Below are 144,179 nucleotides of genomic sequence, written 5' to 3'. Positions count from 1 at the left end.
CTTTTCAAAAACTATCATTATTTCCAGCTGGCGCCGTTTCTACTCCTTAAGTTTCCTTGGGAATATTTAATATATCGTATTTTTATTGCTATTGTCTCTGTTGTACCACGGAGATGAAGGGCTCAGGACCATATTTCATAAATCCACTGCCCAAGTTGTGGAATGATCTTCCCAATCGGGTAGTTGAATCAGTGGAACTTCAAAAGTTCAAACTTACAGCAAATATTTTTATGTTGAACAGGCTGATATAAGTCTTTTTTATAGGTTATATATGAAATGTCTGTTTTAATGTTATTGTTTTTAAAATGTTTTATTTTATTTGTTCATTACATCTTATATCGTTTATTTATTTCCTTATATCCTTTCCTCGCTGGGCTATTTTTCCCTATAGGAGCCCTTGGGCTTATAGCATTTTGCTTTTCCAACTAGGGTTGTAGCTTAGATAATAATAATAATCATAATAATAATAATAATAATAATAATAATAATATTGTCATGCTACTATTTACGACTGTTGTAATACTGGTTGTTGTAGTGATATTATTGCTCAAAACCCTTTTGTTTACATCTGACGAGAAAGAACTTCACCATCTCCAATTTTGTGTTTGTCTTTAAAACTTCAACACCGTTAGCCATCAGTGTACTCTCTCTCTCTCTCTCTCTCTCTCTCTCTCTCTCTCTCTGGCAATGTGTGTGGACGTGCGGAAAGAAATAATGTCTTTTTATATGTTTCATGTCCCTGTTCACCAAAGCAGTGAATTATGTACCTAGTGATTAGTCATTCACTGAGAAACGCTCATAAGAGAGAGAGAGAGAGAGAGAGAGAGAGAGAGAGAGAGACGTTTCTATGGCTCCGTCACAAAATGTCTAGGCCTACCATTAAAATGGGACGACCTTGACTTGGTAATTCTCATCTCACCGAGGTGAAACCATTCATAATCTCTCTCTCTCTCTCTCTCTCTCTCTCTCTCTCTCTCTCCAAGTCAAGAATAACAACATAACGTAAATTCACCCTTTGGCAGTTTGATTTTGAAAGAGATCACGCTGAATGGCTTCCCACGTCCCAACGCAGGGTCACATGGCCCAAATTCCATAAGTTCAACTTCACCACACAGTCTGAAACTATCTTATTTCATTTAGAAAACAACAGAAGCACTTTAGTAGAGGACATACACCCGCCAGGGGACATATCAATGAATAAATTGCCTCCTCAACATAATGTAGATTATGAGTCAACGATGATATATATATATATATATATATATCATCGTTGACTCATAATCTACATTATGTTGAGTAGGCAATTTATTCATTGGATTCAACAATTTTTAATATAAAAATAATATCCAAAATATGTAAATGAGACGCGTGTTAGTTTAACCATAGGCATATGATTGATAACTCTCTCAGCAAAGATGAAATTAAACCGTAAAAAAACAAAACAAAAAACAACTATAACTCTTAGTAAGTCTAGGGCATAGGCTCGTATACCTTTGTAGGTAAAACATGGCAGGAGTTTCGACTTGGTACTAATGCGTGAAATAATAGTATTTGGGTTACAGCAGCTGCGAGAGAAAATGGTAGCCATGACTGAAGTATCATGTCGTTCACGCTTGCCTCTGAGTAGAGAAAACACTTTGAGGGATTTTGCCTCTGGTGGGGAAAATTTCAAGTTAGAATGATGAGTTTTGACAGATAGTTATAATACGACATAATCTTTCTAGGTTTTTAAGACTTTACACGCACGCACGCACACACACACACACACACACACACACATATATATATATATATATATATGTGTGTGTGTGTGTGTGTGTGTGTGTGTTGAATAGGATGATTTAAGTCTCATTTTATAGTTCATATTATTATTATTATTATTATTATTCATCCTTATCATCATCGTCATTATTATTATTATTATTATTATGATGATTATTATTATTATTATTACTTGCTAAGCTACAACCCTAGTTGGAAAAGCAGGATGTTTTAAGCCCAAGGGTTCCAACGAAGAAAATATCCCAGTAAAGAAAGGAAATAAGGAAACAAATAGAATAGTATATAAGACTGATCTATAACGTTTTTAATAACTTTAAATTTTTTTCTATCTTTTAATCATTACTTCTCACATAGGCCTACTGTAATATAGTTTATTTATTTCCTCGTTTCCTTTGCTCACTGGGCTATTTTCCCCGTAGGAAAACTAGGGCTTGTAACATCCTGCTTTTCCAACTAGGGTTGTAGTTTAGCTAATAATAATAATAATAATAATAATAATAATAATAATAATAATAATATTTATTATTTTTCTAACTTTTTTTTTTAACCTCTTAATAGATTGTGGTATTTCTGTAGCATCTTGGCATTTCAGAGCGTTACACTTGCCGCTCATTTCCTTAAACCCTTTGTATTTCTCTTTGGACTCAGAGAGAGAGAGAGAGAGAGAGAGAGAGAGAGAGAGAGAAACGATGACGCATCGTATAGCTATCTAGGAAAAGATTAATAGTTTTAAGGGGCTTACGCATAACCGTCTCCTTCGCGGGTACGTACAGACTCGAAGAGGTTCGTGCGCACGTACATAGTCTCACTTGCTTGAACACAAATTAAAACGAATTAAAAGACAACTCGCTCAGTGACATCATTTTGTTTTATATTTTTTTTTAACCGTCATGAACTTGTGATACGAGTCTCTCTCTCTCTCTCTCTCTCTCTCTCTCTCTCATATTTACGTACAACAATACGTCATAAACTTAAGATTCGAGTCTCTCTCTCTCTCTCTCTCTCTCTCTCTCTCTCTGTCATTTGAAATTACGTACAATATATGCATATGTATACAATATACGTCGTAACTTATGATTCGTCTCTCTCTCTCTCTCTCTCTCTCTCTCTCTCTCTCTCATTTACGTATAACATATTCATATGTATATACATCATAAACTTTATGATTCCCCCCCTCTCTCTCTCTCTCTCTCACATTTACGTATAATATATTCATATGTATATACGTCATAAACTTTATAATCCTCTCTCTCTCTCTCTCTCTCTCTCTCTCTCTCTCTCTCTCTCTCAACCACATATACACATTTACGTACAACGTATTCATATGTACAGTATATACGTCATAAACTCTCTCTCTCTCAAACGTACACACATATATACACATTTACGCACAACCTATACATATGTATAAACCAAAAACTGTAAATATTCATGCAGTCTTAAGCCGGGTGGTGCAAATCGTATACTTGGTGGTAACCTTTCATTGTATTTGTAACCTTTGCAGTCCATTTGTAACCTTTGGGCTTTGCAGTAATAAATAGATTTCAATTGATTGGAAATATGAAAAGAATTCATGACGTCATCGAGCATCGGATTATTTTATTGTTTTTCTATTTTTTTTTAAATAGGCCTAAAGCCTTGATTACCGGCAAGCGATTGAATAATTTATTTATATTTTTATTATCGCTAATTAGTTTACATTCATACCTGTTGTTTAATCATTTGGTATCTAATATATATATATATATATATATATATACACACATCCTAACCTTCTATAATGTCAAATGTTTGTATTCTTCACAATGAAATACTAAATTGCAATGTTTACTGGGTTGTAGGTTTGCCAGGACACCAGCCACCCGTTTGAGGTGCTACCACTAGAGAGTTATTGGGTCTTTTGACTGGCTGGATACTACTACATTGGATCCCTCTTTGGTTACGGCTCATATTTTTCTTTGCCTAAACATACACCGAATAGTCCAGTCCATTTTTTCTACATTCTCCCCTCCTCTCATACTCCTGACAACACCGAGATTACCAAATAATGCTTCTTCGCTCAAGGGGTTAACTACTGCAGTGTAATTGTTCATTAACCCCTTTCCTCTGGGTAAGGGGATAAGAGAGACTTTATCTGTGGTAAATAGCAAAATCAAACCATTATTCTCTAGTCTGGGGTAGTGCCATAGCCTCTGTACCATGGTCTTCTCATATCTTGGATTAGAGTTCAATTGCTTGAGAGTACACTCGGGCACACTATTCTATCTTATTTATCTTCCTCTTATTTTTTTAGGTTTTTATAGTTTATACTATTATGAAAGATCTATTTTAATGTTGTTACTGTTCTTAAAATGTTTTTTTTTTTTTATTTGTTCATTACTCTCCCTAGTTCATTTATTTCGTTGTTTCTTTTCCTCGCTGGCCTATTCTTTCTGTTGGAGCCCTTGGGCTTATATCATCCTGCTTTTCCAACTAGGGTTGTAGCTTATCTAATAATAATAATAATAATAATAATAGGTAGTAGGTTGGTAAGGGCACCAGCCACCCGTTGAGATACTAACGCTTGAGTGTTATGGGATACTTTGACTGGCTAGGCAGTACTACATTGAATCCTTCTCTCTGGTTACGGTTCATTTTCCCTTTGCTTACACACACATTGAATAGTCTGGCCTATTCTTTATATATTCCTCTCTGTCCTAATACACCTGACAACACTGAGATTACCAGACAATTCTTTTTCACCCAAGGAGTTACTACACTATAATTGTTCAGTGGATACTATCCTATTGGTAAGGGTAGAAGAGACTCTTTAGCTATGGTAAGCAGCTCTTTTAGGAGAAGGACACTCCAAAATCAAACTATTGTTCTCTAGTCTTGGGTAGTGCCATAGCCTCTGTACTATGGCCTTCCCCTGTCGTGGACTAAAGTTCTCTTGCTTAAGGGTACACTCGGACACACTATTCCATCTTATTGATCTTCCTCTTATTTTTTTAGGTTTTTATAGTTTATACTGTATATGAATTAATGTTACTGTTCCTAAAATGTTTTGTTTTAATTGTTCATTACTTCTCGTAATTTGTTTATTTCCTTGTTTTCGTTTCCTTTCTGGGCTATGTTTACCTGTTGGAGCCCTTGGGCTTATATCATCCTGCTTTTCCAACTAGGTTTGTAGCTTAGCTAATAATAATAATAATAATAATAATAATAATTCCATCGATATAGACTCGTTTTATCAGATAATTCAAATTAAGCCTAAAATCTTCAGCGAGCCATAACTGCTTAATATAAAACATACCTTAATGCGCATAACCTAGACCTATTCAGGCCACAATCCGTTGTAACATTTTATAAGGTTAATTCCTGTAGTTAATTGCCTTTGATTAAGAGCTGATGAACCACTCCCCTGCAGCTGAGAGAGAGAGAGAGAGAGAGAGAGAGAGAGAGAGAGGGGAATACTGCGGACTTACCTATACGTAGTTTCTTATAAGAGAGAGAGAGAGAGAGAGAGAGAGAGAGAGGAATACTGTGGACTTACCTATGCGTAGTTTCTTACAACTTCTCTCTCTCTCTCTCTCTCTCTCTCTCTCTCTCTCAGCTGCAAGGGAGAGAGCGAGAGAGAGGTTGTGTGTCTCTCTCTCAGCTGAGAGAGAGAGAGAGAGAGAGAGAGAGAGAGAGAGAAGTTGTCTCTCTCAGCTGCAAGAGAGAGAGAGAGAGAGAGAGAGAGAGAGAGAAGGAACTGCGCATAGGTAAGTCTCTCTCTCTCTCTCTCTCTCTCTCTCTCTCTCTCAGAATGACAGAATAATTAGGTCTGTCTAGATCTCTCGATTCTACTAATTTGTGGTGCATTTAATTAAGTAGTTGAAATTAATTGTTATTGATATAATTATCTTAATTATCACCTCTATTCTTTCTAAGAGTCTACTGCTGTTGCTGTTTTTCTTTTATTTTATTAAGATTTTTACTCTGTATCTTTTTATTTTATTGATGATTTACAAAATTTGTTAAATAATAATCTGACCTTTACGATTTTCAATAATGTTATTATTATTATTATTATTGTTATTATTATTAATATTATTATTATTATTATTATTATTATCACTTGCTAAGCTACATCCCTAGTTGTAAAAGCAGGATGCTATAAGCCCAGGGGCCCTAACAGGGAAAATAGCCCAGTGAGGAAAGGAAAATAGGAAAAATAAAATATTTCAAGAACAGTAACAACACCAAAATAAATATTTATTATGAAAATTGTAATAAAATATAACCTAAAACTTTACATTTAACGAAAGATGTACAATAAGTATTTGTCATATTTTGTTAAAAGATTTTCTATTTTACATATTAAACCAATTTTCATTATCAATACAATTATAAAGTTATCTCTTTTATTCGATTTGTATTTTCATGTTATTTATATAAACAAAATGTACTCTAATAAGCTTCAACAAACATTTGGAATGAGTCGTGGATATATATATATATATATATATATATAACCCTTTCTGAGTGGAGTTACCTTAACGTGGTAAAAGGGATTCTGTACTGCCATGAGCTGTACTTAGGCCACCCATAATGGGTTGGTTTGCTGTGAGCGATCAGACAGAAGTCTCCCACCATCACCAATCCGCAGTTGACCAGGTGGTGAGGAAAACTGACCAATCACTAGACGTGAACAAAGATATATATATATATATATATATACACACATATATATATATATATATATGTATATACATACATTCATATATATATATATATATATATAACGATAAAAAGTATATAATCACATTATATTAGAAACAGTAGCAATGTTATATTTCTCCACCACATGAATCTTATAACAATAATGATAAGAGAAAGTATGTAACTCATTTGTCGTTTTAACTAGGCCTAGTTTTTTTTCTGGGAAAGAGAAATCACTCCTTTTATTTAGGCCTACGATTCTATCCAAGGTTAAGAGTGTTAAGTCTTCACTTTACTTATCTTGATCACATTTAATATGGAATGTGATTATTTTTGTTTTAACTGTGTACTGTTGTTGTTATTATTTTTATCATTATTATTATTGTTATTATTATTATTAATTTAACTGTCGGTTATCATTATTATTATTTTAAATGTATGCCATTATTATTATTATTGTGGTTATTATTATTTTAAATGTGTTTATTAATATTTTATTATTTTAAATGTCTGTTAAAAGTATTATTGTTATTTGAACTCAGTTATTATTATTATTATTATTGTTGTTGTTGTTGTTGTTGATGTTATTTCAAATTTCTGCCATTATTATTATTGTTGTTATTATTTTAACTGTCTGTCATTTTTATTATTGTTATTATCATCTTATACTCCCTGTTATTATTATTATTATTATTATTGTTGTTATTATTATTATTATTATTATTTTAAAGTCTGCCATTTTTTTTATTTTTATCATTTTAACTGTCTGTTGTTATTGTTGTTATTATTAGCATTGTTATTATTTTTATTATTATTATTATTATTATTATTATAGTGATATACTATAGATCTTCGTTAAGTAATTATCATCGTTCATAGGTTTATCCCCTAAATCAAAATAACAGTACACACATCTTATACCATACAGCAATATCGGCCAACACGAACACGAGAGAAAAAAAAAAAAAACCGAATTCAGGTCAGTAAAATATTTATTTTGCCTCTAGTGTATTTATTTTGAATTTCCGGTCGAGGTGAGATTGAGTTTATACGTGTCATTTATTGGCTTTGTGTCTGTCCGACGTGTTTTTTTTTTTCTAGGTTCGTTAACCGAGGCCTATAAGAGAACCTTGGATTTACATAGTATGGCTTTCACGGAGAAACTGCTGTTGTAAAATTTTAAGGCCTCCCTTTGAATGAGGCGTCTGCTATCTGCTGAGTTTATATATATATATATATATATATACTGTATATATGCATACATATATATATATAGATATAAATAAATATATGTATATATATATATATATATACACACATATATACATACATATATATATATTTATATATACACATACATATATATGTTTGTATGTATATATGTGTGTAATATATATATATATATATATATATGTATGTATATATATGTTTGTATGTATATATATATATATATATATGTATATATGTGTATATATACACACGCATACACACACACACACACATATATATATATATATATATATATTGTACCCAACACTTGTAATATTACTAATTTCAAATATACTGTAAATAAGTCTATAGTTGAATCAATAGAAATTCAAAAGTTCAAGCTTTCAGCAAATGTTTTTATGTTGAACAGGCTGACATGAGTCTTTTTATAGTATTTATATGAAATATCTGTTTTAATCTTGTTAATCTTTTTTTAGGAAAATATTTTATTTTAATTTTTCATTACTTCTTATATAGTTTACTTCCTTGTTTTCTTTCCTCACCGGGTTATTTTTCCCTGTTGGAGCCCCTGGGTTTATAGCATCTTGCTTTTCCAACTAGGGTTGTAACCTAGCTATTAGTAATAATAATAATATAGGTTCGAATCATGCCAAGGGTAGATGCACTTTTTATCGTGTGAGGAATTTTTCCCATAGTGAAATGAATTCGATATTGTAATGTATTTGTGATTTAATATATGAAAATATATAAACGAAATTTATAATAAGTTGAATTTATTTTGACAAATGGTTTTTAGAACGTTAATGTAAATAAGGTTCTGGTAAATTGATATTTTAAGACAAATGTGAATGGCATTTAGAGAGAGAGAGAGAGAGAGAGAGAGAGAGAGAGAGAGTATCCAGGAAATAAATGTATACCTTGCTTAGCCATCTCCAAATCCTCACTAGATCTTTCTCAAGACCGCTTAGGCCTGCCTTGGAAATTCCATTTGATAGGCTTACATCGATTATTTTCATGCCCATGTTTATGTACTCGCTCTTTAAACAGCTCTGTAAGCGGTTTAATCTATGAAAAAACAAACCACTCGATTTATAGGCCTATGCCTATAGAAATGACATTTCTCTTTAACAGCCTCTCTTTAGGCCTACGGATTTTTAAACGATTCGAAGGCTTTTTTTTCGACTATAAATTTTCGGTTATAAATTGATCAGTTTGTTTGCATTTAACTTCTTTAAATAGACTATGATACAATTAGCGAAAAATATCTATGGTTCAATTTGGTCTCTCTCTCTCTCTCTCTCTCTCTCTCTCTCTCTCTCTCTCTCTCTCAAGTTTCTCCTTGTTGAGGTATAATTGCGTTCTTTAGTAAGCTAAACATTCAATTTTCTTAAAAACCCAGGCTATTTTTTCCCTGTTGAAGCCCTTGGGCTTATAGCATCCTGCGTTTACAACCAGGGTTGTAGCTTAGCTTGTGATAATAATAATAATAATAATAATAATAATCACATCGGTAATATCGGAACATTTAACGTAGTTAAACTCAATTCTTAAAATAACCAGAATATTAATTAATATCCATATTTAGTTTATATAGGAAAGAAATAATTCTTAGTACTATTCTTAAAATAATTTATTTTGGTTGTTCATTACGCCTCTTGTAGTTTGTTTATTTCCTTGTTTCCCTTCCTCAATGAGCTATTTTCCCTGTTGAAGCCCTAGGACTTATAAAGCAAAATTGCTTCTCCAACTAGGGTTGTAGCTTAGCTTATAATAATAATAATAATAATAACACCATTATTATTATTATTATTATTATTATTATTTGCTAGTTGGAAAAGCAGGATGCTATAAGCCCAGGGCCTCCAACAGGGAAAATAGTCCAGAGAGGAAAGGACACAAAGAAAAATTAAAATATTTTAAGAACAGTAACATTGAAATAATAATAATAATAATAATAATAATAATAATATAGAGTTACTGTTACTACAAACGTTACCGGCTCCACACTGCCAATAATTCCCATCGAAAACACGTATCACAACGGAACATAAGTGAAACATAAGAAGAGCGAGTAATTGCTCGCGAGCGCCATATTAGAGAGGTGATAGCAGAACCATCTTGTTTGTTTACATTCCGGTCCTTGACTTGCGCTCGGAGATATCCTGTATTTCATCACACGGTGCAAGGCTGCATCTGGCCCTCCTGCTTCATCCTGCTGCTGGCAGGATGAAGAAGGACATTCCTAGCCTTCTTGGTCTTTCCTAATTATAGCTCTCCAAGTTTTTTTTTATAAAGTCTGTGAGATCATTTTACTCCATGTTATGGGTCTATGATCCCATCAGTGAATTTTCTTTGCAATTTCTCCTTGACTCTTAGTTAAACTTCAATATTCAATAAATATGCGTGTTTGGAATTTGTAAATGAGAGAGAGAGAGAGAGAGAGAGAGAGAGAGAGATCATTTAACTCTTTTATGGGTCTATGATCTTTTAAGTGAATTTTCTTTGCAATTCCTACTTGACTCTTCGTTAAGCTTCAATATTCACAATAAATATGCCTGTTTGTAATTTGTAAAGGAGAGAGAGAGAGAGAGAGAGAGAGAGAGAGAGAGAGAGATCATTTAACTTTTTATGGGTCTATGATCTTTTAAGTGAATTTTCTTTGCAATTCCTACATGACTTCGTTAAGCTTCAATGTCCACAATAAATATGCGTTTGGAAATTGTAAATGAGAGAGAGAGAGAGAGAGAGAGAGAGAGAGAGAGATCATTTAACTCTTTTATGGGTCTATGATCTTTTAAGTAAATTTTCTGTGCAATTCCGACTTGACTCTTCGTTAAGCTTCAATATTCACAATAAATATGCGTGTTTGTAATTTGTAAATGAGAGAGAGAGAGGAGAGAGAGAGAGAGAGAGAGAGATCATTTAACTCTTGTATGGGTCTATGATCTTTTAAGAGAATTTTCTTTGCAATTCCTACTTTACTTACCGTTAAGCTTCAATATTCACAATAAATATGCGTTTGGAATTTGTAAATGAGAGAGAGAGAGAGAGAGAGAGAGAGAGAGAGAGATGAATTACCCAGAATTATTTTGTGAGAAACAATACAGCGATCGCTCAGCTTAGCATTCCCAACCCGGTAACGGACCTTAGCCACATGTGTCCTGCCCATCCCGCAGTGGGTCATTCATTAGGTGCCCATATTTCTCAACCAACTTGATTTATGGGTCTTTTGGACAGACAGCTTCCAGCAGGAATCTCTCTCTCTCTCTCTCTCTCTCTCTCTCTCTCTCTCTCTCAAGCGCAGTAGTAGTATTAGAATTACTAGGTAAGCTACAACCCTTGTTGGAAAGGCAAGGATGCTATAAGCCCAAGGGCTTCAACGGGGGAAAAATAGCCCAGTGAGGAAAGGAAATAAGTAAACTACACGAGAATCAATGAACAATTATAGCAGTAACAACACTAAAATAGATTATTCATCAAAAACTATAAAAAAAGAGACTTGTGTCAGCCTGTTCAATGTAAAAACATTCGCTGCAAGTCTGAACTTTTGAGGTTCGAAGTATTGTAATACCCGTTTTTGTGTCAATGTACATCGTATTTAGGATGTAACCGCCCATTGTATTTAACCAGAAACCATTGTTTGTTACAATAGGACTAGAGTTATAGGACTGTTCGTACAGGACTTCTGTGGTTCAAGGATTAGGTCTAAGCCTCCAATGGGTGGATGCTCCCGCTTAAATGGGAGAGCATTGTTCCTCTCAGCTGGAACATTCGGCCACCCTTACCTTCAACATTCGTTTTGCTTTATTCTCTTTGTGCTGAGAAAATTGGACACATTCAAACTGAACCTGGGCCTCCTGATTCAATAATTGTCTGTGTAACAAATTAATCAAATCTGAGAATCACAGCTGTTGGGCAGATGTATCATGTTATCATTACTATTATTAGCTAAACTTTATGATTAAAGAATAAACTACAAAAGATAATTACAAAGATAGAGCTTATTAAATTGAATAACAGATTAACAGATAAGCAACATAAAAAAACTATAAAATGAGATTTGTGTCAACCTGCTCAACAGAAAAACATTTGAACTTTTGAGGTTCAACTAATTCAACTATATAATTACGAATATAATCTTCAGTTTGGTCTCAGCTGGAATAAAACTTCTTGAATAACATATTATGATCATTATTAGGCATTTTGACTAACCAGATAGCAGGCCTACTACATTTGATCCCTCTCTCTGGTTACGGCTTATTTAGTCTTTGCTACACATACACCGAATAGACTGGCCTATTCTTTCCACATTCTCCTCTGTCCTCATACACCTAACAACACTGAGATTACCAAACAATTCCTCTTCTCTCAAGATGTTAACTAATGCACTGTAATTGTTCAGTGGCTGCTTTCCTCTTGATAAGGGTAGAAGAGACTTTAGCTATGGTAAGCAGCTCTTCTAGGAGAAGAACACTCCAAAATCAAACCATTGTCCTCTGGTCTTGGGTAGTGCCATAACCTCTGTACCATGGGCTTCCACTGACTTGGGGTGGAGTTCTGTTGCTTGAGGATACACTCGGGCACACTGTTCTATCTAGTTTCTCTTCCTCTTGTGTTGTTGAAGTTTTTATTGTTTATATAGGAAATATTTATTTTAATGTTGTTACTATTCTTAAAATATTTAATTTTTCCTTGTTCCTTTCCTCACTGAGATATTTTCCATGTTGGGCTTAGAGCATCTTGCTTTTTCAACTAGGGTTGTAGCTTAGCATTTAATAATAATAATAATAATAATAACAACAACAATGTTGTTACTGTTTTAAAGATTTTTTTTTAATTGTTAATTACTTTTCTTGTGATTTCCTTTGTTCCTTTCCTTACTGGGCATATTTTCCCTGTTGGAGTCCTCGGGCTTACAGCATTCTGCTTTTCCAACTAGCGTTGTAGCTTGGCTATTTAATAATAATGATGATAATAATAATAATAATAACCCAATCAAGTGAAAGTGTTTGTACTGAATATTTAGGCGCTCGGCCTACACACCTTTCACCCGGGCTATATTGAATCACAGTTCACAGGTTTTCTCTCATCTCAATCTAAGGCTGTTAATTGCTTCATCATAGTATTGTGATTTATCATCCAATTCTATTCCCTTTCTTCATATGCCCTCGGGATTATTGCATTCTACCTTTCCAATTAGGGGTGAAGATTGGCTAGTATTAATAAAATAAAATAAATGAAATTGTAGCGCAAGACGTGTTAATGAGGGTGTGAGTGGTTTTCAATATCCGTTAGTGATAGCTGGTTGAGAGGAAACGTGTTATCAGTTGTAGTGAGTTACGTAAATTAGATTAATGTGAAGCTTTGTAATTAAGGCTCATGTATTAATTAATTGACATATATATATATATATATATATATATATATATATATATATATATATATATATATATATATATATATACAGTTCATAGTTTATTTAGGAAATATTTATTCAAATGTTACTGTTCTTAAAATATTTTATTTTTCTTTGTTTCCTTTCCTCACTGGGCTATTTTCCCTGTTGGGGCCCCTGGGCTTATAACATCTTGATTTTCCAACTAGGGTTGTAGCTTAGCAAGTAATATATATATATATATATATATATATATATATATATATATATATATATATGTGTGTGTGTGTGTCTGTGTGTGTGTGTGTGTGTGTGTGTTTATGGTAGCAGAGTGGACTAAGTATTATATCTTAAGTTGTTAATGTTAATTCCTACATTTTTCCTATCTAGGTTTAAAAGGCTTCTCCTAATCATTCTGTGAATAATTTAGGAGAAATGCGATCTCCCTGTTTAACTCCTTTATCAATCGGGATTTTCTCACTATCTTTATGTAGTTTTTGTATTATCGACTTCCTGTATAGATATCTTCAAGTATTCTAACATAAGATTCATCTATTCCTTGTCTGTGAAGGTCTTTCATTACTGCTGAGCTTTTGACAGAATCAAAAGTTTTCTCAATTTCTATAGTGCCATACATGTGATTTGGCATACTCTGTTGATTTTTCTATTAGCTAGTTAATTACATTGTAGCATCCTGCTTTTCCAACTAGTCTTGTAGCTTAGCAGGTAATAATAATAATAATAATAATAATAATAATAATAATAATAATACGGTCAGTTGTTGAATGCCCATTTCTCAAGCCTGCTTTCTCTCTAACTGTCTTTCTATTCGTCCTAACATGATCTTTGTAAATATTTCATATATTACTGAAAGTAAACTTACTGAGTGGTATCAGAAATAATTCCTGTAAATTGAATTGCTCTAATAATATCATTCATCTTTCACCTGTTTTAGGTGTTAGAAGATTTGGGTACTGATCGTGAATGTTGCCTTTCTACGGCTCGTAGCTGAGTTTACAAATATCATTCATTCGTCTCTTTAGAGAGAGAATCACTACACCAGTTATCAATAAAAGCAAAACGCAAACGAAATATCATATTTTAATAGTTATTATTATTATTATTATTACTGGCCAAACTACATCACCGTTTGGAAAAGCAGGATGCTACAAGCCAAAGGGGTCCAACGGGGAAAACATTCGAGACAAGGAGATAATAGTAAAATAATTAACTATATGTTAGTAATGAATAAGAATTATAAAATATATCAAGATCAGTAACAACTATTAAATAGATCAGTCATATATAAACTATAGAACGAGACTTATGTCAACCCGTTCAACAGAAAAGAATTTATTTATACAAAAAAATTGAGCCTCTGAAGTTCCACCGAATAATCCAATACACTCGAACTGACGTTAAACCTTTCGTCTGACAGCCGTGAAACCATTGAATAAGACTCGGTATGAACAAACTAGAAAGCCAGGCTTCTTACGACAGCCACAGACAGGCCACAGGGCATTAATGGATCGGAAGGAATAATCTCTACGAATGACAGGACCGAAATGTTGGATGTTCGAACCACAAACACGTCTGAACTCTGGTCTCGGTCTATTGTTATTATTATTATTATTATTATTATTATTATTATTAAATGCTAAGCCACAACCCTAGTTGGAAAAACACGATGCTATAAGCCCAAGGGCCCCAACAGGGAAAAGAGCCCAGTGAGGAAAGGAAATTAGGAAAAATAAAATATTCTAAGAATAGTAACATTAAAATAAATATTTCCTACATAAACTATAAAAACTTCAACAAAACAAGAGGAAGAGAAACCAGATAGAACAGTGTGCCCGAGTGTACCCTCAAGCAAGAGAACTCTAACCCAAGAGAGTGGAAGACCATGGTACAGAGGCTATGGCACTACCCAAGACGAGAGAACAATGGTTTCATTTTGGAGTGTCCTTCTCCTAGAAGAGCTGCTTACCATAGCTAAAGAGTCTCTTCTACCCTTACCAAGAGGAATGTGGCCACTGAACAATTACATTGTTGTAGTTAACCCCTTAGGTGAAGAAGAATTGTTTTGCAATCTCAGTGTTGTCAGGTGTATGAGGACAGAGGAGAATCTGTAAAGAATAGGCCAGACTATTCAGTGTCTGTGTAGGCAAAGGGAAAGAACCGTAACCAGAGAGAAGGGTCCTATGTAGTACTGTCTGACCAGTCAAAGGACCCCATAAATCTCTAGTGGTAGTATCTCAACGGGCGGCCTTTGCCTTGCTTACAAACGACATTTCTAGACCGTGGGTCTAGGGTGCTTATCTTTAGTATCTATTTTAGTGAGGCAGATTTGCACCGACTCGCAGAGGTGCCCTTTTAGCTCGGAAAAGTTTCCTGATAGCTGATTGGTCGGAAGTATTCGGATAGAAATACTTTCGACCAATCAGCTATAAGGAAACATTTCCGAGTTAAAAGGGCACCCCTGCAAGTTGGTGCTAATCTGCCTCACTAAAAAAAATTGACTATAAGGTGTTTTTCCTTGGTATCATAATCTTTATGAATATATGATTATTATACCTTTGTAGTCTTTCATTTTTGAGGATGAATGAAAATAATGGATATTTTAAAAAATAGCCTTTATCCATTTTGTTTGACTTCGGTTAGTCGTTAAGAATCTCTCTCTCTCTCTCTCTCTCTCTCTCTCTCTCTCTCTCTCTCTCTCTCTCTCTCTCTCTCTCTCTCTCTCTCTCTCATGGGATATGGTCTCGACAATATCTAAAATTCTTGGTGAATATTACAATGCTTAATTTAAATTGCACACACACACACACACACACATATATATATATATATATATATATATATATATATATATATATATATATATATATATATATATACATTATTACTATTAATAGCCAAGTTACAACCCTACTTGGAAAAGTAGCAAGATGCTACAAGCCCAAGGCCTCTAACAAGGAAAGCAGACCAGTGCGAAATGAAAATAGAGACATAGCAAATAGACCATATATTATAAATAATAAGAAAATGTAAGATATATTAAAATCTGTAATAGTATGAAAACATACTAGTTATATATGATATAAGAAATGACATTTGTGTCAACTTGTTCAATAAAAATGTATTTACAACAGGTTTGAATTTCTAAAGTTCCACCGATTCAACCACCAGGTTAGGAAAATCATTCCACAATCTGGTCACAGCTGGAATAAAGCTTCTGTAATACTGTGCAGTATTGAGCTTTATGATAGAGAAAGTTCAATACTATACTCAGTTTTTTTAATGAGGCGCATTTGCATTGACTCGCATGGGTGCCCTTTTAGCTCGGAAAAGTTTCCTAATAGCTGATTGGTTGGACAAAATTCTAACCAATCAGCTAGCAGGAAACTTTTCCGAGCTAAAAGGCCACCACTGCGAGTCAGTGCAAATGCGCCTCATTAAAAAAAATTTGTATACTTACTTGGTACTATGTGCAGGATTGTACAGTTTGGAAAGACCCGAGTGCAAAGGATGGTCAGAATTATGAAAAAAAAAACCTTATGCAACTTGCAGACCAGGAATAAGAAATTTAATAGACCGTAATTTCCTGTCCTGCACCAGCCACCCGTTGAGATACTACCACTAGAGAGTTACGGCGTCTTTTGACTGGCCAGACAGTACTACATTGGATCCTTCTCTCTGGTTACAGTTCATTTTCCCTTTGCCTACACACACCGAATAGTCTGGCCTATTCTTTACCTATTCTCCTTTGTCCTCATACACCTGACAACACTGAGATTACCAAACAATTCTTCTTTGTTCAAGTAGTTAACTACTGCACTGTAATTGTTCAGTGGCCACTTTATTTTGATGTTACTCTTCTTAAAATATATTATTCTTCATTTTTTCCTTTCCTCACTGGGCTATTTTCCCTGTTGGAGCCCCTGGGCTTATAGCATCCTGCTTTTCCAACTATGGTTGTAGCTTAGCAAGTAATAATGATAATAATAGTAACAAATTAAGATGAGAGTCAGTAGCTGAAGACCAGTCAGAAGAACAATACTCAAAACATGATCGAATAAAAGAATTTAAAAATATCCCCCAGGATAGATTGATCGCCAGAAATCTCAAAAGACTTTCCCAACAATAATTTTGCAGTTAAAATCACTCCCAGAATTTTAGATACATTGTATATAGTTAAAGAGATATCAGTGCAAAGATTTGGGTGTTGAAGGAGCCATTTCCCTTGGTCTTCTTACAATCATATTTTGAGTTTTACCAGGAATCAACATCATGCTCCATAATTTGCACCATGCAATAGTTTTAGATAGATCTATTACTATTATTATTATTATTACTTGCTAAGCTACAACCCTAGTTGGAAAAACAGGATGCTATAAGCCAAAGAACTCAAACGGAAAATAGCTTAGTGCGGAAAGGAAATAAAGATATATACTACAAGAGAAGTTTAAGAATAATAACAACATTAAAGTACATCTATTATATATAGACTATAAAAACTTGAAAATTATAAGAGGGAAAGAAATAAGATTGAATAGTGTGTTCGAGTGTACCCTTAAGCAAGAGAACTCTTAACCTAAGACAGTGGAAGACCATGGTACAGAGGCTATAGCACTACCCAAGACGAGAGAACAGTGGTTTCATTTTGGAGTGTCCTTCTCCTAGAAGAGCTGCTTACCATAGCTAAAGAGTCTCTTCTACCCTTACCAAGAAGAAAGTGGCCACTGAACAATTACAGTGCAGTAGTTAACCCCTTGGGTGAAGAATTGTTTGATAATCATAGTGTTGTCAGGTGTATGAGGACAGAGGAGAAAATGTAAAGAATAGGCCAGACTATTCGGTGTATGTGTAGGCAAAGGGGAAGTGAACCGTAGCCAGAAAGAAGGATCCACTGTAGTACTGTCTGGCCATTCAAAGGACCCCATAACTCTAGTGGTAGCATCTCATTTTTTGAGTTTTGCCAGGAATCAACTTTATACCCCATAATTTGCACCATCCAATAGTTTTAGATAGATCTCTTTTAAGAGATTCAGCAACCACAGGTCTACATTCGGGAGATGGAATTGCTGCAAAGTATTATCATCTGCAAATGCAATATTGGTTTCTCAAGACCTGGAATAAGCCACTCTTACGAATGTATCTTTTGACAAACCAGAGTTTCTGAACATAATAGAGTATCATACTGTTTGGAGGCAACTGTAAGGACTCTAATATTGGTTTCTTAAAAGATGCAATAAGCAGCTCAGACGAGTGCATCTTTTGATAAATAAGAGTTTCTGAACATAATAGAATATACTATTTGGAGGCAACTGTAAGGTCTCTAATCTTACCACGTAATGCATGAATATTGCTGTACACTAGATTTCACTGGCGAAGTTTTGGACGCACTGGAGTCTGGATTTTGCTCAATATCTCCCAATCGAATAAGAATTAAATACAATGAATAGGTTTCATCATAATGAAGATAACACAAACAGTAAGTAATCGACTATATACATAGAAAATACAAATATGACTTATAAACTAGAACACTAAATGTCTGATAAAATAGGTCATCTTGGCAGAGCCAAAACACTATGCAAGGCGCTCTACAGAATAGCCACTTCAACTTAAGGTAGGTCAGTAACGGTGGTTTTGAAAAGGAATACCTCTTAGTAAACCACCAGGCATCCATTGCCCTTCTATTAAGCCTGGTAGACATATTGTTTAAAAAAAAAAAAGAGGAAGAGAAAAAGATATAGTGTGACTATATGACCCTCAAGCAAGAGAACTCTAACCCAAGACAGTGGAAGACAAATGTACTGATGCTCTGGCACTACCCACGAATATTATCATTATATTTAGTTAAGCTACAACCCTAGTTGGAAAAGCAGGATGCTATAAGCCCAAGGGCTCCGACAGGATAAATAACCTAGTGAGGAAAGGAAATAAGAAAACGAATAGAATTGTGCATGAGTGTACCATCAAGCAAGAGAACTAAACCAGTACAGTGGAAGACCATGGTTTAGGGGCTATGGCACTACACAAGACCAGAGAACAATAGTTAGATTTTGGAGTGCTCTTCTCATAAAACAGCTGCTTACGATATTTAAAAAAGTCTCTTCTACCCCTGCCAAGTGCAGTATTAAACGCCACGTTTTGATTTCGGAGTGTCCTTCGCTTAAAGGAGTCTCTACTATCCCTACCATATATATATATATATATATATATATATATATATATATATATATATATATATATATATATGCATATATAAATATATATATATATATATATATATATATATATATATATATATATATATATATATATATATATATAGAAAGACCATAAACAGAAGCAAGTGGAAGGACATGTCTGAGACCTTTGTTCTGCAGTGGAATAGTAGCAGCTGATGAGATGTATATATATGTATATATATATATATATATATGTATATATATATATATATATATATATATATATATATATATATATATATATGTAATATATATATATATCTTACTTATAACTGTAATCGAACAGTTTAACATGTTTTTTTCAAAAAGGCCCATAAAAGAAACATATTTCCTGTGTTTCTTTTATGGGCCTTTTTGAAAAAACACACACACACACATATATATATATATATATATATATATATATATATATAAATATTATGTGTGTGTGTCATTAGATATTTACAAGCAGAAAATCTAATTTAAAAGTATCTAATCGAATACTGATAACATTATATGCTAATTTGGCTAATCATATTGTTATTAACTTGCTGGTGATCATGATTATTATCGTTAGCAACATCGTCAATGTTGATATAAAAGTTAAGTGCCAATTGAGTTACGAGCCTAATATTTATATATTTCCTATACCATTAATAAGTAAATTTGATAATCTCACTGTCAGAATTTTTGCCCATTTTTAAAGCTCACTTGTGGGTTTACTTTACTTACTTAACTTTATACTTTACTCAAAGGACTCTTTTCCTAGTCCTATCACAAGTTGAAACCCTATATCCTACAGGACCTACAAGATCTGTTTGTCATATTATTTCTTAGGTATTTAGAGTATCACACACATTCAGCATTAATTTTCAAGATTATCTAAGCATTTATATAACAAAAGTCTTCAACTTCTTCTTGAAGGCCTTAATATCTTCAGTCTTACTCATGTCTAGTGGGAGCTTGCTATATAGTATGTCTTAATATGTTCAGTCTTTCTCGTGTCTAGTGGGTGCTTGTTATAGTCTTGATGCGGAATATACTGTCTTCATTTTTTACATAAATTGGAGGAGAATATAATTATCATCTAATTTAGGTGAAACTAATTACGAACTTAAGTTGCGTATATAAATCATTTCTTAATTTATGTACCTATCACAAAGTCTTGATGTGAGCATCATCTACAGTAGTATATCTGATTCTGCTTTATATTTTTTCATCTATTTACGGTCTATTGATTAAGTATATTCGTATATGCATGTATGATGAGGATGTATACATTGTTATACATTTATGTTTAGGATGCTGATATTATTATTATTATTGTTATTACTTGCTAAGCTACAACCCTAGTTGGAAAAGCAGGATGCTATAAGCCCAGGGGCTCCAACAGGGAAAATAGCTCAGTGAGGAAAGGAAACGAAGAATAATAATATATTTTAAGAAGAGCAACAACATTAAAATAAATATCTCCTATATAAACTATAAAAAACTTTACAAAACAAGAGGAATAGAATTAAGATAGAATAGTCAAATAAAAGAAAACAACACTTTTTTTAAGTATTGTGTCACTATTATTTTCAATTCTAAAGGTTGCCAGTGAATAAAAATGCTTTCTCAAGAAATTTCAAGTTTTCACTTACTTGTCTCAAATATTTTCCACTCCACAGAATACGGGTAGTTATGGCGGAGTAGGGTATTTCAAACTAATTGTTTATCTTGAACAATAAACGGCACAGAAAAAAATAACAACGTTCTGGCGGTAAAATAAAGTCAGTCAAGTCCCTTCAGCCCACGCACGAAGTACACCTCTCCTCACAAAAGTTCTACGCGTACTGACCCCTTCGAGAGTTCGCGCGGCTGCCGCACCCGTTCATAGGAGCCACAGGCCCAGAAATCGAAACGCTAAATGCGCATGCGTTGCTGGTGTAAACAAACTTGAAAAACGGCACGCTTGTTTACACTAGCAGCACATGCGCATTAAAAAAAAAAATACAAAAAAAATTTCCTGACTGTGATAACTTCTGGCTCGCCGGGCCTGATCCCAAAGTCCACAACAGCAATGGCACAGTTGGCACTATGAGGTGTAAGCCGAGTCTCCTTGCGCATTGCGTAACTCAATTGACACTCATTCATAAAAGTTTACGGTAGCATTGGTCGAAGGAATGTTTTTTTTATGAGTTCCTCGCGGGTAACTATGGTTGGGAACTTTTTTTTATCGATATGACATATATTCATCTTTAACATCTAGGAATCGTGTAGGACTAGGACTATTATTGGTTTGACGTTCATAGGAATCTCTCACATATTTTGGGTAGGATAATATATCAGTTTAGTGAGATCGGTGTTACTCTATGGACATGAGTCATGGTATGACAAAGAAACAATCTCCAATAAATTTAGTAGATTTGAGAATAAAGCCCTCAGAAGGATATTGGGAGTTAAAGGGCAGGACAGGATTAGAAATGAAACTATAAGAGAGATTACTCGAGTACCATATGTGGATGAGATCATGATGAGGGGTAGATGGAGTTGGTTTGGGCATGCCCTTCGCGCTCCCCAAGAGAGATTAGTTCATCAAACGTTTAACTGAGCTCCACAAGGCACTAGAAGAATTGGAAGACCAAGGCCTACATGGCTTAGAACTATAAAGCGCGAAGTAGGATATGATGAATGAAGAAGTATTGAATTAAAAGTTCAAATACAGAGACGACTGGCGAAATCTAACCGAGGCCCTTTGCGTCAATAGGCGTAGGAGATGATTATGACGAATTAGTGAAAGCGTCTGACCTCTTGTATTGAGAACTCTAGGTATGCACAGATGGTTAAATCTAGTTTTTAGGATTTGAGAGAGAGAGAGAGAGAGAGAGAGAGAGAGAGAGAGACTTATTGTCTTATTCTATGTTTGGGTTCCCCCAGGTCCCTCAGTGTGAGGCACCTCGTATATCCACCAGAGAGTTGCTAATGCATCTTCCGGTGTATTTTGCATCTTCCAGTCTTGGATGGTCTGGGATGCATCTTAGGTATTTATCGAGCTTATTCTTAAACACATCTACGCCCACTCCTGATATGTTTCTTAGATGAGCTGGCAGCGCATTAAATAGTCGCTGCATTGTCGATGCTGGTGCGTAGTGGATTAATGTCCTGTGTGCCTTCCTTAGTTTTCCTGGTATAGAGATTCTTATATATTTTCGGTTTAATGTCTCATTGCTCTTATAAATAATGTAAAAACCGCGGGATGTCATTTTAGAAACATTGTTTTTTTATGGAGAAGTACCTGGATGATTATTATGTAAAGAAACTTGTGATAAACTGTGATACTACTATAATTGCCTACTGCAACTCCATCATCCAGTCTACCCAAAGTGCAACTTAAGAACTTACAAAACATAATCAACAGAGGACCAAGGCTGATAAAAATGTATCCTATCTCGATAAAGGATCACTCCTATTCCAACTATGAACAAGTTGTGGAATGATCTTCCTTAATCGGGTAGTTGAATCGGGAAAACTCCAAAAGTTCAAACTTGTAGCAAATGCTTTTATGTTGAACAGGCTGACATACGCTTCTTTATAGTTTATATATGAAATATGTGTTTTGATGTTACTGTTTTAAAAATATTTTATTTTAATTGTTCATTATTTTTCATATCGTTTATTTCCTTTCCTCACTGGGCTATTTTCCCTGTTGGGGCTTTTGAGCTTATAGCATCTTGCTTTTCCACTAGGGTTGTAGCTAGCTAATAATAATAATAATAATAATTATTATTATTATTATTATTATTATTATTATTAGCTAAGCTACAATCCTATTTGGAAAACCAAGATGCTATAAGCCCAAGAGCTCCAACATAATAATAATAATAATAATGATAATAATAATAATAATAATAATAATAATAATAATAATAATAATTATTATTATTATTATTATTATTATTATTATTATTATTATTATTATTATTATTATTATTATTATTATTATTATTCTATTTACACTAGCTGTCTATTCGAGCTAGATAGAATACGTACAATAACCCACCAAGTTATTAGAACCGGACATCCAAAATATCTAATAGAAATGCTACATATCGTGCAGCCAACAAATCATGTCGACACGAGAATAGTTACAGATGGTTTCAAGTTATTAGAGCCAAGATGTAGGTCTACTTTGGGTTCCAGAGCTTTCAAATATGCTGCAGTACATTGCAGTAGTTAACCTCTAGAGCAAAGTAGAATTGTTTGGTGATCTCAGTGTTGTCAGGTGTATGAGGACAGAAGAGAATGGGGAAAGACTAGGCCAGACTATTCGGTGTATGTGTAGGCAAAGAAAAATGAGCCGTAACAGAGAGAGGGATCCAATGTAGTACTGTCTGACTAGTCAAAGGACCCAATAACTCTCTAGCGGTAGTATCTCAACGGGTGGCTGGTAAAGTAAGTAACATGTAACATGACAGACGTTATTTCGAGTTGCTGAATTCTTACAAGAATCATTAATAATGTACTCTCTCTCTCTCTCTCTCTCTCTCTCTCTCTCTCTCTCTCTCTCTCTCTCTCTCTCTCTCTCTCTCTCTCTCTCTTACTTGTGATGAAGATAGGAACTCACTACAAAGAGATCTAAACAAAATATATGAATGGGCGGAGATAAATAGGATGGTATTTAACTCCGATAAATTCGAATCAATAAATTATGGAAACAGAGAAGGAATGGTGTATGCATACAAGGGACCTAATAATGAGACAATCACAAACAAGGAAGCAATTAAAGACCTTGGTGTAATTTTAAATAGGAATATGTTATGCAACGACCAAATAGCAACACTGTTGGCTAAATGTAAAGCAAAAATGGGAATGTTATTCAGACACTTTAAAACAAGAAAAGCTGAACACATGATTATGCTTTACAAAACTTATGTACGTAGTACACTCGAGTACTGCAATGTGATATGGTACCCACACTACCAAAAGGATATTGCGCAAATAGAGAGTGTACAAAGGTCCTATACTGCTAGAATAGAAGAAGTTAAGGACCTTGACTACTGGGAAAGACTGCAATTTTTAAAACTATACAGTCTAGAAAGGAGAAGAGAACGCTACATGATAATACAAGCATGGAAGCAAATAGAAGGAATTGCTGAAAACATCATGGAGCTTAAAATATCAGAAAGAGCAAGCCGAGGTAGATTAATAGTGCCAAAAAGCATTCCAGGTAAACTGAGAAAGGCGCACAGGACATTAATCCACTACGCACCAGCATCGATAATGCAGCGACTATTTAATGTGCTGCCAGCTCATCTAAGAAACATATCAGGAGTGAGCGTAGATGTGTTTAAGAATAAGCTCGATAAATACCTAAGATGCATCCCAGACCATCCAAGACTGGAAGATGCAAAATACACCGGAAGATGCATTAGCAACTCTCTGGTGGATATACGAGGTGCCTCACACTGAGGGACCTGGGGGAACCCAAACAAAAAATAAGGCAATAAGGTAAGTCTCTCTCTCTCTCTCTCTCTCTCTCTCTCTCTCTCTCTCTCTCTCTCTCTCTCTCTCTCTCTCTCTCTCTCTCTCTCTCTCTCTCTTTTTATTCTTCAAGCTATAAATTCGTAAAATTAGTTCGAAGATGTTTTGGCAAATATGATTTCAATGGAAGCAAAGACTCCGTAGAACATTGATCCCCAAAAGTTTTTCACAATTAAAGGAAAATCTATTGATGTTCGAATAAAATATTTGATTTTTCAAACATTTCCTCTAGCCAATAGGCCTAAGCATTTTGGTTGAGATTCACGACCAAATCCAAAAGACGAAATTTGCACCAGTACAGCAAAAAATGTTCATGTCTAAAGTTTTTTTTTTTTGGTTAAGTCATTATTATTATTATTATTATTATTATTATTATTATTATTATTATTATTTTCTAAGCCACAACCCTAGCTGAAAATCAGGATTCTATAAGCCCAAGGGCTCCAACAGGCAACAGGAAAAAATAGCCCAGTGAGGAAATGGAACAAGGAAACATAAAATATAGCATGCTTGAGTGTAGCCTGCAGCAAAAGAACTGTAATCCAAGATAGTGAAATATAATATGATTCACACTGCGAGCCTTCGAGGTCGGTAAATCTTGGCTAGTTTTGTAAAACAAAAAAAACCATATTACGTCATTCAGAAAAAAAGAAAAACTAGAGTTCTCTGAAAAGTCTTGGCAAAGTCAAATCCATAGTATCGTATTTGCTTGTCATTAGCCTTCACTGCTCTCTCTCTCTCTCTCTCTCTCTCTCTCTCTCTCTCTCTCTCTCTCTCTCTCTCTCTCTCTCTCTCTCTCTCTCTCTCTCTCCTAAACCATTGTTTCTGATGCATCATTAAACTTTTTTTTTCAAATTTGATATAAATACAAGTAGAATACTGCAAAGTGGGCGAATTGCAATCAGTTAAACTGCGTATTCATCATTTCCCAAAAAACATATAATTTGAATTAATGATTCACAGTGACTTATCATTCTTGATAAGAAAATGCATTATAGGTCCTTTATTGTTTTTGTTTCTGCTAGTGACATGATTGCTGGTCTACAAAATAACACAGCAAGGTGATGGTGGTTTGACTCTATAAACTGTTAATCCTTCTCTCCAAATGTGAAAGGAAGTTACTGCTTGTCCTGGTAACAGATTGTTATTATTATTATTATTATCATCATCATTATTATTATTATTATTATTATTATTATTATTATTATTATTATTACTTGCTAAGCTACAACCCTAGTTGGAAAAGCAGAATGCTATGAGCTCGAGGGCTCCAATCGGGAATATAGCCCAGTGAGGAAAGGAAATTACAAGAGAAGTTATTTACAATCAAAATTAAATATTTTAAGAACAGCAATAACATCACAACAAATCTTCCACAAATAAACTATTAATGTTGAAAAAAAAAAAACAAGAGAAAGAGAAATATAGAATAGTGGGCCCGAGCGTGCCCTCAAGCAAGAGAACTCTACCCCAAGACAGTGAAAGACCATTGCTATGGCACTATCTAAGACCAGAGAACAATGGTTTGATTTTGGAGTGCCCTTTTCCTAGAAGAGCTGCTTACCATAGCTAAAGAGTCTCTTCTACCCTTACCAAGAGGAAAGTAGTCATTGAATAATTACATACAGTAGTTAACCCTTTCTTCTTCTTCTTCTTCTTCTTCTTCTTCGTCTTCTTCTTCTTCTTTGTCTGCATCTTTTCCCACAGTAGTTAACCACTTGGGTGAAAAATAATTGTTTGGTAATCTGTGTTGTAAGGTGCATGATGACAGAGGAGAAGTTGTAAAGAATAGGCCAGACTATTCGGTGTATGTGTAGGCAAAGAAAAGTGAGCCGTAACCAGAGAGAGGGATCCAATGTAGTACTGTTTGGGCAGTCAAAGGACTCCATTACTCTCTAGCGGTAGTATCTCAATGGGTGGGTGGTGCCCGGGTCATCCTACTACTACTACTACTACTACTACTACTACTACTACTACTACTACTAATGATAATAATAATAATAATAATAATGGCCTGATTAAATCCTGTTTGGACGTTTTCCAAGAGCTCTTTCAACGGGTTCCAGGTTCCAAGTTCCTCGTTGCTCTTTCCACCAAACTGTGATTGTGGGCACACTAGTAGAAGAAGCGTAGTAGGCGCAAAACGCTGCAATCTGCAGAAAATTCATTACCATTAGTTACCTCCTACACAGACAGCACAGCTTACATACTTTTACTTCTAACTGCAAGGGCCTTTCTAATATACCAGGCTACATCTTTAGTTGGTGTTTCTAAATTCCTTATTTCTATGTCGTTGTTTCTAAATTTTCTTAACCCATTACAGCAAAACATATGTTCCATAGTATCCTCTGCCTCCCAACGCAACACACAAAGCTTATCATTATCATTCCTGTTTCTTTTTTTTTCTTTTTTAATTCTATCATATTCAACCTTGTTTTCATAACTATTACTGCTTCATTGGTGTTAAGTTCTCCTATGTAATCTCTTCTGTCATTACTATTCACAAACCTTAATTTGGTCATCTCTACTCTCTTTCCTTTTATTTTTCTTATATTTTGATTTGCAATATTTGCTCCAAATTACAAAATTAAATACAATAGATTTTGTACAATTTTTTTTTACAAACTAAATGAATTTCAATTACTCATATATTGTACTAAAACTAAAAACAAAACAAATTCAACTATACGCGTTCAACAAGTTCCTGTAATTACAAATTTACACATTATAATAATGTTACATTCAACACAAAGAATGAAGCTCATGTACAATTTTACATACTATATCATAATCAGTTCTGGTTATTAGCAAGCCCAAAGCTGTGGTAAAGTTATACGTCTGCCTGATCTGTAACGAAAGTGGACAATTTTCAATGACATGAGTCTCTGTCTGGACTGCGGTTTGATTTGCCACTTTACTTTTTATTTCTGTTTTGAATTCTTGCTTTGTATACTTTCTTACTTCTTCAATTTTAATATCATATTTATTGCATATTTCTATGATACTTTTTCCCCAACATTCCCCATATGGTTCTCTTATTTGATCTTCCACTATCTCCTTAACTAGTCGTATGACATCTGATGTTATGATGTTATGGAATAGCATCATCTTTTTATACTCGATTCTATTTCTAACTGGCCATATTCCTGTTTCTGCTCTTAGCCCCCAGTATGGTGTGGTAGCAACCTTTTTCAAACATTCCTTTCATAATGTTGTACTGTAAACTCTCTAGTTCTTTCATTTCTCTTTCTTTTATTACTCCCTATATCTTGAAAATGCAAATATTGTAGGTACTACTACTGTCTCATAGATCTTTATTCTCACTAGTAATGCCAAATCTCCTACTCTGTTACAGTCTCCATACTTCTTGTACCATACATTCTATTTTTGCTTCTCTTTTACTAATGCTGAGACTATGGTTTCCTTTTTTTCCGGGTACCATTCTCCTTCGTATTTATATTCCTTAACTGTTTCTATCCTTTCATTTCTAACTACTCCATTCACATTTTAACCTCTTTTTTTTCTAACACCGCAGACGTGTGTGGATTTGTGCTAAACGTAAATTTCTTTAGTTCTTCTAAACTGCCGCAGTTGCTTATGGCTCTTCCTACTTTGTATATATTGTTGCTAGGAAACATTATATCATCAACGTAAATCAGGGATTCTATTCTTATGTTTCTATCCAGGTTATCGTCTTCTCACTTATAGAATTAACTGTATCCGAGACAATTGAACATAACTTTGGTCCAAAAACTGTTCCCTGTTTTACATTTCCTTCTATCTTAATATCTTCTGTATATCCAACAGTACTCATGATCATTGCTTTAGCTTTCTCATTTAATTTATATATCATCTTCACATCATCTTTCCCTACCATCATACTTAATTCTTTGATACAATCTTTCCAACAAAATTTATCAAAACAGTTTACTGCATCCCCTAACCATATGCATATTGAGGTTCCTAAAGGTTTAAAGGTCGCTCATGAATGGCAGAGGCAAGGGACAGTGACATTGCCCTAGCAATCAGGACAATGCTCTAGAAACTGACCATATTATATGATCAGCGCCCAAGCCTCCTCTTCACCCAAGCTAGGACCAGGGAGGGCCAGGCACTGTCTACTGATGACTCAGCAGATAGACCTATAGGCTCCCCCAAACCCCCCAACCTTAGCTCACAAGGATGGTAAGGTTGCAGACACTGATGGCACTTACGATGAGCGGGACTCGAACCCCCGACTGGCAAACACCAGACAGAGACGTTACCAATCAGGCCACAACAACTCTAAAGTCATAAGTAAAGTCTATAACAGTATTCAGCGTGATAAGGTGATCTACTGTTCTTCTACCCTCTATCCCTCTATCCCGCCACACTGGAAACTGCTAATCTCGGAACTTACTCTAGATTCCAGAACCTTTAGACCTCTTCTTCCTCCTCTTTTCATTTTCTAGGAGAAGGACACTCCAATATCAAACCATTGTTCTCTAGTCTTGGGTAGTGCCATAGCCTTTGTACCATGGTCTTCCACTGTCTTGGGTTAGTGTTCTCTTGCTTGGGGGTACACTCGGGCACACTATTCAATCTAATTTCTCTTCCTCTTGCTTTGTTCAAGTTTTTATAGTCTATATAGGATATATTTATTGCAATGTTACTGTTCTTAAAATATTTTATTTTTTCTTGTTTCCTTTCCTCACTGGGCTACTTTCCCTGTTGTGGCCCCTGAGCTTATAGCATCCTACTTTTCCAATTAGGGTTGTAGCTTAGCAAGTGATAATAATAATAATAATAATAATAATTTCCTGAACTAAGGGGACGGTTGCCTGTCTTTAATCAAAGGTCATTTAAATTTAAGAGGAAATGTGGCAACGTGGCTAAATAGATATGAAACATCTATCCGAACATAAAGCTTTTCTATGGAATATAGTGAAATGAATTGAGAAAATATGGCAACAGCTTCTCTAATCTCTATGGACTGTAATTAGTGCCAGTCTAAGACTGCTAAAATATTCTTTTAAAAGTCCATGCATTATTATCGTAATTTTTCTGTCTTGCATGTCGTTAAAAGTGACTGTTAATTTGCATGTTAATTTGGCTTTGCTTATTCGTTTCCTTTTGGCTTTGTTGAATTCGTTGTTTTATCTATAGGCCTATCCTAACCCCATATGAGCTCGATTTTTAAATCAGTTACTTTTAGTTTTTTTTTAAACGATTTATTGCTATAATAATAATAATAATAATAATAATAATAATAATAATAATAATAATAATAATAATAATAATAATAATAATAATAAATAAATAAATATTTTTTTTTCTATCATTAGGCTACATCCAATTTTTTCATGATTTATTTTACTCTGTATTGAGAAGGAAAACCATTGCATATGTTTAATTCATGCAATACAGTCTACGAAGAGAGAGAGAGAGAGAGAGAGAGAGAGAGAGAGAGAGAGAGAGAGAGAGAGAGAGAGAGAGAGAGTCTTATTTTGTAAGATCTACATTGCGCGTGTTTGATTTACCTCTTCTAATTGTTCCTTGCATCAAAACTACCCAGCTCCTTTATACGCTAACAATTATCAGACTCCATTTATGTATAAGGACTTGTAGAAATACATTTAACCGTAGAGTTATATTCCGTGATTTAACTGTCGACTGTAAAACCGCGAGTCAATACTAAAAGTTACACTTGTACCCGAAATGCACTAGCATCCTAAGCGTAGAATTGAATCATCAAATAATCATACGAGAACATTACAAAACAATGCCGTGGAACTATAGTAAGACACGCCTCAAAATCTGTTTATATTTCACATTGCGAAAATTATTGATGAAAACATGTAGATATTATGCTTATTTTAAAAGACGAATGATATTAAATACCGAACCATATTCCACTTTTGAATTTCGTGTTCTTGAAGTACGGGTCTTCGCATTTATTACGTGGTCTGATCAAAAGCCAGACAAGACGGAAGCTAGGACTAATGATATTTTATTTTATTTGGTTTTTGCACAACAGAGATATATATATATATATATATATATATATATATATATATATATATATATATATATATATATATATATGTATATATATATATATAGCCTATATATATATATATATATATATATATATATATATATATATATATATATATATATATATATATATATATGTGTGTGTGTGTGTGTGTGTGTGTGTATGTATGTATAGTGTGTATTACATTTTACATTTGGCTCTTGTTTAAGAAAAGAGATAAGTCAAACGTAGCATTTCTAATGATGAATGATTTTTTATCGTATTCCTGCGGTGATAATATCAATTGAAACACACATTTGTTGTTTTATCAGGAATAATGATATGTAATGAAAATCGATCGTTTCCCTCAACTTTAAAGATTCTTTACCGACATTATTACTTTATATTAATGTTTTATCGTCTGTAACAAACAATTCTTCTTCACCCAAGCGGTTAATTGCTGCACTGTAATTGCTCAGTGGCTACCTTACTCTTGGTAAAGGTAGAAGAGACTCTTTAGTTATGGTAAGCAGCTCTTCTAGGAGGACACTCCAAAATCAAACCATTGCTCTCTAGTCTTGGGTAGTGCTATAGCCTCTGTACCATGATCTTACACTGACTTGGGTTAGAGTTCTCTTGCTTGAGGGTACACTCGGGCACACTTTTCTATCCAGTTTCTCTTCCTCTTATTTTGTTAAAGTTTTTACAGTTTAAATAGGAAATATTTATTTTTATTATTGTTACTATTCATAAAATATTTTATTTTTCCTTATTTCCTTTTCTCACTGGGCTATTTTCCTTGTTGGGGCCCCTGGACTTAGAGCATCCTGCTTTTTCAACTAGGGTTGTAGCTTAGCATTTAATAATAATAATAATATTAATAATGCCTTTTCCTTTGGACAGTAAGTGACGGAGCCATCTGGTTCATTTAAGAAAGAACTTTTGCGTCTATATCAAAAAGGGAATTTTTAAGGGTAGTCCACCACTCATGTTTCTAGGTTCCAGCAGAATGGTATAAATCAACTTTAAAATCTCACGAAATACTAAAAAGTAACCGAGACAAACATTGAGTAAAAAGAACAGCTGTTCAAGATACAAGGATTATATTTATGAAAATGTTAAAATCTCATCATTGGTCTCATTTTAACGGAATAGATCTACCTTTTTCACAAAACGATCCTTTTATATCAGGTTCACATCTATCTTTATGGTAAATAATAAAACCAATTATTTAAACAGAACCCTTTTATTATACTTTCTCATAAGTACGATAAATTGTGCCAGCCCAATGTAGCCTACTGAAAAAAAAGTTTTTCGAAGTAATATGGTAAGTTTTTTATTCTAAGCGAATGTTTAATTTTAAAACTGATGCAGAGAAACAGATGATTTGGGTTTCTTAAGTAATGTGCTCTTGTGAATTAATTTTCAAAGCTACGAAATATTTGAATGTGGCTCAGGTTCTGGTTCAGGGGTGAGGCATTGTAGCCTTTGCAACGGCGCCTCCAAAGTTTATCTTTTTATACTGTTTTGTCTTTTCCTCCACTCAGGTTTAATACTTCTTTTTTTTCTTTTCTATATTTGTTTCAGTAATTACAAATAATCCTACTATTTTCGTTATTTCTTCCTCGTATGGTTGTTGTAGATCAATTACTGCATTCCTTTCTTTTCTATATTCCCGACAAAACAACAAAAATGTATCAAATCTTCCTCATTTTCACAAAAATTATAGTTTACATCCCCCCATTGTGTCTATTTACAACATTTAGTTTTAACGTATTAGTTCTTGCTCTAAAAAAATATCACTGAAGCAAATGTATTGTCATAAAGTCACTCTTCTTTAATTTCTTTCTTCCACGTTCTATATATTTCTAAGCTCACTTTACTTTCTATTTTTTCTTTCCACTTTTCAGTATCCCCCTTTCTGGTTTCCGATTTTATTTCTGCCTTGTTCATTCTTCTCATCTGTCTGATGCCTATACTTAATTCTTCTAAGTACTTTGCAGGTTGTTTCCACCATCTTCTTTCTTTTTCTTGAATATCCAGGATAATTGTTTTCAGTATTTCCTTCTTCCTATTCAGGGTACGATTTAAGTACTGCAGCTTCTTCCCATCCATCACCTTTGGCTTTCAAAATTGAAATGAAATGAGAAGCATTACTTTACTGAATCGTGAGGATCCAAGAGGCTGGTGAAGTGACCCAGTGTTCTCATCCTGTGTAGTAGAATTTAACGTAGATTGTTATTCTTCTCAATCTTCTGTAACTAAACCTTATCAGAGAAGAGTTAATTAACCTTCCTACCTTCTAAATATGAGTGAAGAGGATAGCCAAGTCGTGTGGGTGGGGAATTTAGACGATAGGGTAAACGAGGATTTGATTTATGAACTGTTTTTGCAGGTAAGACTGAATTTATCGTAACATTACTGACTTTCGATACAGCCTGCCACCTGAATAGATTTTTTACCTTATCTATCAGATTTTAGGCTGATATCCCATATCTGTATCACTTACCAAACTCTATATGATATTTACAATATCGTGTTGCATTTTTTTATACTGCATTGTACGATAAGTATTAAGTGTTCTAGGTCAGGTTAGATCTAGGGCTGTTCCCCGGTCAGTAAGAACACAGCTATCAAACTTAGGTTATGATGGAGCCTTTGTCTATCAGCGGCCAGTTCATAAACTATGTCCTTACCTACTTAAATAAGGGGGGCTAATGTCCCCCCTTACACTGCAGTATTCTAAGTTAGCTATAATAATACATACAGGTGGCCGCTATCATACAAACACCCCCATACCGTATTCTTAGTCGGCCCTCATCATACATACGGGTGGCCGACATCATACATACACCACTAGGATGAAAATGGAGACCTGTCCACAATTATATATGCCACCTATGGTTAGTTTCTAAAGAAAAACTATGCATTGCCTGGAATAGATCATGCATGTATTTACCCTTGCACCACCAATATTGGGGCATACTTGCAGAAACAGGAATATGGCCGGTGTCCTGCAGTATAGAACATAAGAAATTAATGCTCTTCCATAACATCATAAACTCCGAGGAAAAAAGATTAGTAAGAGAGATAATTGAGGATCAGTTGAAGAACCCGTATGGGAAGTGCTGGAGCAAGAGCGTAGAAGAAATCTGCAGTAAATATGGGATGGAAGTGGAAGAAATAAGAAGTTGGGGGAAAAGGACCCTGAAAAAAGAAATCAAGAAAAGAATTATAGAAAAAATAGAAGAAACTATTGAAGAAAAAAAGAAAATAATGAAAAAATTAAGATTTATTAAAGGAAATGGCCCTCTGCCTTATATCAGAGAAATGTATCTGGATAAGGCATCCCTTGTGATGAAAGCAAGATTAAATATGCTCAACTTAAAAGCAAATTTCAGGGGAAAATATGATGACAATTTGTGTGACTTGTGCAAAGAGGAAGAAGACACTACCGAACATTTATTATTATGCCCAAAGTTAGAACAGCTAAAGAATGTAGAAATAAGTTTAGGTATGCTGAAAAATCCTAGCAGGGATTTGGCTGCATTTATAGATAGGGCAATGCATATAAAAGAAGAGTTTAAGAAGCCCAAACTGATTACCACAACAGGTTGCCAAAACTGATGATAGCAAGGTGTTACCATATCCAATTTCAAAGTAGAAGGGAATAAAAGTAAAGATTGAGAACCTCATTATGATATTAATTTATTTAAGGCACAGATGATATAAACTTAATAACAATAATAAAAATAAGCTTAGAAGCTTTGCACATATCTATAAAGAGATAGAGTGCCCGCAAACTTATTTTGCGGAGTGAGCAATAAGGAACCAGGAACAATAACAATCCTAACCGGGGTGTTTGTATGATAGCGGCCACCTGTATGTATTATTAAGGCTTACTTAGAATACGGCAGTGTAAGGGGGGATGTTAGCCCCCCTTATTTAAGTAGGTAAGGACATAGGTTATGAATTGGCCGCTGATAGACAAAGGCTCCATCATAACCTAAGTTTGATATCTGTGTCCTTACTGATCGGGGAACAGCCCTAGACCTAACCTAACCTATCAGCGGCCAGTTCATAACCTATGTCCTTACCTACTTGGTTGGTGTCCATTTAGTATGCACGTGGGAGGAAGTGGCGGATGATATACAAAGGCTTGTTGTTCTATTTTGACTCAATCGAAAAATTACACGGTTAGAGTTAATAAGACCATTTTGAAACCTCAGTGTGATCATGCGTTAGTGATTATTCTCTGGGGGAATGTAAGTATTATGATGGTCCTGCCCCATGACTCCCTTATTTTCTAACCCGATAGCTAAGAAATCGGCAGTCTAAGGGGGTTCGCAAGGGCATGCGTTAGCCAAGTAGGCTAGTTAGGGAAACGACTTGTAAGTTAGGTTAAATGTGGAAGTTTAGGCTAGGTGGTGTTCTATGCACTTGGTACTGTCCATCATTATACAAAGACTCCTAAAACTTTACCTGAAAATAATACAGGGCCTTACTTAAGTTGAAATGATACCCTGAGGACTTGTAAAACTTCACCAACTCATTTAGTTAGTTGGGATAGAATTAAACTTTATTACTTGTCAATTTGATTTCCTCTTAGGGAAAAATTATGTTTATTTTGGTATGAAATATGAAATTATGAATCGGAGCCTTTGTAGGGTGACGGCCAGATCCCGTAGAAAACGGGAATATTCTGAATTGTGGCCGTCGTTCTAAAAACGATTTTGGCGGGAGAAGCTAACTTAAAAAACCCACCTAACCTATGCTAAAAGCCGTATTCTTACCCAGGGGGGCTTTACCCCCCTGGACCCCCCCCCCCCCTTACACAACAGTTTCCTTACCTACGAGTACGACGGGAAAAGCTAACTTAAAAAACCCACCTAACCTATGCTAAAAGCCGTGTCCTTACCCTGGGGGGCTGCGCCCCCCCGGACGCCCCCTTACACAACATATTTAAGATCCGTAGACCATTTCCAAACGATTTTATTCTATACAAGATAACAGTCGGAGCGATAATAAGCAAATTAGGACGCTTGGCCGTAGCGCTACAAACTACCCTCTGAATCTATTTTTTTGATTTACGAATTATGATTTAGTGTTACCTTGCCAATAGTTCCTAAGTTTTGCCCGGTCTGCACATCTGTCAGGTAGCTCCTGCATGATTTACAAAATTCCTGATAGTTAGAGCCTCAGTCGTCTTAAATTATATCATGTTCAAATCTAACTTTTATGAAGACCCAGCTGTACAGTATACATTCTTAGTGCATTGGTTAAGTTTGCAGTTGGTTGGGACACGTCTTGTTAATTCGCAATTATTACCCATTTAATAATACTTAAAAAGAATTTAGGTGGGGAACCTGTGTTTATATATAATGTATAGGTCGATAAAGTCGAGTCACACGAAGAATTGACTCCAAGTATGGTTCATTCGCCCATCACCTTGTGACGTAAGATTGAAATTTAGACACGTTTGAATTTAAATGCTTACATCTCCGTTAGGTTATTATTTGTTTCGTGAAGTGTTATTAGGCAAAATTTTTTGATGTTTACAAGAAGTGTAGTTATGGATAAGAACTGCAGGTGTAGAAGAGATTATCAATAGACTTCCTCGAAAGAATTTATAGTTTCTGGAGGCCGAGGAATTCGTATTCAGTGACTTTGAATAAGGTGAGAATTGTTTAGATTCATTGTTTGGTTACATGCGAGTTGTATTTATTTGAACTTGTGTACATTGTTTTTATACTTGTTTAGAAACTGAATAAGTAAACAGGGTTTTGGAGGCAGAGCTTCAACATAGAAGATAAATTAAGAAACTATGAACGGGTTTGCAGGAGGAGCTCCTGCAATGTAGAATATTTAAGATCACATACACGTGTTAAGGAGTCGGTGTTCCCCCCAAAAAATAATCGTGTTCATAATATGTACAGTCGGTCCTCCCTCTTCGCGGGTTCTTTCTTCGTGATTTTGATTGTTCGCATTACAGGGAACCATGTAACTTATTAAATAAAAAATCACACTCACAGTTTCGCAATAAGTACTCACGCGGCCTGAATTTCAAACTGACCTTGCTCCTTTAAACCCAGCATCCTTCATGCAATTTTCTTCTCCACTCAGGACAGCACCCCACTTCTCGCTCACTTGGCCTCAGTCTTGCATCATCTCAACTCGCATGTGTATCTCCCGCTTTGATCCTTTTTGTGCAAAATTGCGTTTTGATGTAAAAAAAATCTGTGCATATCTAGTGTGCTTATAGGGATTTTAGTATGAAATGTGATATGTACATTATGCTACCCCATGTGCTAAGCAGTCGACGGCTCAAAGACTTGCATCATGTTTCAGATTTACCGTGTATAACTTTATACGTAAATGGTTACTGGTATTGTACTGACACTCTTTCTTATTTTTTTATTGTATTTATTTTACATTACTGTAGTGTTTTTGTTATATTATCTACTATACAGTACTGTATAAAAAATTCTGTAGTATACTATAGTAATTTAGATATAGGCTATGTATACGGTGAGGTTTAGCAGCCTGCGTGACTTGCTGAAAACAGCGAACACTTACGAGCGTTATCTTAACTAATTAAGCTGTGCTGTAGTGATAGTACTGTACATATATTACAATACTATACTGTACACTACAGTATCAGCGAGTGTTATATTAGATAGGAAGAATAGTGTTTTGTTGTTGCAGTACATTATTTACCTATGTGTGGTGATGACTAGTGTTATGTGTACCACAGTATTATGTAGATGAGTGTACATGTACTTTACACTTACTGAAATGTGTTCATACCGTAATGCAATACTTATACTGTAAAAACAATATTGGTCAGTACTTAGTGTTAATTGACTGAGCAGTAAGTTGTTAGGCTAGGAATCAACCCAGGCCAACTAGAATTCACGAATTCTTGCTTTTCGCGTTTGTCACTGTTACTTAACCCCTGCGAAGAGGGAGCGCTGACTGTTGAACGTTCGGTCAAAGCATCCGTTTCAGTAATAAAATGCCTGGCACTTGGCTTACACAGTACAGTATTGGATAATTCTTGCAAATGTGAGTTTGTTTTGTTCATGTGCTTAGTGTTTGTACTTAGTAGAATGTCAGGACGAGTGAATTTATAGCTGTTTGATATAAAAAAGGCATAGACAAAACGTTTTGTTTCCACATGCATGCAAACCCTTCATTTTTTACTGTAGAAGAATAGCAAAGGCTGAAATACGGCTGTTAAAACATTTAACGAGGTGTAAACAACTGTCAAGTAATTACTTAACTGGTAGCTGGGAGGCAACTGCCTACCCTCTGATCATTGTGGCCTCTGTTGGATTTCAGCTATCAGAGAGTGAACCTATTCTCTGCTGGAAACTTAGCAGTTTTTGCTTTTGTTTACAATACTTTTGAAAATTCTAACAATTTTTATTTTTTATTTTTTCCAGCTGTGTGATTTCTCGTCATGCGGACATGCACTTGAGTGCCACCCAAGACCTGCGGCACATTTATGAGTACAGTAGAGTAGTTTAGAGGTAGACTCTCATAAGGTGTGCCGTTCTTTCCGAGGACACGTATGTTTGGATGCCTCAACATGCGATGAATGCAAGGAGTGGCCAGAAGGGACTCTTTGCCTTAGGGGGTCTTCCTTAATGTCTAAGAAGTCTCACCCTTCTCTTTCTTCCCCTGTTGGATCCCTTGGGCTTATAGCATCCTGCTTTTCCAACTAGGTTTTGTAGCTTAGAGATAATAATAATAACACTCCCCTCCGTCTCTTCCCTGTCGTCCTCTGAAGGCGGTTCAGGAAGAGTGGTGGTGGGTTAGCCCCGGGATCAGGAGAAGACTGTCATTCCCCATAGTAGTTTGACAGCGCCTCATCCCTGGGTAACTTCCCTCCTTCTTTTGCTTTTCAGAGGTCAAAAGTCCTTCGATTGCTGTAGCCCTCCTTGGTAATTCCTGGTTCCCCATCGGAGGACAGACTTAGCAGTTTGTTGAGGAGAAACATTGCACGCAGTCTATTGCCCCTTCGGTGTCTCCTCCTCATTAGGTCTCCGATGCAACCATCGCCTTAGTGTTTTTCTCCCGCTGGAGGACCCTACAGCAGTTGTCTCCGCATGGGAGAGACATGACCATAGATGTTCTGTGCTCTTCTCCTCGAGCCAACAGACAACGGTTGGACCTACAATGTTCTAAGTTTGCTTCTGGGTACATTGCTAAGAAAGACTCGCAGATATCTGCGAGAAAAAATTCCCGTAAAGTGAGCAAATCGTTGAAGCTACTTCCTTCACCATTCGTGGGATAGAGAAAGTACTATAATGTATAGGATGATTACCATTCTCCACTGCTACTATACCAGGCATTGTTGGCCTTGTCCCAAGGCTTAACCTTTGAGAAGCTGGCAACGCAGTGGGTGGCATTCTCAGATGTGGAGACCCTGAATATGGAGAAGTTGATGGTGACCCTTCAGGTTTCCTTGTGGATGGACCACTGGTCCGTAACAGTCGGCTACTTAACATTAACCGAGGATCTCTGATCTCATGAAGTATTGTGTAAGAACATTGTTCTCACAAGTGCAAGAGCAGTGGAGCCCATAACACGCATGACAAACCAATGGGCTGACTGGATCCTGAAGAAGCATGATGCTATCATCTCCAGGTTTCAGAAGCAGGTGCCGAAGAGAGAGGTTCTCCTTTGTAACTCCTCAGTCAACTCTCTGTCCTTGTTTCCTCTCGAGGACGTGGAGGCAGTTGTGGAGAAACGGAGAAAGTTAAGCCAGTAATGCCTTCTTCATGGGGTCATAACATTCTGTCCCACCTCCTTAGCACCTGTAGTGACTATAACTTCCCCTATGGCAAGGTAAGTGCACAAGACCGCTAAGGACGATTCGTGGCAGAACACCGTGAAGTCTTTACCTTTCATACCGCCCTTTCAAGGTAAGAAGCAGAAAAGACAAGTGGGTAGAGGTGATGGACATGGGTGGCGCCCCCACTAGGATGGGGCTTTCCTCCTGCTTTTTCACTGGTGGGAGGATGCCTGCAACTCAAGTGGCAGCTACATAAGTCTGAAATGATAAGTTAAATTGATTGGCCCTTCTACCCCTTCTTTCTTCCCATTCCTTGGGGTGCAGGAATGACTGAGTTTTGCTGGATTGGACATTAAATATTGGGGAGTCGCATGATTGAGGAACTTTTCTTGCAAGTAAGTTGGTCAAATGTTTGCAATTAATTTTTCATAATGACCATACAATCTGACAACATATCCTCCATGCATATAGATATCTCCTTGACCATATACCATTCCTGGTCGTGACATAGCCTTACACCTGTCACATCTTTATGATGAGGGTGTTAGAAGGTTGACAGTGCTTATATATTTCCCGGATAGTAAATCTGCCAGTTACAGTAAAGGGACTTACTCCCTTTTAAAGATAAAGTCTTCTACTAAAGGTTGAGGATTTGTATTCGTGTAGGAACAAATTACAAATTTTTAAAGAAATTTGTATTTTTCCTAACTATGCAAAGCTAAGTCCTTTAAGTTATATTACCTGCCTCAACCACCCCACAAGTTCTAGGCTGAAGGTTAGTGTGAGGGCTCGGTGGCCTGAGCTTCCCCATCACCTAGCAGTATCTAACATCAGCTTTGCTGAAAGCATGCTATTAAAGGACTCGCGTTTGTATAGTTAGGAAAAATACAAATTACCTAAAAAAAATGTTGTCATTTATTCTGTAGTACTGTATGAGCAATAAAGTTTGATGATTGTGTATTAACATATATGAAATTTTTAGAATTTCAATATTTTATTACATGCAAATCCTGCCACCCAGGTCTCCCCAGGTTAGAGCGATCAAGTGAAGAATGCTACACAACTGAGACTGAATAGGGCTCTCAGCACTAGTCAGCATCAACTACCATCAGGTAGAAATGTCACTAAGCCTGTTTTATGTCCAGGAAAATTAGAAACTTTTGTCTATTATATGGATATACCTTTGCACAAACCTGTTTAGTCATTGAATCTTAGTAAGATGGTTAAATATTGGCAGGTGAGTTTGATGGACAAGTTACTCCCCCCCTCACTTGACTGACAATTTTCACTTGTTCCGTAACCGAAATACAAACCACGCTATTTAAATAGGGTATTACCTTCGGCGTAGCTGAAGTGACGAGCCATTAAATTTTTAACGAGGGTAGCGAGGGGGTAGGGGAGGAGTAGCTAGCTACCCCTCCCCCCTCACACACCGGTGAACTAGTTCACTTTGCTTCTGGCTCGGGTGATGAACAGACGTGTCTGCTCTCACCCTCGCGTATTGACAGCCTTAATCTTTTTTGCTTTTTCTTTCAGTTGTGTGTTTGGAAGTTGACCTCTCTCTTTATCATGCGGAAATGCCCCGGATTACCAGACCGCTCTTGTGGGACTTAGCCTATATGTCGGCGGTCGAGACAGACCCTCACACCTTGTGTCCGTTCTGCAGGGGCCAACGGTGTAATAAGGATAAAGTTTGTTGTGAGTGTAGGGAGTGGTCTACCTCCCAGTGGGAGAGGTTTTCCCGGTGCCGAAAGAAGTCCAAGCAGGATCTTTCTCCTTCAAGGATCTCCTTGAAGAAGGAAATCTCCAAGGACTCTTCTTTCGTTGCTCGAACCTCCTCCGAAGCTCCCACTCGATCGGTCTCTCCCGAGAGGCCGTCGAGTGGTAGCGTAGGCCGTATTTGTGTTGACCGACCTTGGGGTTCGGGAGAGGGAGTTGCCTCCCATAGCGAGGCAGCTCCTCCTCCTCCTCCTCTGGGGGAGGATTTATCTAATGTTGCTAATGATGATTTATTGCAGCTTTGGGCTTCCTTGGGGCTTAAGGGTTCGCCCTCCAGGGAAGCCCTGTTTGACCTTATCCAGTTGGGAGCAGCTGTCAAACAGTCGCCGGTGATAGCGGAGATTGACCCTTTGTCTATCGTCGACGTTGTTGTGGCAGAGGCTTCCGGCGAGTTGGGTCAAACCTCTGCCTTGGGTGCTGATGTTGCTGAAGGCTTGGTTCCCCCCTCCAAACATTCTTCGAGGGAGGGGTCAAGTCCAACGGTCTCTCCTGCAGGTGTTTCTTCCCCTCGGGGGAGTTCACTATCAGAGACTCCTCTTCAGAGGACTGCCGATGGTGTTCCTGATGCCTCCAGAGGACGTATCCGACGCAAGGCTCGTCTTCCTCTTCGCCATAGAGGCCTTCCTTCTCCCCACAAGGGAGTTAGGAGGCGCCTTTTCGACTCCTCGCTTTCGCAGTACCCCGCAGAGGATCCTCTTCTCCGTACTTTGACCGTTGCAGCTGCATCACTGGACCTCTCTGCAGATCGTTCGCGATCTCCTCCGCCTGCCAGACCTGCTGACCTTCCTTCACCGTTCCTGACAGCTGCCGCGCTGTGGGCGCCCACGCACCCCGTTTTCAAATGGGCACCGGTGTCTTTGGGGCAAAAGGGGCTTGCTCACAATGTGGGCAAGTCCCTTAAGTGCCAGGTATCCCCTGTGCGCCCACGCTCTCCTGCGCACAAGCGCTCGACTGCTCCTGATGTTCCTGAGATAACGACCCAGAGACATCCTATGCCAGGGACAACGCGCCAGTGAGCTCCTGCTGCAGAATCAACGCGTCAGCGCTCTCACCGATCTCCTGCTCGTCAGCGCTCACCCGCGCGCCAGCGCTCACCCGCGCGCCAGCGCTCACCCGCGCGCCAGCGCTCACCCGCGCGCCAGCGCTCACCCGCGCGCCAGCGCTCATCCGCGCGCCAGCGCTCCCCCGCGCGCCAGCGCTCACCCGCGCGCCAGCGCTCACCCGCGCGCCAGCGCTCACCCGCGCGCCAGCGCTCTCCCGCGCGCCAGCGCTCTCCTGCTCGTCAGCGCTCTCCTGCTCGTCAGCGCTTTCCTGCACGCCAGCGATCTCCTGCTCGTCAGCGCTCTCCTGCATGCCAGCGATCTCCTACTCGCCAGCGCACAGCTGCACGCCCTAATCCTGTTACGCGCCACGCTCGCCCACGATATCCTGCGCGCCCACAATCTCCAGCTCGCCAGCGCTCCCCTCCTGCGCGCCCTCGATCTTCGGATCTGAGCACAGGAAAGAAGACTCGCCCCTCGTCTTCTCGCTAGCGATCTCCTGCGCGCCCTCGGAACTCGCCCACTCGTCAGCCCTCGCCTGCGCACCATCGCGTGCACAGGTTCCTGTTACTACCGTGCGCCCTTCCAGAGGCTTCCGAGATACTGCGCGCCCATGAGCAGTCTCCTCCTAGCGCTTCCATGCTCGCCTCTGCGCGCCATCGATATCCTGCGCGCCATCACTCCCCAGCACGCAATCGCGCCCACGAGCCTGCTCGCCGTAGTTCACCTACGTGCCCACGCGCACCGTCACCTGTGCGCAGTTGCCCACCTGCACGCCCTGCGCACCATCATTCTCCTGCTCGCCAGCACTCCCGAGCCTTCATATCCGTGCGCACGCACACGTGCGCGAACCTGGGATTATTCCCTTGCAAGAGCGAGAGCCCAAGCGCGATTTCCACTGGGTTTCGCAACGCGAGCTACCGAACGAGTCGTCAGGAACGAGAGCAGCTAGGTTGTCTTCACACACACACACACACCCGCGCAAGCGCAAACCAGCGCGCTTGCAGGAGGAGGGGAGGTCTTCAGATAGGTCCAGGCACCCATCATCTTCCCTTTCTTTTCAGGCAGGCCATGTTGTAGTCTCTGCTCCAAAGGATCGCTCGATTCCCTTCCCTCCAGAGGGAGTCTCTGACCCTGCGTTTGTCAGTAAGCAGCCATGGTTTGAGTCCCTTATCAGAGCTGTCGTCCAGGCTGTTAAGCCTGCCTTCTCTGATTTGGGCCCCAAACCAAGGGCAGCTCCGACCCCTCTGAAGAGGAAGAGAGGAGTAGAGATCGTGGTGACTTCTCCTTGGGTCAAGCTGGGTCCCAAGAAGTCCGTCAGGAAACCTCCTTCCCCCTGCAGACGTTTTCTCCATCCCCAGTGGACGAGGTTTTTCCGTCCTCAGGGGAGTCTTCCGAGGTGAGACTTTCTCCCACCGCACCAATGGGAGCAACCCCACCTCGAGCAGGAGAATCGTCCCATGTTGGGGCGGAGAAGAGCCCTCAGACTTCGTTGCTAGAGTCCTGTATCCCTCCTAGGAGGGAACCGAAGGACTCGAAGACCATCCTGAAGTCTTTTTCCAGGATTCGACCAGAGCCAACGAGACCCGCGGAGAACGTCCACGTGTCCCCCCAAGAAGAGTCTTTGGGGACGGGAGACTTCGCTGCCAATTCTCCAGGGGGAGAGCAGCAAGAGTCAGAGCATGCCTTCTGGCAGGTCTTGACTCTGATGAGGATCTCAACAAGTTTCCGGACCCTGAGATTCCCCCTCGTGAGGGCAAGGACGCGGTCCTGGACCGAGTCTTTGGCACTCAGAAACCCACTAAGGCCAGTGCGGCTCTGCCCTGGTTCCAAGGGGTCAAGAGTGCCAGAGATAAGGTTGAGGGCTAGCTCTCCGAGCTCGCCTCCTCCAGCCGTTCCACTGCTGGCAACAAGCTCCTCCCGCCTCCTCGTGTCCACCAGAGGAGGTATTTTGAGATCATGGAGGAGCCTTGTTTAGCTCTTCCATTGCACCACTCTGTGGAAGAGTTTACCAAGGGAGTTCCTCTTGATAGACTCTCTAGCCGGCAAGTGACTTTCTCGGCGACAGAGATCCTAAACCAGGAGAAGGTCGCGAAGTGTGCCATGCAGGCTACTTCGTGGCTGGATGTCTGGTTGGGGTCTCTGGGCATCCTTTTGTGATCCGAAGATCTGTCCAAGGAAAGCACTAGGAAGGCCCTGGAGACCTTCCTCCTCTCGGGCACCCGCACCATTGAGTTTCTGGCCCACCAAGTCTCGAACTTGTGGGCCAATTCAATCTTGAAACGACGTGATGCGGTGGTAGAGAGGTTCCATTTGAAGGTCTCAACCGTCGAAGTCGGCAAGCTCAGACACACTTCCCTTATGGGAAAGAGCCTGTTTAAGCCCAAGGATGTGGAACAGGCAGCTGAGAGGTGGAGGAAATCCAATCAGGATTCTCTCCTCCAAAGGGCTCTCACATCGAAGACCTCCAGCACCTCAACAACAACCTCGCCAGTCCAAGACGACGAAACCGGCAGCGGCAGCGAAGACAACGGTTTCCAAACAGCAGCCCTTTCCTGTCAAAGACAGGAGAGGCAAGAATCCTAGGGGGAGCAGCTGAGGCCGCAAACGCTAGGATTGGCAATCTCCCTGCATGTCCACCAGTGGGGGGATGCCTACAAAGTTGCGCAACCAGGTGGCAGCAACTAGGGGCCGATACCTAGACGGTTTCTGTAATCAGTCAAGGATATCGCGTCCCGTTTATAACATCTCTTCCTCCCCTGACAGCGAATCCAGTGTCGTTGAGCTCCTATGCCATGGGATCGGCGAAGGGGCTATCCCTACGGGCAGAAGTCGAGACCATGTTAAAGAAGGATAGCAAGGCTGAGGAGGGTCGCAGATCCTTTCCTCAGACGAGAACTCCTCCCAGCCCAATCGTGGTTACGTCTCCTCGGTCACCTTTCCTCTCTGGCCCGTCTTGTTCCAAATGGGTGCCTCAGGATGAGATCCCTGCAATGGCGGCTCAAGTCTCGGTGGAATCAGTGTCACGATTCCCTGGACATTCTGGTCCCTATGGGTCCTGTGGAACGGACGGACCTTCAATGGTGGGTTATAGACGAGAACCTCCGAAAGGGAGTGGCTCTTCTCGTCCTCCCCCCAGATTTGATGCTCTTCTCGGACGCCTAAAAAGAAGGGAGGGTGGGGGCCCACGTTCTGAACCACAGGACCTCAGGCCTTTGGTCAGAAACAGAAGGTCTCAACCGTCGAAGTCGGCAAGCTCAGACACACTTCCCTTATGGGAAAGAGCCTGTTTGAGCCCAAGGATGTGGAACAGGCAGCTGAGAGGTGGAGGAAATCCAATCAGGATTCTCTCCTCCAAAGGGCTCTCACATCGAAGACCTCCAGCACCTCAACAACAACCTCGCCAGTCCAAGACGACGAAACCGGCAGCGGCAGCGAAGACAACGGTTTCCAAACAGCAGCCCTTTCCTGTCAAAGACAGGAGAGGCAAGAATCCTAGGGGGAGCAGCTGAGGCCGCAAACGCTAGGATTGGCAATCTCCCTGCATGTCCACCAGTGGGGGGATGCCTACAAAGTTGCGCAACCAGGTGGCAGCAACTAGGGGCCGATACCTAGACGGTTTCTGTAATCAGTCAAGGATATCGCGTCCCATTTATAACATCTCTTCCTCCCCTGACAGCGAATCCAGTGTCGTTGAGCTCCTATGCCATGGGATCGGCGAAGGGGCTATCCCTACGGGCAGAAGTCGAGACCATGTTAAAGAAGGATGCTCTCCAAGAGGTCGTCGACGGGTCCCCAGGCTTCTTCAGTCGACTCTTTCTTGTAAAGAAGGCGTCTGGAGGTTGGAGACCAGTCATCGACCTCTCAGCTCTGAACAGGTTTGTCAAGCAGACCCCGTTCAGCATGGAGACAGCAGACACGGTCAGACTTGCAGTGAGACCACAAGACTTCATGTGTACACTGGATCTGAAGGACGTGTACTTCCAGATCCCAATCCATCCGTCTTCAAGGAAGTACTTAAGATTCAGGCTAGACAACAAGATCTACCAGATCAAGGTGCTGTGTTTCGGTCTCTCCACAGCACCTCAGGTTTTCACCAGAGTGTTCACCCCAATCTCTTCGTGGGCACACAGGATCAGCATTCGTCTACTTCGTTATCTGGACGAGTGGCTGATCCTAGCAGACTCGGAGTCAACCCTTCTTCGACACCGAGACAAGCTTCTGGGACTTTGCCAAGATCTAGGGATCATGGTAAATCTTGAGAAGTCTTCTCTGCTTCCATCTCAACGACTAGTATATCTAGGCATGATCTTGGACACCAATCTCCACAAAGCCTTTCCATCAGATGACAGGATAGCAAGGCTGAGGAGGGTCGCAGATCCTTTCCTCAGACGAGAACTCCTCCCAGCCCAATCGTGGTTACGTCTCCTCGGTCACCTTTCCTCTCTGGCCCGTCTTGTTCCAAATGGGTGCCTCAGGATGAGATCCCTGCAATGGCGGCTCAAGTCTCGGTGGAATCAGTGTCACGATTCCCTGGACATTCTGGTCCCTATGGGTCCTGTGGAACGGACGGACCTTCAATGGTGGGTTATAGACGAGAACCTCCGAAAGGGAGTGGCTCTTCTCGTCCTCCCCCCAGATTTGATGCTCTTCTCGGACGCCTAAAAAGAAGGGAGGGTGGGGGCCCACGTTCTGAACCACAGGACCTCAGGCCTTTGGTCAGAAACAGAAAAGTTCCTCCATGTAAACCTGCTAGAGATGAAGGCCGTCTATCTGGCTCTTCAACAGTTCCAACAGTACCTGGTGGGTCACTCCGTGGTGGTGATGAGCGACAACACCACGGTAGTGGCTTACATCAACAAGCAGGGAGGTACCTTTTCACAACAGCTATCCCATCTTGCAGTAGAGATACTGAGATGGACCGAAGTCCACTCGATTCCACTATGGGCTCGCTTCATTCCAGGCAAAAGGAATGTGCTCGCCGACAGTCTGAGCAGAGCATCCCAGATAGTGAGTACCGAGTGGTCTTTGGATCCTCTAGTAGCCAACAAAGTTCTGACTTTGTGGGGTTCCCCGACGGTGGATCTGTTCGCGACAGCCTTAAATTTCAAGCTCCCGTTGTACTGCTCCCCAGTCCCGGACCCCAAGGCACTGGCAAGATGCCTTCCAACAACGGTGGGACAACATTGACGTATACTGTACGCCTTTCCCCCGTTCTGTCTGATGAGAAGGGTGCTCAACAAGACCAGAATATCAGTCAACCTGTCAGTGACCTTAATAGCTCCGCTATGGCATCACGCAGAGTGGTTCCCAGACCTTCTGCAGCTCCTGACGGAACTCCCGAGAGAACTCTCTCCACGACACGAGCTACTCAAGCAACCAGACGCCAACATCTTCCACAAAGCCATAGCATCGCTACGGTTTCACGCCTGAAGGCTATCCAGCATCTCCTCACAGAGAGAGGCTTTTCGCAACAAGTTGCGGAAAGGATTTCTCGACACCTGTGAAAGTCATCCGCAGGAGTCTACTAGGCGAAGTGGGAAACCTTCTGTGGTTGGTGTCGTGGAAGGGATATCTCTCCCCTCGATGCCACTATTCCAGCTATAGCGGAGTTTCTTGTGTATTTGCGGGAAGAAATGCGCCTTTCAGTCTCGGCAGTGAAAGGCTATCGCTCAGCCTTAAGTCTTGCCTTCAGGCTAAAAGGAATGGACATTTCCTTCTTGCTAGAAATTTCTTTACTCATACGAAGTTATGAACTTACCTGCCCTCAGTCGGAAGTGAGACCACCTCCATGGAACGTGGTTCAAGTCCTCAGGGCTCTTAAGAGACCTCCGTTTGAACCATTACGCCAGGCTTCTGATCGTCACCTGACTTGGAAGACGGTGTTCCTACTTGCTTTGGCCTCGGCCAAGCGAGTCAGCGAACTTCATGGTCTCTCGTATGACATCGCCCATTCAAGGGGATGGGGGGAGGTAACGTTCAGGTTCGTCCCTGAGTTTGTAGCTAAGACTCAAAATCCAGGAGTGCCGGACCCCTGGTTGGACTCCTTCCGGATCTCGAGTCTCCGTTCTGTAACAGATGACCCTGACCATCTACTGTGCCCAGTAAGGAGTCTGAGGCTCTATCTTAAAAGAACAGCTGCAGTTCGTCCTCGAGTGCAAGCATTGTTTGTGAGCACAGGAAGGACGAAGAGGAGGGTCACTAAGAATACTATCTCAGGGTGGATTCGCAGGGTCATCCACCATTTCCTGAATCCAGACCCTCCTCCGTCACGTCGCCCTAGAGCACATGATGTCAGAGGCAGCGCTACGTCCCTGGCGTTCAAGAGAAACTACTCAGTGACACAGGTTCTACAAGCAGGGCTTTGGAAGCGTCAAACGACCTTCACAGCCCACTACCTGCAAGTCGTGACCCACAGGAGGCTTGATACATTCTCTATCGGCCCTGTGGTGGCTGCACAACGGCTGGTCTAAACCTCAGGCTCCTTAATGGACAAGTAGCAGAAGGTTGAGGGCATTGTTACCCGGTTTTAGTCTGCATGAATGAAAATGTATGCCTGGCCCTTATTCTTTTCTTCATCCTCCCCTCTCTTGGGGAAAGCAGCATCCTGGGTTCTCTGCACAGCTGACCTCAAACCACTGTAGGTAAACCAGGCTTTCTTGTGTTCCTAGTATTAAGATAATACTGTCGCGTCCCACATACCCTTACGAGGTGGTATTAGGAATGTCCTAACCTAGAATCCCATCTAAAGGACTCCAGGTCAACTTCCTAGGACGAGTCACACTTCATTCCTTCACACACAAGCTTACGTAGGCCGCAATCCTTGCAGAGCAAGGTACTTGCGAGGTGCAGGGACTCCTTATCTTGAGTTCTACTTACCTACTTACTCAGATACTGAATCCCCGGGCAAAAAGCCAAAGCCAGTACGGCTGGGACTTACCACCCTTCCTAAGGGTTAAGTCACCCTATTTAAATAGCGTGGTTTGTATTTCGGTTACGGAACAAATGACAAATTTGTAGATAATTTGTATTTTTCCTAACCATACAAACCTTAGCTATTTAATCAAACTTGCCCGCCAGCCCCCGGGATAAGTCCTACCTCTAAGCAAAGTGAACCAGTTCACCGGTGTGTGAGGGGGGAAGGGTAGCTAGCTACTCTTCCCCTAACCCCTCGCTAACTAGTGAGGGGGTAGTAAACCCTCGTTAAAAATTTAATGGCTCGTCACTTCAGCTACGCCGAAAGTAATACCCTATGTAAATAGCTAAGGTTTGTATGGTTAGGAAAAATACAAATTATCTACGAATTTGTCATTTTTCATTCTTCCATTGTCAAGCCTAGGTACCTCCACTGATTTTTTAAGCTTATCATTATAACACTGGTTTTCTTTGGTATTATAGGGATACATTACAAGAATATATTTTTTGTTTATTTCTTATGCTTTGACAATGTTCCTCTTTGTATTAATGGTTTATAAAGCATAGCTTTTGGTTTGGTAAATTATTATATCGAATTTTGAATTGTTAATACAAGGTACTAACTCTTGCCTTTACAGTGAGACTATAGTTATGTTACTTGGAGAAACATTATTCATTACTGTGAATAATTAGTGTCATTTATGTTCCTTTTAAATTCTACATGTATAGATTGTTATAATGAACTTGTCCAATTAGTGCTAAGGATTGTTGTATTTGTCCTGTATAGTGTCACACTCCTTATCTGCCTTCAGGCTGCTGAGGAATGAGGGCTACTGGAAGCCCTGGCCTCTTGAATTGTCGTTCATGGATGTCCAGTAAACCTTTTACCTACAGAAGGTACACTGGTCTTTAATCCCTTTACTAGATGTTAAAAATCAATGACCGTCTAATAAGACTGAACGAAAGGTCAGTTTGGTTTCTTCCTTTTTTTGGTTGATCTTTGAGCTCTTGAGATCTCTATGCCCATGGAAGTTTGATAGGTAAGAGAAAATCTGGATGAAGGACTGAAAAACTGTGTGGATCACTTCCTTTCCCTCCTTATCTACATTCTTATCGTGTTACATGTGCCCCTGCCCGGGTATCTTATAATCGTTGTAGAGTTCAACCCTCTCTCTTCTGACTCTACCTGCATCTGTCAGTGCTTTATGGTTGTCAAGATAGTAAAGGAGTCAATGCTTCCCATATCTTACCCTGGGAAGGCGATTGTGAAGGTGCGTGCACAATTTTTTTTATCATAATGATCAATTGTTGCTATTATACAGGTACTTAGTGGTGGCTGGGATCTTTTCTGATCTGCCTCAGTTTTAGGTTTTAGATTGGATTGTTCAGCCTCTTGAGCTGCTGTTCTACAGGCCTTCATTGAACCCTTGTGTTGATTGAGAGACAACCAAGTGGAAAGGAATTGGAACAAAATTTCTTTTCTCATTTTTTCCATTTGTTATGACCTTAAGGTTGCAAAGACTGAGGTGGTCAGTGGTCTCTCTGATAGAGAATACACTGGAAAAGGAACAATTCTTGTGCCACTTTATGATAAAGCTCCTGGAAAAGTGGTTGGCCTTATAATGATTGCTCATACTGGCCGATCTATTAGACTTCCAATAGGAAGCTTGTCTCATTCTGATAGATATCTTTCACGGTATTGTATTCTATTACTGGACTGATTCTGTGCATAGTCCTGATCAGTTCGTTCTTTCCTAATGATACTCGTGGTATTTCGTGAGTGACTGGCTAATCCTGGGATTGTGCCTTCTAAACTCAAACAAATTATTGCTGGTTGTGGTCTAGGATCATCTTTAGGGTGGTCTATTTTTATAACATCGATTATCACTGCCATGTGCTAGTTCGTGAAGTTTAGTCACTGCCATAAATTGCACATTTTTCCCACCCTATGGACAATACTGTTGAGTGGGCCGACCATCCATTTTACTGGTTTCCATTCATGCCTTAGAAAGACTTGGTTGTAAGGGGTCCTTGTCCTTACCCTCTTTGTCTTCTCCTTCTTTGGAGTGAACGTAATGAAGATGGTCTGGTATGCACCCCTCAACAGAAATTCTAAGAAGTCTTCTTGCAGGCATAGGTCTTCATATAACGGTGGTGACAATCTCTGCAACAGGTGATCTGGGTTAAAGTGAAACTTTTTCTGTAGCTTTCTTGGTATCGAGTCCTTCCTCACAAGCTTGCTATTTGCTTTTGATCGGTTGCCCATCTTGTCTTCTTGAGGGAGGAGGACTGATCTGAACTCCTTTTATCCTGCTTGTGCTCTTAGGTTGTATGCAGTGATGAGGCCACTCTCCTTAGAACTACTAGTTGTCAGCGTTTTTCGGAATTTTCTCGAAATTCCATTGACGTATTTGGAGTTGGTATCGTTGGCTGTGTTACTGGTATCTGTGGTACTTTAATAGCAATGGGATCATCTAGACTGTCTTCTGTATTACCACTCTTGTGTCAGGGATAAAACCATACATGGTCTGGTACCATCCAGGAGGGGATTGGTAGAGTGCCTGAATATTCATTTAGTTTGGTCAGTTGAGCCAGTCTGGTTTGTTTTATCTAGTGATTTTAAGTCTAATGGCTAAGGAGAGGATCATCCTTAGTTTCCTTCTGCATCTTTTGTAAGAAGTATCAGTCAAGTTTCCATATCCGCTTCATTTTTTGTTGAGGGCCCTTCCCAGCCTGTAGTCAATTATATGAAGCCAAAGTATTTTCCCCATGGAACTACATGAAACAAGGGTTAGAAAAAATTGATTAAGTCACGGTAGTCTAGGCAGCTTACGTTTAGTGCAAGTATGGAGTGCCCGATGTTTGTTGATTTATGCCTTGTGCTTCTAGAGCCTTTGTTGAGTAATACACACACCAGGTTCTTTATACTCTCTGTGGTACAGTACATTCCTGCTGCAGATTAAACTGCATCTACTGCATGTGTCCAATCCAGCCAGCACACCATTTCCCTATATGGGTGGTTTCCTTGCAGTTTGAAGTACATTACTATCTGTGAGGGCTCTAACTGACCCTTAGTCTACCATAGCTGTGACTTATTATAGTCATCGAGGTTGTTTATTCACACGATCAGCTCTGGTTTCAGTTACTAGTGTACAGTACCCTTAGTTAAGGGACTCATTCCCTCTTGGCACCTAATAGCTTTTTTACTGGTTCCCTGCATGCTGTGTATAAGTTTACAGGACTTGGTCTTCCCTTGCCCATACTTGACTGTGAAACTAGTGTTTGCTGGTGGTAGACAGTCTACATACAAAGACAAAGTTTTGTATCCCTGTGGGAACAATATGCATTCTTTACAGATGAGTTGCCTTTTCAAATACTGTACAGTACTGTACTGTATATAAAAACTTAGTGTTGTATCATATTACCTTTTTAAACCATCCCCACATTTGCCCCTCATTACCTGAGGAAAAGCAAATGGTTAGTACCCATGTGGCCTCATTTGACTGCCATTAATCAACTACCTATTTACTCGGCTTCAACGACTGAACCAACTCACGCTAAAGGTATATCCATATAAAAGGCTTCAGGATTGTATGTATGAAAAATACAAACTATACAAATCCATGCTATTACTATCGGCGAAGCTGAAAGCCTACCCATTAGACTTTCAGTGATGGTTAACCACCCACCCGCTACGTAGTGGGGGATAGGGGGTAATAGCTACCTCGCTCACTTACACACCTTGGCTGTGAACCCCATTTTACTTTTGGTTCTCTCTCCCTGCTCCAACTTACTGGCCATTTGACTTTTTTTTTTTTTTTAATCTTGTTTTTCTCTCATATATATGTAAACATTCTTAATGTTTTTTATATATATTCTAAGCCTTTCTTTACAGTAAATGTTGCTGTTTTTCTGACAGCGCAGTGCAGCAGGTTCTCAAGGGCGGAGAACCTTCTCTTTAAGATCTTCCCCCCTTGAACGATAGACAACCCGTAGTCTGGGGCCTTCTGAGTGACTCTGCTCCCGCCTCAGGGGAGTCCTCATCATTTGGAAACTCCTTCTCCGTTCAGATGTTAATGTTGCCCTCAGCCCTACGTGTTCTTGGAGGAAAAATGCTTGTGGCCTTCACAGAGCTTCACTATGGTCTTGCTCTTTCTCACTGACAACGCTGCTCTTCCTCGTTATGTGGGCTGCCGCCAGATCCTCAGCGAGGGGGGTTGCCTTTCCCGTGCGTAGGTTAGGTTGCACTCCTGAATGGTTTTCTTCATTACTGTAATTATGTTGAAATAATGAATGTTTGTAATTTAACTTTTTCAGCTCTCGACACCGCTCTCCTTCTTGTGGCACTGGGCCAACAGCCATTCTTAGACGGCGGAGGGAGGGCATGATCTTTAGTTTGTCTGCTCCCTCTTGGGGCCCCCAATCCCGCTGGAGGATTGAGTTGTTCTCCTAAATAGTTTGTTTCGGTAGCTGAATTAATTAATTTGGATTTTTTTTTTTTTTTTTCCCTCACAGTTCTTCCGCTGCCGCTCTACTTCTGCCTACGATGTTATTGACATTATCAATGCTCTTATCTAAGAGATAACTCACTTTTTTCTCATCCTAGAGGAGGTTGTCTTGTGACAGGTCCTCTCCTACAAGTTTGGAGTATGCATCTCTTGCCAACGAGGACTGAGAATTTTCAGTTGAGCTACAAGAGAAAACAACTTTCTCTCTTTCTCCCACCTATGGAAATGTGAGGGCGATTCTTTCCTTGCCTACTCATTCCGAACATCCACTCGGACGCCTGACTCGATTGTTACGTCTGTGGACAGAACTGAGTTTTCACTGAGGTCTCCGAGCCTCTTCTCCAGTTTCGTCCTCTTCTCTTGGAACAAGAAGTTTTTTCAAACTCTGTTCAATGAGGAGAAGGCATACGATCAAACAAGCAGTTAGTCCACAGGACTTCCTGGGTACGTTCGACCCCTAGGACTCTTAGATTCCGGAATGCCGTCATCAAGGAAGTGTTTTTGACCATCTAGCAGTTGTCACGAGAAGGTTTACTCTAGTGTCATCCTAGTTTGAGAGGATCAGCTTTATTCCCCAATGACTCCTGTACGATGAACTGATCCTAACAGACTCAATGGCTGACCTTCGTTACCACCGAGATTTCTCCCCGAGTTTACTGAGATCGGAGGATTGAGGTAAATCTTGAGAGATAGCCCGTCTTCCTTATCAGAGACAGGTACCCTTGGATACGTTCATCGTCATCATACAAAGGTTTTTCCCACAGATCAATGGGATCCTAGGAGAAGGATGACAGGATTCCTCCCTCTATGAGACACACTTTTAGCCAGTAGTAGTTACGTCTCTTACGTCACTGTCTCACTTCGATTCATCAAGCCAGCATTCGAATCTAGCCTCCTCTAGGGCACAAATAGGAACAGGAGTAGAATCCTCCCTCTTACATGGGTCTCGATGAGACCGGGCAGGGGACTAATCCGAGAAGACGGTCGACAGATGGAATCTTCGCTGAGGAGTAGACTTCCTCGGCGTTCCCTGATTTGAATTTTCCCTTTAGATGCATCAAATAAAAGGGGAGGGCCATGCTGTACCACTTGCGCGCCTCCCCCCCCCCTTCCGTGGGATTCCTCGGCACAGGAATTTGGTTCACCCATTTTCCGCCATTGCCCTTCAGAGTAGGCCTCGCCATTAGCAGTCTTGTCTCATTAGAAGACTCGTCTCGCCTACCTACTGACGTAGATCCTGAGAGATTCTACGGGGATAGGATTCATCAATTCCCCGCCCTTAATCTTCGGAAGCAGGACATCAGACTCATCTTACCCAGCAAACTTGTCTCCCTAGCAGGATTCGTCTAGCCCAGCTGATTCCTCACGCCCAGTCAACTCGTCTGCAACTCCCGACGGAGATCTTGAGAGAACCCCCTCAGCGACTAGAACAGCCATATGTGAAAATCTTTCACAAAGCAGTATCTTTGCTGTGGCTTCACACCTGGAGACTATCCAGCTCCTCCTCTCTCAGGGAGTCTCTCCTGCAACAGGTTGCGAAGAGAATGTCTGGAGAACGTCTGGATACCTGTGTAGATCTTCATCTTTGGCCATCCAAGCTAAGTGGACAGTAAGTTGGTATCATGGAAGGGGTGTCCCCCCCCCCTCGATACCACTATGCCAGCATTAAGGGTGTTCGGCGGCTACCTTCGGAAGGAAAGCTTCTCATGATCCCGGCAATATAAATCCACCACTAGTCCTTGAGTCTTGCCTTTAGAATGAAAGGAATTAACCTTTCCTCCCCGTTGGCATCGCCCCTCCTCACACGGAGTTTTGAGCCTACAGACCCTTAGTCAGAAAGGAGACCTTGATCCAGGACTCCAAGCAGCGGATGTTCACCTGACCTTGATGACAGGTCTCCCACTCGTGATGGCTTAGGCTGAGAGAGTCGGCGAACTCCTTGGGATGCCCTTAATGTCTCTCGTTCATGACGATGTGCCGAGTAATCCTTGACCTCGTTTCTGGCAGCTCAGATCCCAGAATCCGAACCCTTCGGTCTGGGAATCCTTTGCAGCAGGACTAATGATCCAGATCAATGGTTACTATGTCAAAGAGAAACTGGAGGCCCTACCTCAAGGAAACTACAAGAGCTTTCCCCCCGAGTGTCAGCACTCTTCGTCAGCTAAGGAAAGTCGAGAAGTATCAACAAGGACACGTTCTCATCTTGGATTCACAAGGTCTTTGACCAAGCATTGAATCCTTATCCTTCTCCTCACAGAAGAGACTACCAGCTCATAATGTTAGGGGCAAGAATACGCCTTAGCGTTTATAAGACTACTCTGTGATGCAGGCCTTGTCAGCGGGCATGTAGAAGCATCAAATGACCTTCACCACCCACTTCCTGCAAGACGTAACCCACAGGAACATGGAGAAGTTCTCCATTGGTCCTGTGGTGGCTACACAGTAAATGGTTTTGAAACCTCAGGATCCTTGATGGACAAGTAGAAGATGAGGGAGGGTAGAGTTTAACCATGGTTGTCTTTAATAAATAACAGAGAATAACAGGCTCTTTCTTTCATCTTCCACCCTGTGGAATAACAGCACCTACGGTACTCTACAAAGCTGACCTCCATTGTCTGCAGGTAAGACAATTCCCTTGTTGAGATAGTACCGCTAGAGAGTTTTGGGTCCATTGACTGGCCAGACAGTGCTACATTGGATACTTCTCTCTGGTTATGGTTCACTTTCCCTTTGCCTACACATACACCAAATAGTATGGCCTATTCTTTACATATTCTCCTCTGTCCTCATACACCTGACAACAATGACATTACCAAACAATTCTTTTTTTTCTCAAGAGGTTAACTGCTGCACTGTAATTCTTCAGTGGCCACTTTTTTCTTGGTAAGGGTAGAGGAGACTTTAGCTATGGTCAGCAGCTCTTCTAGAAGGACACACCAAAATCAAACCATTGTTCTCTAGTCTTGGGTAGTGCCATAGCCTCTGTACCATGGTCTTCCACTGTCTTTGGTTAGAGTTCCCTTGCTTGATGGTACACTCAGGCACACTATTTTATCTAATTTCTCTTCTGCTTGTTTTGTTAAAGTTTTTATAATTTATATAGGAAATATTTATTTTTCAATATTTAACTTAGCCGGTGATTATAATAGCTGCAACTCTGTTGCTCGACAGAAAAACTCTACGGAAAAATTCGCCAGCGATCGCTACACAGGTAGGGGGTGTACTCAACAGCGCCATCTGTCGTTCAGATACCCAGTACTCATTGTAAACAAAGAACTCAATTTTCTCTCTGTCGAGCTATCGACAAGACGCTCTTATTCGCTGTTGCTAAACTGGAGTTTTTTCACAACTAATTGGTGAAGTACTTTATTCTAGTTTTGAGCTTTCGCTATGCAGGTGTTTTATCTTCATCTTAAATCTTGAACTCGTTTTGGATAGATTTAATTATGGTGACAAAGAGAGTATGGACTTTCTTTCACTTTTAAATGGCCGACCCTTCCCTTAGACGGAAGTGTGTTTAGGCTTTTAGTAATTATCTTATCACGTTAAAGATTTTCCTCTATATATTTTATATCTCTCCGCCTTTATTAGGCCTCTTCGATTAACTTTCCATTTATTATAAACATATAAAAATAAATTTTAATGTTTTGTTTATATAGACCTTTCCTGAGAGTAGGCGGTCCTAACTTGGAAACTGAAGTTAATCAACGTTGAGCCCTTTATATCGTAATTAGCTTTTAAAGAGCTAAGGATTTAAAACTTTTTAAATGTAATATTTTATGAAAGAATTTCTTTGATAGTCTTCGTACTGTTTTCAAAGATGAACTAACGTTTAGTTTTTTTATGCTACGCAGTTGTTGACGTTCAGGACGTTCAACATGCGCTCTATCGTTACGATAGAGAGAGTGTATCACGGTTTCACTTTGCAGTAAGAGTAAATCAATTCTGACGTTTTGTTCATTCATTCTTAGCTTAAATGGTTTAAATTCTAATTTAAAGGAACTTTTTATTGAAAAACCTTTCAGTTTTTTCCTTTAGTCAAATAACATGTTTTTTTTTGACGAAATATAATTGGGCTCTTCTCTTAGGTGCGAAATCAAGAGAGAAAGAGAGAGAGAGATAGAGACGGAGGGAGAGAGAGGAGAGAAAACGTTCCGTTCAAACGGGTAACGTTGTTCTCGTGTTACTCGCGTCCCTAGTCGCTGTACGGGGAGGAAGGATAAAACGTTTTTAGGTTTTTATTCTCGTCCCCAGGCTATGTGCGGTGAGAGATTGAAAACGTAGTTATATGAACTAGTGTTTAGTCTTTCCCAGCCACTGATTTTTCTTTTTATCTTAAAATATGTTTTCTGTTTTTTGCTGGTATTAATGAGCTTGCATTATACGACTGATTTCGCAATTACTACCTTTTAATGAAGGGTAGAATTGCGTGTTTCAGGTAGAAATAAGTGCAAAACAGAAAATCGAAGTGATAAAGTGATATGCGCAAAGTGTTACAGTGTTGCGTCCGAGGCGCAAAGTGTTACAGTGTTGCGTCCGAGGCGCAAAGTGTTACAGTGTTGCGTCCGAGGGTTCGTCTGTTCGTGCCTGTCGTTCACCTAGTCCGGGACCTCTTACATGCTCCCAAGCCCAGGGGAGAAGTAATGTCAAACGACTTATGGGTTCGAGAGGCCTTGACCAACGAACAGACGTTTTTCCCTCTATGGTATCGGGTGTATCTTACCAAGATCTCCCCTACCATAAGACGAGAGAGACGTTGTTTCTCCTCATCATCCGAAGGCTTTTCGCATAAGAAACCTGTCACAAGGTTTCGAAGCCCTTAAGCGAAAGTCAGTCCTTTCAGGACAGGTCCAGCGTCCTGGTTACAACCATTAGGACAGCTCTGACCCTATGCAGTCATCGGATAACTGCTCGCCGCCTAACAAAAGCGTAACACAGACTCCGAGAGTCTTTTTTTGTAGGCAAAGTGTTGCGGTCACAGACGTTACCCTCGTCTCTTACCACAACCATTTCCGTTGATCCTTAATGGGTTGTATGGCAAGACATGCAGTATATGCTTGCCTCCCTTATGGAAGACTATTCTACCGATTAGTCCGTTGAGTCTAGCCGTTTATCTCATCGATATCCTGGCTTTCAGCCAACCTAACGTTCCTTTGTGCTTACTGTTGACGTTGGCGTAGCTAAGTCACGTCAGTCAGGTTGTTTAGAACCACACTCGATGCGGTCTCGTGTGGTTTTTCAGCTGCATTTGGACGTTAGGCCACTTGCTGATGCTCCTGTTGACGTTCAAGACGTTCACTAACAATCGGAGTTGACTTGTTTTGACGCTGTGCGTCAACCTCCGCATTCTAGAGTCATTTTGACTGCTCAGTCTAGGCAGTCAAAGCAGTCTCGAGTGGACGCTGTGCGTCCTCACGCACCTGTTGTGGTTGACAGTTCAGTTGTTGACAGTTCACAGACTGTCAAGCAGTTACATGACGTTGCGTTCTGGTCCGCTACTAATGCACCAGTGAGTGTGGACTCTGCTTGTAAAGCATTGCCACCACGGTAGGTCTCTCCCTTGCTTGAGACTCAGTTTTTATCGGACAAGGTTCCTGTAGATGAGGAAGTGGCTGTTCTCCCTCCTACTGATATTCCCTTGAGGACTCTGTCAGATGGAGAGGAGCCTAAAGCTGCTTAGCCTCCTATGGACTTTAATTAAATCATGATGATTTTTTTAAGGATCTTCGTCCGGATCTTTTTGTAACTGCTGCTCCTCGTTCGCCTAAACGTCGCTTACACTAGGCCTAGCTACTTCGAAGCCGTTGTTTTTAAGCTAGTGCTCTCTCGCTCTCCTAGAGAGCATTACGTTGGCTAGGCGACTGGTTTTTCACCAGGAGGAGTTTGGGGGATACAGCCTTTGCTTTCCCTTCTTTTAATCTGGTTTATAGAGCAAGAGTCTGATATGACACGAGAGAAGTTCTCGGCTTGGGAGTTCATGCCTCTGCCCAGATAGACTTCTCAATTCTGGTAGACTCTCCCTGGCGCCTAGCCAGGAGACGCTCCAAGTTGTTTACAGGTCAACTTCACAAATGTTTTTGAGCCTTTGAAGTTTTGCTGTACAATTATGTCACGCATAACAAAGTTTTCAGGGATGGTAAACGGTTCCGCCTCAGTCGCTAACCCCGTCTGTTGCCACACCTGCTCCCGTAGACCGTAAATGGGCTTTGCTGCAAGACATGCAGTCCAAGCTTGCGTCCTTGATAGAGGACTTAAATGCGGAGAAGGTTGCTACCGAACCTTCTGGCCAACAACCTTCCAACCGGTCGGTTGTGCGCCCTGTTGACGCTGAGGTAACCTACTCGCGTCTGCCAGTTGAGGTGGTTCCTCCACCGATGCGACCCAGTGTGGGTTGCCAGCCGCACGTTGACGTTAAGCGACGCTCGGAGGTGGTTGTTGACGTTCAGGACGTTCAACAACCAGCAGAGGTGACTTGTTTTGACGCGGTGCGTCAACCTCAGCAACCCGGTAGGGTGTTTACTGCACAACCCAGACGGTCTAGACAGTCTCGGGTTGACGCTGTGCTTCCTCGCGCACCCATGGTTGTTGACAGTTCACAGACTGTGCAGCAGTTCCATGATATTGCGTCCGGCTCCGTCACGCATCCACCAGTGCGACCGGACTCAGCGAGCCAGACGTTGCTCACTCCGTTGCCGTTTCCTCATCAGTTTTCGGATGAGGAACCCTCTGATGAGGACGTTGCTGAACAACAAGACGATCAGCCCCCAGCCCTGCTATCCATCCAGAAGATGCTGAAGAAGGAACGCTGCTCAGTCAGGCAGTGGATGAGTCTGGTAGGGACGCTGTTATCCGTGGAACAATTTGTGTCACTAGGAAGACTACACCTCCGTCCTCTTCAATACCATCTAGCTTTTCACTGGAAAAAGGACAAGACGCTAGAAGCGGTCTCGATCCCGGTTTCCGAAAAGATAAAGTCTTGTCTGACTTGGTGAAAGGACAATATCAACCTAAGAGAGGGTCTTCCCCTGGCTGTTCAGACTCCCAACCACGTTCTCTTCTCGGACGCATCGGACGTAGGCTGGGGTGCGACATTAGACGGTCGGGAATGCTCGGGAATATGGAACTCGAGTCAAAGGATAATGCATATCAACTGCAAGGAGCTACTGGCAGTACGTCTGGCCTGGAAAAGCTTCAGGTCTCTCCTTCAAGGCAAAGTGGTGGAGGTGAACTCGGACAACACCACGGCTTTGGCGTACATCTCCAAGCAAGGAGGGACCTACTCTCTGACGTTGTACGAGATCGCAAGGGACCTCCTCACCTGGTCAAAAGGTCTAAACATATCACTAGTAACGAGGTTCATCCAAGGCAACTTGAATGTCATGGCAGATTGTCTCAGTCAGAAGGGACAAATAATTCCAACAGAATGGACCCTCCACAAGGATGTATGCAAGAGGCTTTGGGCCACCTGGGGCCAGCCAACCATAGATCTCTTCGCAACCTCGATGACCAAGAGGCTCCCAATATTTTGCTCACCAATCCCGGACCCAGCAGCAGTTCATATAGATGCCTTTCTCCTAGATTGGTCATATCTAGATCTATATGCATTCCCTCCGTTCAAGATTGTCAACAAGGTACTGCAGAAGTTCGCCTCTCACGAAGGGACAAGGTTGACGCTAGTTGCTCCCCTCTGGCCCGTGAGAGAATGGTTCACCGAGGTACTTCTATGGCTAGTAGACGTTCCCAGAACACTTCCCCTAAGGGTGGACCTTCTACGTCAGCCACACGTAAAGAAGGTACACCAAGGCCTCCACGCTCTTCGTCTGACTGCCTTCAGAATATCGAAAGACTCTCGAGAGCTAGAGGCTTTTCGAAGGAGGCAGCCAGAGCGATTGCTAGAGCAAGGAGAACATCCACCCTTAGAGTCTACCAATCGAAGTGGGAAATCTTCCGAAACTGGTGCAAGTCAGTATCAGTACCTCTGTAACTCAAATAGCTGACTTCCTCTTATATCTGAGGAAAGAACGATCTCTTTCAGCTCCCACTATCAAGGGTTACAGAAGCATGTTGGCATCAGTCTTCCGTCACAGAGGCTTAGATCTTTCCAACAATAAAGATCTACAGGACCTCCTTAAGTCTTTTGAGACCACGAAGGAGCGTCGTTTGGTTACACCTGGTTGGAATTTAGACGTGGTACTAAGATTCCTTATGTCAGACAGGTTCGAGCCGCTACAATCAGCCTCCCTGAAAGATCTCACCTTAAAGACTCTTTTCCTGGTATGCTTAGCCACAGCTGAAAGAGTCAGTGAGATTCATGCCTTCAGCAAGAACATCGGATTCTCATCTGAAACGGCTACATGTTCTCTACAACTTGGTTTTCTAGCCAAAAACGAGCTGCCTTCTCGACCTTGGCCAAAATCGTTCGATATTCCAAGCTTATCGTATATGGTTGGAAATGAACTAGAAAGAGTCTTATGCCCTGTAAGAGCTCTTAAGTTCTATTTAAAACGAACTAAACCTTTACGAGGCCCGTCTGAAGCTTTATGGTGTTCAGTTAAGAAACCATCTTTGCCTATGTCAAAAAATGCTTTATCCTATTTTATCAGACTGTTAATACGAGAAGCTCATTCCCATCTGAATGAGGAAGACCAAGCTTTGGTGAAGGTAAGGACACACGAAGTTAGAGCTGTCGCAACATCCGTGGCCTTTAAACAAAATAGATCTCTGCGAAGTATAATGGACGCAACCTATTGGAGAAGCAAGTCAGTGTTCGCGTCTTTTTATCTTAAGGATGTCCAGTCTCTTTACGAGAACTGCTACACTCTGGGACCATTCGTAGCAGCGAGTGCAGTAGTGGGTGAGGGCTCAACCACTACAATTCCCTAATTCCATAACCTTTTTAATCTTTCTCTTGAAATGTTTTTATTGTTGTTTTTGGGTTGTCCGGAAGGCTAAGAAGCCTTTCGCATCCTGGTTGATTTGGCGGGTGGTCAAAGTCATTTCTTGAGAAGCGCCTAGATTAGAGGTTTTGATGAGGTCCTGTTGTATGGGTTGCAACCCTTGATACTTCAGATCCTAGGGGTCGCTCAGCATCCTAAGAGGATCGCGAGGCTCCGTAAGGAAGACGTACTTAAAAAGGCAGAGTAATTGTTCAAGTCGACTTCCTTACCAGGTACCTATTTATTTTGTTTTTGTTATTTTGATAACTTCTAAAATGAAATAAAAATTCTTAGCACATATGATGTAAACATATTTTGCTGGTCTCTACCCACCCCCCTGGGTGTGAATCAGCTATTATAATCACCGGCTAAGTTAAATATTGAAAAATGTTATTTTGATAATAAAATAAATTTTTGAATATACTTACCCGGTGATTATAAATTAAAGGACCCTCCCTTCCTCCCCAATAGAGACGCAGTGGACCGAGGAGAAAATTGAGTTCTTTGTTTACAATGAGTACTGGGTATCTGAACGACAGATGGCGCTGTTGAGTACACCCCCTACCTGTGTAGCGATCGCTGGCGAATTTTTCCGTAGAGTTTTTCTGTCGAGCAACAGAGTTGCAGCTATTATAATCACCGGGTAAGTATATTCAAAAATTTATTTTATTATCAAAATAGCATTTTAATGTTGTTACTGTTCGTAACATGTTTTTTTTCCTTTTTTTCCTTTTCTCACTGGGCTGTTTTCCCTGGTGGAGTCCCTGGGCTTATAGTACCCTACTTTTCCAACTAGGGTTTTAGCTTAGTAAGTAATAATGATAATAACCTGGTATAGATAGATATACAGTACTCTTTACGTCCTCATACCTACTGGCAAGGTGGGATTGGGTAAATTCCATGGTACAGTATCCTCGGAAGAGTCCGATGATACGGAGAACTTTTACCTGGCCCAGTCAAAGTGCTAGTATCACAAGCACATAGCTTGTGTAGGCTGCGGAATATGCATTGCACTGCTTTAGCAAGGTGTATGGTTTCCGTCAATTATGTGCAAAACACATTAAGGGTAAAACCCCGGGTCAAAGCCAAAAGGCCAGTTGACACAGACTTCCACCCTCCTAAAGGGTAAGTCATCCCCTATAAATAGTGTTGGTTTGTATTTAGTGACGGAACAAATGACAAATTTGGAAGTAATTTGTATTTTTCCTAACGATACAAACCTGTGGTTACAAATTGGCCTGCCAGCACCAGTCCCTCTTGAAATCCAACCTCCAAGCAAAGTGTGGTTCACAGCCCAGGTGTGTGAGTTAGTGTGGTAGCTACTACCCCCCACTCCCCCGCTAACTAGTGGATGGGGGGTTAACCCTCGCTAAAAGCCTGATTGCTTGGTTTTCAGGTTTGCCGAAAGTAATACCCCTGTAAATACCTACAGGTCTGTATCTTTAAGAAAGATACAAATTATTCCATATTTGTAATTTTTCTCAAAGAAATTGCAAGTTTTTATAGCTTCGGGAAAGCTTGATTCAGCTGACACTATATGTTAATACATTTGTAAAACTAATGATTCTATGCTATGAAATGTTTCTTTTTAGTACAATTATATAGGTTTTATAATATCTTTTTGAATGATCATGATGCATTATTTTTGTTTTTACTATTTACAGGCTGGTCCTATTGAATATGTCAAGCAACCAAAAGATAAAGCAAGTGGCAGGAAAAAGAACTTTGCCTTTGTAGGTTTTAAACATGAGTGTTCTGTCCCATATTCCATAGCTTTGTTGAACAATGTGAAACTCTTTGGTCGCAACATTAGAGCACAGAGCCGGTATCTCCAAAGTCTACAGGCACAGGGGTTAGCTTCTGGAGACTCCCAAGGAGTGCATACTCTTGATCCTTCACAGAGAAATCTTTTCGACGATGGTCCAGGGGTGTCTCACGTGAATGAATCACAGAGTTTAATGGGACCACCCCCTGTACCACTTAATAATCATCCTAATATTCCTCCACATATATTGGCATTAGCGCATCAACAGATGGCTTTGCTTAATGATAAAGGAATGGTGCCCTTGTCTCAAAATCCTGCTCTTAATGTAAGAATGCAACCCAGAAATGACAGTTTTGGTTCTATCAACTATAACCAAGGCTATTCCAATTCAGGCCGCAACTACTCTAATCAAGGAGGTTATGATCAGTACCAAAGAAATAGAAATAGAGGCCCAAGGTCCTTTGATAACAAAACTATGCTGTCACTCAAAAATCATGTAACTTCAGTCACTGCCCAGAATTCTCAGATGTTAGCTGCAGTCCAGGATCAACATGGGCGTTTTGACAGAAGCCGGTTAGGACCGTCACACGGCCATCACAATGAAGATAGATATGAACGGGATTATGAGAGCCACCGCGATAATAGGTATCGGCAGAATCAAGAGGGCCACCAGAAACATGGCCATCAACGCGATTACAGACAACAACCGTATGACAGGTATGAGGGTCACCACAGTAGACATCAGGATAGGCATTCATCCTCTGACAATCGCCGGAAGTTCGATGAAAAAAGCAGAAGTGGTGGTAGAAGCCACAGCTATAACAATGACCGGTATGGACGGGGCGGAGAATACCAACCCCAAAATAACTCAAGACGCTGATGTACAAAATGAAATAAAGCTGTTCACATCCAAATTTCATGAGTACCAGTTTCTATTTTTACTTTGTATGAAAGGGACATTGTGTAATTGAAATATTTTTTAAGGATATATCTTTATATATACTTTATAAGTTAGCATTCCTGTGACTGCATTTTAGAGATGTTGAATAACATTTAAAAGGGAATTTTTGTTGGATTATGTACGGTGCATTGTAAGCATAACATGTTCGGGACAAATCTGTATTTCAGTCATTATATCATTCAAGCTAGTATATCTTCAGTACTCGCATCGTTACTCGTTACTCTTTTCTGAAAATTTCATTATTCATTTTACTGTAAATATGAAATTTTTTTTTAATACAAGTTTGTCTTGTGAAGTGTGTTTCATTAGGGATATGAGAAAAGATAGTTCGATTAGTATTCTTGCGGGAAATTGTTGAATGGAAATCAGATCTTTGGCGTTGTTTTCCATTGTAACTGAAAATTATTTTCTATCCTCAAGGTACAAAAAAGGGGTTTACAGTATAGATCAAAGGCTTTATCAAGTCCAGCTTGATAATGAGGAAAGAATTGCAGTTGTTAAAAGCAGTAGCTGATGTTCAGTACCTAATTTTCTCTACATTAACAGAAGTATGAGAGTTGGGGAATCCTTTGATAGTATAGTTCATTCTGATACCTAGTCCTTCTTGAGCTAAAGACATTTGCCTTTGCCTTAATTTCTTTTCACAACCTCTGAACATTAAATATAATACAACATATTTCACCATTTGTTCTTATAAGAATACAAACCTAATGTCGTTTACAATAGCATCGCAACAGGCCTTTTCTCATTGCATTTCTATACTTTTCAGACAGTTCAGAGTTCGGTAATCATTTACTTACAACTGAGCGTATTATATCAGGTTTCATGGGGATACCTTCTGAGCCACTATTTAATCTTGAAAAAATCCTATACTCGTTAAAAGACAGATAGACACGGGGAGTTTAGCAATAGGATAAGACGTTCCATACACGTACAAATAAGTAAACATAAAATTACAGGGAAAGAAAAATGTATAAAGAAATCAAAGTTAAAAGAATAGACGATAATAAGAAAATACTTTTACATTAATCTTCTTATAGAAAGAGAGGGAAAAGGTGGTGGGCTGCTTGTATCGCTCCGTCTGTTAATTGAACAAGCTCTAGACGTTTATTAAAGATCATAATTCGGAGGGAAGAGTTGTTCAATTTTATAAGTTTAGAAATGTAGTCGGATGTAGAACGGCACCTCGTAGTATCGGGGGAAATTGATTAAGGAGAGTACTAATTGGTAAGGGACCTCTGTTAGTGGTTCTAACACGCCCTAGTTACTATACCGACACACTATTAGAGTGAGCGAGCTGGGTTTATTCCTGGCATTCCATGCAACTTTTTTCTCTGGTATATTTAGCAGTATTTATACCTTAGAAATGGTGCTATAAGCAGCATTTCACGGGGTGACACAGGTCCCTCGCCCAGAAATAGATTTTTCCTTCGTCAAAATCCCTTTTCTTTTGAAATTTAATGTGGGGTTTTAGGCTATCAAATTAAAAAAGCTGTGATTTATACAAGATTTTCTTATTTGCCAGTGTGAAATTGCGCTGTGTTGAAGAAATACTTTTAAATATGCTTATGATAAACTGATATTAGAAATGCTTGGCTCTATTCCCATTTTCATGTGTATGAAGGATTTAGAAGGAAATTTCCTGTCTGAACTATCTGTGTCAGCAGGAAAATTTTCTCTTATTTTTTTTTAATAAGGTAAAGTTTTTTTTATAATTTGTACATAAATATTGCAACAAAAATAATCTTGCCTACATATTTGCAGTAACTAAGAAAATTAAATATGAAAGTGGTAGAGAACATTTTGCAAAGGATTTATAACAATGAAAATACATTTCTGCCATTTCTCAATGTTATATGGATCTGTGGTATAAGCAGTTTCATGAAGAAGGCTTTCAAATCATCAACTAAGTAATTATCCAGTGATACATAAAAATTTACTCAAATCTTGCAAAGGTAAAATCCCTGGAAGATTACTTTATTCTTACGGAAATTGGCAAGCGGTAGTAATCTAGCTTTTATGTCAAGTATAAACATTAAAATCAGTCATTCTTGTGAAGACATTGTGCAATATTTATTTTATTGCTTTATTTGTTATTTTTAGTACTACAGTACTGTATTTGAGAATGAGTGTGTATGCAAGTTTTAACATTTTCCATTGTATTTTCACTGTTCATTCCTCTCTCTCTGTGCATTGCAAACCTTTCACTTTATTTCTTTATATATGATTATAAATTCTTTAATTACTGGAGAATGGAGTTTTAGAGTTAATCATTTTGAGAGATATATTATATTACAGTACTTTGTTTTTTTTTTTATCACAATACGTATGTTTGTGTTGTATGTATGAGTGTGTGTGTGTGTGTTTGTAACTGAAGATTTATTACAGGATAAGTTTCATAGTATTTCAGCACTATTTTCTCTCTTTCTCTACAGTACTTTATTACGCTGAGAATACAAACTTTAAACTCTTATTTAGTTATACTTTCTAGTGAGGACTTTTGGTAACTAGGTACAGTAGTAAACAATTGTAGAGTATATGAGTGGAGTATCCTGCCTTCCTGTCTGATGTAACCCAGCCACTTCAGCATCGCCCTTTGTCGTTGTAGGCATCTTGCTCAGTTCTATATACCAACTATCTCACTTTTTGAAGGTTTTCCTAGGATTATTTGTAGATGATTGATGTTTGTTTTGGAATATTTCCCTAGAGTTTACTTGATTATGATCTCTTTGAAGCCTGCTAACTTTCAGCGGAGGTGTGCGGACAATTTACAAGGGTCGCTTTTCATTGGGCCCAGGCTTTTTATTTATAGTTGCGTGTACTGTCTTGCTTTCCATCATTCTGAGTGCGTTTGTCCTTGTCTTCTTCCCATTGGGAGAGGTACGGGAAGAAGAGAAAGATTTTCAAGCAACATTTGGACGATATTCTTCATTTGACAGCAAAGAGCCACTTTTGTTGCCTTCCTTTCTGTTGTCTAGATTAATTTTGTTGGGTTTCTTAAGACTATTGCTCTGGCTTCTTGGTCCTGTGGAAACCTTACACATGTGCATGCCAAATCCATGTTCCATGTGGACCTCCTCACGATATGACCACAGAGTGAAATATCTGAGGGATGATAGGCTTTTCTTAGGTGTTATTGGGGGTATTTCTTTTAACCTGTTCCTAGACCCCCTATCTTGAACTATGTTGTCTACCTGTTAATAGCGTTATGCTTTTGACCTGAGACAGCCCTGTCGGAGCTCACTCTTTTATGTATCTTGATGTTAATTTTGGTTTACTTGCACATGATTGGTCTTTCCAGGTATCTTGAGGATTAGCTGATTGTGAGGCCTTTGGATGTGTAGTTGCTCCAAGATGTGGACCACCACCTTATCTTTTGCTACAATTTGAGTAGCATGACTAATTTGTAAAGTTGGATTAAATGCTGAAGGAGGGGGGGGGGGAAGAATTGCTGGACTTGCTTCTGTATTCATACCAGTAGCTTTTTGTTAGATTCTCATCTCGTTAAGTTCTAGGTGATAATGTTGTTCCCATCAAGGCAGGAATAACCAACCTTATTCTGGTAAGTCATCCCAGATCACCATCTCCCCTGGAAAAGCTTGTGGCTTTTATATTTGTCAATCAGTGTTCACTTCAGTGGTATCGGAAGCAGCATTATACAGCCCTTAGGGTGCTCCCTCTTATTTAGTATCCATGGGGCTGGAAGTAAGGGTCATTGACGCGGACCTTATAGTGGAAGTTCAGTTGAATTCCTTTCCTCCAAAGACGTTTATGTTCTGTAATGTATCGAGGAAAGGCTTTGTGTCGTGCTGGAGAATCAAGCTGCTTAGGAGACGTGGGAGGCAGAGAACCTTTATCTGCACATCAACATCCTGGAGATATGTGCAGTATTACCAGCCTTGCAACCATTCCAGTATATAGCGATGGACTATTTGGACGTGTTAAGGAGCAACAACATGACCATAGCGGCACATGGGAACATGCAAGAAAAATTTCTCTCAGCCTTTTCTTAGAGCGGTCAGGTACATGACAGGCAGGAGGATTGAAGTGGCAGTCTAGCTTATTTGTAAAGACAAGAGTTGTGCCTGTATTCCTAAGTGGAAGGAAGGCTCTTCACAGTTGTGGGATTCATCGGTGATGGTCCTTCTTGCCACCTGGTTTAACAGGAAGCTCCTGGAGTTGTTCTTTTACAGACCCTTGGGCTGCCCTTGAAGACAAGTTGGAGCACCCTTAAGAGTATCTCGATGTCTGTGGCTTTCCTCCATTTAGCATAATTTGTTAGATGTTCAACTGAATGATTTGATGGCTCCTCCTTGGCCTCAAACTAATTCTATTGGTCAAGATACCAAGAGATATTTTCACCCATTGCACATACTCCTCATTAGCTCCACTTGCCTAGTACACCAATGCGGAAAGTCACCTGCACCTCACGAGTGGTAATCATCCAGCATTGCTGGTGAGAGGTGGCTTTTTTCACAGTAATGCAAGAGGGACATACGGGTACTGTACTTCTGAGGGTCCTTCGCAGCTCTGTAGCAGGGAAATTTGGTAATATTCTGTTGTTGATAATATAGATAGAGTGTATCTGTTTTGAGCTTCAATTCAGCATGTTGCTTGACTACCTTCCTCAAGAGGAGCACATTTGAGTCTCTGTGGTGAAGGGCTACCTCTCATCCTTGAGCGAGGTATTCAGATTGATGAAATGGATCTTTCTGCCTTGCAAAAGCTTTTCATATATGTGAAACTTCAAACAATCTTGCCCTCATTAACTTGGCCTCCTATGGGGAATGTGGCTTTTTCTCCAAAGTCTCAGCTCGGGGCTTTTTAATCCTCTGGGAAAATCTTCAGACAGGAATCTCACTCTCGAAACTGACTTTCTTTCTTATTAGTTCTAGCATCAGCAAAGCATTTTAACAAGTGTCAGATTTTTCTATCTAGTGTGACACTTTGATATTGGGCCTCTCATTTTGTCTGTTCCTGAGTTTATGGTGAAAATTCTGAAGCAATCAGGAACTGTTGAGTGATTTTAAGGTCATTCAACTCCTTCCCTCAAGAATTTCATAGGTGATTTTAAGGTCATTCAACCCCTTCCCTCAAAAATTTCATTGGTGGAGATCTTTAAGAGTTTGCTTCTGTACTCCACGAGAGTCTTTTTGTACTATCTGAAATTGTCTCTGCATCTTAGGCCAGAGTTCGGTACCAGCAGGCACTAGGAAGTGGTGTCTAATTATTCAATTTCCTTCTGACTTTTTCAGATAGTTCAAGGGAATGATCGTACTAAGGTACAAGGATGGCATAAGTCTGAGGATTAAAGGTTAAAGAATTTCCACCTTTCTGCCATCCAAACTTCAAAGCAGCAGCCATGTAAGTACAAGCTGAAGCCAGGAGGCATCAAGTAAGCATCTTCTTTACTGTTGGTGTAAAAGAAGAGATGCTCTCTAACCTCCTTTTAACAATGGTACATATCATGGTAATTGAGATTTTTATCAGAGCCTCTTGTTTGCATTCTTTATTTGTTGAGTTTAAGTACTTCCAAAAACTACTACTAGCTCATGGCCAACATCTACATCTTCAAAAGCTGCTTATTAGAGGGAAAATTTCATTGTCAAATTCCCCCGCGTAACAACTCTCTTATAGTTTTGATGCTGAAGAGGAGTGGATGGGTTACGTCAGGCACGTGGACTGGACCGTCTCCCTTTGTACTCAAAAAATTTTACTTATCTTGTTACCAAAATTCAAGAACAATATTCATCCCTCGTAGGAAGATACTCCTAAATAAAAGACAGATATGTACAGTTTACCAAGTAAGAAATAAAAATTACCTAAAGTTTTCATTTTATATAGAAAGCTGGTTACTTTTATGTTAGAAAAACTTTAAAAAGATCTTGGTATTTTTGTATTGTTATAAATTTTGTGTATCTTAATATTATGTAAACATAATTATACAGGACTCCTTGCTGACAAGCAATTCATTTTCTAGTTAAATCTCTGGAATCGGATGAGGAAAAAAAATTATATGGGTTAGGATAGGTTATTGATTGTATGAGATGAACGTGTTTCCCCCAAATATTTTGGCTGCGACACTAAACTATGTTTGACCAGGCAACCTTTTTGGCTGAAATATAATTTCAATCTTTCTTTCTTTGGTGTTATTTCATATATTATTGAACTCTCCTTACATAATTAGTAAATTCCAATTTTTCTTGTGTATTGAAGTACAGTAAATGTAAGACACAACTTCATATTGGAATTTCAAGTAAAACAAGAGCAGGAAAAATAAACTATTTTTTTTACTGGGTGCTATGATGTTACTTTGTAAGTGATCCCCTATGGTTACTGTATTGTTTTTTTGCTGACAAATTGAGAAAACAAAGTTTAGTGAACAATGATTATGTCTTTCTATGACTACAGATGTTAGGGATTTTGTAAATATGTTGAGGTACATTGTAAGAAAGGATGTGTAATTTAATATGTTAGCTATTTAATGAGAACAGACAACCTAAAAATTCTTTAAAACCTACAATAGTATCCTCAGAATACCTAGTCACAATACACGCATTTCATGATCCCGCTGTGTTAACTTAGGATGATAATTTTTTTTTATCAAACATCTATTATTGATCTTGTAAGTTCACTTTACCATCAACAGTTGTTATTTTTCACCACTAATCTCCCAGTGCATTCATTCATGGAAAATGAGCTGTTTGTTCTCTGAATGTTCTCTCTGACCATGATTTGATTACAGCCTTGCATATCTTTATGTTCATTCGCTTGAAAATTTCATCATCTTTTGAAGTACTGTACTTTAGTCAGCCAGCTTGTGTTCCTTCTCTTTCAGCTCTTAGTTTAAAAAGCCATTCAAGAATGGATCCTTAATACAAACAGTGGATATCCGAGTAGAAAAGTAAGTTATTGTCATGTCATAGAACATTCCTTTTTTTAATGTGACCTTTCTGAGCCATTTGGAGACGTTACAAGGCCAATTGTTCCTGATGCAATACAGGAAAAAAAAAACATTAATTTCTTACCATCATACATTGGCTTTATCAGTAAACACAGCCAAGTAGTTCAACTAGTTTCAGATACATTCCTGGAAAATATTGTTCAACATCATAAATGCCTCTTGAAATTTTTCATCCATCAACTGAAAATATTTGTTTTTCATTGTGGCCGGAAATAGCATGAGAATATCAAATAACATGGGATCAACTTGACATTTGATATTTGTTAGAAAGTGGTAGTGATTCAACATTCAAAGCAACATTTGGTCTATAAGTAGTTTTCACCTTGGTAATTCTGGAATGTTGTGAATCTACAGTGTTATATCTTGCCCTAAGTCAAACCCCTTGGGGGGGGGGAAGCAAAATTTTTTCAACAAATTTTGATTAAACCAAGCCCATTTAAAAGGTGCTGATCACACCTGGAATGCATATGCATTCCCCAATCTTTCTCAGTTCGGAGTAATATTTTTTTTTTCTATCTGCCATGGTACTTCCCCAAATTTGGGGGGGGGGGGTAGCTGACGTAAAAGAAGAACAAAAGGTCTTTCTTTCACTTCTCTCCTCCTAGCCCGAGTAATATTTTGGAAATTTTTGAGTTCCGGTGTCTCAAACCATTTAATTCTTAGGAATTCAAATATTAATTGTTCTGACACAAATGCAAACCCTTGTTCTTTAGTATGAGTAGACTCGGCATAGGTGAGTGTTCACAGTCATAAAAACTTAAGTGAGGTGGCAGCGAACCTCCCGGCAAGGGGGATGGGGTAGCGGGAGAGGCACCCGCCCAGCCCACACACTCACTACCTCAACCACTTTTGATTTGGCTGCCATTGCTCCTCTGTTTTCTGTTCAACCGGGTATGATTAACTTTGTTTTCTTTTTATTTGCTGGTGTGATTGCGCTGTTTTCCCAAGGGAGGTGCATGCGGATACGTCTCGGTACAGACGGCCTTCCTTGTGGCACCTTCCGTTCTCCTCAAGAGACAGATCCTCACCAGCTTTGGCCTTCATGCAGAAGACACTCCTGCACGGAGGCATCTGCCTGTGAAGAGTGTGAGGAGTGCCCATCCTCCTGGTGGGAGCCTTTCGACTGCAGGAGGAAGAAATCTAAGAAGTGCTCTTGGTCCCCGAGCTCTGCCTTGAAAGCCAAGGAACCCAAACTTTAATTCCCGGTATTCCATCCACCAGTTAACGCAAAGGTGAGTGAATATCTGGCACAGCTTGGTCCATAGAAAGGACATGGGACAATCAATTTCATCCCCATATGACTTATTGGGAATCAGTTTTCTAACAACCCCCATTCTGAAGGAAATGTGTATGGCAATATATAGTATAAAGTAATACCCTGCCCTACTTTAATTGGTTCTAAGAGATCTGGCTTAAATTATTTTTGACATAGGTTGGAGTTTCGGCATATAAAGGCACTTAAATGTTCCCTATACATGTACTGTATTGCATACGAAAAAGTACTTTACAATATACTATCATTTTATATAAACCACATACCTACATTAATAAGCTGCCATGTGAAATACATGTCAGTACTTCATTGTTACTGTACGACATAGAAACCATCGTAAGGTTGGGTAAAATGGCGTAACATGCATCTTATTTTTTGTACTGGTTTTTTTTTTATATTTAAGGATACGACATAGCATAACTAACATGTATATTGAACTGAGGTAAAGAGGGTTATTTCTGTATGTATATACTATTGTGATATTTAAAAATAGCTCAACACGATGTTCATATTACTTCTCCCCTCAAAGCTTGGCTTATATCAGTGATTACTCCAAAACTGAAGTTGTTCTGCAACTGGAATTCAAACCACGCTATTTAATAGGGGTATTACTTTCGGCGTAGCTGAAATGACAAGCCATTAATTTTTAACGAGGGTTTACTACCCACACCGCTATTTAGCGGGGGTAGGGGAGGTAGCTTGCTACCGCTCCCCCTCACACACCTGTGATTGAGCTTGCTTTGCTTTCGGCTCGGATGGTGATCGGACGTGTCTGCTCTCATCCTCGCCGTCATTTTGGCAGCCATTAACACTTTTTGTTCTTTCTTTTTCTAGACTGTGTACGTGAAGTTGGCCTCTGCGACCATGCGCACCTGCCCTGGTCTTCCCGACCGCCCCTGTGGAACATTCATGTCGGCGGTCGAGACTGATCCTCGTGCACTTTGTCCTTCTTGTAGGGGCCAACGGTGTGATAGTGTCAACAAGTGTAGGGAGTGGTCTGCCTCCCAGTGGGAGAGGTTTTCGCGACGGCGGAAGAAGAAGTCCAAGCGGGATGTTTCTCCTTCGAAGCAACCTTCGAAGGAGAAACCAAAGGCCTCTTCTTCCGTCGCCCAAACCTCCTATGAAGCTCCTACTTGGTCTGGTTCTTTCGAGAGACCGTCGAGTAGTAGCGTAGACCTAATTATTTCTGTCCAACCTCGGGTCTTGAGAGATGACGTTGCTTCCCCTAGTGAAGCAGCTCCACCTTTTCCCCCGGGGGAGGCCGTGTCACTAACTAACCTCTTTCAGATTTGGGGCTCACGGGTTTGCCCTCCAAGGAGGTTTTGCTTGATTACATCCGCCTGGGTGCTGCTGTCAAGCAATCGTCGTCACCGTCAGAGGTAGATCCCCTGACTCTTGTCGACGTTGTTGTGTCAGAGGTGTCCCATGCGGCGTCACCCGTCTCCTCTGCCACTCCAAACTCTACGGTAGCTGACGGCTTAGTTTCCCCCGATCCTGACCATCCTCCTAGGGGGAAACTAAGTTCATCATTAGTCTCTCCTGCTAGTGTTTCTCACCCTCGGGGGAGTTCACTTACAGAGACTCCTCTTCGGAGGACTGCTGACGGTCAGCTTGCTGATCCAACAGCCCCCAGAGGCCGCATCCGTCAGAAGGCTCGCCTTCCTCTTCGCCATAGAGGCCTTCCTTCACCTGCGGTGAGGAGGCGCCTCTTTGGTTCAACGTCGTCTATGCAGTCCCCCGCAGAGGAGCCTCTAGACCGATCGTCCATCACTGCACTTGCAACCAATCTTGTGACTTCGCCCCTGGACCTCTCTGCAGATCGTTCGCGATCTCCTTAGGTGGATGGTCGTCCTTTTAAAGGACACGTTGATCTTCCACCCGACAGACCTGCCGACCTTCCATCTCTGTTCCTGCATGGGCCTAACAAGGCTCCACCTGAACGCGCTATTGCGCGCACACGGACCGCGCGCCTACGCAACCGGACCAGCGCTCAGTAGCTCGTCAGGCCCCATCACTACAGCGCACCGCCCATCTTGCTCGCCTTAACGCAGGGCAACAACCTAATGCACTTATGCGCCTACACGCTCACAGGAGCAGAGCTCAACCACACGTCATCCGCGCACACGCACCAACGATCTTTGCTTGCGATGGCTTTCCTGCACCGACGCGCCCTGCGCCTACGCTGCAATAATCTCCTACGCGCCAGTACTCACCTGCGCGCCCTACGTCACGCTCTCCTGAGCGCCATCTTGCTCGCCAGCCTGCGCGCCATCAATCTCCTGCATGCAAATTCATAGGTGAGACAACAGCCATGCTGCCCTCACCCACGCGCCATTGTTTACCAACGAGCCAGCGCTCACTCACAAAAATACACGCGTGCCATCTGTACATGCGCCCTCTCTCTCTCCTAAGGATGCGCGCCAACATTTTCCCGCGCGCCCTAAGTCTTTGACGGACGCGCACGAACACACTCCCGCGCACACATTGGGATTCTCCTGCGCTATTTTGGTTATTATATAACCTCGCGTTCATATACAGAGGTTTTTATATGAAAGATTTAAACATACGGTATGCTATACCAACTAGTTTCATTTCACACCCGTATTACTGAAATGTTAGGATAAATTAACATTGTAAAAAAGTGTTATCTTTTTTATTTTGTATACCACAAATTCCTTTAAACCCATTATACAAATCTTCTATTTAAGGGTCCTTTGAACGCTACCCTGTCAGTGCCCTCCATGCAATGTGGCAATGAAATTTTGACATTCAAAGCTTGTAGCACCTTGTGAGGTCAATCTCTTATCAAAATGTCTTGACTATTTTCAGTCATTCCAATGTTCTCATTTCATTACTACTTGTCTCCATTTCTTCTAGGATTGGTTTACTTCTTTACTTCAAAGAAAAAATAATTCTTGTTATTTTGGGAAACTGGGAATTGTTGCATAGTTGTGTCTACTTTTCAATATATATTTTTTTTCCTTTTGAATTTTTTGACTTCTGTAAAAGTAACTTTGATCAGATCTTTTTGAATTAGTTTACAGTGCATCTAGTCATCCTTCTGTATTCTGATCCCATGACCTATGCAATACTTATTGTGTAGTAGAATTTTTTTTTTTCATTTTTAAGATAAATAGGTAAATTATCTAGAATAAAATATGTTGTGTGTACAATGCCTGTTTTGTATTTTAAACATTATTTAATCTACACGTGTTGGTACAATCTGTTGTTGTTTGTGTCAGTCTACAAGGCATTTGACAGTTTGTCACAAGGCAATGTTTGGAAAATGTAACCATTAAAGCTTTCTTTCTTCTCCATAACCCACTTATAATATTCTAAATATTTGTGGCCGCCTTTCCACTTCTAGTAGAATTCTTTGGTCTGCTTTTCCAGTTCATACTTTAGTCAATAGTCCCACCTTGTTCCGTGAGCTCAATCTTGCATTAATTTTAATCCAGTCCTTAACTCTGTGTATAGCGTATGAAAGTGGAGAGCCGGTGGCAAAGTTGAAGCTTAGTTTAGTTAAGAGAAAGTTTATACCAAAGTTTTCATATCTTAAGAACACAGCATTTCAAATCTTTCAGTTTATTCTTGAACCGGTTGCATAGTTAAATGAAAGTTTTTCAAGCAGCAATTTTTAAATACTACATATGGTAACTTTTTCTCCTTTAGTTATAAAATCTGCATGTCAGTTAATCAATATAGCCCTGGCTGTGAAAAACTTTTTTTCTCTTTAATTGAGTCAATATGATTGGATTTTATTTTAGTGCTGCTTTTGATATTTAATCATGACACCCTATTACTTATAAGAGCATATTTGAGTTAGAAGACCATTTTTTATTACTGTATTGTAATTGAATTTTTAAATACAGTAATAGATTAGTGATTATTGATGCTCGCTGAAAGAACTACAAGAAAAAAAAGTTTTGATGTATCTCGTGGTGATGGTGTAGATCTACCTATATATACTCGGTTGAGTCCCTTGCCAAGCTGGGAGGAACGAACGTAGAGAGGAAAGGTCCCATTTTCATTTGTTTGATATCGGCTACCCCCAAAATTGGGGGAAGTGCCTTGGTATATGTATGTATGCACAGTATATACACAATGTAGGTCTTTGAATCGTTTACAATTTAAATCATGTGTGCAAGTAATGCTACATTATTTGCATTAATTCCATATCATTCTTTTACTGAAGATGCAATTATCTACACACACAAAAAGAGATTTAAGGTCAAGTTATTGTATTGTTCAGAATACACAGATTTTGTCTTAGATATTTTGTCGCTACATACATTTCATTTAATATTGCAAGTATCTTTTATATAGTATGTTATTATTATTATTACTTGCTATGCTACAACCCTAGTTGGAAAAGCAGGATGCTATAAGGCCAGGGAACCCAACAGGGAATATAGCCTAGTGAGGAAAGGTAACAAGGAAAAATAAAACATTTTAAGAACAGTAACAACATTAAAATAAATATTTCTCATAAACTATTAAAATTTTAAAACAATACAGAGAAATAAGATAGAATATTGTGCCTGAGTGTACCCTCAGCATGAAAACTCTAACCCAAGACCATGGTACAGAGGCTATGGCACTATCCAAGACTAGAGAACAATGGTTTGATTTTGAAGTGTCTTTCCTCTAGAAGAGCTGCTTGCCATCAAATCTTCAATTATACAAAAACATATATTGAGAATTTTTGGGACATGTATCTTAGGAAAATATTTTCATTATATTGTGTTTTCCCATGATTTGAATATTGGTTGTCTCTAGCTGTTGGGCATTTTAAATAGTTGGATAAAAATTTTACTGATATTAAATATTTTATTCCATTTCTCCGTACTGTATTAGACTGACACAAATGATTAATTAGCTCATTTTGGATTCTGTGTATAATTGAACATAATGCCGATCACCAACCACTGGTGCTAGGTCCAGTACATGTATTTTGAGTGTAATATTTGAAACTGAGAATTTAATCATGCTATTAAATTGACCTTCATGCAACACTTAAAGAAAATTTTGGAAATATTGAAAACAAAATTTAAATTTGTACATCATTGGAAGAAGTCTCAATGTAGGTTGTTGTGGCCTAGTGATTGCTAGACGGGGGTTCGAGTCCCGCTCAGACTCGTTAGTTCCTTTATCATCTGCAACCTTACCATCCTTGTGAGATAAGGATGGGTGTTTGGGAAGCCTATACAGTACTGTAGGGGGGCTCGGGCACTGATCATATAATATATGGTCAGTCTCTAGGGTATTGTCCTGCTTTTTAGGACAATTTCACTGTCCCTTGCCTCTGCCATTCATGAGTAGCCTTTAAAACCTTTAATGCGTGAATGATATTTGGAATAAAGCAGTAATGACTAGCCAATCATACATTGCATTTATTTTATAGATTACATGACTCAATTCATATGAAAGTACCAATAGGGTTTCATTTCACAACTTGCCACATGATTTGTTATATTTCCTATGTTGAATAAAGCCATTAAATCCTTAGTAATATTATATCGGATAATTTTGCAAAACTTTAGAATTTGGTTAATGTTCTTAAGCACATTTACAAAAAGCCACCTGTAGGTAAAAAGAAAATTCATGTTTAATTAAGTGAACAATACATTTAAGAAACCATTAAAAACTAACTGAAGTTTTGTCGAGTGTCAGCAACCCAAAGTGTTCTGAAAATGTGAGGTAATGTAGGCTATAATAACTGTAAGGTGTCATTCATATTTTTTTTTCTTGATATTTTATCCAAGTATGAAATGTTTCTCAGTATTTAACTCCATTGCAAGTGGAGAAGTGTCTGTTTACCATTTAGATACACCATAGGTTGTACTAAATTGTTTCTACAATTCAAGTTCATACCTTAAAAATTCTCATTTTACCTATTACTTTTTTCTTAAAAATTATCATACACCTTTTCAAGGACTACATTCAAGGAATCCATCCAGAAATAGAATTGTGTCCTGCTTAAACTACATTGTATTGGTAAATTATCATTTCTGTTTATTTGGGTCTTGTTGCGATTTTGTGAAAGTTTTGTATTCTCACTTCTGTCAGTCTATTCATTTGTTTGAGAACAACTTTACAAAAAAATTGCTGTACTGATATTGGCCTAAATTGGTGGTCATGTTGGGCGTGGGCCAATCTGTAACATTTTGGATAAGTACATAAATGATTGCATTGTTGAGTAAATGTTCTATATTTTGTTTATTTCAATTTCAACGAACCTTGTAGGACATGTATGTTATGACCCAAGGACAAAACCATTTGATTTTGAAGAAAACATCAAAGTACACATCTAAGTACAAGTACGCAGGGGAGTTAAAGAGCAAAATAAGACTACTAAGCCTGGCAAAGGCATGCTCACTGAGTACCCCTTTAGTTTAGTACTGTACTGTAATATTAGCATAAAAAAAGGAAAAGGCAGAAGCTGATTTCTTATCTAATTAGCTTTTATTTAGTGGAATATAAAGTACCTGACATAGTACGTGAATTTTACTTTTCATATATGGCTAGTAATTTGATTAACAATATTTGACAGTACTGGTTTTATATGCATCAAAGTAAAAAATGTTTTAAACTTAAAAGTAAATAGTCTTTCCTGTTCTGTATGGGAATCCGAATAGGATAAAGCCATTTATCAGCATCATCTAGATGGAAAAGACATTCATAAATTCACTCAGTCCATCGGTGAGTACACTCTGCATTGCAGCACACATAATACAGTCTCATTTCATCTTCAGCTCTTCTGGTCTGAGCTTGGAAAAATACAGCTTCTCGGGAGTTGCAGCGGGGGCAAGGATGGTCATCTGTTCGTGGCAATGTTGGATCCTGAAATGAATATTATTTCAGGTTGTGTAATGCAAATTTATTTATTATTTTCTAGTTTTTTTACAGGAAAGATTTTATACTATGAGTTCTTAGAAAAAATAGAAGGCAAACACCTAACTTACAAGTAAGAAAATAAAATAAATTAATTCCCTTAGAAATAAAATTGTATATATAAACCAATGCTTTACAAGACCTAATTTCACACATCAGGACTCTTAAAGATTTGATAAGTGACGAGTTGATTCCTTTGAAGTGTGAGGTAGTACAGTGTACCAGAAAACCTCTCTCTCTCTCTGCATATTCAATATAGTTTCTACATAACCTTAATCTGTGATTTCCCTCTCATTTTATTCATTTACAGTAGTTATTACACAAAATACCAGGGAAAACAATAATAGTAAAGCTGGGAATACAGTACAGCAATTAAAAACATAATGAGTTGTTAACGATCGACAGGGTAGTTACCCGTCGTTAGCGTGGTGACAAACACTCCCATCTCACTGACAACCCCCTTATATAGCTGTTCGTGAGAGCAGAAATCTTTTTGGACGGAAATGTTTAAGGCTTTAATAATTTTGATTTTTCTCTTTAGCCTTTAAGAAGAATCTCCCTGTAGTGCAGGTACTCAAAGCGGGGCATTTGGAGTCAGTAGACTGTGCTTTCACTGCCCACTACCTGCAGGATGTGACCCACAGGTCCATGGATTCTTTCTCCTTGGTACCTGTTGTAGCTGCTCAGCAAGTGGTCTAAATGCCTTGGCTCCTCTCACAGGAGTTAAGTTTTGAATGAAAGAAAAGTGTCGCTGGCCTTTCCCTATCTTGGGGCTATAGCATTCAGAACCTCGCCAACTGGACTTGATCTGGTTGACAGGTATGACCGCTCGGCTTGTAGCTGGTCCGCATTCATAAACAAAGGAGTCTTTTCTCGACACTCGTTGCGATGTATCTGAACAAACCCAAAAATTATAAAGAGTTTTGTAGAACTTCCCAGCTCCATTTAATCATATTACTAGGTGTTCAACACAGATATTGGCTCAGAAACACTTTTTAAAGTCAGGGCCTTTGACTGGCTGGTATAGTCAAACCAATGGTGCAAGAAGTGGCCAGGGATGACGACGATAATGACAAGCCTTCATTTTTCGATAGTGATGAGCTTCATAAGCTCTTGACATCACTAGTTTGTCTAGTGATCTCTCTCAAAACGGTAACTCTGGTCCTATCTGCCCCGTTGTCAACTCAATCTAACCCCCACTAGTTGAGTCTAGTTTTCAAAATTCTTCTTTTAGTAAGGGTTTTGACAATTTGCTACACATAACAGATTCAAAACATCTCACAGAACCTTAAATTCCTTAATTAATTTAGAGCCTTCTACTAAATCCTTGCCTGACACAATCCTAGTCACTATAAAACAACTAGATTGTGAAGCAGAAGACCGAGCAGTTAGCCTGATTCCTATTACTCCCTCCATTCGCTATAGTAATCACTCCTAAATTATATTGTATTACATAGAAGGATGGTGTGGCATATATGATTCTTTTAAACCTTGGTGGAGTGAACGAACAGAAACAGTAGGAGTGACTTATATGAAAATCTTACTGATATGTCTGAAAGGACTAAATGTCCAATTGGGGAAAAGGAAGGGCGGCTGCCCCATTTTCTTCCAACCGGCAGTGTGTGTATGAAGTCGACTAACTGCTGTGTGTGCCTATCTTAAGAGGTAGGAACAGATACTCACAGTAGTTTCGCTTGATTCAGGGAGTGTCATGATCTAGGCTGGAATGTATGTGGATGTTATGCCCTGGTGCTCTTCTTTAACAGCTACTCCTTCTCTGTTTGGGAAGGGAATAAGAGAGCGTGCATTGCTAATGTGTTTGCTCGCTTAGGCGAGTGATTCAAATGAGCACTCTTGTCATCGGATGGAGATGGAGGATACAGAACAATGGGCTTCCAAAAAGGTCAGTGCTGGTGCTAATGCTATTTAACATCTTTACAAATGACCAGCCACAGTACCAGAACATCAGTAGGTACATACATGCAGATGACCTGTGCATTTTCCATACAATCGGACTCCTTCACTATCATCAAAGAAAGAAAGTCAAACGCCCTTTTTATCCTCTCCACTTACTGTACTGCAAAAAGTGAGACCTCGCCAATCCAAGCAAATCTTGGATGTGGGCCTCATACCTGAACAATAACCGGGCAAACTGAAAGCCAAAGATCAAATGGGGTGACAAAGAACTGGAAAATCACCCTACTCTGTCTACTTAGTTGTCACCATTGACAGAATAGTCTTTAGAGACCACAATTAAAATTAAACATAAGACCTTGTACTTCCTAATTCGCATAAATTGATTTGCTATTTAACCAAGGAAAAGGATCTTTCTCATCAGGGGACATCTTGGATTTCACAAAAAATAATTTAAACAACACTTGATTCGCCACTAGGAACAAACTCCTCGGCAAACTCACCAACACCAGCTGGGGAACAGATCCCGAGACAAAAAGCCGTAGCACTTTGTTACTCTACTGTGAAGTTCTGTGCACCAGTGTGGGCAAGATTATGACGTGCACATAAAGTAGACTCCGAGCTAAATAAGTTCTGTAGGATTATTACTGGTACCCCAAAATCAACACCTCCCATCTTCATATAAAAAGCCAGTGTCTCACCATCCAAATTATTATTATTATTACTTGCTAAGCTACAACCCTAGCTGAAAAAGCAGAATGCTATAAGCCCAGGGGCTCCAACTGGGAAAATAGCCCAGTGAGGAAAGGAAAAAAAGAATATAAAATATTCAAGAAAAGTAACATTATAACAATTATCTCCTAATATGAACTATAAAAACTTTAACAAAACAAGAGGAAGAGAAACAAGATAGAATGGTGTGTTCGAGTCTACCCTCAAGCAAGAGAACTCTAACCCAAGACAGTGGAAACCATGGTACAGAGACTATGGCACTACCTAAGACTAGAGAACAATGGTTTGATTTTGGAGTGTCCTTCTCCTAGAAGAGCTGCTTACCATAGCTAAAGAGTTCATTCTACCCTTACCAAGAGGAAAGTAGCCACTGAACAATTACAGTGCAGTAACCCCTTGAGTGAAGAAGAATTGTTTGGCAATCTGTGTTATCAGGTGTATGAGGACAGAGAAGAATATGTAAAGAATAGGCCAGACTATTCAGTGTGTGTGTAGGCAAAAGGAAAATGAGCCATAACCAGAGAGAATTATCCAATTTACTACTGTCTGGCCAGTCAAAAGAATCCTAACTCTGGCGGTAGTATTCCACCACCCCACATCCGACGAGAAACCGTAAGAAAAACCGAAAAGAATAAACAAATTAATAACTCTGGGCATCCACTCCATAATCACCAGGAAGCAAGACGAAGACTGAAATCCTATAAAAGCTTTGCAACAGTGAATGGACTAGAACCAATCCAGGCAGCTGCTCACAGGCTGAGGAAGTGACCGATGGTAACATAATGAGGCGCTGCCTGCGGAAGAACCCTCTCCAGGAAGGATTGGGTAATCCTAAACAGAGGAAGGGTAAAACTGAAGATAACTGCCATTCATGGGGATTAGCCACCAACCATAAATGCTCATGTGGGGCGACACCACAAACAATGGAACACAGTCTACGAAGGTGCCAACTGGGCCCTCATTGCTCAGATCAAGACCTCAGAGAGGCAAACGATAATGCCCTCGTGGGTTTGATATTAGGGCGATAAGATATGATGATGAGTAGTGGGGAAGGTCAGTGACAGCTAGTCAGTGATGCTTCAACCACCCCTGTAACTATCACTGGTGGAGAAGCCATTGGGGAATGAATTTCTCCTATGATAAAAGATGTCCTAAGAGGCCTTGCCACTGGCATGCCTGCAAATGTTGAACTGTAAGAAAAAAAAGGGGGTTACGCAGCCTCTCCCAACCCTGTTGATACAAATCGGAAACAATACCACTGCTGCTGTATCTATCAACATCCCCAACTACTCGGTCCTTCTTTTGACTTTGAAACAAGGCTTCTTCCAATTAGAAAATCCTAAAATTATGGCAAAAGACTGGGAGTTTGCTTCGATCCTGGAACACTGTCTTCCTGAAAAGAACAGTGTAATCCAATTGTCTATATACTTCAGGAGGTAAATCTCAGTCAAATGGGCCCAGGCTGAGACTAGCGGTAACACCATAGTCAACAAAAACGTTGAGATGGATAGTTCAAACTACTCAACTTTGAACTGATGCACCATTCAATTAATGACAAAGTGGAGGCACTGTCTGCTTGAACAATGGAAGGGCACCTGAAAATACACCTCCTACAGGTCGGAACTACAGTATTAAAAAGTCCTCATCTCTGGTGGCAGCCTGCTTGCCATTCCAACTTGAAGGGAGACTAGAACAAACTCACTGAGAGAGGTCATTTACCCATCTCCATATTCCTCCCAACTTCTCCATTAAGAACACTAAACTGTCCATATGTAAACCATGAATATGGTTTCCTTAAGAGGAATAAAATCATCAATAAAATCACATAGCACCATATTCCAAAAAGCAATACTTACAGTACTGAAAACAACACCTTGCAATTAAAAATAGTCAAAATGATTTTATTTCACAAAATACTGTTCTGTATTTATGTACGAGTCTACTGTATAATCTACTGAAAATACGTTCTGCCCCAACGTCTTTCCTTCCAACATTCAGTTCAACTTCTCGTCTCTTGGTGCATCTACGGTGTTTTCACCCACTTACACCCAAGACCTGAATGGCCTCCCCAATCCTAGTGTTGGAATTCATAAATTTTAACTCCAACAAAAAAATATGGAAGATACTCAGTATATTATTATTATTAATTGCTAAGCTACAACCCTAGTTGGAAAAGCAGGATGCTATAAGCCCAGGGGGCCCAACAGGGGAAACAGTCCAGTGAGGAAAGGAAACAAGGAAGAAAAATTTTTAAAAACAGCAACAAGATTGAAATGAATAATCCCTATATAATCTATAAAAACTAACAAAACAAAAGGAAGAGAAATTAAATAAAATAGTGTGCCCAAGTGTACCCTCAAGCAAGAGAACTCTAACCAGAATTAGATGTTAATACTGTAAATGCTCAGACAGCTACAAAACAGTACATTACCTGTATGACTTCTGGGTTAATGTGCCGTAGCTCATCGATTTCATGCATCAGTTTGTTGACGTAAATGCAGTTATTATTGGTTGGCATCTTGTAGTCACAGTTTCTGCAGGCATATAGCAAAATCTTGTTTTCCTGTAATACAAAAGTTACATGAATACAGTACAATTAAGGGTAAAATACCACAATGAAGTCATGGAAATAACACAAGTTTATTTTTACATCCACAGTATATAAACAAAATATCTTGCAATTATCAAATGCTAATCAAACCTTTGAACTTATCTTAGTAAGGACATAAAAGCAAATCCAGTTTTAACCCAAGAAAGCAATTGATACTGAACGGTGATATCAATAAATCAATGATAATGAGTAACAACATTAATAATTTATTAAAATATTTCAAAAATATCTTACTTTGTCTTCTCTTGGGTACAACATGTTGTTACACTCTTGGCAAAACCTGATCCCCACGAAGCCAGGACCCGCATCATCCTTTGCCATAAGACTCATCTTGCTGTGATTTTCTTATCTTCAGAACTACAAGTTATAACAAACTGAAAAATTGAAATACCAATGAATAAGCAATAGAGTACTAAACCATTCACAAAGATATTTATGTAAAGTAGTACAGCATAAATGACTTTCAATTTCAATTGGCAACCTATTCATCAGGGTTTCACTGGGCCTTTGATGAAAGGCCGTGTCAATATCTGTTAGCTACACCTGCTACAAGGTACAAAGGCATTATTATTATTACTAACCAAGCTACAACCCTTGATGGAAAAGCAGGATGCTATAAGCCCAAGAGCTCTAACAGGGTAAAATATGAAAAATTTAAAGATAATTTGTATTTGTCCTGACGATACAAACCTTTAGCTATTTATTAGGGGTATTACGTTTGGCAAAGCTGAAAGGATGAGCCGTTAAAAATTAGCGAGGGTTAACTACCCCCTCACGCTAGTTAGGGGAGGGTGGGGGTCAGCTTGCTACCACTCCCACTCACACAGCTGTGATTGCGCTCACTTTGCTTGGAGGTAGGACTTCAAGGGGGGAAAGGGTTGGCGGTAAGTTTATATGAATAGCTAAAGGTTTGTATCATTAGGAAAAATAAAAATTACCTCTGAAGTTGTCATTTGTTCCGTAACTGGAATACAAACCTACGCTATTTATTTGGGGTCACTCGCCTATTAGGAGGGTGGAAATCTGGTCTCCTAGGGAAACAAAAACAAGGCCACATCCTAACCTAACTTGGGAGCCAAATTCTTGCCTACTTAGCTACCGTAGTAGCTAAGTAGGCTAGCTTATCCTAATATAAAGTCTCAACCCTATGCTTGCTTCCCAATCAGCTTCATTCCTGGCAAGGTAACATTACAGCATTAATATTTCGTAAATCGTAAAACTAGCTTCATAATATCGTATTTCAGACAAAGATACAAGGTGTAAGTGCTGTATAATGATGTTACTCCCTTATTTTAAACCATATCATAAACTTGTAATTAAATAAAAACTGTTAAGAATGTTCTAAATACCCCAGGTAAGTACTTTCCAAATAGATATAGAATTATTTTGAAAATCATTAGAATTGCCGTGAAATCTAGAAGTCGAACAAGCTTTGTACCATGACACGGACTTTTTCTTTTCCGTAGCTCTTAGAATTAACTGTAGATGACATTTTGACAAATTCAGCAGTACTTTAGCAGCAGAACAATGAACTAATCGGTAATTTGAAAAGATCCAATCGATCCACACTTGAACCTGGCACTAAACAGAGGGTTTTTTTTTTATCTACTCAGAATTAAATATTTCCCAAATTCAAACAGGGTAATGGGAGCATCAAGCGTGGGTCGAAGATGCCCGCTTATAGCTATCGCGACGTGAACATGGTAACGATGTACTGTACACCGAGTGACGAATTTCGACCTGATACAAGTGATTTTTTTCTGTAACCTGAACTATCCAAAGCTGGCGAGAGTTATGAACTACACCCAACAAAGGGAATTCACGTATAATACTAATGGGTGAATAATTTGGCATTTGTTCAAAGTTTAGTGTTGACAAAATATGTTATGTTTACGATAGTAAATTAATTCTCAGTGGCAAGCCCACTTTTTAAGCGCTGATCAAATAGTTCATGCATAGTCATGCCGAAGGAAGACCAGTATAATTCTCCACCCAAAACCGCCTGGGTTCCCACTGGGGATCCCCCATTATTGGCGGATATAGATATGCATGGATATTTCACTAAATATTTTTTGCCACAAAAATAAGTGTCATTTTCGAAGGAAACGCCCTTTTTTCAATAGGGAGAATTTGGTTTTTACTAATACAGGTTTCCCTGTCCGTAACTATAATAAAACCTGAAGATTGCCAAGAAATTGGGAAGTTATTTGTTTTTGAAAGATCCAAGGTATTTTGTTTAAATCTTTTTGTTATATAAGCTTACTTTGCATGTAGTGTACCACAGAATATGCAACCATCCATCTCATCCACTGCAAAGGAAAAAAAAAAATAAAAAAAATGTGAGGTGGGCAAACTGGGCTACGCTACGCTACCCTAAGCCTTGGCTTAACCTCTGCGCCTCGCATATCAAGTTACATGACCTCTACGCCTTTCCTAATGGAGTTGAAGCCTTGTTTTAAAGAATCCCCGTATGGAATAAGCCACTAAATGGCAGGAAATAAGAAAAACTCTTTGAAACAATTACCTGGCTGTTGGTGTGTTGTTATTGTTCAGGGATAGTAGTAGTAGCAATAGGGAGATTTAGCGATTGCAACGGCGCCTCTGGTAATCTTGTGATGCATCTTAGATTCTAGTTTATCATTCTTTTATATTTTGTCTTTCTCCATATCAGGTATAAAATATATTTTCTATATTTCTTTCACTAATTAAAAACGATCCTGCTATTTAATTTTAAGTTTTCTTCGTAATGATGTTGTGGCTCAATTAATTGTATTCTATATCCCCCCCCCCCAAAAAAAAAATGGGTTAAGTCTTCTTCCTTGTTTAAAAAAGAATAAAGTTTGCACTTTCATCTTTGTGTCTGCTTATAACGTATATTACTGCTGCAAATGTAATGTATAATTTTCCTCTTCAATTTCTTCCACGTTCTGTATATTTCTAATCACCCTTTACTTTCCAATTCTTTTAATTTTCAGTATTCTATTTCCTGGTTTTATTTGTCTCGGTTATTTTTTTTTTATTTGCCTTATATCCAGATTTAATTCTTGCAGTACTTTTCTAGTTGTTTCCGTTTCCTTCTTCTTATATGCCTAGGATTAAAGCTTTTAGTATATTGTCTTTTTTCATTCGAGGTACTGTTTATATACTGCAAATTCCCATCTATCGCCCTTGCTTTCACATAAAATGGCCCTATCTCTTCCCTTAATAAAGTATTAGCAGTAATTTAGTAGCACCTAATATTTTCCTATATACCCCATTCTCTATCCTTTGTAGTTTTTCCATTTTAATTCCCGTCAAGTTTATAATTATTGTTCCATACATAGAAATCAATGCAATGCTTTTTAATACGTTTCACTTATTAGTTCTTTATTCTAACTGCCTCGTTAGGCTCCAACATGCATAGCTAGGTAGTAGGTTGGCCAGGGCACCAGCCACCCGTTGAAATACTACCACTAAAGAGATATAGGGTCTTTTGACTGTCCAGACGGTATTACATTGGATCATTCTCTCAGGTTACGGTTCATTTTCCTTTTGCCTACCCACACTGAATAGTTTTGCCTATTCTTTACATATTCTCCTCTGTCTTCATACACCTGACAACACTGATTACCAAACAATTCTTCTTCACCCAAGGGGTTTCTGCACTGTAATTGTTTAGTGACCACTTTCCTCTTGTTAAGGGTAGAAGAGACTCTTTAGCTATGGTAAGCAGCTCTTTTAGGAGAAAGATACTCCAAAATCAAACCATTGTTCTCTAGTCTTGGGTAATGCCGTAGCCTCTTTACTATGGTCTTCCACTGTCTTGGGTTAGAGTCTTGCTTGAGGGTACACTCAGGCTCACTATTATATCTTATTTCTCTTCCTCTTGTTTTGTTGAAGTTTTTATAATTTATATAGGAGATATTTGTTTTAATGTCACTCTTCTTAAAATACTTTGTTTCCCTTGTTTCCTTTCCTCACTGGGCTATTTTCCCTGCTGGAGCCCCTGGGCTTATAGCATCTTGCTTTTCCAACTTGGGTTGCAGCTTAGGAAGTAATAATAATGAGCGCTGCAACCAACTTTCCATTGACCGTTTCCAAGACCTGAAGGCTGCAGGGGACACCTCAGCCTCGCAATTTTCCGGAGCAGCTGACGAAGGGATCCTTGGTTGGGGTACTTCACTACCCTGGAGAGACAACTCTTTTATCTCAGCCTAAAGATTGCTGGGTTTGTAACACGTGGGGAACCTGCAGCATGGAAGCCGGCGATATCCTGATGCCTATTCCCGAGGTTCATTCTTTTAACCCTGGTTTCGTATCTTCATTGCAACTAATTCACGGCAGAAGGGAATACAGATAGGCCGTGACTTGACAATGGCGTCACTTATGTGGAGGGCGTTCTGGTGCTACAAGCAGCCTCATCTTAACACATCTTACAATTACTGAATGAAAATTGAACTTACGTAGCGAGATAGTCAATGTGGAACATGCAATAATTCTGAAAACCACTACCTGCTCAGCGAATTATTATTATTATTATTATTATTATTATTATTATTATTATTATTATTATTATTATTATTATTATCTAAGCTAAAATTCTAGTTGGAAAAGCAGGATGCCATAAACCCTATAAGGTCTCCAACAAGGAAAGTAACCCAGTGAGGAAGGGAAGTAAGGAAAGAGATGGAATAGTGTGCTTAATTGTACTACCCAAGACAAGAGTACTCTACCCCATGACAGTGGACGGCCATGGTACTACCCAAGAATAGAGAACAATGGTTTGATTTTGGAGTGTCCTCTTAGAAGAGATGCTTCTTCTACCATTAACAAGAGGAAAGTAGCCACTTGAGCGAAGAAGAATTATTTGGTAACCTTAGTGTTATCAGGTGTATGAGGACAGAAGAGAATGTGTAAAGAATAGACCAGACAATTCGATGCATGTTGAGGCAAAGGAAAATGAGTCGTAACCAGAGAGAAGGGTCCAATGTAGTAGTGTTAGACCCGTCAAAAGATCAAATAACTCCCTAACGGCAGTACCTCAACGGGTGGCTGGTGCCCCGGCCAACCTATTACTGTATACCAACTGTAAAATCTGTAATAATAATATTGGTTATATAGATAATAATGGTAATAATAGTATATGATTATAATACAGTAATGGGATAATGTAATGTAATTGATATGACTTTACCTGAAACAGAACAGGATAGCAGTCCTGCATAACCTAACAAATAATATATGTTCAGCAACAAATAATTATTCTTAGGGAAATGACAATCCACTTAATATTTAACTGCTATTCATTTCGTATTTATACGTTTTGATGAAAAAATCCTAACTTTAGTTTCATATTTTTGTCCCTTACTGTCTGTTTTTATCTGATGTCTTCTTCTACATAAGCTCCGCCTTTTGTGTTAATAAAATGGACAGGGTGAATTCAAACATTTTATTCGTACAAATTTGAAATTTTTTTTAGCTATATTTTTATGTTATATCAGTATTTTATTCACGAAATATCAATACGTTCAAAATAATAAATTTTAAAGGAAGTTTTGACAGAAAAAAACAAAATAATGGTGCCTTCATATAAATTATTCGCTTTACCATTATGGAGAGTTCTTTTAGTATAATCATATCACATCTTTGACAGCTTATCAAGACTAAATTCTGTACTATTATGCATTTTTTAAAAATATATCATCAGTATAACAAACTTTTCGTGAACAGAATAAAGAATTTCTTTGAACATGTTTATTGTATGTTTCGAGAAAACAAAAAAAAAACTTTCAGCAGACAAAATTAATTTTCTAATAGTTGTATTTTCCAACACTTTGGGTCTTTGATATTAGATATAAGGAGAGACAACAGCTAAATTACATTTAAATATGTCTTAATCAAACCTAGAGTAAGGTAATTTTCTCTTTGAATCGGACAGTTTTACCAGAATGAATATTTCTACTGCCTTTTCAAATCTTCATTTTCATTAAATTTGTGGAAAAATTCTTCAATAGAATAAAATTTAATATGTATATTTAGTCGCACTCAAATAATTTTAGTATTATTTTATTTATATTTTATCATTTAAAAAAAAAAACAACAAAAGTTTTTCAATAGTTAGGAAGTTTCTATTGTTCCAAATAGTTACCGATAGATGGCCTCATAATGTACTTTCCCATAAAAATAAACATTTGAAAAACATCAGACTTTGGTACAAATTTGTGGAAAATCAGTCACTGATTATGAAACTGATGTAACATTCATATAAAAGAATAACTAGAAAATTTTCATAAGAAAACACAACACAGAATAATCCCTTGCTTGTCATAAAATCTCTCTCTCTCTCTCTCTCTCTCTCTCTCTCTCTCTCTCTCTCTCTCTCTCTCTCTCTCTCTCTCTCTCTCTCTCTCTCTATATATATATATATATATATATACAGCAGACGACACAACTTCCCAAGTATTTTTTTCCTTTATTAAAAACAAATGCAATAGATTGTAAACACAAATTGGGGAATAATTATCTGAAAAACATCAGATTTTGGTACAAATTTGTTGAAAATCAGTCAATGGTACACACACACACACACACACACACACACACACACACACACACACATATATATATATATATATATATATATATATATATATATATATATATATAGGCCTATATATATATATATATATATATATATATATATATATATATATATATATATATATATATATAGAGAGAGAGAGAGAGAGAGAGAGAGAGAGAGAGAGAGAGAGAGAGAGAGAGAGAGAGAGAGAGAGAGAGAGAGAGAGAGAGAGAGAAATTTTTTGACAAGCAAGTTATTATTTTGTGTTGTGTTTTCGTACGAAAATATTCTAATTTTTTTTTTTATGAATGTTACATCAGTTACATAATCATTGACTGATTTTCAACAAATTTGTACCAAAATCTGATGTTTTTCAGATACTTATTCCCCAATTAGTGTTTACAATAGATTGCATTTGTTTTTAATAAAAAAAAATACTTGGGAAGTTGTGTCGTCTGCTGTAGATGACGTCACGGACTCCCGCGGACTTTGTTGTGTACACACTTCGTAAATATTATCTAATTTTGTTGATTAAATGGTAAGAATATATATTATTTTATACGGTCATTGAAGTTAGGAAGTTATTAGGTAGTGCCAGTTATCAGTTATTGGAAGGAGGGAGTTATTGAATGAAATAATATAGAATTCTTACCTTAAGCTAGTCTCGATTAGAGGAACCCAACTAGGTATCTTTATAAGTTTATTTTGATCTGAAATACGATAATATAAAGATTCAGTCTTAGGGTAAGCTAAGAATGCGGCAATTATAGGTAGTACGTTGGCCAGGGCACCATCCACCCGTTGAGATACTACCGCTAGATAGTTATGGGATCCTTTGACTGGCCAGACACTGCTACATTGGATCCTTTCCGGTTACTGTTCATTTTCCCCTTAGTCTACGTATACGCCCAATAGGCTGGCCTATTCTTTATATGTATACTTCTCTGTCATCTTACACATGACAACACAGATTACTAAAATTTTCTTCTCAAGGGATTACCCATTAAGGACACTCCCAAAATCAAACCATTGTTCTCAATTCTTGGGTAGTGCCATAGCCTCTGTACCATGGTCTTCCATTATCTTGGGTTAGAATTCTCTTGCTTGAGGGCACACTCGGGCACACTATTCTAGCTTATTTCACTTCCTCTTGTTTTGTTAAAGTTTTTATAGTTTTTATAGGAAATATTTATGTTGGTGTTGGTACTGTTCTTAAAATATTCTATTTTCCTTATTTCCTTTCCTCACTAGGCTATTTTCTTTGTTTCCTTTCCTCACTGGGCTATTTTCGGTGTTGGAGCCACTGGGCTAATAGCATTCTGCGTTTCCAACTAGGGTTGTAGCTTAGCAATTGATAATAGTACTACTACTGCTAATAATAACAACAACAGTATTTTATTATTATTATTATTATTATTTTTATTATTATTAGCTAAGCTACAACCCTAGTTGGACAAGAAAGATGCTATAAGCCCACCCGCTCCAATAGGGAAAAAATAGTCCAGGGACAAAGGGAACCTAGGAAATAAATAAACAACCAGAGAATTAATGAACAATTAAAGTAAAATATTTTAAGAACAGTAACAACATTAAAATAGATCTTTCATATATAAACTATAAAAACTTTCAATAAAACAAGAACAGAAATAAGATGTAATAGCGTGCCCAAGTGTACCCTCAAGCAAGAGAACTCTAACCCAAGACAATGGAAGAGTATGGTACAGAGTCTATGGTACTACCCAAGAATAGAGAACAATGGTTTGCCCGAGTGTACCCTCAAGCAAGAGAACTCTAACCCAAGACAATGGAAGACCATGGTACAGAGGCTATGGCACTACCCAAGACTAGAAAACAATGGTTTGATTTTGCAGTGTCCTTCTCTTAGAAGAACTGCTTATAACCACTTACCATAGCTAAAGAGTCTCTTCTACCCTTACCAAGAGGAAGATAGCCACTGAACAATTACTGTGCAGTTCAACTGAAGGTTATAGGTTTCTTTCTAAAAGGCTTAATGTTCACTCACTGCCAGTGGTGTGTTATTGCCCGTTTGATTTATAAAACCTTGAGACAGGTTAGGCAGGAGAAGGCGCTCTGTGATAAACAGTCCCTTCATCAAGTTCAGTGACAACGAGATGTGGTTACATGCAGCTGTGTAATTTCTTGTCAAAAACAGATTTAATGAAAATTAAACTATACCTAATATTTTTTCAATTCTAGTAATATCCACTGCAGTCTTATAGTTCCCATTCTTTTACTTGTACTATAGTATGATAAGATGTAGCTCTGTGATTTCTGGTAAAAAAAAAAACAGGTCTTAAGAAAAAACTTTACTTTTTGTAATTTTGTAATATTCACATCTTAAAATCTCCACTCTTAACTGGTGCACTGTACTTAATTACAATTATTAATTACCCAAATTCAGCTCTAAATTGCCATAAGCAACTCAGAAAGCTAGCTCAATTACTGGTAGAACGCTGTAAAATACGAGTAATAAGAAGTTCAACTGCAAAATTAATGCTATTCAGGCACCTATTATCTTTAATGAAATTTGCCTAAAAAAGGGTCCACTCCCAAGTTATTAGAATAGCCTTTTAGACTACTTATTGTGGCCTTATTGGAAATGTCTTTGCCTGGTGATCACCAAACGGGGGTTCGATTCATGCTCAAGCTCGTTAGCTCCTTTAGTGTCTGCAACCTTACCATCCTTGTGAGTTAAGGATGGGGCATTTTGGGCAGCCTATAGGTCTACTTTTTGAGTCATCAGCAGCATTACCTGGCCTTCCCTGGTCCTAGCTTTAGTTGAGAGAGGGCCTGGGCACCGATCGTATATGATATATGATCTAGGTATTGTCCTGCTTGCTAGCCGCCTTTAAAACCTTAAAACACAGTCATAATGCCCTTCGTAGTACAGTACTACTTCTACGTAAGGTGCTTTGCCTATTCAGACCTTTGTTTTTGTTTTGTCTTATTGCTGCTCTTGCCTTTGTTGTTCCTGACTATTTGAGGTGTTTGAACATTTATTCTCTGTTATTCTTGATGGTTGCAGGTGTTTGAATATATTTTTCTTTTTGCAGGAGCCAATATTTACCTTGATTCTGGGGTGTAGAGACTTCAAATATGCAGCCCCAAGATTGTGTAACAAGCTCCCACTTTACGTGAAGTCTGATAACAGTCTTCAAAGTCAAGTAAGTAGATTTACGTTATGCAACTTACATCATAAAATAACATTGTTTTCTATATGAGCAATTTTATTACTAGCATAGGTTTTTTGTATTTACGTTTTTGAAGAAATAGTATTTGACCCCCATGAATGTTATGTGTTGTCTCGGTGTTCACAGCAGACTTAATGCTTGCCTGATTGATAAGCATATCAAGGACAATGTGTGGCAGGTTGGTTGTCTGATATGTTTTAAATCTGATTTGAAGCCCAAAATGGCTGCCGATGCCGAGGCAGGCCAATCGCTTCCAAAACTAAAATCCACAATACTGGAAACAGAACAAATGCCCGGTACTGCAATAAACTGTCAAAACAAACTATGGTACTTAACATTGGTAAAGGTGAAGTAGCAACGTCAGTCATGTTGAATTAACGACAAACACTTGTGAAAAAACACTGATCGAAACTCTACCGACTTAGCTGGCAAGTCCAAAACAGAAGGATGTCCTAGAGAGCGCGCGTGGTAGGTGTCGGTGGGGGTAGTCCAACTGTGTTCTCTAGGGCCTGTCATGGCCCTCCCCATTGATGAAGGGATTATCTAAATGGAAGACAGCCTGTGAATAGTGGTTTCACACGCCCTTGCTAAATACACGACACATACAAGGTGTTCGCGCGAGGGTTGTAACCTCTGCATTCCATGCTTTTATCTTTCTCTAGTATATTTGGAAGATTTATATTAGAAAAGTGTGAGAAGGACCCTTTTCACCGGGCGTCACAGGCCTCTTCCCAGAAATAGATTTTTCCTTCGTCAAAATCCCTTTTGAAGTGAGGACCATGTTACCAATTTTCTCAAATATTTAGTTGCTGTAAATTACGACTTTGTACTGTGATCTTGATGATCTTTACTTAGTGGTGCAGCACGTGGCGTTAGAATCTGAACTGAGGTTATTAAGTTATTCATATTTGAAAGACCACCAAGGGTGAAAGCAATTTCTTGGAATGTGGATGTAGTGCTTGGGTAACTGAGTGGATCTCCTTATGAGCCATTGCAATTATTATTATTACTAGCCAAGCTACAATCCTAGTTGGAAAAATGGGATGCTATAAGCCAAAGGGCTCCAACAAGAAAAATAGCCCAGTGAGGAAAGGATAAGTAGTGTGCTTGAGTGTACCATCAAGCAAGAGAACTGTAACCCAACATAGTGGAAGACCATGGTACAGAGGCTATGGCACTATCCAAGACTAGAGAACAATGGTTGGATTTTGGAGTGTCTTGCATTGGTTGTAGGGTGCTAAAAAATGTTGTCTGGTGGTCATGGGTTGGTACCTGTGATATCCTGTAATTTGTTCATTGAGTGATAGCAACTTATCCTGCAGTGATTTGAGGTTGTCTACATCTTAGGATAATGCCTAAGAGGGTTTTAAGTAAAGAATACCAGTGATAAAAATTGTGTTCTGTCTCTAAAGTTCTCAAGGTTTATGGAAAGATGATGAGGAGTAATGGTAACATTATTTATGTGCATTTTGTGATGTTAGGACATCATCAGTGTATTTAAAAAGTACACAAAGTTTTTGTGGGATATTAAGTAGTAATACTGGATAACTGAAGGGAAAACCGATTATATGGAAAAGATAAGACAACTTTTTTAAGACACAATCTATATGAAGATTAATTGTCTTATGTAAGGTGGCCTATTTGGTAACGTCCCTGACTGGTGATCGCCAGACTAGGGTTCGAGTCCCGCTCAAACTCGTTAGTTCCTTTAGTAGCTGCAACCTCACCATCCTTGTGAGCTAATTTATTTTGGGGAGCCTATATGCCCACCTGCTGAGCCTTTGGTAGACATTGCCTGGCCCTTCCTTGTCTTAGCTTGGATGGAGAGTGGTTTGAGCACTGATCATATGTATACAGTACAGGTACTGTATATGGTCAGTTTTAGGCTGTCCCTTGCCTCTGCCATTCATGATTAGCCTTTAAATCTTTAAACTGTTTATATTAGCTCCTATGGAATGTCTTTTTCTGAAGTTTCATGATGAAAGTTGAACAATTTATGCCATTTATAGTTTGTTATAATTGTCTATAATTTCAGGCTGCTTTCCTTGGATACCATGGTTTGGAACCCAGAGATTTCCCTTGGACAAAAAACCCACTGATATATGAAACTGGATGTTCTCTTGATTTGCTCTGAATGACAGTGCATACTAGGATGTAGAAACTATACTTCTCAGACTGGAACTTGAGATGTGAAATAATACAGTATGATTTTGTAAGTGTTATGGATTTTTTTCTTTTTTTGATTTAGAGTACAGTACTGTACTGTTGTTTTTGTTTAAAATGCTAAAAAAAAATCTGTAAACATTTTATTTCCAAATTTTCATTACTAGGAAAAGTTTATTTTTTTTTCTGGTTAGAATTATTAAACTAAATTGTTCAAATCCAAAACTAATCGTATTTCCAAAGTAAATGTAATTTTTAAAACTTTGATGTGTGGCAAAAGAAATGTTTTAGTACAGTGAGATTCTGGTCAGAAATTACCTTATTAGATTTAAAATTTTAAGGTTTCCATACTTCAAGTAGGAATAGTCATTCTTAAATGGAAATATTTTTTTTCCAGATACCCTTTTGCATGAGAGCTTTTTGGACGGCTTGTGGTTGTCCTCTACTGACAACGTCTTTCAGAAAAGAAATTGACTACTGGGTACGTGGCAAAAACCGCTTCCAGAAAAAAGGAATACAGAGTAAAACCAGTTTCCAGAAAAGAAATGGACTACAGGGCAAAAACTGCTTTCTGAAAAAAATGGAATGCTGTATGGGCAAAAACAGTTTCCAGAAAAGAAATGGACTACAGGGCAAAAACCGCTTCCAGAAAACAGTGGAATACTGTATGGGCAAAAACAGTTTCCATAAAAAGAAATTAACTACGGGGCAAAAGTGGAATGTTTTGAACTGAAATAGCAATGTAGATTACTTCTTGTTCATTCACAGGTGAGATCTTCCGACTTGAAACACTTTGTGAAGGTGATGATGGAAGAAAGGGAATTAGTAGAATGGTTTCACCTCCACGGAACTTTTTTTTTTTTTTTCAGCCTTCTGGAAGAGTTTTAAACGTGTAGAGGCGGTGCAGTAAGTGCAAGTGGTGGTATAGCCAGTGAATTTAGCCTTCTAGAAGCTTTGTAAACAATATAGAGTCCATCTTTTTTTTTTTTTTAATTTTGAAAGTTGTTAGAAGTTGTTTAGTAATTAATATCCTATTAGACTATAATTCTTAGGTTAATTCTTCTTTTCAGGGTCGATCTGTGACGGCCGGTGAAAAGGGTCCTTCTTTACACTTTTCTAATATAAATCTTCCAAATATACTAGAGAAAGATAAAAGCATGGAATGCAGAGGTTACTACCCTCGCGCGATCACCTTGTGGGTGTCGTGTATTTAACAAGGGTTTGTGAAAACCACTTTGTTCCGTAACCGAAATACAAACCACGCTATTTACAAAGGGTATTACTTTTAGCGCAGCTGAAATGACGAGCCAATAGTTTTTAACGAGGGTTAATTACCCCCGCGCTAGTTAGCGGGGGGTGGGGAAGGGTAGCTTGCTACCCCTCCCCCCTCCACACACCGGTGACTTGCTTCACTTCACTTTTGGCTCGGCGGTGATCAGACGTGTCTGCTCATCGCCTTCGTGACAGCCTTTAATTTTCTGCTTTTTCTTTTCAGCGTGTGTGTTGGTTGGAAGTTGACCTTCAGTTTTTTTCTTTACTATGCGTACATGCCCTGGAGTTGCCGGCCGTCCTTGTGGGACTTTCATGTCGGACGTTAATACGGATCCACACACCCTCTGCCCTCAATGTCGGGGCCGACGGTGTGACCAGGATAACATGTGCCGTGAGTGCAGGGAGTGGTCTGCCTCCCAGTGGGAGAGGTTTGGCCGTCGGTGTAAGAAGAAGTCCAAGAGAGACCGTTCTCCTCCGAGGTTAGCCTTGAAGGAGGAAGGTTCTCGGGACTCTTCTTCCGCCGCCCAAACCTCCTCCGAAGCTCCCCCTCGGCCGCCTCCTAAGGAGAGTCGTCCGAGTGGGAGCGCAGGCCCTTGTTCTGTTTCCCTACCTTTGGTGGGGGGAGAGGGCGTCGCCTCCCATAGCGAGGCGGTTCCCCCCCCTCCTCCTCCGGGGGAGGTTATTGATAATGCCTTATCCAGTGATGATCTTTTACAGATTTGGTCGTCCCTGGGGCTTAAGGGCTTGCCCTCCAGGGTCGCTCTTATTGACCTTGTCTCGTTGGGGGCCGCTGTTAAGCAGTCGCCGGTGGTAGCAGAGGTAGACCCTCTGTCTATTGTCGACGTCGTGGTGACAGAGGCCACCTACGTGGCTGGGCCTTCCGCCGCAGGTGCTGTTGCTGGTGATGGTGCTCAAGGCTCTCCTCCTCCTTCTGTACATCCTTCGAAGGGGGAAGTGAGTCCTTCGGTCTCGACTGCTGCTCAGCTTCCTTCTGAGGGAAGTGTTTTGACAGAGACTCCCCTTCGGAGGACCGATGGTCCCGACGATCTCCGCCGTAAGGCTCACCGCCCTCTACGCCACAAGGGCCTCCCTTCCCCTTACAGGGGGATTAAGAGACGCCTTTTTGGGTCTTCGTCCTCCGGGGGGGACTCTCCTCGTCAGCCTCAACCTACTGCTCCGCCCTCCTTGAACTTCTCTGCAGACCGCTCACCATCTCCTGCCGGATCTTCGCCTTCTGGAGAACTCGTCACCCGACGGGCAACGGTCCCTTCGGGGCTAAGGGATTCTTCCCTTACGCGAGCAGTGCTAGCGCACAAGCGCTCTCCTGCTCGCCAGCGCTCTCCTGCTCGCCAGCGCTCTCCTGCTCGCCAGCGCTCACTTGTTCGCCAGCGATCTCCTGCTCGCCAGCGATCTCCTGCTCGTCGACGATCTCCTGCTCGCCAAGACTCTCCTGCTCGCCGACGCTCACCTGCTCGTCGGCTCTCTCCTGATGTTCGCCCCCCTCGCCAGCGCTCTCCTGCTCGTCAGCTCTCTTCCGAGCGTCAGCGCTCATTTGAGGACCATCGCCCTGTGGTCTCTGACCACCCTTTAGTTCCTGCTGAACTCCCTGCTCACCATCTGCCTGGTCCTGCGGCTACGCAACATCGTGCTGCGCGTGTGTCAGAAACACATGTTCGCCAACGCGCCAGCGATCTTCCCGTTCCTGCTCGTGAACGCGCCGCACCACCTGTCCTCTCACAGGATACGCATCGACCTTCTGCTCGCCAGCGATCACCTACGCGCTAGCGATTACCTCCTCACCAGCGTTCACCTGCTTGCCAGCGTGCACAGGCGATCTTAGTATCGCCTATTCAACAGCGACAACTAGCGCGCCGACGTTCGCCAACGCTCCTGAAGGAACATGGTTCGCCAGCTTCTAGCTCGCCATCGCGCGATCGCCCGCCTGCACATGCCGCTCGCCATTGCACGATCGCCCTCCTGCGCATGCTGCTCGCCATCGCACGACCCTGCACGATCGCCCGCTTACGCATGCTGCTCCTCATCGCCCAACCCTGAACGATCGCCCTCCTGCGGATGCTGATCACCATCGCACCCCATCACGCGATCATTCACCTGCGCATGCTGCTCGCCATCGCACGACCCTGAACGATCGCCCGCTTACGCATGCTGCTCCTCATCGCACAACCCTGAACGATCGCCCTCCTGCGGATGCTGATCACCATCGCACCCTATCACGCGATCATTCACCTGCGCATGCTGCTCGCCATCGCTTACCATTACGCGGTCATTCACCTGCGCATGCTTCCTCACCTACGCGGCAGCACGATCCCTCGCCGTCGCGCCAACGCTTGCGTTCGTCGCCTCGGACACGTGTTCATTTACCTGCCCACCCTCGCGCCCACTCGCCTGCGCGCCCGCGCGATCGCTCGCCTGCGCGCCCGCGCGATCGCTCGCCTGCGCGCCCGCGCGATCGCTCGCCTGCGCGATCGCTCGCCTGCGCGCCCGCGCGCCCGCGCGATCGCTCGCCTGCGCGCCCGCGCGATCGCTCGCCTGCGCGCCCGCGCGATCGCTCGCCTGCGCGCCCGCTCGCCTGCTCGCCTGCGCGCCCGCTCGCCTGCTCGCCTGCGCGCCCGCTCGCCTGCTCGCCTGCGCGCCCGCTCGCCTGCGCGCCCGCTCGCCTGCGCGCCCGCTCGCCTGCGCGCCCCGCGCGCCCGCTCGCTCGCCCGCGCGCCCGCGCGCCCGCTCGCCTGCGCGCCCGCTCGCCTGCGCGCCCGCGCGATCGCTCGCCCGCTCGCCCGCGCGATCGCTCGCCCGCGCGCCCACGCGATCGCTCGCCCGCGCGATCGCCCGCTGTCCGCGCGATCGCCCGCCGCCCGCGCGATCGCCCGCCGCCCGCGCGATCGCCCGCGCGAACGCTCGCTTGCGCGATCGCTCGCCTGCGCGATCGCTCGCCTGCGCGATCGCTCGCCTGCGCGATCGCTCGCCTGCGCGCCCGCGCGATCGCGCGACCGCTCCCCCGCGCGACCGCGCGACCGCTCGCCTGCGTGCCCGCGCGACCGCTCGCCTGCGCGCCCGCGCGATCGCTCGCCTGCGCGCCCGCGCGATCGCTCGCCTGCGCGCCCGCGCCCGCGACCCCGCTCGCCCGCGCGACCGCTCGCCCGCGCGACCGCTCGCCCGCGCGACCGCTCGCCCGCGCGACCGCTCGCCCGCGCGACCGCTCGCCCGCGCGACCATTCGCCCTCGCGCGACCATCGTTCGCGGCGAATTCCACAGCCGGTGGTAGCAGTAGGGACGCGTGCTCCTAGACGGCACTCGGGATCACCTCCATCCAAGCACAGGTTGGTAGTGCAGGACGAAGACAGGTCAGTGCAGCATTCTTCCCCACCTTCTTTTCAGGCAGGTACCGTCGTGTCCACTCCAAAGGATCGCCCGATCCCTTTTTCTTTAGTGAGGATTTCGGACTCTGTGTCCTTGGAGCAGCAGACTTGGTTTAGTCCGCTGGCACGGGCGTTAGTGAGGGTTATGAAACCAGCACTCGCCGGCCAGGGTAACAAACCAGCACTCGCCGGCCAGGGTAACAAACCAGCGGCTGTCTCTCCAACGCTGAAGAGAAAGAGAGGAGTGGACTTCGTGGTGACTTCCCTAGGGCGAAGTTGGTTCCCAAGAGGTCGGTCTCGAAGGTCCCTTCTCCTGCACGAGTACTCTCTCCTTCTCCCGTGGACGAGGCCTTTCCGTCCTCAGGTGAGTCCAGTGGGGCGGTAGTCTTCCCCTCGGCACCAGGGGGGGAGACTTCGCTTCAGGCAGGAGAATAGTCTCGTGAGGAAGGGGCCCCTCGAACCTCGTTGTTGGGATCCTGTATCCCTCCCAGGAGGGAACCCAAGGATTCCAAGACCGTCCCTAAATCCTCTGCAAGGATTCGTCATGAACCCACGACTACCCAGGGGAATGTCCACGTATCACCCCAGGAAGAGATTCCTGGGGCAGGAGACTTAGCTGCCAGCCCGCAGGGAGGAGAACAGCAAGAGTCCGAACATGCCTTCTGACAGGTCCTAAGCCTGATAAGGACACTTAACAGACTTACGGATCCAGTCATCGCCCCCCGTGAAGGCAAAGACACGATTCTGGATGAAGTGTTTGACGTTCGGAAGGCCCCTAAGACCAGTGCAGCTCTGCCCTGTTCTCGGGGGCTGAAGAGTGCCAGAGCTAGGGCCAACGCTCAGCTCGCACTTCTTGCCTCCTCCAGTCGTTCCACTGCCGGGAACAAGCTTATCCCTCCTCCTCGCCTTCAGCAGAGGAGGTATTTCGAGATCCTGGGTGAGCACAACCTCGCTCTTCCTCTCCATCACTCTGTGGAGGAGCTGGCGAAGGGAGTTCCCCTGGAGAAACTCTCTGCCCGGCAGGTGTCGTTCTCGGCGGCAGAGATCCTTAACCACGAGAAGGTCGCTAAGTGTGCCATGCAGGCCACTTCGTGGCTGGACTTCTGGCTAGGATCTCTGGGCATCCTATTGCGATCGGAGGACTTGTCCAAGGAGACCAATAGGAAGGCCCTAGAGACCTTCTTGCTCTCGGGCACCCGCTCCATCGAGTTTTTGGCGCACCAGGTTACCACCCTGTGGGCCAACTCGGTGTTGAAGCGTCGCGATGCTGTGTCCGAGAGATTCCATCCGAAGGTCCCCGCCGTAGATGTGTGTAGGCTCCGACATGCTTCCCTTCTGGGGGAGAGCCTGTTTGAGCCTCAAGACTTGGAGCGAACGGCTGAGAGGTGGAGGAAATCCAGCACGGACTCCCTCCTCCACAGGGCCCTTACAACTCGGCCCTATAAGCCTCCAGCCCCGCCACAACAACAGCCTCGTAAGGCTCCCAAACAGGCACCGGCAGCTAAGAAAGAGGTGTCTAAGCCCCAGCCCTTTCCAGCCAAGGTCAAGAGGGGCGGTAAGTCCTCCAGGGGAGGCAAGACTCCTAGGGGTGGCGGCCGCGGCTGCAAGCCCTAGGGGTGGCAGTCCCCCTGCGTGTCCACCTGTGGGGGGATGCCTTCAGCGTTGCGTCCGCAGGTGGCAGCAACACGGGGCCGATGCTTGGACGGTCTCAGTGATCGGCCAAGGTTATCGCGTCCCGTTCACGTCATCTCAACCTCCCCTGACAGCGAATCCAGTGTCGTTGAGCTCCTATGCCATGGGATCGGCAAAGGGGCTGGCCCTTCAGGCCGAAGTTGAGACCATGTTCGAGAAGGGTGCTCTCCAGGAGGTCGTGGACGGCTCCCCAGGCTTCTTCATTCGACTCTTTCTTGTAAAGAAGGCTACTGGAGGCTGGAGACCCGTCATCGATCTCTCAGCTCTGAACAGGTTTGTCAAACAAACCTGGTTCAGCATGGAGACAGCAGACACGGTCAGACTTGCGGTGAGACCACAAGACTTCATGTGTACACTGGATCTAAAGGACGCGTACTTCCAGAACCCAATCCATCCGTCTTCCAGGAAGTACCTGAGATTCTGCCTAGACAACAAGATCTACCAGTTCAAGGTGCTGTGTTTCGGTCTCTCCACAGCTCCTCAGGTGTTCACCAGAGTGTTCACCCTGATTTCATCTTGGGCGCACAGGAACGGCCTTCGTCTCCTTCGTTACCTAGACGATTGGCTGATCCTAGCAGACTCGGAGTCGACCCTTTTTCGGCACCGAGACAGGCTTCTGGATCTTTGCCAGGATCTGGGGATCGTGGTAAACCTCGAGAAGTCCTCTCTGCAGCCGTCCTAACGACTGGTTTATCTAGGCATGCTAATAGACACCAATCTCCACAAAGCCTTTCCATCAGACGACCGGATAGCAAGGCTGAGGAGGGTGGCGGAGCCTTTCCTCAGGCGAAAAGAACTCCCCGCCCAATCGTGGTTGCGTCTCTTAGGCCACCTATCCTCCCTGGCCCGTCTGGTTCCAAACAGCCGCCTCAGGATGAAATCCCTTCAATGGCGGCTCAAGTCCCGGTGGAATCAAGGATCCGATTCCCCGGACATTCTGATCCCAATGGGGTCTCTGGAACAGACGGACTTGCGGTGGTGGCTGGCCGACGAGAACCTGCGGAAGGGAGTGAGTCTTCTCGTCCTCCCCCCGGAATTGACTATGTTTTCGGACGCGTCAAAAGAAGGGTGGGGGGCGCACGTTCTGAACCAGAGGGCCTCAGGCCTTTGGTCAGAATCAGAAAAGTGCTTACACATCAACCTGCTAGAATTAAAGGCCGTCTTTCTGGCTCTTCAACAGTTCCAACGGTCCCTGGCGGGTCACTCCGTGGTGGTGATGAGTGACAACACCACGGTAGTGGCTTATATCAACAAGCAGGGAGGCACTTTTTCGCAACAGCTATCCCATCTTGCAGTAGAGACTCTGAGGTGGACCGAAACCCACTCGATAACACTATCAGCTCGCTTCATTCCTGGCAAGAGGAATGTGCTCGCCGACAGTCTGAGCAGGGCTTCGCAGATAGTGAGTACCGAGAGGTCTTTGGATCCTCAGATAGCCAACAAAGTCCTGACTTTGTGGGGTTCCCCGACGGTGGACTTGTTCGCGACAGCCTTGAACTTCAAGCTGCCCCTGTACTGCTCACCAGTCCCGGACCCCAAGGCACTCTGGCAAGATGCTTTCCAGCAACGGTGGGACAACATCGACGTGTACGCCTTCCCACCATTCTGTCTGATGAGAAGGGTGCTCAACAGGACCAGACTATCGGTCAACTGTTCCATGACTCTAGTAGCTCCGCTATGGCATCACGCGGAATGGTTTCCGGACCTTCTGCAACTCCTGACGGAACTCCCAAGGGAGCTTCCTCCACGACACGAGCTTTTCAGACAACCCCACTCCGGTGTCCCTCACAGGGCCGTAGCCTCGCTTCGGCTTCACGCCTGGAGACTATCCAGCGTCTCCTCGCGGAGAGAGGCTTTTCGCAACAGGTTGCGGAGAGAGGCTTTTCGCAACAGGTTGCGGAGAGAATGTCTCAGCACCTGCGAAGGTCCTCTGAGGGAGTCTACCAAGCGAAGTGGAGAGTCTTTTGTGGTTAGTGTCGTGGAAGGGGTATCTCTCCACTCGATGCCACTATTCCAGCAATAGCGGACTTCCTCGTGTATCTGCGAGAAGAAATGCGCCTTTCTGTCTCGGCGGTGAAAGGCTATCGCTCAGCCTTAAGCTTGGCCTTCAGATTGAAGGGCGTGGATATTTCTTCGTCGCTAGAACTCTCTTTACTCATACGTAGCTATGAGCTTACCTGCCCCCAGTCGGAAGTGAGACCCCCTCCTTGGAACGTGGTGCGAGTCCTCAGGTCTCTCAAGAGACCTCCCTTCGAGCCATTACGCCAGGCCTCCGATCGCCACCTGTCTTGGAAGACGGCTTTCCTACTCGCCTTGGCCTCGGCCAAGCGAGTTAGTGAACTTCATGGTCTCTCGTACGACATCGCCCATTCAAGGGGATGGGGGGAGGTAACGTTCAGGTTCGTCCCTGAGTTTGTGGCCAAGACTCAGAATCCTGAAGTGCCGGATCCTCGGTTCGACTCTTTCAGGATCGCGAGTCTCCGTTCTGTAACAAACGACCCAGACCAGCTGCTACTATGCCCAGTGAGGTGTCTGAGGTACTACTTGAAGAGAACGGCTGCAGTCCGTCCTCATGTGCGAGCTTTGTTTGTGAGCACAGGCAGGACAAAGAGGAGGGTCACCAGGAACACCATCTCAGCTTGGATTCAAAGGGTTATCCACCATGCCCTGAATCCTGACCCTCCTCCGTCACGTCGCCCTCGGGCCTACGATGTCAGGGGTATTGCTACATCCCTGGCCTTCAAGAGAAACTTCTCTGTGACGCAGGTACTTCAAGCTGGGGTCTGGAAGCGTCAAACGACCTTCACAGCCCACTACCTGCAAGACGTGACCCACAGGAGCCTCGATACGTTCTCTATCGGCCCTGTGGTGGCTGCACAACAGCTGGTCTAACCTCAGGCTCCTTTTTGGACAAGTAGCAGTAGGTTGACGGCGTTGTTACCCGGTCTTAGTCTGCGTGAATGAAAGAGTATGTCTGACCCTTACTTCTTTCTTCATTCTCCCCTCTCTTGGGGAAGCAGCATCCTGGTCCTCGCATAGCTGACCTCGACCTCTGCAGGTAACCCATGCTTCTTTGTGCTCCTAGTATTAAGCTTAATACTGTTGCGTCTCCCATACCCTGACGAGGTGGTATGGGGAACGTCCTATCTTAGAATTCCTATCTGAAGGTCTCAAGGTCAACTTCATAGGACGAGTCATACTCTCCTCCTCACACTGCTTATGTAGGCCACTCGTTCCTAGCGATGCTAGGAACCTGTGAGGTACAGGGGCTCCCTCTCTCTAGTGCTGCTCACTGAGGGATCGAGCCCCCGGGCAAGCCGAAGTCAGTAAGGCTGGGGACTTTCCACCCTTCCTAAGAGGTAAGTCACCCTTTGTAAATAGCGTGGTTTGTATTTCGGTTACGGAACAAATGACAAATTCGAAGATAATTTGTATTTTTCCTAACCATACAAACCTTAGCTATTTACACATATGTGCCCGCCATCCCTGACCCCCAAGTCAAGTCCTACCTCTAAGTGAAGTGAAGCAAGTCACCGGTGTGAGGAGGGGGGAGGGGTAGCAAGCTACCCTTCCCCACCCCCCCGCTAACTAGCGCGGGGGTAATTAACCCTCGTTAAAAACTATTGGCTCGTCATTTCAGCTGCGCTAAAAGTAATACCCTTTGTAAATAGCTAAGGTTTGTATGGTTAGGAAAAATACAAATTATCTTCGAATTTGTCATATTCACAGGCTGTCTTCCATTTAGATAATCCCTTCATCAAAGGGAAGGGCCGTGACAGGCCCTAGAGAATACAGTTGGACTACCCCACCGACACCTACTACTCGCGCTCTCCAGGTCGTCCTTCTGTTTTGGACTTGCCCGCAAAGTCGTAATTTTTTTGTGCTCGGAGTTTTTGCAAGTGATTGTCGTTAATTCAACATGACTGACGCTGCTACTTCACCTTTACCAATGTTAAGTACCATAGTTTGTTTTGACAGTTTTTTCAGTTCCGGGCATTTGTTCTCTTTCCAGTAATGTGGATTTTAATTTTGGAAGAGGCTTGGCCGTCCTCGGTGACGGCAGCCATTTTGGTTTTGTTCGATTCGGTAGTTTTTCAAGTTGATATTGCCCATCTGGTACTCTGTCATCTAGGTTATATCACTTACGATTTATGACCATTTTTATTATCATTATTTATTATTGGTTTTTACTATGGTATTTATTTGCTAGCAAGTCCAATTTGGACGAAGAATATCGATCTAGTCTTTGTTATAGTTATGTACACGCCTCAGGAAGGTGCTCGTTTTAGACTACATATATCTTTATGTTTATTTGTTACGTTGCCGTTATTCTTCGTTCTTGGTTATTATAATTTTATCATTATTCTTATCATGTTATTGTGTGGTTTTGGTTCTGTATTATGTAACCTTGAGAGCGTGAGCATAGAGTGCTCGTTTTCTGTTACTACAGTTACGAGATACCCCTTCTCTCGTTTTCTTTATTAAGCTCAAGTAGAGGAGGTGGATTTCCCGTTTTCCGTTTTATACGATCACGAGTTATTCCTGCCTCCTCTTATTCTCCGGGTTGATGAAATTACGTTTAATGATATTCACGTTTTATTGATGTGGTTACTGTTAATAGAGCTAGCACTATTAATGGGTTACGTTAGTGTATGAGTCATTATTTGGGATCGCTTTATGCCGACACCCTTAGCTCCGCCTTGAGTTATACTCCGCTATAATGGATACTCATTGGGTGAGAACTAGTCAGATATTTGGAGTGCAACGGTGAAATCCGGCACTCAGACTCCGGCTGAGGCCTTTTGCTCACGAACCTTTGTCATGATTGATCACAATTACATTATTACGGTCCTTTTTCATCGAATCTCCGGCTTCACTGGAGATAACACAGACGTTCAGCATTGAGGTTAATATTATCGTACCGCTGAGGGTCACGATTTCACGATGACGGATCTTTGACACCGGATCTCCGGTACAAACAGAAATCAATCAGACGATCAGAACCAGGGTACGAACCCTTTTTCATGAATAATCACAATTTCGTTATTACGGTCCTTTTTCATCGAATCTCCGGCTTAACCGGATATCACACAGACGTTCAGCATTGAGGTTAATATTAGCTTTCTTCTGATGTTCACGTTTTCACTATGACGGACCTTTGTCACCAGATCTCCGGTGGCAACAGAGATCACTCAGACCACGGGTGGCCAATCTTTTGTTTTAGCTGTAAAGGAAAGGATTTAACATGAATACAAAGTAAACTGTACTTACTTTAATGACACTGAATTTGCGTTGATAATATTCATTAGCTATTCTTGAAAGTCCAAATGAAAATATGTGAACATAATTAGCAATTTTAAAGAAAAGTCATTCAATTTACTATCTTTAGGGTATAGTGCGCCACTTGTAATCATGCAATGCGCCACTGTTGGCGCATGCGCCATAGGTTGGCCACCCCCGTCTCAGACGTTCAGAACCGGGGTTAACATTATTTTACCGATGAGGTTTATAGTTACATGTTACGTGGTTACTGGATATTAGTATTCTATTGATTAATCTGTTCACTGACCAGAGTCTCAAGGAACAGTAGATAGCCTCTCATGGCATGGTTGGTTTCGACCTGGCTTTTCATTAGAAGGGGCTAGCGTTCGGTCCCAAGTACTGAGTAGAAATTTATTTCTATTTGAACACGATGTTGTATGGATATTTATCCATATTTATAATTAAATATATGCATAGATATAGACATTGTTACTAGTTATAGTTATACGGTTGATCCCAGCCTGTGAATAGGATCACTAACCAGAGTTTCAAGGAACATCCAGACTTATGTCTCCTTTCTTTTACAGAAGGTCCGCCTACATGGTATGGTTCCTGGAGTCATGCACGCTCTGCTACGAGCTGTCCTCCCTACTCCTGACCCATGATGTAAGTTGGTTCTAATATGTTTCTTTTTGGTATCCTTTGGCGATGATTTAATTTGATCCGGATTTATGTATGCATTGCTTATTGAGGAGAACGGTCTTCTCCTTCATCACTAATCCCCTCACTTCTTTTAGGATGATGATGAATCTCTCCGGCCTACAAGAGCGGCTCTCCGCCCTTGGGTATCAAGGTTTGGAAGGAATGCTCCATCTAGAGGACCCTATCTCCTCGGAGTGTCCTCTCTAGGGTTGGACATCGACCCCATGGACAGGCAGGTAGGTGGTGATGAGTTTTGAGCCTTCAGCTTTGCAATTACCTACGTCACCGACCTAGGACCCTCAAAGGATCCTGATGTTCATATTACCTTGCATAAAACCGTGACTGCTAAAAGCCAGGGGTAGAGTTAAAGAGCAGATACAACACATTCTAGGGCAAGCCAAGGGTCTATGACGGAGCTCAAAGATATGGCGGTGAGTCGGATCCGTTCAGGATCTCGGATGACTCCCCCTACAGCCCCAGGCGTATCGAAGTAACCTCCTTCGATAAAAACAACACATAGAAATTTGCCTTACATGTTCCATATATAGATGGTACCATAACTCTGGATGGCATAGACGTCTGCCCTCTGGAGGACCTAGAATTTACTCTCAGGGACTAGAATTCCCATTCAACGGATTCGTTCAATTGAAAGAGCATGCCTTGGTTAGGTTAGACAAGGTACCGAAGGTAACGGTATTATTTCCTAAAGGGCAGGCCCGATTTGTCTGGACCAGGATGTTGTCGGTCTGGGGGGTACGCTAATTCCAAGCTCACCCCACACAATGGGGAATACGCCATATCTACAACTGCTCTCATTGTTGCCTTGCCTATTACGGATAAATGGACAGGTCTTACTATTCAAGCTGACAAAGAAGGTTCGGCCATGCCGGCTCTTAAAGAGCCGGACCCCACCTCGGGGAGACCCTAGCCTCGATTTATCCCACTGAGACTTTGTTTCGGATATTCATGAAGAACTAATCTCTGCCCTTCCAATTCGACCTACACGTTTGGTGGTCTGATCGGGTTGGTTGTAGGAAATACGTTCTGTCTGAGGCCTCTATCAGACAGGAATCGAGCAGGCTGATAGTTTCCTCCTGATGGGGTAAAACCCTCTTCCCTCAGGAGGAGGTGAACAAGGTTCTACAAGATGATACGAGAGCAACCCAAAATTGCAGGAAAGGCGGGGCCTCACTGCCAGAAAGAAGGTCGAAGACCAAAAGCAAGCTTTCTTCAAGAAGAAGCAGAGAGTTGCCCTCTACAAAACGAACCGGGGTCACTGCCATCAATAGTCGGTTACCCACTCGTCATCACAGTCTTCCTCTGATTCGACGACTATGCATCCGGATCCCCCCTCATCAGGTGGGCTACCTCACTGATTCCCCAGGTACACAGCCCAACCCCGTTTGGATGCCCTCGCCTGCCTACAGCCCTAGCTCTGAACCCTCAGGTTCCTTTCGTGGACACCAGAGAGGAAGATACAGGAGTAGAAGACAGTTCCGCCATCGAGGCGGACCTAGAAAAAAGGGGGCTCAGGGAAGGAAAGGACCTAGGTTCACTCCCTCACAACGAGGTGGTCCCGGTAGGGGAGAGACTTTACCACTTTCAAGACCATTGGACCTTCGGTCCGTGGGCTCATAGCATAATCTCTAATGGTTTGAGGTGGAAATGGCCACAAGGTCCTCCTCCTCCACCAGTGACCCTCTCCCAGAAATCCACTCCCATCCTGAAAGAGTACACCACAGTTACTCAAGAAGAAAGCAATCAAACGGGACCGATCACCGAAGTTCCAAGGCCGCCTGTTCACAATTCCGAAAAAAGGCTTGTCGGCATTGAGAGTGGACCGGGACTTGTCAAAGCTAAACTTACATTCTCTGCGACAAGTTCCGGATGTTGACTATCTTTCAGGTACGGACCTTACTTCCCCGTGGGGCCGTCACCACCTTTGTCGATCTTACCGACGACTATTATCATGTGCCTATAGCTCGAAACTTCTCTTCTTATCTGGGTTTCCGCCTAGGCAGGAAAGCTTTTGCGTTCAAGACATGCCTTTCGGCCTCAACATTGATCCCAGGATATTCACGAAACTGGGAGAGACAGTGTTAGAACAACTCAGGAACCAAGAGATACAGATCATTGCTTATCTGGACAGTTGGCTCATTTGGGCCCGGTCGGCCATAGAAGGCAACAGAGCTATGAAGGAAATACTTCGATTTCTCGACAACCTGTGATTTCGGGTCAATCTCCAAAAGTCTCGCCTGCAACCATCAGGCCACTTAGAATGGTTAGCCATTCAGTGGGACCTTTCGAAGCACACGTTGTCTCTCCCTTCCAAAAAGGTAAGAGGAATAGCTTCCAAGATCAAGAATTTTCTCAAACACAAACAGATGTCCAGTGGAACCTTAGAAAGTATCATCGGCCTTCTCCAATTCACTTCAATAACAAAAATTCAAAGAAATCAATCGAGTTTGGAGAAAGAGAGCTACAGTACCTTTAAGAGACAAGGTCTCGAAGATCCCCTCTGTCTTGAAAATGAGACTACGCCCATGGTCCGAACCGAAGAACCTCTCCAAATCGGTTCCTCTACAATTCGCACCTCCACAAGAGACATTCCATACAGCCGCGCCTCTAAGTGGATGGGGGGATTACTCCGAACATCAGATGTTTCAGGGGTCTTGGTCACCCGCCATGAAACAGACCCATATCAATGTTCTCAAAGCCATGGCAGTGTTCTTGACCCTGAAGAGACTCTTTCCTCCGAGGTCGAGCCACATCAGAGTAGTGTCAGACAGCACAGACATAGTACACTGCGTCAACAGGGGAGGATCCAAGTCACCCAACCTGAATCGGATCCTGGTCTCCATCTTCGCCTGGCCAACAGAAAAGAACTGGATCCTGTCAGTAACTCACCTTGCGGGAGTCCAGAATGTGAGAGCGGACTCACTAGCCAGGACGAAACCACTGAAGTCAGAATGGTCTCTAGACATAATTTCATTCCGGTGGATACTCAGGAACCATCAGAAGAAGGTTTACCTATTTCCCCCAGTGAATCTTCTAATGAGACTTTTACACAAACTACGCTCCTTCCGGGGGGGCAGTGGTTTTAGTACCACCTCACTGGCCAAGAACAGTTGGTTTCCTCTTCTCCTCGAGTTGAAACTCCGTCCCTTCCGGATTCCGTTCCCCAAACTGACTCAAGTAATCCAAACTCACTGTGTCAGATTGCTCAAGGATAGCCAAAACTCTGACTTTGTGGACTACAGGAAGTTTGCAGCTCGTAGAGACGCGAACATTGAACCGGAAATCGATCTCTTCATCGAATCAGACAAAAGGGACTCGACAATTCGCCAATATGATTCGGCCGTTAACAACTAGCAGATTCCCTAAGAGTTCAGACCATACTCGTATGTCTCCGAATATAGACATCTCTTTCTTGAGGCTCTTATTTGGCAAAGGCCTAACAGTTAGCACTTTAACCACCATCAAGTCAGCTTTGAAGAAGATCTTCCTTGTTGGGTTTAACATTAACCTAGCTGATTCCTATTTCTCATCTATTCCAGAAACATGTGCTAGGCTTTGACCTTCGGTTCGGCCACAAAAAGACTCTGGTCTATGAACGGTGTCCTCAAAACTTGCGCTGGACACGGACAATGAATCCTGCTCTTATCACTCTTCTTAGGAAGACTTTATTTCTAACGGCTTTGGCCCTCAGGTGATGGAATATCAGAACTAGCAGCTCTCTCACGAACCCGGAAAACATAGATTTCCTCCCTTCAGCCGAAGAACTCCTTTCTCCAGTCAATGCTTTCCTAGCTAAGAAATGAGGATCCGCAAAATAGGTGCTCCCCTCGGAAGATTATTCTTTTTCCCCAGGATCTTTTCTCTGTGTTCAGTCACTACTCTCAAGGCCTTTTTTAGCTAGAACTGCCACCCGCTCGTCTGGCCCCTTGGTTATCGGGGAACAAGGAGGTACTATTTCCATTCACGGTATTAGGCAACAAATCCTCTACTTCTTTAAACATACTAATCCGGAATCATTTCCCCAGGCTCATGATATACGGACAGTAGATACCTACATCAATTACTTCCAGAACAGGGACTTTAATGATGTTTAAAAGATATATGGGTTGGAAATCCCCTATGGTTGTCAAACGCCACTATCTAAAGATCTTACAGGCCCTTAAATACCCGACGATGGCAGCGGGGAGCCTTTTCCCTCCATTAATCTCTGCTTCTTTCTTTCTTCCATCTCTTCTCTTCTCCCTCCTACCCGCCACTCACACCACGTCGCCACTCTCATGGGTAGTTCGTTAGCCCTATGATATTTGCCATGTTTAATTCCTATGGTTTAACTTTTATTGTAGTTACCGTTCCTTTAAGGTTTAGATATGCTTAGACATGTAAGGTTTGATGCCTTTTGCGATTCGACACTCGGTTGATTCCTTGTCGTCTTAGTTATTTAGCCTTACGCTCCATAAGTCATTTGGCTAGTTGGTAATTGGACGTTTCTTACCTTATTATATTATATTATTGTCGTACATGGTGATTGTATTCTCCGCTTAATTTTATTACTTTATTGGGCTTGGAAGGCATTTTCTGGTACATTCTCACCGGCCGTCACAGATTGACCCAGAAAAGGGATTTTGACGAAGGAAAAATCTATTTCTGGGGAGAGACCTGTGACGCCCGGTGAAACCCTTCCCGGTTATTTTTGTACGGACCCACCCTTTCCTTGCCAAGCCATATGTTCTTGCAGAAGGATGACCTGGAGAGCGCGAGTAGTAGGTGTCGGTGGGGTAGTCCAACTATATTCTCTAGGGCCTGTAACGGCCCTCCCCTTTGATGAAGGGATTATCTAAATGGAAGACAGCCTGTGAATAGTGGTTTTCACACGCCTTTGTTAAATACACGACACCCACAAGGTGATCGCGCGAGGGTAGTAACCTCTGCATTCCATGCTTTTATCTTTCTCTAGTATATTTGGAAGATTTATATTAGAAAAGTGTAAAGAAGGACCCTTTTCACCGGGCGTCACAGGTCTCTCCCCAGACATAGATTTTTCCTTCGTCAAAATCCCTTATTTTGTCATAAAATCTTGGTCAACATTGTTGGAGATGAAATAATTTTTGAAGTACAGTACAGTAATTTTTAAAAAATGCAGACATTTATTTTTTACTCTGTTGCACAATAACTTTCGAGATAGTTAGGGACTTATAATTCTAATCTTTTCTGTGCCATCATCTTTGGAATGTGTAATTTGGCTTATTTTTAAAGCTTAAGAATGGAATATAAGGATAACAACATTTTAAATCTATATCAAATATGCCTTAATTTTGTCATTCATTCTTGATAACATCTATATATCTTTTGTATTGTGTTTAAGGATACAAACATTAAAATTTATTTCAACATCATTAAAGTTGATTTACAAGATGTTTGATTTATGAATACAGTAGTTAAATTGGAAATCATGGTATATAAGATGATCTTTGAATAAGCACACAATTGGATTACAATAGCTACATATAATTACAGTACAGGAGGAGCTGCATTAGCAAGTACATCAGTGAATATAATTTCAGGAGAGGCTTCTGCAGGGACTCAAGAAGTAAAATACATTTTCACCCTAAGAATAAGTGGCAGTCTCGATGGTCTGAACTGACCACCAATACAAAATTGAAACAAATCCACCCTTCGGTGGATAAATGGTCATCGTGTACTTCTACAAATAGGAGGGATGATATCATTTTAACTAGAGTGCGTATTGGCCATACACATGCAACCCACAATTATTTAATGAAGAGTGGAGAAGGGAGACAGGCCCCTCTTTTTAATACTTTTCAAGTGACAATAGATATTAAACATATTTTAGTCCACTGTCCTGTTTTTAATCTTCAGGGAAGGACACATTTTCTCCAGGACAAACCTTTAAGAGATATGCTGGAGGAAAATTGTAATACTGTACTCTGAACTTGAAAAGATTTATACAGAGTATTGGTTTGTATCACAAATTTTAATTGATTTTATTAATTTATTTTTTAATCCTTTTAATCCCTTCTTATTTTGCATTCAGATATTATTGTATTGTATTGGTTTTATAGGTTAAAAGTATACCAAATGTTGAGTACGGGTATAATTGATTAATTTGTATTATACAGTGCTGAATGGCCTTTGATTCCCCAGTGCTTGGCTTAAGACCTAAATTTTATATTCAATTTAATTACTGTATAAAAACTCAAATTTTAGGTGATTAAGCATCATTTCAGTAAACTTTTAACAACATAAATTTCATTGGGCATCACCAAAAAGGCAGGAATTAGTTGCATCCCTTTGATTTTCAATAGTCAAATTCTAAACATAGATCATGAACAAGTAGTAATCATTGTTGACATTTCAATTTCCATGGCTTTAAAGATTTGAATTTTACTATTTAGCTTCTCTTAGGGAAAGAGTTTTAGCCCAGCGGCATAGTAAGAAATATGAAACCAATTGTTCAAATTGTTCTAAAAGCACCAAAATTGGCACACATGTGGATTAATACATTCTGAACAATTTTGGATATGGAGGCATTCAAGATTCTCCCCGTAGCACATTTGGCGGCCATTTTTCAAAATGGCCGCTATTTACCGTTAGCGTCATTGAATATGTACCATAATTTGTCTTTTTGTGGATGCTAAAGGTGATAAGTGTGCTAGAGGTGATAAGTATTGTACAATTACACATACTTCTGTGCTTACCAAATAATTTGGCTACCATTTCACAAGAAAATGAATTTTACTTTGCAGCGGCAGCGTTGGTGGCAGTGACGGCGGCTGCAGTAATAGTATAGTGTTGATAGTCATGGTGCTTGTAGTAGTAACTTGTGGTAACATGGTGGTGTTTTGTGTCTTTGCAGGTGAGGCAGCAGCAGCACCACCTGACATCAGAGACGCGTTGTTCCAGACTGCAGCCATGGCAAAGAAGTTCCAACTGGTCGATACTTTTGAGCAACGTACTCCCACAACACCTCCTGAGACAAACTGGAAGCTGTGTCTTGTATGTCAAGAGGAGACAACAGAGTCACTTGTCTGCCCAGTACTGTCTAAACGCCGAGACCCTGGGAGTGGATACACGACAATGGCTGCAAACTTGGTCAAATTTGATGAACTCGGAGAACTGCCAAGAACTGTTCAGTTACAGAGACTAGATAAAGGACAAGGTGTTGAGGCGACAATGGTTGCCCACCAGGCCAAGTGGCATAAAACATGTATGCTCAAATACAATAACACAATGCTACGAAGAGCAGAGAAGAGACGCATCGCAAGCAGCTCAGCATTTGATAGTACTGACAATGTCCAGGCCAAGCGCGCCAGAACACACTCTTCAGAAGCCACTACCAGCGGCACCTCCTGCTTTTTCTGTGGAAAGTCTGGCACAGAGACCCTACATGAAGTAACAACCTTCTAGGTGGACACACGCGTACGGAAGTGTGCAGCGCAAGTTGGGGACAATGAACTCATAGCCAGGCTCAGCATGGGTGATATGGTGGCTCTGGAGGCCAAGTACCATTCCAAGTGTTTGTTGGCTCTTTACTATCGTGCAAAGACCACTGTAGAAGCCGAGCAGAAAACTGACCATGAAGGTGTAATGTCAAGAATCGTACTGGCTGAACTGGTCCTGTATATCGAGGAAACCCACCTAGAAGAGGGCACCACCCCAGTCTTCAGACTCGCAGAACTTGTAAAGCTATACACAACAAGAATGGAACAGCTCGGGGTTGTTTTGTGCCAGAAAGTTAATAGCACAAGGCTGAAAGAGCGCCTGTTAGCCCAGATACCAGGCCTGAGATCCCACAGCAAAGGCCGAGATGTTTTACTAGCGTTTGATGAAGACATTGGTGAAGCGCCAGGCAAAGCCTGCGAGCAAGACTGTGACACTGAGGCAGTTCACCTTGCGCGTGCTGCACAGATAGTTCGTCGATATATGTTTGAAGACACTTACCAATTCCGTGGATCATTCCCGGGCGGCTGTCAGGAGGACTCTGTGCCAAACGTACTAGTTGCAATGGTAAATATGGTGCTGGATGGCCCCACCATCAAGAATCAAAGCCATTCCTCTTCAACACAAGCAGCTCTTTCCATTGCGCAGCTTCTCAAGTTCAACAGTGTCAAGCAAAGTCGGAAGCAGGGAGCAACCAAGACACAGGAGCCTCCAGCTGTCAGACACAGTACGTCTCAAGAAACTCCTCTTCCAACCTATGTTGGGCTGATGCTGTATGCTGAAACACGCAAGAGAGGACTTGTGGACAAGCTCTTCTCTCTGGGCCTAAGCATCTCATATGACAGAGTCCTACGTCTTTCTGCCCAGATGGGAAACAGCGTGTGTCAGCTGTACCGCATAGAGGAAGTGGTCTGCCCGCCTACCCTGCGTAGCAATGTGTTCACAACTGCGGCTGTGGACAACATTGACCACAACCCAAGTGCCACCACAGCCAAGGAGTTTGAAGCTCCTACTGTCACTGCTGTTGTCCTCGATGGAGCAGTAATCGTACAGATGTTGAAGCCGGGTACTGCCAACACGTTCGAGGAATATGCACAGCAAGTGTTCATCCCATACGTTGTACAACGTTTCCAACATGTATCACGTCTTGACCTTGTGTGGGACAGCTACAGAGCAGATTCCCTGAAGGCATCAACCAGAGAACAGCGTGGAAAGGGAGTACGTCGGCGTGTTGTCGACTCAGCAGTTATACCAGGAAATTGGCAAAGTTTCCTGCGAGTTGATAGCAACAAAGTGGAGCTCTTCAGCTACCTCTCCACCATGCTTGCAGAGTCCTTTCAAGAAGAAGGCAAGGAACTGGTCGTCACTGATGGGGAGCAGGTGATCTGTGTTCCACAGCAAGAGGATGTCAACTCACTCGCACCATGCAACCAAGAAGAGGCAGACACCCGCATGATGCTACATGTAGCACATGCTGCACAACATGGTCACCACCAGATACAGGTTCGAACAGTAGACAGTGACGTCGTGGTCCTAGCAGTGATGGTAGTCCAGAAACTACCAGCTGGAGACGAACTCTGGGTAGCCTTTGGGACAGGCAAGAACTACCGCTACATTGCAGCCCATGAAATAGCTTCCTCCCTTGGTCCAGAGAAGGCATGTGCTCTTCCAATGTTTCATGCCATCACAGGGTGTGATACTGTGTCAGCCTTCGTCGGACATGGGAAGAAATCTGCCTGGGCAACATGGAACACGCTGCCAGAACTCACTGATGCCCTGCTGAGTCTGGCAAATGCACCCACAAGCATCCAAGAGGATACAATGCATGTCATCGAGAGGTTTGTCATACTCCTGTATGACCGCACAAGCAAATGCAAGGACGTCAACAAGGCGAGAAAGCAGCTCTTTGCAAAGACGAACTCTGTTCAGAACATCCCGCCAACCTACGCTGCTCTGGAGCAGCATATGAAGAGATCTGCCCTTCAGGGTGGTCATGTCTGGGGCCAGGCATTGGTACCAACGCCCGTGCTCCCTCCACCAACAGACTGGGGCTGGCATCGGAGTGATGATGGGCTCTACACACCACTCTGGACCACACTCCCTGAGGCATCCAAGGCCTGCTATGAGCTGGTGTCTTGCGGATGCAAGAAAGGCTGCAAAAACCGCTGCAAGTGCAAGAACGCTTCACTGCAATGCACTGGTCTATGTTTCTGTGAAGGCGAATGCCAGTAGATTGGGACAGAAAACTTGCTAACCAACATTATGATCTGTAGACATTCATAATTCTGGTGACCAGATTTGAAAAGTTCGGAATCATAATTAACATAGTGTGGCAAAATCTACGTTATTGTATTACATGTATGTACTGCAGGATTACACAAGTACTGTGCCTAGAGACTGGGCTTTTGGTCGACTATATAACTACAATCTGACCATACTGTAAACTTCCCGTACTCTGTGTATTATTTTGACTAGCAATTTTGCCAGCAATTTGAAATAAAAAAGCAACTTGAGCAATTAAAGTGTGTTCCTGAAATCAGGTACTGGTTATTAGAGGTATTATGTCATTGAGTATTGAAATCTTCATCAAATGTCCACTTTTTCCACAAAATGGCGGCCAGTTTGGGGGCCATTTTTGAGAAGATTCATCTAAATATCTGTTAAACATTTATTGATGTTAATTCTGATGTAAAAAAAGGGAATTTTGGCCCATCTAGCACCAAACTAACGACACATAATGAAGTCTATGTAATGACGCTAATGTTAAATGGCGGCCATTTTGAACAATGGCCGCCATATCTTCCTAAGGGCTAATCTTGAATGCCTCCATATCCAAAAATGTTTAGAATATATTAATCTACATGTGTGCCAATTTTGGTGCTTTTAGACCAATTTGAACAATTGGTCTGCTATGCCGCTGTACTATTTTATAATTGGGCATTTCATGAACATGAACTTGATAATGACCTGGTAAAATACAAATTTTCTTAATTTCTTTTAGCCTTCCTGACATGAGTTTGTGGGGAATAGTCTAGTATCTAGCTATTTTAATGGCATTCTTGATATATTTTTTTTCTTGTTAGAAAATAGTTGTGTTGACTATTAGGAGGTTCACTATCAATATGTATTTTTGTTTACCTTTTCCCTGGTTTGTACAAAATTTTGAAACTTGTTGGTGTTAATTTTTTCATATTTCCAGCTTCCATAGAATTTTTGGAAACAGATTTTGTGATATCCTAATTGTAAATCGTAGACTGTGGCTTTAGGTGTAATGTTTTTCAATATTAATCTTACCCGATAATCATGTAGCTGTCAACTCCGTTGCCCGACAGAATTCTACGGAAGGGATACGCCAGCGATCGCTATACAAGAGGGGGGTGTACTCACAAGCGCCACCTGTGGCCAGGTACTGCAGTACTTCTTGTTGACACCACCTCAATTTTTCCTCTGTCGTGCCTCCGGCTAGACCTACATGGATACGCTGTTGATTCTGGAGTTATTGCTCACGATTTGGTGATGTATTTGCTCTAGAGTTTAGCTTTCGCTATTCAGGAAGTTTTATCATTAGCTTAGCTAGCTTTTGGAATTAATTTGATTAATTATGGTGACGAAGAGAGTATGAACTCTCTTTCACTTTTAAATGGCCGACCCTTCCCTTAGACGGAAGTGTTGGTGTCTAAGAGAGTATAGACTCTCTTTCTTAATTTTTGCTTAACAAAAGTTATAGATTTATTTTATATCTCTCCGCCTTTTATAGGCATCTTCGATTAACTTCCTTTTATTATAAACTTATTAAAATTAATTTTTATATTTGTTTATATTCGACCTTTCCTAATAGTAGGCGGTCTTTTCTTGGTACCGAAGTTAATTAACATTGAGCCCGTCATTTCGGTTTTACCTGTTAACATATTATGCTATTTTAATGTTTTTGAAAGAATTTCTTTGATAGTCTCGTACTATTTTCAAAGTTGAACTAACGTTTTGTTTTGTCTCTGCAGTTGTTGACGTTCAGAACGTTCAACTTGCGCTCTATCGTTACGATAGAGAGAGAATTTTCACGGTGTCACGTTGCAGTAAGAGTAACCGTTTCTAGCGTTTTGTTCATTCTTTCTTTGCTTAATGGTTTTAATTCTAATAAAGGAACTTTTTATTTGGGAAATATTTCACTTTTTTTCCTTTAACAATAATATGTTTTAACGATATATATGATTGGGCTCTTCTCTCAGGTTCTAAGTCAAGAGAGAGAGAGAGAGAGAGATAGAGACGGAGGGAGAGAGAGCTGGATAAACGTTTCATTCAAGCGAGTAACGTTGTTATCGTTTTTGCTCTTCTCCCTAGTCTCTTTAGGGGAAGAAGGTAAACGTTTCTAGAGTTTTATTCTTGTTCTCAAGCTTTATGCGGTGAGAGATTTTAAACGTAGTTTATTTGATCTAGTGTTTAGTCTCTTTCCAGCCACTGAATTATTTATCTTTCATTAGATTTTTCTGTTACATTGTAATTCTGTTTTCGCAATTACTAACTTTTAAGGAAGGATAGAATTGCGTGTTTCAGGTACAAACCACTTAAAGTTTCGAGTTCAGTGAAATAAGTGCAAACAGAAAATCAAAAGTGATAAGTGATTAGCGCAAAGTGTGTCAGTGTTGTGCTTGAGGGTACTTCTGTGCGTGCCAGTCGTCCTCCCAGTCCGGGACCTCTTGCAAGCTCCCAAGCCCAGGGGAGAAGCAATGTCGAAGGGCAAAAGGGTTCGGCAGGCCTTGATCGGCGCACAGAAGTATCCTCGGTGGTTGCGGGCGTGTCTTACAGAGACCGTCACTCCCACCCGCAGACGATTGAGCCCTTATTTTGCTCGTCTGCAGAAGAAATTTCGGGGAGAAAACACTGGACTCAGGTCTCAAGACCTCTTAAACGTAAAGTCCAGACCTCTAGAGTTCACAACCCGGATGCAGTCATTGGGTTAGCTCTGACTCTCCGCAGTCATCAGGTGACTGCACACCTCCTAAGAGAGGTAAGGCGATGCCGCAACAGACCTCATCTTCTGTTAAGGCTTTGCCTCAACAGACCTTATCGTCTGTTGATCCCAAGATGACTTTGCTGCAGTCCATGCAGTCGCAGCTTGCGGTCTTAATGCGTGAGTTTCAGGCTGAGAAGGTTACACCTCCTCCTGCGAGCGCTCCGCCTCACCGCAGTCCAGTCTGCCAGGCGTACGAAGTTGAGGTTCCTCAAGCTACCCTACCGCGTTCGGAGTTGCCAGTTACCAGCGTTGTGCAGCAACCTCAACCTTCCTTAAGGCAACCTCAACAATGGGAGCAGGAGTCTTATGCCTTGAGGCAAGATTTTCTTGCAGTTAGACCATCTTCGAGGCAACAACCTTTTGAGGTACGACAACCTCTACCATCCTTGAGGCAGCCACCTCAACTCTCGCAGCTGCTACCTCAACTTTCCTCAAGGCGAGAGCCTCAACTCTTGAGGCTAACTCCTCAGGAACCTCAACTCGTGAGACAGGAACTGCGTTCTGCGCAGCCGCTACCTCAACTCTCGCAGCTCACACCTCAAGAACCTCAACTCGTGAGTCAAGAGCCTCTCTCTGCGCAGCCACCTCAACCCTTGAGGCAAGCGCAACTCTTGAGGCAGGAACCTCATGCTATGAGTCAGCCACCTCAACGCATGCATCTGCCACTTTCTCCTCAACTTGAGCCTCTTCCCATTCAACTTTGAAATAACAAATGACAATAATAACACCTCATTACTTTCATAACTTGCATTTGTAATCATATACATGTATGCCTACACAAACATTATGATAATGGAGGTTATTCGTATTACTTAAATAAAAAAATATATATGTATTCCTTGCAATATATTTTTATCAAAATCGCAAAATATGGCAAAAATATCTTCAAAACAAAATGAATCATGAGTTATGAATGTAATGTAAATATTATGTTGATATTAAAACCCCTTGCAAGCATGCATGAAGTAATGCAGTGTTGCCAACAGGGCGAGTTTCCCTTTCCTGAGGTGAAGTAGATTATAGTACGTATATTTAGTGCAGCTTAATTCTACGATTATCATGCCGGCTATCAAATTCATCAACAAAACAGTCTAAATCAATTCCCTCGACACGTGCACTTTCTATGGACAGTAATGCGATATTACTCAATCTAGCACTGGTCATGGAATTTCTGAGAAATGTTACACGCCATGCAACATACTCTGCTTACCTTACAGCATGCTCTACATACAGCATGCTCTGCATACAGCATGCTCTGCATACCTTACCGCATGCTTCTCAGTCACACATCTTTGGTTGTTGCCAACTCACTAGACTGTCAAGCAGTTTCATAACGTTGCCTTCTAGTCTGCTGCTTTTGCACCAGTGAAACCCTCACTGAGAGAACTTAGCTTTTCTCGGATATGGTCCCTGTAGATGGGAAAGTGCTTTTCTCCCTCCTTCTGATATTCCCTTGAGGACTCTGTCATTTGGAGAGGAGCCTTTAGCTGCGTAGCCTCCTATGGACTTTTATTTAAGCATAACATGCTTCCAGGGAAGGTAATGGTTCCACTTTCAGACGCTAACCCTGTCTGTTACCACACCTGCTCCCTTAGACCTTGAGCTGTGTTGCAAGACATGCAGTCCAAGCTTAGTCCTTGTTAGAGGATTTTTTGTTTACGGAGTCAGTGTGTCACTGGGAAGACGTTCAACAACCAGCAGAAGTGACTTGTTGTGACGCAGTGCGGCAACCTCAGCAACCCGATAAGGAGTTGTCTGTACGACCCAGACAGTCTAGACAGCTTCGGGTTGTCACTGTACTTCCTCCCTTCCCCATGGTTGACAGTTCACAGACTGTGCAGCAGTACCATGATCTTGTGTCCGGCTCCGTCAGACGACTGGCTTTTAAGAGCTCCCACAAGTCGTCGCTGTCTGGAGATTCTCAGATGGACTATGGATCTGACCAAGGAACTGGCCTCCTGGTCAATTTTGAGGAGTCTCAGCTCGTCCCATCCCAGACCATTGTCTACCTGGGTATGGATCTTCGGAGTCGAGCTTTTCGGGCTTTTCCGTCGGCCCCAAGGATCTTCCAAGCCCTAGAATGCATCCAGAGCATGCTGAGAAGGAACCGATGCTCAGTCAGGTAGTGGATGAGTCTAACAGGGACACTTTCATCGCTGGCCCTGTTCATCGTGTTAGGGAGACTCCACCTCCCCCCCCTTCAGTATCATCTAACTGCTCACTGGATAAAGGACATAACGCTAGAGACGGTCTCAGTTCCTGTTTCCGAAGAGAGGAGGTCTTCTCTCGCGTGGTGTAAGAACAGCTTTCTTCTCAAGGAAGTCTACCTTTGGCTGTTCAGAAACCCGACCGCCGTCTCCTCTCGGACGCATCAGACACGGGCTGGGGTGCGACTTTGGACGGACAGGAATGCTCGGGAACATGGAATCAGGAGCAAAGGACACTTCACATCAATTGCAAGGAGTTGTTGGCGGTTCTTCTGGCCTTGATAAACTTCAAGTCCCTCCAGCTTAACAAGGTGGTGGAGGTGGACTCTGACAACACCACAGCCCTGGCTTACATCTTCAAGCAGGGAGGGACTCTTTCGTGGAAGTTGTTCTAGATCGCAAGGGACCTCCTCATCTGGTCAAAAGATCGAAAGCTCACGCTGGTAACGAGGTTCATTCAGGGCGGTATGAATGTCATGGCAGATCGCCTCAGCCGGAAGGGTCAGGTCATCCCCACAGAGTGGACCCTTCACAAGAATGTTTGCAGCAGACTTTGGGCCCTGTGGGGTCAGCCAACCATAGATCTGTTCGCTACCTCGATAACCTAGAGACTCCTGTTGTATTGTTCTCCGATTCCAGACCCAGCAGCAGTTCACGTGGATGCTTTTCTGCTGGATTGGTCCCATCTCGACCTGTATGCATTCCCGCCGTTCAAGATTGTCAACAGGGTACTTCAGAAGTTCTCCTCTCGCAAAGGGACACGGCTGACGTTGGTTGGCTCCGCTCTGGCCCGCGAGAGAATGGTTCATAGAGGTACTGCAATGGCTGGTCGACATTCCCAGGACTCTTCCTCTAGGAGTGAACCTTCTATGTCAACCTCACGTAAAGAAGGTACACCCAAACCTCCACGCTCTTCGTCTGACTGCCTTCAGACTTTCGAAAGACTCTCAAGAGCTAGGGGCTTTTCGAAGGAGGCAGCCAGAGCGATTGCCAGAGCAAGGAGAACATCCATGGGCTCTCGTGGCATGGTTGGTTTCGACCTGGCCTTTCATTAGAAGGGGCTAGCGTTCGATCCCAAGTATGAGGTAGATATTTATCTCTCAGAATCTATCAGTCTCAAGGGGAAGTCTTCCGTAGCTGGTACAAGACCAATGCAGTTTCCTCAACCAGTACCACTGTAACCCAGATTGCTGACTTCCTGTTACATCTAAGGAAAGTAAGATCCCTTTCAGCTCCTACGATCAAGGGTTACAGAAGTATGTTGGCAGCGGTTTTCCGCCACAGAGGCTTGGATCTTTCCACCAACAAAGATCTACAGGACCTCCCTAGGTCTTTTGAGACCTCAAAGGAACGTCGGTTGTCCACTCCAGGCTGGAATCTAGACGTGGTCCTAAGGTTCCTTATGTCATCAAGATTTGAACCTCTCCAATCAGCCTCTTTTTAGGACCTCACATTAAAAACACTTTTCCTCGTGTGCTTGACAACAGCTAAAAGAGTAAGTGAGATCCACGCCTTCAGCAGGATCATTGTTTTCACATCTGAAACGGCTACATGTTCCTTGCAGCTCGGTTTTTGCTAAACGAGCTTCCTTCACGTCCTTGGCCTAAGTCGTTCGAGATCCCAAGCCTGTCCAACTTGGTGGGGAATGAACTGGAGAGAGTACTTTGCCCAGTTAGAGCTCTTAGGTACTATCTAAAAAGGTCTTAACCTTTACGAGGACAATCAGAAGCCTTATGGTGTGCTATCAAGAAACCTTCTTTTCCAAGGTCTAAGAACTCAGTTTCTTACTATTCAGGCTTCTGATTAGGGAAGCACATTCTCATCTGAAGGAAGAAGACCTTGCTTTGCTGAAGGTAAGGACACATGAAGTGGGAGCTGTGGCTACTTCAGTGGCCTTCAAACAGAACCGTTCTCTGCAGAGTGTTATGGATGCAACCTATTGGAGAAGCAAGTCAGTGTTCGCATCATTCTATCTCAAAGATGTCCAGTCTCTTTACGAGTACTGCTACACCCTGGGACCATTCGTAGCAACGAATGCAGTAGTAGGCGAGGGCTCAGCCACTACATTCCCATAATCCCATAACCTTTTAACCTTTCTCTTGAATACTTTTTATGGGTTGTATGGTCGGCTAAGAAGCCTTCCACATCCTTGTTGATTTGGCGGGTGGTCAATTCTTTCTTGAGAAGCGCCGAGGTTAAAGGTTGTGATGAGGTCCTTTAGTATGGGTTGCAGCCCTTGATACTTCAGCACCTTAGAGTTGTTCAGCCTCCTAAGAGGAACGCTGCGCTCAGTAAGGAAGACGAACTTATTTAAGGCAGAGTAATGGCTCAAGTCGACTTCCTTACCAGGTACTTATAATTTCATTGTTATTTTGAATAACTGATAATATGAAATACGGGATACTTAGCTTCTTGATATACATGTACACTGGTTTTCACCCACCTCCCTGGGTGTGAATCAGCTACATGATTATCGGGTAAGATTAATATTGAAAAATGTTATTTTCATTAGTAAAATAAATTTTTGAATATACTTACCCGATAATCATGATTTAATTGACCCACCCTTCCTCCCCATAGAACCAGTGGACCGAAGAAAAATTGAGGTGGTGTCAACAAGAAGTACTGCAGTACCTGGCCACAGGTGGCGCTTGTGAGTACACCCCCCTCTTGTATAGCGATCGCTGGCGTATCCCTTCCGTAGAATTCTGTCGGGCAACGGAGTTGACAGCTACATGATTATCGGGTAAGTATATTCAAAAATTTATTTTACTAATGAAAATAACATTTTTAAAGATATTCATATTTTATATATGAAAGGAACTTGTACGAAATACTCAAAGATATGCGTAAATAACAAGAACAAAACTTCAAAATAATTGGTTATGGTGTATTCCCTCTAGGCATACAATCAACCTCTTTAACATTTTTTTTTTCACTTTACTCTTGTAATGTGTTTTTTTGCAGGCTTTGTAGAAGGGTTAGGGATTCCTCATCTTTATTGTGTATTTATCTTCATCTTTCATCATTATTTTTAAAACCTCATTACTCTTCTTCAGTTGAACTCGAAGTCAGGAGGAGGATTAACCTTGCATGGTGCTCAGCTTTGCGTCGGTTTTTATCCATTTAGGTTATGGATTATCATGATTTTTTTTTTTTTTCTGAATGCAATTACAGTATGTTCATTATTGTTACTGTTACCACATTTATTTCTGCTTGTAAATGTGATGTAACTTTTTATTGACTTTTGATTGGACAAAATCCCAGACCAGTGTATTCGAAAGAGTTCGTTTTTTTTTTTATAAGGTATTACTTTACTTTAGGGCTGTTTTTCTTGTCCAATATAATGGGAACCCTACTCTCTACAGGACATCCACAGTCATTTTATCTTGTTTGTTCAAAAGCATTCAATATTTCACACCGCATATTGCTCATTTATTGTTAAATCGTCACTAGTGGAGCACTCGCAGAACAAGAAAGTCTTCAGTTTCATCTTTCAGATGTCTCGAGGGAGCTTATTGTATAGTCTCGGGGCCACATATTTAATGGCTCTAGAGCCTCTAGTAGACATATATCTAGGTTCAAATAATTTGAAGCCATCTGTAACTATTCTCGTGTCAACACGATTTGTTGGCTGCAAAATATGTAGCATTCTCTTAGATATTTTGGATGTCCGGTTCTGATAATTTGATAGGTTATTGTACATATTTTGAACGGCCATATAAGTGACCTTTTAGCTCCGGGCAGTATGATATTCTTTTATGTTCAGAAACTTTGGTTTCTTAAGAGCAGTACTCTTCTGAGATTTAAGAAATTAATGCTTCATGAAGATTTATTATTATTATTACTATTATTATTATTATTATTATTATTATTATTATTATTATTATTATTATTACTTGATAAGCTACAACCGTAGTTGGAAAAGCAGGATACTATAAGCCCAAGGGCTCCAACAGGGAAAGTACCTCAGTGAGGAAATGAAATAAGGAATAAGTAAACTACAAGAGAAGTTGTGAAGAATATGAAATATTTTAAGAACAACTACATTAAAATAGATCTTTTCCTATATAAACTATATAAACTATATAAACCTGTATTTATTTGGATTTCAATTCTCATGGGATTGGTTAAATTCTGTTTCTTTTGATAATCTTTGCCCAAGAACTTTGATTTTGCTTCTGAATCAGACTCTTGTCATATCATTGATTGGTCCACACATAACAGATAATTGCTCGGACCTAGTTTTCACCCACTCCAGTGGTGTTATATTAAGTAAGGATGGTCCTGCAATTGTAACTTCTGATCGCATTTTAATTTCATTAATAATTAAGATTGAGTAGGTTGTCCCTGATGTGACATGCTTTTGTAATATAGTCTCGATTAGATTGGAATTGCATTTGTTTGATTTTTCATTTAGATTGTTCAGTAGGTTGAAAAAATTAGCTTATTTCAAGTGAAATTTTTTTCACCATTATTAATAGGCTTCTTTTGGGAAACTGAGTCACTGTATTGACCAGAGCCTGGTTCAGTGACTATTATAGATGTTCTGATTTGGGCTTATAAATTTTTGGAAAAGAAATGGATCAATTAATAGCTTTTTTAGGAGAGTTTATGCTTTAGGTAAAAATGAATACAATTCAAGCTAAAAATAAGCTTTTTTCGTTCAATTTGGGCACAAGTTCTGGGCTACCTTTAAACCTGTTCTTGATTTAGACTTCTGTTCCTCCCTTGCCCAAATCAAATGGGATCATCACTTGATGTTCAAAGGATATGGCAAATTTTCTCCTTTGTTTAAATCAGGTGGGCCTGCCACTTGATGTCCAAAGGCAATACTTTTGGCTGATATGTTTGGCAGTAAGCAAAACGGTGACATAATACAGTATGTCTCATAGATGTTCTCCTGAAACTGAATGCACGTTGAATATTTACTTCATGATGACGCTGAATGACATCTCCAGTGTCATTGTATGGCCATTATATGTCTATGCTACCTGCTTCATTTTCCTTTCTGCCATTTTGCTGTCTAATCTCTCCTAATTTTGACCTTTTATTGTAACTGCAGGATTTCTCTCCTGTTGCACTTGGACAGTGAATGACCTCACAGGCCCTAGTGCGAGGCTATAAAACCCAAATTCATAAATCTAATCAGATTCCTACAAATTAAGGATTTTTATTATACTTTACCTTTGTGCTGTTGTGGGTATTATTCCTTGGCTTTTGTTAAAGATGCTTCAGAGTTCTGTTGTTTTTGCACGTTAACTAAGCTAGAAGAGGTTCCTTTTACTCTTGTCAGAGGATTGGTAATGTTACTGTGCTCCAATAGATAAGCCCTTCTGATTACCAACTAATTATTATTATTATTATTATTATTATTATTATTATTATTATTATTATTATTAGCTAAACTAACACACAAGTTGGAAAAGCAGGATGCTATAACCTCAAAGGCTCTAAAAGGGAAAATAGCCCAGTGAGGAAAGGAAATAAGGAAACATAGAATAGAGTGCCTTTGTGTGCCCACATGAAAGAGAACTCTAACCCAAGACAGTGAGAGACCATGGTACAGAGGCATGGCACTACCCAAGACTAAAGAACAATGGTTTGATTTGGGAGTGTCCTCCCATAGTTGCTAAAGCTTTTGGATATTTGTTTTCTGTTGACTAGTTTGACTTTTGTAAGGCCTTTGGTATTTGTGTTGCTCTTAAAACAATTTCCAGTGTTGCAGAAATCCTTACATTTGGTCATGTGGTTCTGCTTTTGACCCTATGTCGAGAACATTGCATCTTCCCTGCAGAGATCTTTTCATTGATGATGTTTCGTTAAATGTATGCTGCTCTTTTAAAATTCTAGCTCTCCTTTTTAGATAGTAGATATCTTTGTGACAAACATGACCAGTTGACCTTTTTCTTCCATTGCAATAAAAGATATAGTACAGTGCTGAAGAAGCCTTAAGATCTTTGGAGGCTTGTCTACCCGAAGGAATTTTGAAAATTGTTTAATTCCTCCCCTTAGATGACCGCGGAGGTAGCAGCAGTAGGAGATTCAGCATTATGAAGCTTCATCTGTGGTGGATAATGTGGGAGGTTGGGCTGTGGAACCCTAGCAGTACCAGCTGAACTCGGCTGAGTCCCTGGTTAGGCTGGAGGAACGTAGAGAGTAGTCCCCTTTTTGTTTTGTTTCTTTGTTGATGCGGCTACCCCCCAAAATTGGGGGAAGTGCCTTTGGTATATGGATGGATGGGGTTTTTACCATCTTTAACAGCAGCCTTCTCATACGTTGTTGGACCAAGCTCTTGCTCTAGAGCACATATTTATGATATATTAATTGCTGTTACTATTTTTAATTATCCCTTTGTGGATGTTACAGGAGTTCTATAGTTCTATAATGTGAAACTCATTTCTATACTATTCTCTTAAGTTTTACTACCACCGTGGGGAAATTGTTGAATCATGTCACTAATATACCAGTAATGATCTTAAGATATTTTATATTCTTTATTCATTACTTCTCATACATAGTTTATTTCCTTATTTCTTTTCCTCACTGGGCGATTTTTCCTTGTTGGGCCCCTTTTGGTTATAACATCCTACTTTTCCAACTAGGGTTATAGCTTCGCTGCTACTACTACTACTACTACTACTACTACTACTACTACTACTACTACTGTATTTCAATTAGTGGAACTTTAAAAGTTAAAACTTTGTGCTAAATTTTGTGAAGTAGGCTGACTTTTGCCATTTCTTAGTTTACTTGTTATTTAGTTTTTAGCATAATTTATTGTAATTAATTTAAATTTAGTTTTTTTTATAGATTATTCTTCTTGGTTTAATTACTTTATTGGGCTGCTTTCTGTTAGGTCCTATGGGCTTACTGTATAATAATTGAGTTTTTTGAATCAGGGTTGCACCTTGGGTTATAATGACAATGACGGTGGCAATTGTGAAAATTCAGTGCCATAACTATATAATTTTTTGAGAATTATAGTGTTAGGTAAGACGATCAGTATTTTAGGAAGTTCTGAAGAAAGTCATTGTGATGTTAGGATTTAGATCAATGCAAGGAATTAGGAACTAAAATGTTTTTACAAGGTCACTTTTCTGTCAATATCAACATCTATTTTTATATTATTCCAAACTTTTGAACTCTGGTTTTCACACTTGTTTCATTCTTTTATTCCTCTTCCTTAAATTAACATCAACAAGTTTTATGAATATTCTGAAATAATACTGTAACATACTTGTAACAAGATGAGAGAACTGTAAAGATACAAGATTTGGTATATTGGCATCTGTAGTTTACTAAGCGTGTCAGTGATTAGTGATTGTATAGATAATGGTGCTGTTATTATGCTTTCAAATTGATACAACAAATTCACACATTCTCTACATCAATACTTTACCTAAGCTACTCGGTTTCTCTGAAAGCTTGCAGTGTAAATGCTGAAAATTTTTAAATTGGTTGTAAATTATTTCCTACCACAGCATGGATGGTAATTATGTAGTATTATGATGATTAGTAACAGTGAACAAATCTTTATGAATTATAAATTATAAGCTATAAATCTCAAGTACAGTATCAGCATTGCATAGTCAAGTAAAGTTTGATGGAAAAATTGCCAACCTTCAATTCAAAGGAAACTTGCAATGTAATTTGGTCCATTATACTGAGTTACTGTACAAGTATGTGCCTTTTTTCAATATTAATCTTACCCGATGATCATGTAGCTGTCAACTCCGTTGCCCGACAGAAATCTACGGACGGGATACGCCAGCGATCGCTATACAAGAGGGGGGTGTACTCACCAGCGCCATCTGTGGTCAGGTACTCCAGTACTTCTTGTCAACACCACCTCAATTTTTCCTCTGTCGTGCCGCCGGCAAGACCTACATGGATACGCTGTTGTTTTTGGAGTCTTTATTCACGGTTTTGGTGAAGTATTTGCTCTAAAATTTAGCCTTCGCTGTACAGGAAGCTTTTCCCTTAGCTTAGATAGCTTTTGGAATTAAATTGATTTATTGGTTAACGATCTTTGCTTTACTTTGGAATTCCCCCTTGACTGTTCTCTTAATTCAAGATGTCCGACCACTCTCAAGCTCCTAAAATTAGGCGATGTAGTGTTAGGACTTGTCATAGGCGTCTTCCGAAGGCCTCTGTTGATCCTCATACCGTTTGTTCCGACTGTAGGGGAAAATCCTGTCAGTTGGAAGATCGATGTGGGGAATGTGCTGGGCTTTCGGAATTCGATTTTAATGAATTCCTCAAGTATACGAGTAGGTTAGAGAGGGAGAGAGTTAGGAGGAGTTCTTCTCGCTCTTTGGTTTATTCCTCCCCCCATGACCCTCAACCTTTTCCTTCCCCTGTGGTGGTGACCCCCGAACCTGCTACGAGTGCTCAGCCTGATATGACGGATATGTTACGTGCCATTCAGGCTCTTGGTGATAAGGTGGAGTCTTTAGTTAGTGACCACAATCTTCTCTTGGCAGATGTCAAGGAACTTAAAGTGAAAAGTGCAGTGGGAAGTGTTAGTGCCAGTGCTGTGCCTAGTGTCAGTGTCAGTGTTGCGCATGAGGATACTTCTGTGCGTGCCAGTCGTCCTCCCAGTCCGGGACCTCTTGCAAGCTCCCAAGCCCAGGGGAGAAGCAACGTCGAAGGGCAAAAGGGTTCGGCAGGCCTTGATCGGCGCACAGTTGTATCCTCAGTGGTTGCGGGCGTATCTGATAGAGATCGTCACTTCCACTCCCAGACGATTGAGCCCTTAAATTCCTCGTCTGCGGAAGAAGTTTCCAGGAGGAAACGCTGGACCCGGGTCTCACGACCTCTTAAACGTAAGGTCCCGTCTGAGCTAGTCCAACGGCCCAGGTGTAGCCACTGGGCCAGTTCGGACTCGCCGCAGTCATCTGATGACTGCACACCTCCTAAGAGAGGTAAAGCGGTGCCTCAACAGGCCTCTGCTCCAACTCCTGTGGACCCCAAGTGGTCTATGCTGCAGACTATGCAGTCTCAGCTTGCGGTGTTGATGCAGGAGTATCAGGCAGAGAAGGTTAGCACACCTCCTCCTGCGAGCGCTCCTCCACCTCTGCGCAGTCCACCCTGCCAGACGTATGTTCTTGAGGCTCCTCCTGCTTCCATGCGTGAGCTGCCGCATTGGGAGTTGCCAGGTACCAGCGCTATGCAGCAACCTCCTCTACCCTTGAGGCAGGATCCTCCTGCTATGCGGCAACCTCCTCAACCCTTGAGGCAGGAGCCTCATGCTATGCGGCAACCGCCTCCACCCATGAGGCAGGAGCCTCATGCTTTGCAGCAACTGCCTCCACCCATGAGGCAGGAGCCTCATGCTATGCGGCAACCTCCTCCACCCATGAGGCAGCAGCCTCATGCTATGCGGCAACCTCCTCAACTCTTGAGGCAGGAGCCTCACTCTGCGCAGCAACCTCCTCAACCCTTGAGGCAGGCGCAACCCTTGAGGCAGGAGCCTCATGCTTTGAGGCAGCCTCCTCAATGCATGCAGCACGAGCCGCTTACCATTCAGCAGCCGCATTCTTCGCAGCATGAGCCTCTTCCCTTACAGCATGAGCCGCATACCATGCAGCATGAGCCTCATGCCTTGCAGCATTCGCTTATGACCACGCTTGCTCCTCAGACCACCGCAGAACCTCCCTCACCCCAGCCTCATGACTTTGTCATTGCCAGCCCTCAGTCTCTTCAGCATAGGCATGATGATGGATCCGCAAGTGCGCATGCACCCGTTCTGCAGGATTCAGCCATCCAGCATGCCTCTCTACCGTTACCTCTCGCTACTCAACTCTCGGGCGATGAGGTTTCTGAGGATGAAGCTGCTCACCTAGATGATCCTACTTCTGATGTGGAGGGACACAAGTCTTCGCCGCCTTCCTTAGACTTTCGTAAGGTCCTGGCTCTGTTCAGAGAGTTATACCCTGAACACTTCGTTTCTGCAACCCCTCGTTCTCCTCCATCCGAGTTTTCTCTAGGCATGCAGCCTATTACGTCTGCCTACACCAAGCTTGTCCTCGCCAGATCATCAAGGAGAGCTTTGAGGGTTTTAGGGGATTGGTTGCAGTCCAAGCAGCAACTGGGAAGGACCTCTTTTGTGTTTCCTCCTCCTAAGCTGGCTTCTAAGTCGGGCGTCTGGTATGCCACGGGAGAGGAACCTGGCTTGGGGGTCCCTGCCTCTGCCCAGGCCGACTTCTCAAGTTTGGTTGACTCTCCCCGCAGATCGGCTATGAGACGCTCGAAGGTCTGCTGGACTTTTTCTGATCTGGACCACTTGTTGAAGGGAGTCTTTCGCGCCTTCGAGATTTTTAACTTCCTCGATTGGTGCCTGGGGGCCTTAGGCAGGAAGACTGCCCCTTCTGACAAAGACTCGGCCATGCTGATCATGTCCTGTATGGACATAGCAATTCGCGATGGCTCTGGCGAACTTGCATCTATTTTTGTCTCAGGAGTCCTCAAGAAAAGGGAACATATATGCTCCTACTTATCGACTGGTATCACCCCTTGCCAGAGGTCACAGTTGATGTTTGCTCCTCTCTCCAAGTTCCTGTTTCCGGAGGAGTTAATCAAGGAGATGGCTGCGGCTCTTATCCAGAAAGATACGCATGACCTCATGGCCTCTTCAGCACGTAAGGCTTAATCCTTATCTTCCGTGCCGAGATCTTACCGCACCCCTGTGGCTGATACACCTGCTACCAGATTCATTCCGCCCTTTCGTGGCAGAGCCCCCAGTAGAGGAAGTACCCGTGCTGACAGTCACCGGGGCAGGTCCAAGAAAGGTGCCAAGTCCACGAAAAACAAGCCTTGACTTCCTTCCTCTCCAGACAGCTGTAGGAGCCAGACTCAAGACCTTCTGGCAAGCCTGGGAGAGCAGAGGTGCAGACGCTCAGTCTGTCAGATGGCTAAGGGAGGGTTACAGAATTCCGTTCTGCCGCAATCCCCCTCTGACTACTTCTCCCATCAACCTCTCTCCCAACTACAAGGAAAAGGACAAGAGGCTAGCGTTACATCAAGAGGTGTCGCTCCTGTTACAGAAGAAGGCGGTGGTGATAGTCCGGGACCATCAATCCCCGGGCTTTTACAACCGTCTCTTCCTGGTGGCCAAGAAGACAGGAGGTTGGAGACCGGTGCTGGACGTCAGTGCGCTCAATGCTTATGTCACCAAGCAGACGTTCACAATGGAGACGACGAAGTCGGTCCTAGCAGCGGTCAGGCAGGAGGACTGGATGGTCTCGTTAGATCTGAAAGACGCCTACTTTCACGTTCCCATCCATCCAGACTCCCAACCTTTTCTGAGATTCGTCTTTGGAGAGGTTGTGTACCAGTTCCAAGCCCTGTGCTTTGGCCTGAGCACGGCACCTCTTGTGTTTACGCGACTGATGAGGAATATTGCGAAATTCCTTCACTTGGCAGACATCAGAGCCTCCCTTTATTTAGACGACTGGCTTTTAAGAGCTCCCACAAGTCGTCGCTGTCTGGAGAGTCTCAGATGGACTTTGGATTTGACCAAGGAACTGGGCCTCTTGGTCAATTTAGAGAAGTCCCAGCTCGTTCCTTCCCAAACCATCGTTTACCTGGGGATTGAAATTCAGAGTCGAGCTTTTCGGGCTTTTCCGTCGGCCCCAAGAATCAATCAAGCCCTGGAGTGCATCCTGAGCATGCTGAGGAGGAACCGATGCTCGGTGAGGCAGTGGATGAGTCTAACAGGGACTCTTTCATCGCTAGCCCTGTTCATCGAGTTAGGGAGACTCCACCTCCGCCCCCTTCAGTACCATCTGGCAGCTCACTTGAACAAGGATATGACGCTCGAGACGGTCTCTATTCCTGTTTCCAAAGAGATGAGGGCTACTCTAACGTGGTGGAAGAACAGCATTCTTCTCAAGGAGGGTCTCTCGTTAGCTGTTCAGACCCCCGACCTGCATCTCTACTCGGACGCATCAGACTCGGGCTGGGGCGCGACATTGGACGGACAGGAATGCTCGGGGACATGGAACCAGGAACAGGTAACGCTTCACATCAATTGCAAGGAGTTGTTGGCAGTCCATCTGGCCTTAATGAACTTCAAGTCCCTCCTGCTAAACAAGGTGGTGGAGGTGAACTCCGACAACACCACAGCCTTGGCGTACATCTCCAAGCAGGGAGGGACTCATTCGAGGAAGCTGTTCGAGATCGCAAGGGACCTCCTCATTTGGTCAAAAAGTCGAAAACTCACGCTGGTAACGAGGTTCATTCAGGGCGATATGAATGTTACGGCAGATCGCCTCAGCCGGAAGGGTCAAGTCATCCCCACAGAGTGGACCCTTCACAAGAACGTGTGCAACAGACTTTGGGCCCTGTGGGGTCAGCCAACTATAGATCTGTTCGCTACCTCGATGACCAAGAGGCTCCCATTGTACTGTTCCTCGATTCCAGACCCGGCAGCAGTTCACGTGGATGCCTTTCTGCTGGACTGGTCCCACCTCGACCTGTATGCATTCCCGCCGTTCAAGATCATCAACAGGGTCCTTCAGAAGTTCGTCTCTCACGAAGGGACACGGCTGACGTTGGTTGCTCCCCTTTGGCCTGCAAGAGAATGGTTCACAGAGGTACTGCAATGGCTGGTCGACGTTCCCAGGACTCTCCCTCTAAGAGTGGACCTTCTGCGTCAACCTCACGTAAAGAAGGTACACCCAAGCCTCCACGCTCTTCGTCTGACTGCCTTCAGACTATCGAAAGACTCTCAAGAGCTAGAGGCTTTTCGAAGGAGGCAGCCAGAGCGATTGCCAGAGCTAGGAGGATATCCACTCGCAGAGTCTACCAATCTAAGTGGGAAGTCTTCCGAAGCTGGTGCAGAGCCAATGCAGTTTCCTCTACCAGTACCACTGTAGCCCAAGTTGCTGACTTCCTATTGCATCTTAGGAAGGTTAGATCTCTATCAGCTCCTACGATCAAAGGGTACAGAAGTATGTTGGCAGCGGTTTTCCGCCACAGAGGCTTGGATCTTTCCACCAACAAAGATCTGCAGGACATCCTTAGGTCTTTTGAGACCTCTAAAGAACGTCAGTTGTCCACTCCAGGCTGGAATCTAGACGTAGTCCTAAGGTTCCTTATGTCACCAAGATTTGAACCTCTCCAGTCAGCCTCGTTCAAGGACCTCACTCTAAAAACTCTTTTCCTCGTTTGCCTTGCAACAGCCAAAAGAGTAAGTGAGATTCACGCCTTCAGCAGGAACATAGGTTTCACATCTGAAACGGCTACATGTTCCTTACAGCTCGGTTTTTTGGCCAAAAATGAGCTTCCTTCACGTCCTTGGCCTAAATCGTTCGAAATACCTAGCCTTTCCAACATGGTGGGTAACGAACGGGAGAGAGTACTTTGCCCTGTCAGAGCTCTTAAGTACTATCTTAAAAGGTCAAAGCCCTTGCGAGGACAATCGGAGGCCTTATGGTGTGCTATTAAGAAACCTTCACTGCCTATGTCTAAGAACGCAGTTTCTTACTACATAAGGCTTCTGATTAGAGAAGCTCATTCTCATATGAAGGAAGAAGACCTTGCTTTGCTGAAGGTAAGGACACATGAAGTGAGAGCTGTGGCTACTTCAGTGTCCTTCAAACAGAACCGTTCTCTGCAGAGTGTTATGGATGCAACCTATTGGAGGAGCAAGTCAGTGTTTGCATCATTCTATCTCAAAGATGTCCAGTCTCTTTACGAGAACTGCTACACCCTGGGACCATTCGTAGCAGCGAGTGCAGTAGTAGGTGAGGGCTCAGCCACTACATTCCCATAATCCCATAACCTTTTTAACCTTTCTCTTGAATGCTTTTATTGTTGTTTTGGGTTGTACGGTAGGCTAAGAAGCCTTCCGCATCCTAGTTGATTTGGCGGGTGGTCAATTCGTTCTTGAGAAGCGCCTAGGTTAGAGGTTGTGATGAGGTCCTTTAGTATGGGTTGCAGCCCTTTATACTTCAGCACCTAAGAGTCGTTCAGCCTCCTAAGAGGACCGCTGCGCTCAGTAAGGAAGACGTACTTATTAAAGGCAGAGTAATGGTTCAAGTCGACTTCCTTACCCGGTACTTATCATTTTATTTGTTATTTTGAATAACTGATACAAATGAAATACGGGATACTTAGCTTCTTGATTAACATGTATACTGGTTTTCACCCACCTCCCTGGGTGTGAATCAGCTACATGATCATCGGGTAAGATTAATATTGAAAAATGTTATTTTCATTAGTAAAATAAATTTTTGAATATACTTACCCGATGATCATGATTTAATTGACCCACCCTTCCTCCCCATAGAGAACCAGTGGACCGAGGAAAAAATTGAGGTGGTGTTGACAAGAAGTACTGGAGTACCTGACCACAGATGGCGCTGGTGAGTACACCCCCCTCTTGTATAGCGATCGCTGGCGTATCCCGTCCGTAGATTTCTGTCGGGCAACGGAGTTGACAGCTACATGATCATCGGGTAAGTATATTCAAAAATTTATTTTACTAATGAAAATAACATTACTCTATCACATTCCCATGTTATTTTAGGTTGACTGGTTCATAGGTGATTGTTTAGGCAGGGAATGTTATTAATTAGTTTCAAGCCTCAATTGTTACATAGGTTTGATAATGTTTCAACAATACAATTCTAGTTTATACATTCTAATTTTTGATGAAAATTTTGATTATAGTAATTAGAAATAGTCATGTACATATTAAATTTTGAAGAATATCTCAAGATTCAAGTTTTCTAAAGCTTAGAATCATTTAGAAATCTTCCTGCATTTTTGTTTTGAATCAATTAGGTAACTTTTTTTTTTCCTTCCTTTTTTTTGAGGAGCCTTTTCTTACAGATGCTAATTGCTCTGAAGTATAATATAAGTAGAATACGTAGCCAGTCTTTTTACAACTATTGTGCTATGAATTATATGGATTAATCTCTTACAGCTGTTAACAATAAGGTACTCTAAGGCTTTTCAGACTAGAACTATTTGAATTTCTTAAATTTAGTTTAGTGAAAATTTTAATGATCAGTCATGAGAATTTACAGAACAGAGATCACTGGGTTCATAAACCAAATTTATCATGAACAGTTATCAAGAGGAGACATGATATTTATAAGGTTAGTTATAGCATCGTGCTGTGGTTAGCTCATTGAATAATTATACTGTTGTTGATTTGTTTTACTAATGGGTGATTTTATCAAAAGAGTACTGTGTATTAAGTATGTAAGTAACTATGCTTATATAGTATAATTAAGATGCCAAAATAATTGTGCAGTGTTTATTTGAGTTCTCATTATAAAATCTGCAAAAAACTTTCATTTTTGCAACCTGAAAACAACAATCTTATTGGCATCAATCAGAGGCATTTTGAGCTTTTTGTTCAGATTTATAACTATTGTACAAGGATGCGATGCTTCTTCTAGCAGTTGATTCAAGGAATTTCTCTGTTTGGTTGGTGTTGTACACTGTTTTTGGTTCAAAGTATTTCTTTAAAGGGTTATTTAGATTATTCTAAACTAGAGCTTAAAGTCCATGCAATGTTAAGCCATCCTGACTACATACACTTATTTTCTGGGGTAGCCTTTCTGAGTTTTTCATTCTCTCTTATTTTGTATTTGAGATTATAAGGTATTATATTTGTTTGACTTTTATCGTTAGCAATTTAGTTTGCAGTTTTCATGGTTTTCATCTTGGTTTTCCTAATTCTGAGATTATTGTTGCTAAATAACCCAAATACAGTAAGGTACTGCAGTAATTCATTGTTTGATAAAATGTTCTTTTAAAATAACTTGATTTTTATATGTGTGTGATGAAGTTTTGCTTGTCTTTGAGGTGAAGGTTGGCTTTCAAGATCAGTTTTTGTTTAAACGTTAAATGCAGTACATATATGAATTTGCTGTGAAGAGGTAAAATTGTACTTGCAGTATTCAGAGTACAGTAGTTTGTGAAAGCGTTTGTAGTACCAGTACATTTATAGATGGGACAGATAATATCATAATAATACAAGAGCTTAGTGGTATTCATGGCTTTTGTTTTACTTATATTTTGTTTACCGATGAAGTTTACTTGGAAATACTGTACAGTATAGTATAAACTCAAGCATATGAATTTTCAGCTTTAAATCAGTATTGTATGAATAGCTTTGTACAGTATAGGGCACAGCAGTGTCTACAGTGAACCCTCGCTACTTCGCAGTTCGACCATCGCGGATTCACCACTTCGCGGATTTTTTCCATAACCCATATATATACAGTACAGTAATATATATATATATATATATGTATGCATGTATTTATGTATATATGTAGGTATGTATATGTATACATATAAATATATATATATATATATATATATACACACACACACACACACACACACATATATATATATATATATATATCTAAAGTAGGAAGATGTGATGTAGTTCTAAGGGAAAAGTATGGGAAATATGTCTGGGTAATAAGCAAAGCTCTACCTCCAGTTTGTTTCTACATTATGATCAGAGATAAATGTAAACATAACATTGGTTGCCATTTTTTATCGTGCTTTTTAGCATGTTTAGGAAATGCATGATATAAAATCACCTTTAATATTTGTGCCTGTTTTAGTTTAGGGTACTGTAGTACATGCATTAAGTGTTCTGTACATTAAAGGGTAGTTTGTTAATAGTACTACGTACAAGGGAAGGTTTTAAAAGTCTGAATATACATGTTGAATAAATAGGTAAATATGGTGTCACTACTTCGCGGATTTTCACCTATCGCGGCCGCGACTGGAACCTATCTACCGCGATAAACGAGGGTTCACTGTATAACATTTGAAATTACTGTATCTTTAATATGGGCAGTTGTAAAGAACTAGTTCTGTTAGAGCACCTTTTGCAATGCAATGTAGGTATTACTTAGGGTCTTTGTAGCATTCCTGCATTTCCTAGTTATACAGAAGGTCTTTAACTTAAACATTGGTAGATACCAGTACGAATCCAACTAAATTCATAAATCTCAGATATTATAATAAAAGTTCCTAATGAAATACTGTAGCAAGACAATACAGTTTTCTATACCGACACTCAATGAGTGAGCGAGCTAGGTTTATTCCTGGCATTCCATGCATCTCTCTCTTTTTCTCTGGTATATTCAGCAATATCTATGCCTTAGATTGTGCTAGAGGAGCATTTCACGGAGCGACACAGCTCGAGCCCAGAAATATAATTTAATGCAGCAAGCAAGACATTTGCAACATAAAACAGGACTATTTGTTGACCTTTGTAGCTGAAAATCATAGGCATGCGAGTAAGATGGAGCCTACCTTGGGCCAAAAATTAACAAAATTCCACTTGCAAAAAGCTTCTTGGAACTTATTAAGTTTGTAAGTTGAGGATTTTCCGTACTTGTTTCATATCCATCTACTTTACTTCCGTTCTTGCCACAATTGTTTCCTCTCACTGTCCAAGATCTAACTTTTATCTCATTATCTCACTGTCCAACATGTAACTTTTATCTCATTGTGTATATAAGGTTTTACTCTTGGATGCCCTGTGGTTGCAAAATGGCCCCACAGGCTCCATGCTCTGGGCTATATACTCTGAATCTATGAATCCAATTTAATCCTAAATGTATTATACTGTATTCTGATTATTTTTCTGACAGATATTGTGAAACATTGGTTCTACCATTATCTTTGAATTATAATCTGAGCTTGGTAAATTACAAGTACATGCCACTTTACTATACTGTATCTTGTGATGTAAGTCTACCAAAATTGAATGAAAAGATTGGATATGCAGTATACATTATTTATAATTTATTTTATGTATGTCTTTATATATACATAGAAAACCTTTGGTATTTCTTGCAATGTTTTCAAAATTTCATTTCTCATTTAACCCTCAGTGATATGTAATGTAGTTATTTACTGTCTTTGGATGAAATGTGTGTACCAGTACAGTCATACCTTATGTCATGTTGTTTTGTGTCAGATGATTTTTGTCTTTGATTTTTTTTTAAGAAATGATAAAATATATAGTAAATGTATTCTTTTTACATTCTTTACTGTTAGAATCTATCTTTATTTGAAACTACAAAATTTAATTTTGAAGGTATTTACTGTATTAACAACAATTTGGGAGTGCTCTGGACTTAAAAGTTGTCAATGGATTTTTAAAAGGTCAATTTTAGTTATTTTTTTATATTACATCATGAATCTTTGAAGTAATTAACCTTTCAACATGAACTACAACTTCTTTGTAACAAGATTTTTGCTATTTTTGAAATTATGAGGTACTGTACTATATGACTTTTTGTAAAAGATTCTTGCCATTTTTGAAATTTTGTAGTTACAACTAGCTATATTTTGAAGTATTAATATCTAAATTGTTTACAAAAGACTTTTAAGTTGTAGAACTTTACCATCTGTATATTTCTCCTTCATTGATGAAGACTAGGGATAAAACAGCAGAAAGTTAAACTATATCAGACACCATTTTTGTCTTAGATAACATCCAGCAAAAGATTATTTTATAGTCCAAGTGAATCAGTTTAATAAGAAAACTCCTATTGGTAGTAGTCATTTTTTGGCCTTACATATGCAGTGAAGATTATTTAGGCAAAGGATAACTTTATTTCAAATTAGGACTTTTAATTGTAATTAATACAGCAGGGAATGGTGTCCACTTTGCGACAAGGCAGGTTTTTGCGAAGTTAGTTATAATTGTTTTGAAAAACCTATTATTTATAATTTGCCACCTAGTTTGTGGTTTCAAGTTTGTCAGATGTTTCATGAAATGAAAATGGCAGTTAATTGGTAATACTACATGTGCGTGGGCAGATTATTATTATTATTACAGGCTTGGCTATAACCCTAGTTGGAAAAGCAAGATGTTATAAGTCCTAGGGCTCCAACAGGAAAAAATAGTCCAGGGAGAAAAGGAAACATGGAAATGAATAAATTAAAAGAGAAGTAATAAACAATCAAAATAGATTTTTTTAAGGTCACATTAAAGGCTAGTTTAATTTGGTGGCTTAGTTAATCTTCCTAGTAAGTGATATTTGTACTATTTGAATAAGGATGATGCTTTGTTTGGTTTGCTAATAGTCAACGGAGAGCATTAGTATTTTAATGTACAGTATTGTATCACCCAGTAAGTAATGGTGCCTCCATATTTAATATGATATTACACTATAATATGGTGTTACTTCAAAGCTGATGTTTCTACCATTAAATTTGCTTTACCTGCAAAATGTGTAATCAGAGTAACCTGCCATTTCAACCTATTGCTAAAGTAATGGGCT

The 144,179-nt window shown here is 41.1% G+C and overlaps 3 protein-coding genes and 1 long non-coding RNA gene across 4 annotated transcripts in view; 2 read left to right on the top strand and 2 right to left on the bottom strand.

Annotated features, from left to right (window-relative positions):
* LOC137629273 (cytospin-A-like) overlaps window positions 1-21,179 on the bottom strand; it is a 166,890-nt gene extending 145,711 nt beyond the window's left edge. Inside the window, exon 1 of the mRNA XM_068360535.1 lies at window positions 20,973-21,179. The gene's annotated coding sequence lies outside the window, so the exon portion shown is untranslated. The remainder of the gene's footprint in view (window positions 1-20,972) is intronic.
* Window positions 21,180-33,069: 11,890 nt separating this feature from the next.
* Window positions 33,070-71,712, top strand: LOC137629280 (RNA-binding protein 7). Its single transcript, XM_068360544.1, has 2 exons — window positions 33,070-33,263; window positions 64,511-71,712. Exons 1-2 carry the CDS (start codon window positions 33,177-33,179, stop codon window positions 65,489-65,491), a joined length of 1,068 nt encoding a protein of 355 aa, XP_068216645.1. The 5' UTR covers window positions 33,070-33,176; the 3' UTR covers window positions 65,492-71,712.
* Window positions 71,713-80,255: 8,543 nt separating this feature from the next.
* Window positions 80,256-88,632, bottom strand: Polr2I (RNA polymerase II subunit RpII15). The gene is made up of 4 exons (XM_068360527.1): window positions 88,485-88,632; window positions 86,195-86,334; window positions 85,781-85,912; window positions 80,256-80,652 (listed from the first exon to the last, which is right to left on the bottom strand). The coding sequence occupies exons 2-4, from the start codon at window positions 86,288-86,290 to the stop codon at window positions 80,497-80,499; spliced, it is 384 nt and encodes a 127-aa protein (XP_068216628.1). The 5' UTR covers window positions 86,291-86,334; window positions 88,485-88,632; the 3' UTR covers window positions 80,256-80,496.
* A 4,351-nt stretch (window positions 88,633-92,983) lies between these two features.
* LOC137622743 (uncharacterized) lies at window positions 92,984-98,728 on the top strand. Its single transcript, XR_011040463.1, has 4 exons — window positions 92,984-93,060; window positions 95,597-95,707; window positions 97,770-97,946; window positions 98,295-98,728. It is a non-coding gene; the product is annotated as an uncharacterized lncRNA (long non-coding RNA).
* Window positions 98,729-144,179: the final 45,451 nt, after the last annotated feature.

Source organism: Palaemon carinicauda, chromosome 2, assembly GCF_036898095.1.
Source record: "Palaemon carinicauda isolate YSFRI2023 chromosome 2, ASM3689809v2, whole genome shotgun sequence".
Classification (NCBI taxonomy): Eukaryota; Metazoa; Arthropoda; class Malacostraca; order Decapoda; family Palaemonidae; genus Palaemon; species Palaemon carinicauda.
This window is presented reverse-complemented; position numbering and strand designations above follow the sequence as displayed.

Excerpts from the sequence above, each read along its gene's own strand:
- Polr2I (XM_068360527.1), bottom strand. The coding sequence starts at position 86,290 with ATGAGTCTTATGGCAAAGGATGATGCGGGTCCTGGCTTCGTGGGGATC. Across the intron at positions 85,913-86,194 it reads TGTACCCAAGAGAAGACAAA|GAAAACAAGATTTTGCTATA; the intron begins GTAAGATATTTT and ends TTTGTATTACAG. Across the intron at positions 80,653-85,780 it reads TTAACCCAGAAGTCATACAG|GATCCAACATTGCCACGAAC; the intron begins GTAATGTACTGT and ends TATTCATTTCAG.
- LOC137629280 (XM_068360544.1), top strand. The coding sequence starts at position 33,177 with ATGAGTGAAGAGGATAGCCAAGTCGTGTGGGTGGGGAATTTAGACGAT. Across the intron at positions 33,264-64,510 it reads TTTATGAACTGTTTTTGCAG|GCTGGTCCTATTGAATATGT; the intron begins GTAAGACTGAAT and ends TACTATTTACAG.